Here is a 144,179-nt window from a genome sequence, read left to right as displayed (position 1 = left end):
ATAGACCCGCGACTGCCCCGCCCCACAATGTTGTCACAAAAGGGGCAGGGCTTTGGGGTGTGTGCACCCCACAGCTGATGTGCCGAGGTGTTAACTCGCAGATCCTTCGAGTATTGGGCTGGCCCGCACATCACTACTTTAAAGGTTATGAGAAGGAGTTTACTGTATTCTTTGTTCAATGGGAAGCCATACCAATACCCTCTTGTCTTAGTTAAGAGGAGGAGAATTCTGGCAGCATAATTAACAGTAAGAGATGTGAGGAGACTGGAGGTAGGAAGGCCAGTTAGATAGGATGAGAGCATGCATGAGAATCTTAGCCGTTGCAGTTGAAAGAAAGGGACAGATTTCGGCAATATTGCATAGGAAAAAGTGGCAGGTTAATATGGCCATAGAAAGAGAGAGGAGTTATTGCAGAGTTTACACGGCAACATCACTGGTGATTTTTGTCTCCAATGTTATTAAATATGCACCTATGTCTTTGGGAGACCTCATCCACTCATTTGACTTTAAGTATCATCTGTAAGCTGATAATATCCAAAAACTCAGTTCCCAGAGTGTAGAGGGAGAACAACAATGGACAAAGTAAAGAACCTTGCAGCTCCCCTAAATTAAGTGGAACTTCAAATATTAGGTATAGCTTATATTAGAAACTCTAATACTGGTGAATGTAGGCTTTTATAGCACATAATTATTATAGTGTAAACTATATTTTACTACTGAATGTTTTGTTATACTGGTATCTATGGGAACAACAAGTTCTTACCCCAACATACTGTATATATATCTGAAATAATATACGCTCTGTATACACGCTATGCTAGTCTTCTTTTAGTTTGTTTATATCTAGAGTATTGTATAAACAAATCCTTGATGAAGCAAATGGACAATGAAGCATTGCTTATAGCTGTACACTAGAGCTGGGCGGTATGACCAAAAATTTATATCACGGTATTTTTCAAAATTATATCGGTGTCACGGTATTTGATGGTATTTTTTTTTCCATGCATGATTAGGTGTTAACCCCATTTCCTAATAAATTAGAGAATAATTACTGCAGTATTGAAAATCAGAGTCAGGCAAGCGAAGGATCGGCAACAGAAAGTCGTAAGGTAAATCAGGCAGGCTTAGTTTCCCAGGCAAGGCCGCAGACAACATAGCACAGGAGGAGGCATTTGATAGCTTTAAATACCCCCCACGCATGCGCAGAACCGGCGCCGTCAGCGCGTCACGGACGTGCACGCTTTGACATGTACGTGCGCTTTGATGCACACGCACCTGGAAGCGTGCGCGCGTCCCGTTGTCCGCAGCACATTGCGCACGCGCTTCCAGGCGCGCGAAACCGGGCCGCACGGGTGAGTACCCTGACACCCCGGTATTGCGGTATTTGAAAAATGAATATAGTTTTAAAAAAAAACACCGGTATTCGGTATTAAATGGTATATCGCCCAGCCCTACTGTACACTGGGATTACTGATCCAGTACTGTATAAAGAAGGGTTTGGTTCAGTGAGCTAACAGATCTAGCAGGCTACTTGCTCAGTCTTGTTTCTTGACAAAAGAAATATTCTCCAGAACAATTTTGGGCAAATGGGGCAAATAGTAAACCTAAGCATCAGGGACATTGTAATGATTCCATGGCTAACCCATCAAATCAAAGTCAAAGTCCCTGCTTCCCCTCTAACCTCTGTTCTTGCCTAACCATGTATCAGACTTGCTAAAGAAATAAGGTAGAAAAGAAATTATAGAATGTTATACTGAATAATGAATTCCCTTTCTTTACTTGTTCATGCTTATCTGATGTCCACACCATCTCTATACTAATGGTGATTACAAAGCACTGGTAAGGCCTCATCTAGAATATGCCATGCAGTCTTGGTCTTCAGTGCTCAAACTAGATATTATTGAAATCTTTCAAAGAAGGACAGCTAAGCTAGTAAGGGGTATGGAATGTTTAGTTATGAAGAAAGACTGGAGTTGGAGTTGTTTACATTGGAGAAGATGCACTTAAGGGGAGAGAACTATGTATAAATATGTCAAGGGAACATATAATGCTTTATTTACCTGTAGGTCTGTCTAGCAGACACATGTTCATCCATTCAGATTAGAAGAAAGGAAGTTACATCTTAATTCGGAAAGGGAAAGGGAAAGCGAAATCTGGGAAGTTATGTCTATACCTGAATTAGCCAAACTGGCAGATATACAGTATTAGATTGCTTCAAGAAAGGGTTGGATTTCTTGTGAGAAAATACATAATTTAGTCTTAAAAGGGGTTCTTTGCCTTCCCTTTAAAGTAGAATGCAAGTCAAAATTTAAAAAGCATACTGCCCAATAGTCCTTCTATTGTTTAGTAAGAACACCACACTTTTGGCTCACCTAATCAAATTTTTACTCAGTCACACTTACTTCACATTTTCTGTTTTCTTGAACAGGCAGCCATCTTTAAAATTGTATTGTCCCTTCCTTTCCCTCCTTGCTTCATACTGCACATGTGTTTCATTCCCTCCCCCCCCCCTGCCAGATCCGCTTCTGATTGGCTGGTGGGCATGTGTATCTCAGAACAGGAGACAGGATCAAGTTACACACATGCTCAGAGAATAGGAAGGCTGCAGCTGGCAGCCTACAGGAAGGGGAGAGAGATTTCAGTGATGTCACTGTAGTCTTCTAACTGCTGTAGGCTGCCAGCACCATATCTCAGAGAAGCAAGCAGGGATCTGGGAATTTAGATATGCAGTAAGTACTTAAAAAGAATGCCTTTAGATTTTCTTTTAATTTATATTAACCTTTCCTTGTCCTTTAATTAACTAGCTGTTGGGCAGGGTTTATATAGACATAAAAGGTTGTCTTTTTTAAACCTATTTTACTATGTTATTTTGTGCCTATTACTTTGCCTCTTATGTGGCAACTTTTGGAAAACAAAGCTGTAACAATTTCCCTGAAGTCCTGGATAGCTAAATAAATAATATAATAACCTCTCTAATACTTTATTTACCAGTAGGTCCTTACAAATTACACAGGGGCACCCACTCCGTATAGAAGAAAGGAGGTTCGGTTTAGAAATTCATAAAGGATTTTTTACTGTGAGAGCTGTGAAGTTGTGGAATTCCTTTCCTGAACCAGTCGTACTGGCTGATACATTAGATAGCTTCAAGATAGCTTTTTAGTAAGTGAGGGAATACAGGAATTTTTCCCCCACTGCGGCAAATTAGAGAGGCTTCAGATCGGGTTTTTTGCCTTCCTCTGGATCAACTAGCAGTTAGGCAGGTTATATATAGGCATTAAAGTTGAACTTGATGGACGTATGTCTTTTTTCAGCATAACTACTATGTTACTATGACAGTGTTTTTTTCTGAAAGTGTCAGTTCAAATAATTTAATACTCTCACATTTTTACTGGGAACCAGAACCCAGAATAAACTATGCAAGCCTACACTGGATTACCATAAAGATGTCCAGGCTTGTCTGGACATTTTAGGTTCTAGCGGTATTGGTATTTGAAAATCTATTTCCCAAACGCAACAAACTGTTTTTTTCCATGTTTTGCAAAAATGTTCTTTTTTAGCTTCTGTAGAACTACCTTAAACCATATTTACTCCATTTCATTAAACTGAGTTGCAATGTTTTTAAAAGGTAACCAAGGTCCTGCTTACCAAACAAAATATATTTAGATTCTTATGAGTTTTTATTGGATTCTGACTTGGCACTGTTTCCAGGTTTGATGTTGAAAAGGATGGGGTCATGTTTCCTTCATTATTAAGTGAAAGATCCACATGCCCCCAGAGTGTACACCATTAATAAAAACACACAAAAGGTAGTTTTACCTTAGAATCTATGTTTGATGTTTCCATGGCCATACTAGATTAGTGGTCATATTTTACTTTTGTGTTCTGCTTGCAAAAAACTATACATTCTGACTAGCCTTACAATTACAACATTAGTGTGGTGCCCTGTGATAAGACATTTGGATGATTTTGACCATGTTGCCTGACCACTTGTGTCAGGGGCATATTATTATATGTAACCCTTTCTTGGCACACTCACTTAATTTGGCTGTGTATAGGCTTAGAACAGGAGATTTGTTGTTCTCTTGAATTATAGATACTGGGAACTGGGATGTAGCGCAGTGCCTCCACCTAGTGGACACTGAGGAACACACCTCAAGGGGATTTCCAGTAGGAAATAATAACACACGGTTTGCAGCAATATGAAACTTAATATAACTTTTGAAATAGAAGGTAGAACAGCTTTAGGGATAACTGATAATCCTGTCCTGAGGAACTTGTGTAGTATATCCACTACTGGCACAGTCTCTGTACTTGCCCAGCCCCAACTTGGATCCGGATAGACCCCAACCCTTATATCAGTTCAGTCCCTTCCCCAAGAGCTCTTAAGTCCCCCCAGGTAGCACTACCTGCCCCGGAGTACCTTCCCCTTTGAAAAGGTGGCTGCTCCCACGTACCAGGCAAACGGGCAACACCTGTTCACTCCAGGGGACACACACAGAGATACCACAGAGGACTTGTACTCTCTGGCAGCCCAGCAACACTTTGTACTGGCTGCTCACTCTGGATCTCTCTTTCAACACTGGCAAAAACAACAGGGGCTACCTTACTGCTGGGCCCGCCCCTAGATTTTTGGCTCCAAACCTTAGGCACACCTCTCACAGATGTGCACTGGGGCATCCAGCCAATCAGGTCCTTCCCCAGTCTCTAGCTAGGCTGGATGATGTCACAGACTGAGAAACAGGGGACAGGGTTCTCTGATCCCCTACATTAACAGGCAACATAGGGCAGACAGAGTATGGGACACACAGACACCACAGAGCAGGCAGAGTATGGCACATACTCTGCCGGCCCTACCCTGCCTGTGTGTGCCATACTCTGCCTGCCCTACCCTGCCTATGTGTGCCATACTCTACCTGCCCTACCCTGCCTGTGTGTGCCATACTCTCCCTGCCCTATGCTGCCTGTGTGTGCCATACTCTTCCTGCCCTATGCTGCCTGTGTGTGCCATACTCTGCCTGCCCTATGCTGCCTGTGTGTGCCATACTCTGCCTGTGTGTGCCAAACTCTCTCTGCCCTATGCTGCCTGTGTGTATGGCACACACAGACAGTATACACTGACATAATGCTGGCACTGCTCCTACAGTCTGAGGTGTGAACAGGGGAACAATGTGGGTGATTAGAGGCTGAGCCTGAGGTGTGAACAATGCAGGGAATGAACAATGCAAGGATTAAAAGGTGTGAACAGTACAGGGGATTACATATTTAAACAATACAGGGGGATTACAGCCTGAATATGAGGTATGAACCATGCATGGGGCCAGTTAATCTCAGTATTGATACCATTTAAAGCTTCTACAAAGGTAAATCATCAAAGCAGCTAGACAAGGGTGGGACCACACAGAGGGGGGCCCGCGGGCTGCCAGTTGGACAGCCCTGCTGTAGATCTTTAATTCGTTCCAACTCAAGGAACCAGATGAAGGAGGCAGCCTGTCCTTTTCCATGAGTTTGTACTCATTCTGCCACGGGGCCAAACAGAGGTGGAACGCAACTTGACGCATTCCACCTACAGTACGTTTAGTACTTCCCTGTGGCAGAGTGAATACAAACTTATTGAAAAGAACATGCTGAATTAACTCCTGCATTCCACTGCAGTGGAACACATGAAAAATCCAACACAGGGGAACACAGCAAAAACATTCATAGGAGCCCTAAAGTTTGCTACTCATCTAGTAACTCATAGCAACCAATCAGCAAATAGTATTTAGTTTTTCAGTTGTTAGAAAACAAACATCTAAATGGTAGCCCTAGAGCAGTAAAGATCATCTCTTAAATCAGCACAAAAACAGCTCCTTTTTATTAACTATGTTTGCCATACGTATACTTGTTGCCCTTTTAGGCACTATCTGATGCAACAAGCCCAAAAACTATGACAAGCATCACACAAGATGTTGCTGTCCCATCAAGTCAGTCTGTGTGAGGTTATAATGTTGTTTATTAGTAGATGCAGCAGCACTTCCAGATGCAGTTGTAGGGACCCATAGGGTTAATGTGCCCCTATGGTGTTAAACCCTACCTTTCCTTTTTCTTCCTTGTCACTAGGCAGGATAAATGTATCTAGTTGGTATTTACATATACCTTATTATTGGTTACCACACTTGAATATAGTGATAGGAAAAGGGTGGATCTTCCTTCTTGGGTCACAGCAACTATCCTGTGTGGATGCTCATTGAAGCCTGGGATCCACACCGGCCCAAAAGTGTTAGGCCCTAAGGGAACAAGTACCCTTAGTGAAGTCAGGGACAGGGCCCTGTGAATGAGGTAAAGCTAGAACAGGTTAAATAGCATAGCACTTTCTAGGAAAGTGAGGAAGGCAGAACTTATCTAGAAAGAGCAGCTCACTTACTCCATCCAGGAGAGGAAAGTAGAGGAGTAGTCTACTACAGGCTTATTTGCCTTAGATTAGGGACACAGAAGTGCCAAGGACATAGGCCAGCAATTAACCCTGCCCTACCTCTACCAAGAGAACAGATAAACCGGTGAGCTTGCCTCCTGTCACTCTGTTGGATGTCTTACCCTGCCCAAAATCTTTATGAGAAGGGATAAACCGGAAAACAACATACTTCTACTGCTTAATTTATCAATTGTATGGCTGCATGCCTGTCTACCTCATATAGAGTGAGTATTGATTTGCCCTGCATTACCACCTTTGTCTTGTACAAATAAACAGTTACTTTGTTTGCAAGATGTGCAAACCTTATCTGCGCTCTAAAAGTGTCAAAGTGAATTTACTACTGTTAGGGCTCTGGCACACGGGGGAGATTAGTCGCCCGCGATAAAACTCCCTGTTCGCGGGCAACTAATCTCCCCGAGTTGCCTACCCCGGCCATCCCACTCGCGAGTCTTTTTCGGCGATTTGCGCGAAATCGCGCCGCCGCGTCTGCCATCCCGCCGGCGACTTACATGTTCGCCGGTGGGATGGCAGGGGTAGGCAACTTGGGGAGATTAGTCGCCCGCGAACAGGGAGTTAATCGCGGGCGACTAATCTCCCCCGTGTGCCAGAGCCCTTAGAAGACCAGTGAGAAAAAAAAAAAAAAACCAAAAAAAAAAAACCAAGATTTTTTGTTTATGTGTCTCCGAGCTGCCTTCCTCTATCTAATCCGTGAAGTGCTTCCAAAATTAACCCCTAAGAGTTGGCGCTCACAAATTCCTTCCTTATAGCGAAGGCCCATTCCAGGGAAAGAGAGTTGCATATAACGCATGCTCTAAATCCTATTACTAGCCTGGGTTTTGTCCAACATAGCCAAACAAGCGTTACACAGTGTTATAAGTGGTCATTTACAAAGTGTGCCTCCTGTCCTTTTCTGTGAGATGGAAATCTTGTTTAAGGGGAGTTGCAGCAGCACTTCCAGATACTATATGGGTCATTTATGAAGACATGGGAACAAAGCACATTATTCAAAGGGGTAGATGCAAGTCTCTATGCTTCAAAAACAGTGCACAGCAACAAAAGAAGGCAGAGTTCAAAGTGCAAAAAACTAGCTTCCTTGCTATAATTGACCCTGTATATCATCCAAGTTTTCCATGTAGTGGTCCAGTTATCACATGTTGGAAAGCAAGAGTTTGGGGAACACCTGCAACTCCAGGGCCACACATTGGATATGTCAGCTAAATAATAATACCAAGCAAGGTATGTGGATGTGCTGCTAATTGGGGTCTGAAATCTAACAGCAGCCATGCTTATGTTTAATCCCTGTTCTTACGTTTCACCACATTTAAGGTAAAATTAATACTATAGGAAAAAAACAGAATGTACTAAATTAATTTAAACATGAAATTAAATCTACAAGTTATTTCAGGCTTTTCATTCAAAGAAAATATTTGCAGATTGGAACCAGGGTTATGAAATGTGTTACACTTAAAAGCCTTCTGAAACATGTACAAAATATAAAATATGAACAATATAATGTTGTTAAAGAGTACTTTGGTAATGTACATCCATTATAAAATCAGTTTATGCAATGTTGGAATAGAAAAGAGTTTATTTGATCCATCTCATATGCAATGCTGTTGCTATGATACCTGAGCTGTTGAATTCTTTGTCTTTGCACTTAATAGGTAAGAAAAACAGTTTCTCTATTAACCCTTTTACTGCCAGCCGTTTTGGTCAAAGCGGAACTTGTATTGCCAGACAGTTTTTGAACATTTTGCACTGTTTCACTTTAGGGGCCTTTCCTCGGGGGGACTTTTAGTTTACCCAGGAAAACAATATATCGTTTTTTTTAGAACAACCTAAGCTTTCAAAATATGGTAGAATTTTTGTGTAATTCCAATTCTGTAACAAGATATAGGCTTCTAAATGTCTAAAAATGCAAAAAAAATCAAATTTTCCATAATATAAACACACATACTAGAAACAAAAATTATTTTATGCACGAATATACAACTGATTTGGAAAGTCCCATGTCTCCTGAACGTGCCAATACCAAATATATATAGTTTTATGGAGATTTCTCACTTGTATAGGTCAAAAACTCCCAGCAGTACACTACCAAATTTCCAAAGCACTGCTCCAGAAAGCTGCATACTTTAGATTTCAAGGCCAAAAATTCCACTAACAGAAGGTTTATCCCAGAAAATTGTACATTTTTGGAAAGAACAGATTCTGGGGAATACAGAATAGGCACAACTGTCTGTCTACTCCAAACTATCAAGTCGCAATACTTTCCTAAAGTTATTGTTTTTTATCAAGATTTGTGATTTTTTTTAAAAAATCGCTTCAAAGCTTCCAGTCTATAGTATCTTATCTACAGGTCATAAAGTAACCAAATAAAACACCCTAAATATGAACGCCAGGGGTCCCCTGAACAGTTTGATGCCCAATATGTATAGGTTTACTTAAGTATGTGGCATGTAGGGGCCCCAATGATCTATCATTTCTACATAGTAACATAGTAACATAGTAAGTTGGGTTGAAAAAAGACATACGTCCATCAAGTTCAACCATAATGCCTATACCTAACCTGCCTAACTACAAGTTGATCCAGAGGAAGGCAAAAAACCCCATCTGAAACCTCTCTAATTTGCCTCAGAGGGGAAAAAATTCCTTCCTGACTCCAAGATGGCAATCGGACCAGTCCCTGGATCAACTTGTACTAAGAGCTATCACCCATAACCGTGTATTCCCTCACTTGCTAAGAATCCATCCAGCCCCTTCTTAAAGCTATATAATGTATCAGCCAGTACGACTGATTCGGGGAGGGAATTCCACAACTTCACAGCTCTCACTGTAAAAAATCCTTTCCGAATATTTAAATGGAACCTCCCTTCTTCTAAACGGAGTGGGTGCCCTCGTGTCCGTTGGAAGGACCTACTGGTAAATAAAACATTAGAAAGGTTATTATATGATCCCCTTATATATTTATACATAGTTATCATGTCACCTCTTAAGCGCCTCTTCTCCAGTGTAAACAGACCCAACTTGGCCAGTCTTTCTTCATAACTGAAACTTTCCATACCCTTTACCAGCTTAGTTGCCCTTCTCTGGACCCTCTCTAACTCAATAATGTCCCGTTTGAGCACTGGAGACCAAAACTGAACAGCATATTCTAGATGGGGCCTTACCAGCGCTCTGTAAAGGGGAAGAATAACCCCCTCCTCCCGTGAACCTATACCCCTTTTAATACAGCTCAAAACCTTGTTTGCCCTTGCAGCTGCTGCCTGGCATTGCTTGCTACAGCCAAGTTTATTATCTACAAGGACTCCAAGGTCCTTCTCCATTATGGATTTGCCTAGTGCAGTCCCATTAAGGGTATACGGGGCTTGTATATTTTTACATCCCAGGTGCATGACCTTACATTTATCCACATTAAATCTCATCTGCCACTTAGCTGCCCAGATTGCCAGTTGGTCAAGATCCTGCTGCAGGGATGTCACATCCTGGATAGAATTGACTGGTCTGCAGAGTTTTGTGTCATCTGCAAACACTGATACATTACTCATAATACCCTCCCCTAAGTCATTTATGAACAAATTAAACAAAAGTGGACCCAGTACAGAACCCTGAGGGACCCCACTGAGAACCTTACTCCAAGTAGAGAATGTGCCATTAACAACCACCCTCTGTACCCGATCCTGTAGCCAGTTTTCTATCCATGTGCAAACGACTTCACTAAGACCAATAGACCTTAGCTTAGAAAGCAGTCGTTTGTGGGGAACGGTATCAAATGCTTTGGCAAAATCCAAATAGATTATATCTACTGAATCCCCACTGTCCAGCTTCTTACTTACCTCATCATAAAAAGCAATTAAATTGGTCTGACATGACCTGTCCTTCATAAAGCCATGCTGATTACTGCTCATAATGCCATTCTCCACTACATAATTTTGAATGTGATCCCTTAACAAGCCTTCAAATAACTTGCCCACCACGGATGTCAAACTTACAGGCCTATAATTGCCAGGCTGAGATCTTACTCCCTTTTTAAATATGGGAGTGACATTCGCCTTCTTCCAATCCCTAGGTACCATACCTGATGAGAGCGAGTCTGAGAATATCAGAAACAAGGGCCACTGCAATTCTGCCCCTAGCTCTCTCAGTACCCGAGGGTGTATTCCATCTGGCCCCGGTGCCTTGTTTACATTTATCGTGTGTAACCCTTTAAGCACCATATCCTGTGCCAACCACTGTATAGTTGGAGCTGAGGCAACAGTGAAGCTATTGGGTGGGACTTGGCCATGACTTCTGTCATTTCAGCTCCTGCAAAATCAACACATTTACATCATATGTGGGATAAAGGTAGTAAAAAGTACGCTCACCCCAGAAAGTCATATATTTTTGGAAAGTACACATTCCCCCGAATCTAAAATGGGTACCCATGTCTTTCTACTCCAAAGTACCAAGCCGCACAGCTTTTCTAAATTTAGCAATTTTGATGACATTTCCAAAAGGTTAGGTACCAAGATAAAACACCCTAAATATGAACACCAGGGGTTCACTGAACAGTTTGATGCCCAATATGTATAGGTTTACCTAAGTATGTGGCATGTAGGGGCCCCAATGGGAACATACCCCCATATGATCTATCATTTCAGCTCCTGCAAAATCAACACATTTACATCCTTTATGTGGGATAATGCTACAAAAAAGTACACTTACCCCAGAAAGCCATATATTTTTGGAAAGTACACATCCCCCCGAATCTATAATGGGTAAACATTTCTTTTTGCTCCAAAGTACCAAGCTGTAAAGCTTTCCTAAGTTTGCAGATTTATATGACACTTAGAAAATCGCATAAAAATGTTCAATTTGCCGCATTTATCTCTCACAATTTCTTGATAAAGATCAGATAAAGGCAAATCACCCCAAATAGGAACACCTAAGGTCTACTGAACAGTTTGATGCCCAATATGCATAGATATACCAAAGACTGTGGTATGCACTGAACCCAAAATGAAAATAGCGCATAAGGATTTCTCGCCTGCCAGCTCAGCTTTTGCACACAGAGCCCCCTGTCAGTGTATTATGTGCCGAAACTTCCCCTAACTATACAGAGACCCCCACAAAACCATATATTTTTGGAAAGTACACATTCTGACAAATTCAACAAGGGTAAAGAGTCCTTTCTACACCAAAGTACCAATCTGCAGAGCTTTCCTAAAGTTATTAGTTTTTATGACATTTCAGAAAATCGCCTAAAAATGTTGCAATTTTCCACATTTATCTCACACAATTTCTTGCGTACAAAGGCAAGTCACCCCAAATAGGAACACCTAAGGTCTACTGAACAGTTTGATGCCCAATATGCATAGATATACCAATGTCTGCAGTAAGTACTGACCCCAAAATGAAAATGAAAATAGCGCATATAGATTTCTCGCCTGCCAACTCAGCTTTTGCAAAGAGCCCCCTGACAGTGTATTATGTGCAGTAACCCCCCCCCAACTATACACAGACCCCCAGAAAACCATACATTTTTGGAAAGTACACATTCTGATGAATTCAAAATAGGTAAAGTTATTTTTGTACACCAAAGTTACACCTGGCAAAGCTACGCTAAAAACAGATCAGGAACACTTATACAGGGATAAAATGCGATAAAACCACAAAAATTGTGCAAATCAGTGAAACAACAAAATAAGTCCCATGACAGTGTAATTAGTGGTCAGAATATCTGATCCAATAGTCATGCTGTCAAAATAAACAGTTTTTAGGTAAAAGAAACTAAAAACAAAGTGGTAAAATGAAAAAAGTGTTTGTGTATACATGTGTGTACATGTGTAAAAGTTGTGTGACAGTGTGTAAATGTGTATATGAGTGTAAATAAGTGTATAAAAGTGTGAAAAATGAAAAAAAACAAACAAAAAAAAAACTGCTAAATTGTGTGCTGTAAGTGTGTATAAATGTATGTAACTGTGTGTGTAAGTGCAAAAAAAAAACCAAACACCTTACCTGTCCTGAAGCACCCGATCGCCTCCTCCTCCAGGCTGCAGTGGGCGGCGGCATTTGGGGGGAAGCAGGAAGCAGCAGACACGATCTCGTCTGCTGCTTCCTGCGTCGCAGGACCCACATGGCAGCCCCCCTGGCTCGTTTCCCATGGGGGCTGTCATTTCTAGAAACTCTCTGCAGCGGCGGCACATGCCGCCGATGCAGAGAGAAGCCTTTAAATGCCAACGACGTATGGGACACGTCGTTGGCATTTAAGCCCTTTTACTGCCACGACATATCCCATACGTCGTTGGCAGTAAAAAGGTTAAAGAAAGCACAGAATTGCCCGAATCTGTGAAACTAGCAAAATGATGAAATGGATAGATTACCTGAAAATATAAGATAATTATATTAATTGATAATATAATTTTATTTAGGCATCATAAGGGGTCATTTATCAACACATTAGCAATAACCCATGGCAACCAAACAAATTGTTGCATTCATTTTTCTACTTGCAGCTGGCTAAAAAAAGCCAATTGGTCGCTATGGGTTACTGTCAACAGACAAATTTGCCCAGTGAGGATAAATAAGCCCCTATCGTGTATCATGATGTCCAACAATAGTAAACAGTATACTTTACAAAGTCTGCCTAATATGCCTTATACTTAAATATGGCCTGCCAGCTGTGGACTGCTTGGCTAATAGCTGCACCGCAACTTTCTGCTCAAGTTGTGAGAAAATGTAAAAGATGCTACTAGTAGCATCTACTTTTTTATGGCTACTAAACTCCAGATAATACCCTGCCATAGACAGTACTGAGAATTGCCTCTGCTAAAACACACGTAGAGACAATTATCAGTAAATGATCAGCATTGTCTATCTTAGGGCCCTGGTACACGGGAGATTAGTCGCCCGCGGCAAAACTCCCTGCTCGCGGGCGACTAATCTCCCCGAGTTGCCTTCCCCCTGCCATCCCACCGGCGAACATGTAAGTCGCCGGCGGGATGGCAGACGCGGCGGGACGATTTCGGGAAATCGCCGAAAAAGCCTCGCGAGTCTTTTTCGGCGATTTGCGCGAAATCGTGCTGCTACTAGTAGCTCTGTGTGTCTTCACCCTTAAGCAATAAAATCATAATGATTATGTAATGAAGTATACCTTTAAGTTTTAAGATTTAAGTAGGAGGTTAATGTCAAGTGAAAACATAAGGTACCGTTAAATACTGTCAGTATATTTGCAGAGGGAAAATGCAAAAACCTGCTGCTTAAACAGGAAGTAAAACAAAAAATGGTTAAATATTTGGCAGCAACTTATGGGAAATGTTTGCTTATTTCCGGATGCTTGACTGAATGCATTTGAATAAGGCAATGGTAATGTTTTGTTTTGTATTTTTTTGTTATTAAGCAAAAGCTTATATCGGGGCAAATATTTTTTTACTATATAAACTGATGATGAAAGCAGTTCTCTGTGCATTTGTGTTTGGTACACTGGTGTGAACTTTTTCTTTCCATGATAAAATAAAAATGAGGATTGTTTTAGTCAGCTTTGGAAAAAGAATATATTTAAATCTGTGTTTATGTACTGCATAAAGAACAATGTGTCTATAATGTTAAACATAAAGTTACAAGCAGCGCCGGATTTGTAATGGAGGCACCCAGAGGCTGCCCTCATTACCCGCCAACACCCGGATCACGCATGCGCATTGATTTATTACACCTACGGACCACTGGGGACAGGACATGGCGTGTTCTCAGTGCTCAGTATGTGAGCAATGTGTATGTTGGGCTGGGTGGCATTCCGCCCCTAAAGGATTTGGCCTTGCCACAAATCCGGGCCTGGTTACAAGCCATTAATAAGGAGCATTTTACGAATGGCACAAGGACAAGTTCTTCTATACAAGAAAGACTGCTGTTAGGGGCCCAGTAGATGCAGGGGCATGGACTACTGCGAAAAGATTGGGGCTTCCTATCAAAGTGGCAGGGGTGTTGGAGGGGTTTTGGGGTGGGATTTCTGCACAGAGTGGGGTTTAGGCAGACTGGGGACCTGGCCATTCATGCGTACAGGATTCCACTACTTCATATGGCAACCCTAATAAAATATAAAAGGTCACCAAGGAATCTCATTACCATATAAAACCAGGCTGATTGCTTTTATTCAGGTTAGTCTACTCCAAGGACTGCTGCTATCCTCATATTTATACAAAAAGCAGCACATTATTTCTACTAACATACAAGTTTCAATAATTTGTGAAACAAGTGACATCATATCTTTTACTGTATATGGGTATATTTTAGAGGTAATGCATATCTCCATTAATATACTATAGAATATAGCCTTTTAAAGTTATGGGTTATAAACAGTGCATAGTGATGTCACTTATGTCAAAAACCACTGAAATTGGACATTATAAGAGTTAGGGGCTTATTTATTATGCATTGTAAAAAAAACTGTGACAAAATTCACTATGCATCACCCGGCTTTGCCACATAAAAAACGTTGTCATTTTTTTAAGCGTTTTACCTGCCAGAACGTATGTAAAATCTGGCGTTCAGATGGCAAAATTTGCCATTTATTTCTCACAGCTTTTTACACTGTTTTTTCACCAAATTTCATTTTACACAGCATAATAAATAGGCCCCATAGTGTATCCTTTACACAGGGGGATAGCTTTCTGACCACATGCCACACAGGGAAATGAAGAATATGGGGCGCCTCTACCATCATACTTAACTGAAATCCTTGGTAACTTCTAACATCCTTATTAGTACACTTTTGCCAATATAATTATAACCCTGTGACATGTGTTAAATAAATATTCAAAATTATGATTACATTTCTTTTGGAAAACACAGTAAAAAAAGATAATTTGGGGACTTATTTTACTTTCTTTGGCATCTGAGTAAAAATAAGTATAAGCTTTAATCTAATTTCCTCAATATATTTTTGTAAATAATTTCTGGCAATCTATGGTTGGTTTTACTCTTTAGGGCTCTGGCACACGCGACTTCGCGCAAATCGACGAAAAAGCCTTGCAAGTCTTTTTCGGCTATTTGCGCGAAATCGCGCCGCCGCGTGTGCCATCCCACCGGCGACTTATATTGTCGCCGGTGGGATGGCAGGTGAAGGCAACTCGGGAGGATTAGTCGCCTGCGAACAGGGAGATTTGTCGCGGGCGACTAATCTCCCCGTGTGCCAGAGCCCTTACATTGAGCTATTTTAATCATGTAATTGTATTCAGATTATGAAAGGTGTCTGTGCTGTCCTGAATGCATTGTAAAGATATTAATCTGTCATTTATAGGAAAATGAATGGTGGCCTTGGTAATTAGAGACAATAGGGAAACCTAATAAACAGTCTAAGGTTTGCTACTTGTCTGGTAACCTATAGAAACCAATAAACAGGTCGCAACTACAGGTAAGATATTTTAAAACACACTGATTGGTTGCTACCGTATGATTTACTAATTGTGGCAAAACTTAAAACCTTTCATTAAAACTGGGGCATTTTAATATTTTAAAAGGGATTCTATTCTTATCCTGACAATTACAGGCCTGTAGGTCTGACATCTGTTGTAAGGGATTCAAGATTATGTTCTAGAGAATGGCATTATAAATAAATAATCAGCCGGCCTGATGAAGTATATATAATTTCAGTCCAATTTAATATCTTTTTACTGTAAGTGAAGTCAAATAAGGTTACCAGATTTCCAAAGTGAAATCCAGGAACAGAAATGGGCTACAGCATGCTGCATGCACTAATGCATAATTTTTTATGCCATGCCTACTTTTTGACCACTCCCCCTTGACATACATCCACTCAGTACAGCTGCACTTTCTCAATATGTTTTCCTAGAAAAGCTCTAAATAATTTTAGACATAACTAAAGGAGAAGCAATAGTAAAAACTAAGTAAGCTTTATCAGAAAGGCAAATACAGCCATAAAGACAGAACGGTTGCTTTGAGTCCTTAGTGAAAAAAACACCACATTTCATTCATATTTCTGTTCTGTACACATGATCTTCTGTGTCAGTCTTCCTTCTCCCAGCAAAATCCTTCTCCCCCTCCCATCCCTGCTGTAATCTGAGCTGAGAGCTGTTCCAGGGATCAGTGCGCAGGCAGGGAAGTAATGTCAGACAAATCTAAAATGGCAGCTGCTATCTTAAACAAACAGAGAGCTTCTATTGTAAAGCATTCTACAGAATTAATATAGCATTCTATATTCATAATGCAAGAAATATTTCCAAAGTGCAATGGAGAGGGGCGCTTTCTTAAGCAACAGAAATGCTGACGTTGGAAGTTTGGAAGGATGTAAGGGATGGAATGGCAACGATTGGCTGGAAGTTGCCACAGTTACATGTGGGGACAGCTTTCAGAGGTTGGGATGCTTGCTGGAGTCAATTTTTAGTACTTGGATTTTGCCAAAGCTTTTTATACATTCTCACATAGATTTGCTTTTTACACTTATACCCTAAATGAAATTAAATTAGACACATCACTGATAGCAATGAGCTTGGGGGAACTTGTGGTTATTAAACTTAGCTGTACATGGCAGCAAGCAGGCCATATTTACCATATAGGCACTTGAGGACGCATGCCTATGGCGGCAGCTAACGGGGGATGGCCCTTGGGTGTCTAAATAGTAAATAATATATAAATGTAAATGTTAATAAAAAATAAAAATAAAAAATAAATAAATGTTAATAATAATAAAATAAAATTTTCCTTAAAAAAAAAAAATCCCCTGCCACCACCAGATACTTCCCGATTAAATTCAACAGTGAAGGCTGAGGAATGAGGGGTAGGGGGTACCTGTTTGGCACAAACCAGACAGAAGTAATGTAATACACAAGCAATTACATCACTTTCACATTAAATCATTTTCGTACAGCGATTGCGCTAATGGGGCACACAAATGTTAGATTCCTAGAGTGGCACCGGACCAAAATACAGCACTGGCAGCAACAGCAAGGGCTAGCAAAGAATTTTTTCGTGTTAAAAGAGGTATAAATTAATGGGACAAGAGGGTCATTCTTCCTTTACAAAGCACTGGTAAGGCTCCATTTAGAATATTCAATGTAGTTTTGGGCTCTTATCTCTAAATAGAATATTGAGATGGATATGGAAGGAAAAGTTAGCTAAATTAGGTTTGTTTACGCTGGAGAAGAGGTGCTTAAGGGGTATATTATAAAACTATATAAATATACAAGGGGACCATACAAAAACTCTGTGATGCTTTAATCCACCAGTAGGTCCTTTCAGCGAACACAAGGGCATCAGTTCAAATTAGAAGAAAGCAGGTTCCGCATTAAAATGTGGAAAGGGTTTTTTATAGTGAGAGTTGTAAAGCTATGGAACTCTCTTTCTGATTCATTGTTGGAAAGTTTGAAAAGCTGAGTTTCAAAATCTGATTGCTTTCTTGGAAGTCTTGGGAGCCTGTCAGGCAAATTGAAGGTTTTTTTTTTACTTGACGTCCTGTGAATCAGCTAGTAGTTAGGTAGGTTGCACAGATTAGGCAAAACTTGATGAATATGTGTCTTTTTTCAGCATTATCAGCATTACTATGTTGCTATGGCATACAGGAATGATTCAAGAACACCTAGACATTTACATTTTAAAGAATAATCCTAGAGATTGTTAGTAATGTGGGTGTTTCCTATGTAACTTTATGAAAAGTATTTGGTGGAAGATTTGATTGCAAAAAAATGGCAGGGAGCAAACAGCCAGAGGGGAATTTGCATTTTTTTCAACCATAATAACAATGCAACTATACATAAAGAACATCACCACTGATCATTTAATTTTCTTCCAAGTAGCTTACTTCCAGCTGTGAATATAATTACTTTCAGACTTAAGTATAAATATTCAGATGGCATATCTATTAAATAAGAATGGAGTATAAGTAATGTGGGATTTCAACCCTACTGGCTAAAAAATATAGGGGCAGATTTTTGTAGAGTATCCTTAGGTTTTGGCTTTAGGTAGACTGAGAGTGTGTTTGAACTGTGTGTAGCTATCCCAAGAGGCACCTGAAACTGGCCACTGGTGAGCAACTCCCAGCAACTGTACCTCTCTGTTACTTTTAACTTTGCTCTTCAGATGGAAATCTTTTAGATTTGCGCTTTAAGTAAATGACCAGGACCACTGGGTGTTTTTTGAGAACCAAATAAACATCTTTATTAGCTCCCAGGCAGTTATTGTTCCAGCAATATCAGTAATGACTTACACTAATCGCACATGAATAATCATAGTGTTACAGACTGTATTATGAGGAAGTGTGTAGACTTTAATTAACAACCTTTTAGGTGAAATAGAAGATCCCTGGCAACTGTGGTTTTCACCAACGCCCTTCTGGGGCCCTGGACTTTTTGTTGCAAGGAAGACAGGGTTTCTATAAACTTACAAGGTTGAAACGCGGTACAAAAGGGGTGAGGCAGAGGCAACGTCACAGTCAGGCCAAGGGTTAAAGGGCAGGCAGAGAAGATTCAGTGTCAAAAATCAGGAAAGAATCAAAAAACAATGGATCAATCAAAAAACAAGGCTTAGCTGAGATCTAGATACTCAGAACCAGCTTAGGCAAACTAAGTAGTGGCTTCTAACTTTGAATTTGGCGCCAATAGTGATGTCAGCATGTCTGCTGATGTCACGGCGCAGTGTTGAGCAGCTTCAGATCTCTATTGTGCATGCATGTGTCTGGACGCGCACCTAGAGGATGGGCAATTTTAGAACTGTAGGAGAGTAAAAGAGGAAAGGAAATAATGTTCACACAAACTAGGAACATCTTTAGGTGTCCAAACTAGGAAAAACAGCCTGAACCAAATTCTTTGGGGGTGTTAGATTTGTAAAGGTTTGTTTGGTTATAGCTGGAATAAAAAGAATGATCAGTTTATAAAAACTCTTGTAATATTATTTATCAAATTAAAAAATATTTACAGAAAATATTTACAAATTACCCAATAGATTTAAAAAACAAACAAACTGGTTTTAGCTTGTACACAGAAAAATAACTGGTCAAATTACAATTCATGGCTCTCTATAGAACTACAGAGTGAAAACCTATCCAGTGTTATAATGTGACTCGAATCTTCAACCACCCAACACCCAAACTCGTACCCCTGCCCTGGCACATGCTCTTATGTGGCATAGATGGAACTGGGAACTGGGTCCGCATACTTTTTAAGGGGCCAGCTCCCCCCTTCTGCTCCCCGCTGAGTCCTCTCTCTTCCAGCTCCCCCCTCCCACTCCCCGCTGAGTCCTCTCTCTTCCAGCTTCCCCCACATCATTCGTCCTCCCTCTCCCAGCTCCCCACTCCAGCTCCCTGCTGAGTCCTCTCTCTCCGCTGCCAGAGGTGAGGACGCAGCAGGGCCAGACCAAGCCCATGGGCCATAGTTTGAGGGTCCCTGATCTAGAGGGATGGCAGCTTAGACCTTGCATTGATTATTGATGCTTGTGTAAGATAACCACGAAAACCACTACCCTCTTCCTCTTATCCCTAAACTCTTTCATAGGTTGAGAGGGGACAAGTCTACAGAAAATTATATTTCATGGTGCTTACAACCTCTCTCAATAAGGCAAAAGGATGACTGAATGATGACATTTAACACTCTGGATGGTCATCTGGGTCTGGACAATGTTTCAGTTGTCTTCTAGGACTGCACTAATTAAGACCTTATTTTGTCCTGTGTTGTGGTCTCTTGATATTTAGATTTTTTTCTGTTCCCATGCTGAGCAAATTTTTTTAAGTATAACATGTCCTACATTGTTTAAAACATCTTTACACCATGATTGAGTTCCATAATTCTAAGATTCAATTTCAAGGGGACATTATTTCTTCATCTGGCTTTCAGATGTATCCTGCCAGAATCATAGTCTGCTTCTGACCACAAATACTGCCCAGTTCACAATCCTGCCATGCACTGAATTACCATTATTATTATTATAGATCCCATTATGATGTTTTTTAATGGCCAAATGGGCTTTAAGCAGTTGCAGTCGCACAAAAATGAATGCGGTTTTTGTGCAAATTGATGCCATAAAAATGCAAATATGCCCTTTGCACTTCCTCAGTTGGTTAAGCACCCCCCAGTGATTCTAGTTGCTTACCTCCTCTTCAAAAAATGCACTAGCCCAGAACATTATTATCAATTAGGAGCCAGTTCTTCCTTCAGTGATAACTGAAGAATTTTAGGACTCCTGTCCATATTAGATAGAAGCCAATGTCTTTGCTACCATATCATCCTATTTATATCTCAGTCCTATGAAATTTAGTAATACAAATTGTTTTCCACTCTTTATAAGTAGGTCCTGGTAATCTAAATGGGTAATTTCTGAATGCAGCCATAAGTGAGATTGCATTAAATAAACACAAATGTTGCATTTCAAACCATTTATTAAAGGTAATTGCAGCTAAACATGTACCTTGAATTGTGTATTTGTACCAAGAACTATTGCATTCTTTTTCCTTGAATCTTGCACAGGTGCACCTATGGATCCCATAGACCTCTGAAGTTAAGGCCGCCAGAAGTGGCAGTAATTCCAAGTTTCTTACAGTGGGTGAAATCAATAAAAACAGCAGATTCCGAAGAAAATCTAAAGAATCACAGGTTAACCTCATTTTAAAAGTGTAACACATGCACAGGGGTGGAATAATCACTAGGCAGTGTGGTCAGGGCCAATTATGCTTGTTCATTTTTCTTATTTGTGCAGCACATATGTCCAGCCACGGAAGATGCAGAAGACAACTTATACAAGGAGGAGCACCTGAGCTCTTACATTTTTGGTCATTGGAATATTCATCTCTTTATGTGAATCTCTGCCTAAAAGACCAATCTGATGGTAAAAAATTAGCTCAGGAGCATGATGTTAAGTTTCGTACCCTAACGGTATCGGTAGGGTACGAAACACGTAAGGCGCATGTTTCAGGGTTTGTATGATTTTAATATGGATTTTCTAATAAAATGTGATCCTTTTTTTTGAACTTTTTTCTTTTAAATTGTTGTAAAGTTTGGGATACGTTTGGTAAATTAAGGTGGAGCTTATGTCCAGTACAGGGAAAACAAGTATTAGACAAGTGGGTGCATATAAGTGTGCATAGACATACGTGCCACTTGTCTAATGCTTTTTCTCCCCGCACGGACATTCATATGTGCCACAGTTGCTTGGCAGTTGCCAACTTCTCTAAGTTGTCTTCTGCTGCTTATTCCTCTTGCACAGACATACATACATGGCACTTTTCTAAGTTGTCTTGTGCTTCCTCTCCCAGCACGGACATAGCTTAGAATGGGGCCCTTTGCAAAGTGTAGCCTAGAGGCCTCTCATTAATTCTCCACTGCACATATAACACCATACCTGTGCTGACACATCCAATTAGGTATCATGCACATGGGTAACTGTGTTTGTCACATCTGTCTACACAGTCACAAATACACTGGGGTCATGGAAAAAAAACACATTATGTACTTCTGTCATAAATAACCTTTCAGGTGTTGAAGGTACATTAACTGGACTGGAACAGAAAAAACAGGCTGTGCCTGACCATGCAGCACCAATCGCCTGACTGCACTGTGACTGTGCCTGACCATACAGTATCTTAATAAAAAATTTGGCTGGTGACTTTGTTTTAGATTGTTTTAGAAGACCGTGTTTTAGATTTTGCCCCCCTTATGTGACTGAGTTTGACACCCCTGGTAAAATGCATACAATGAAATATGTGCTTATAATACACAAGGGCCATGATTATCCTGTAAATTATATCCTTATAACCAGTGATGTCATCAGTTATAATTAGTGCTTAGTGATGTAATCAGCATGGCTTTATGCAGGATAGTCATGTCAGACAATTTTTTATGATCTATTTGGATTTTGTCAAAGCAAAATAAAAAAAAGGAGTTTCCATTTTAATATTCAAAAGTTGGGTTTTACAGTGAAAGCTGTGTAGGAAGGTTGTGAAAGTTGTGGAATATTCTCTCTAAAGCAGTTGTACTAGCAGACGCATTTACTTCAATAAACTTCAAAAAGAGTTTCAATTACTTGTTTGGAAGAGAGAAAATACTAAAAATAGCTTTTAGCACATAGCTGATCCAGGGACTTTTCCAACAAGTTTCATCTTGCAGTCAGGAGGAAGTTTCTCCCCCACTTGGATCGGCTTCAGATGGAGTTTTTGTCTCCTTCTGGATCAAATAGCAGTTAGGCAGGTTTCATTTGAATAAAAAGGGCTGAACTTGACAGATAAGTATGCTTTGTCAACCAATGTAACTATGTTTAAGCATTAAAATAAACAATTTGGGGTGGAAGAAAAATAAGTTGCATATGCCAGAAGCTTCAACCCTGCCTGTACTATAGATTTGCTAAAACATCTCAACAGAAGTTCCTTTATAATGGTGGCACAACCATAGATGCACTATACTGTACATTCTAAGCATTGGCCATACATAGCATGAGTAATTGGACATTGCAAAATTTTAAGGAATGGTAGACAGAAGAAGAGAGGAGAATGGAAAATGGTTTGGAAATATGGAGACAAATGGAGAGAAGATCAGGGTTATAGAAGGGTAGAAAAGAGGGAGGTTGAGGGAAAGTAAGTATAAACAGTATGGCAAAGGTACAGAACAGACAAAAATAAAGATAAAAGGTGGAAAGAAGAAATAAAAGACACACTATATTTTCTGGAAACAGGGATTTTACCTTTGGTTAAGGAGAAGTATCACCATTGTACTTAAATGTGTAATTTAAGCATCATCTCTAGAGCTAAGAAGTCTGGTCCTCACATTGACATAATCCTTCACCTGAAATTGTGAATTATGTGCCCTGTAGCAGAATAATTGTATAATAACACAAACAATTAAATGTTGCTAAACCTACAGGAGAATCTACTTTTACTTGCAATGAGAGGTGGCCATACATGGCCCAATTTTAGCTGCCTTTAGATCGATTCGGCAGCTTATTTGCCGGTGTATGGGCATGAACGATGCAAAATCTGGCCTGAAATTGGGCAGATTTCGGTTGGGAAGGTTTGATTTTTCCATCGGATCGGGGACTGCATCAGCTTATTGAACCAACGGCGCCTATACCTGCCGTTTTTAACTCAATGGTCCTAGGGCCAAATGATCCCATTAGCCTGATATTGCCTACCTGTAGGTGGACATATCGGGAGAAGATCTTATCATGTAAGGCAAGCTTTAGACAGCATGTAATACAGTGGTGTGAAAAACTATTTGCCCCCTTCCTGATTTCTTATTCTTTTGCATGTTTGTCACACAAAATGTTTCTGATCATCAAACACATTTAACTATTAGTCAAAGATAACACAAGTAAACACAAAATGCAGTTTTTAAATGAGGGTTTTTATTATTTAGGGAGAAAAAAAATCCAAACCTACATGGCCCTGTGTGAAAAAGTAATTGCCCCCTGAACCTAATAACTGGTTGGGCCACCCTTAGCAGCAATAACTGCAATCAAGCGTTTGTGATAACTTGCAACGAGTCTTTTACAGCGCTCTGGAGGAATTTTGGCCCACTCATCTTTGCAGAATTGTTGTAATTCAGCTTTATTTGAGGGTTTTCTAGCATGAACCACCTTTTTAAGGTCATGCCACAACATCTCAATAGGATTCAGGTCAGGACTTTGACTAGGCCACTCCAAAGTCTTCATTTTGTTTTTCTTCAGCCATTCAGAGGTGGATTTGCTGGTGTGTTTTGGGTCATTGTCCTGCTGCAGCACCCAAGATCGCTTCAGCTTGAGTTGACGAACAGATGGCCGGACATTCTCCTTCAGGATTTTTTGGTAGACAGTAGAATTCATGGTTCCATCTATCACAGCAAGCCTTCCAGGTCCTGAAGCAGCAAAACAACCCCAGACCATCACACTACCACCACCATATTTTACTGTTGGTAGATCTCAATTACTTTTGTTCTCATTTGTTCCTGAATTTCTTTGGATCTTGGCGTGATGTCTAGCTTTTGAGGTGCTTTTGGTCTACTTCTCTGTGTCAGGTAGCTCCTATTTAAGTGATTTCTTGATTGAAACAGGTGTGGCAGTAATCAGGCCTGGGGGTGACTACAGAAATTGAACTCAGGTGTGATAAACCACAGTTAAGTTATTTTTTAACAAGGGGGGCAATCACTTTTTCACACATGGCCATGTAGATTTGGAGTTTTTTTTCTCCCTTAATAACGTAAACCTTCATTTAAAAACTGCATTTTGTGTTCAATTATGTTATCTTTGACTAATAGTTAACGGTTTTTGATGAGCAGAAACATTTAAGTGTGACAAACATGCAAAAGAATAAGAAATCAGGAAGGGGGCAAATAGTTTTTCACACCACTGTATACCAGTCATACACAGTCCTGATTTAAGTGTTGAAATAACTCTTACATCGGTAACATTCCTAGTCAGAATGGGATTTCATAACCTGCTTTACTTTTCACTCTTCATTTCACTTCTTAAATACTTGCTTTTTATATCATTCTAAATGAGGAACATGCTTTGCAGTATAACTATATCATGGCACAGTGACTTCTGCAGGGATATGCAGACCCTGACAATGGCCGAATGGATTCTTCTTCTGGGTTGAAAAGTGAGACTGGTATTATTAGAGATAATATTTGGTCTGCTTATGTATTTAAAGGGCATTTATCACCCTAAAATTGCTTTCCCGCACTCCAGTTGGGCGAAACAGTAGCATGATAGGTGCCCTTTAAATATATCAGGAGAGCAGACCATATAGCATGTCTACTACTACCTGTCTACTACTGAGACTCCTGATACACTTGTGACATTTAAAGACATTTTAAGGGAAATCTATACCCCCAGAATAAATACTTCACCAAAAAATTGTAGCAGTTGAGGAATGATGAGTTTGTGTAACTGTTTAGTCTTGTGAAACCTGATTTTGTGTCCTGGGTTGTTTGGGTCTCTGGTTTTACTGGATTTGGCACTTGATCCTTCCTAATATTGTCTATTATTGGTACTTGATGTTGCTATTATCTGGCTTTGGTGAATACTTTTATGGAACTCTTGCTTTTTTCCAATGTCATTAGCCTTGTTGTGAAGCTGATGTATTTAGACTTTTCATTTGTTGACTTCATATGGCTGGGTTGTTTCTTTTCTTTGCCTCCTGTTTAGTCTTATCGGTAATGGGGTTTACTGGATGGTAGTAATACAGTATATAGCAGGAAAATCTAGTTTTCCTTCATTGGGCTTTGATTGGTGGTGTTCACCTGAAGTTGCCATTCCTTTTTGTTAGTGTGTTCTTGGGTCTTTTGGACTTCCTTTGGGCATTATGCCTCCATTTGTTGCATACAGTGGTATATGACATTAAAGGAACAGTAACACCAAAAAATGAAAGTGTATAAAAGTAACTAAAAGATAATGTGCTGCTGCCCTGCACTGGTAAAAGTTGTGTGTTTACTTCAGAAAGTCTACTATAATTTATATAAATAAGCTGCTATGTAGCCATGGAGGCAGCCATTCAAGGGAGAAAAAGCACAGGCACATAGCAGATAACAGATGGAGGGCAACCAAATGAATTAAAGTAGCGTCTGATCCAACATACAGGAAAAGCTTGAAAATGTGCATTGTATCCTTAGAAGAGAGACATTCTATGAATAGTTATTCTATAACATATTAAAAATTCACTTAAAGGTGAACTACCCCTCTAAGGGGTTAAAGGCATTTGCAGATATGAAGGTGTGCTTCTTCCCTATTTAAAAATTTCTACTGGATGGCTGAGCCTGGAAGCAGCTCAGGAATTGAATGCGCTATCTATTGTGGGTGACTCAACCGCTTTGTGAGTTCTTACCCTTAAGGGCGGGGTACATATAGTACAGAGGAGTAAAGGGGGTAGATAAAGCAGGAGCTGGAGGAAGCAGGTTAAAGGGACATTATACACCCCTTTTCAACATTGGTTAAATAACCTATATATATATATATCAATAAATATTGCTTTTGTATTTCTTTTACCTTGGGCCACCATTTTGTGATGCGCGCTTGTGGATCACCTGACAGGAAATAATGCAGCTTTAACTGTAAGGGGATGACTTGTGGGAGCAAAAGACAGAACTTTGTCGATTAATTGGTTGATATGACCTAACGTGTGTGTAACCATTGTTTGTGGGCACTGTAAATCATATGATCCGGGGTGGGGGCTTAGAATGACAATTTTTTATTTAGGATTACCAAATAGCACATGCTACTAAAAAGTATATTTTAATGATGAAGCAGGGTTTTACATTAGCTTTATTATGCAATATATTTTTTATAAAGACCTACATTGTTCAGGGGTATAGTTTTCCTGTAATCATAAAAGACTGCCAGGGTAAGTTTCTCGGGAACAATTTGCAGTGTAAATAGGAAAGCAAGAGCTAACATAATCATTCCAGAATGTGTTTTTTTGAAAGAATCCACACTGGTTGCTGTGATATATTCTATGTGTTAAATGTTTACTTCGGTGAACTGGCACCTAGCAGGCAAATTGTTTAAAAAAACAGTGCCTAATTGTTTGTATTAAAGGGGAACTGTCACAATAAGAAATAAGTCCAAATCCTTTTTTTTATCAGGTTAGTCAAGAAAAATAAAGGCAAACTTTCATTCCAAAATCTTGTGTATGTGCCAGAATGGGGGGACCTGAAACCAATATATGGACTACACAATTATAGAAAGTGAGTAGGGCAGGGGGATGTGAGAAGTGCAGTGCCATCTAGGAAGTGCAGAATGATATGCATAAGGCACAAAGGCAAGGAAGGCAATATATGACTGACAGCTAAGATTTTTAAATAGGTTTATAACAGGTATGGATGTTTTAAAGAGATACTGACACCTGAAATCAAACTGTCTTTTAAATATATCAAAACATTGTCTTTGCATAAGCTTTAGAATTTTGCTATAAAAGTATTTCTTGGTGCTTTTATATTACCTATTATGTCTTCCAATTTTCTCCAATTTTTTCCAATTAGTCCGTTAGTGTTAGAAATGATGCCCGATATGCATAGATGTACCAAAGTATGTGGTACGTATGGACCCCAAATGAAAATCGTTCATATGGATTATCTCACCTACCAACTCAGCTTCTGCAAACAGAATGCCTTCTAGCATATTATGTATCGTAAGTAGGGATGCACCGAATCGAGGATTCGGTTCAGGATTCTGGCAAGGTTCTGCTTTTTTCAGCAGGGTTCAAAGAAATCCATGCTCATGGCCAAACCGAATGGAGAAAGAAAAGTCATTTTGCCATTTTACTGCTATTAGATTGGCCACACTAGTGCCAACTAGAATGCTATATTTATTCTGCAGAAAGCTTTACCATGCCTGAGTAAAGATCCCTAGAAGCTCCCTCCATTTGTTTAAGATAGCAGCTGCCATTTTATTGTGGTCTCAGTAGCTTCCTGCTGCAGCTCTAGCCATTGGTAGCTCAGATCACACATTCTGATGGGAGGGGGGAGAGTAAGTTTTATGATTTCTTATGGGAGGTGGGATGTCAGGATCAGTCAGGATTCGATCACTGCTTGTCGTGTTTATGGCAACCTGCATTTCCCTCTTGAGCCACTGGAGGCATTTTGGGCTGATCCTGATTAATTCTCTTCTCTCTCTTCTACTATACTGTCTGCTCCCTTTCCTCTGCCCATCTCATTATCCTCATGTGTTTCCCATCTTCTAATCTTGACCCTTTATAGCCTGTCCCTGACCATTGCCCCTTGCTTGATCATTAAGCCTTTTCCGTGATCCAGTGCTCTGATCTGCCTGACTCCTGCCCGTGTTCCTGCCTGTCTCCTGCCCATATTCCTGCATGATTCCTGCCTGGTTCCATTCGCCATACTCTGTTCCTCTGCTCCTGTCCTGACCTCTGTTGGATCTCCTGGTATCGACCTCGGCCTGTTTACTCGACTTCTCCTTGTCTTCAGCCTGCCCCTGACCACTGCTTGTTATTCGGACCCTCCTTGCCTGCTGTCAGTCCAGACCCTCTGCCTGCTTTACAGACTTGTATTGTTTGCCGCCTGCCTCTGACTACTGGCCTGTTGTAAGGATATTCATATTTCTTATCATAATAAATCATGTTTCAGCATTACAACTTGTTTCCTGCTTACCAACAAGCGAAGTACCCCCTTTATCCATATTACACGGCATATAAGCTCCTACCTGCCAGCCACCGACCTGAGGCTGCACCTGACATGGGAGCAGGAGAAGGGAAAGAGCTGCACAGACTCCAGCCCGGAAATGAATGATTTTTCTGAGAGAGAAAGTCTGATACAGAAGAACATGTTTACAAAAAAGGAGACAAGAAATCCTATGTTTCTTTTGATATTCACACTCAGTGCAGCATTACTGTAAGTGCTTATGGCTGTATTTACAAAGAACTTTCTGATAAAGCTTACTTAGATTTTACCTTTCCTTCTCCTTTAAAATCACGTAACTTTTTGTCACGTAAGAACAGAAGCAGAAAAATTTTTGCCGCGTGCAGCGCTCTTTAACCCTTCCGTATCCTAATTTACATATGCAAATTAGGATTCGAATTCAGTATTCGCCCAAATCTTTTATGAAGAATTAGGGGTTCGGACGAATCCTAAAATAGTGGATTTGTTCCACCCTAGTAGTAAGACCCCCAAATGTACAAAGACCCCAAGAAAACCATATATTTTTGGAAAGAACACATTCTGACAAATTCAAAATAGGTAAAGATGCCTACACCAAACTACCAAACACCAAAGCTATGCTAAAAAAAACAGTTTTTAAGGGGGAAACAAAAGACAAAATGATAACAGAAAATACAAAAAAACAAAAATAAAAGTATGTGTGTGTTCTAAAAAGTGTGTAAATGTGTATGAGAATGTTTACAATATTTATTAAAAGTGCAAAAAAACCCAGAAAAGCAGAAAAAAAAGCAACAGTTAGTAAAAGGTGTATTCTGTGTGCATAAATGCCTGTATGTGTGTGTATATAGGTAAAAAAAGGCCACTTTAACATTTTTGTGTGCAGGGTCCTTGGCAGCGATGGGGGTCACAGGATCGCAGAGCCTTCACAGCAGGAAGTGCATGGGCAGGCGGTAGGAGGGCTGGAGGAGAAAGCACTAACAGCAGATACGTGTGCAATTGTGTCTGCTGTTAGATGTCAGGTCCTGCGATCACATTATAGGACCAACTTGGCAGCCCCCTTGACTAGAGGGGATTGGTGGCACATCTGAAACCCTTTACTTGCTAAGAACATAGGTACTACATCATACCTCCCAACATTTTGAAAATGGAAAGAGGGACAAAAAGTAATGCTGCGCACCCATTTTTGCAACCACACCCCCAAATACCACTCCCATTTGACTAAATTTGGCAGGTTATTTAAAGTTTGCTTTATCTGTTATTACAGTTTTGTTAAAAAAGCTACAAATTGTCCATTAAGCTGCAAGTCTCAGTTCCCCCAAGAGACCTGTTTAGCGAATTAGTTACAACTGTATCTCAGTGCAGGTGTAGCTTTTTAACTTTGGTCTCTGCCAAAAGCCCACTTATTTAATTAAATGTAAGAAACAATGTTTCTAAGTGCAGGAGAAGCTTGTTAAGATTTCTGGGCTCTCTGCCAAAAGCTACCTTTTAATTAAATGTGAGAAACAATGTATCTAAGTGCAGGTGAAGCTTCTTTAACTTTCTAGGCTCTCTGCCAAAAGCTATTTTTTTATTAAATGTGTATCTTTTTTAGTGTTCAGGAGTTTAAAGGGAAGTGAGGGACTTTTCACTAAGAATCCAGAACTGCAGGTTGAGCTGTCAAAAGAGGGACTGTCCCGCGGAAATTGGGACAGTTGGGAGCTATGCTACATTCCTGGCAGGCAATGCCCTTTTGCAGAAGAACATAGTATCTACATTCTTGACATGTAAAGGGTTAATGCACCCCTTTGCTTTGTTATTCATTATGATACACCAGCCACTTATGGATCATTACCCATCTTAAACAAAGGGGGAATATAATAAAAGTCGGTAATGGAAAAATGATTTGCAATGCGAAAATGTATGCCTTTGCGCAAATTTTATATGGGCTTTGCAAACACAGAAACTGTTTAGGGACCACTTCCAACAGTGGAAGAAAGTTTGCAAATTTTATTGTTTGTAACAGTGCGCAGTGAATGTAATAAAACTTCTTAATGAACAAGTTGTTAAGTTTGCTCCAAAAGATTACGCTACCTTCAAGCATGCCTTACAAGTTCACAAATGCTCAATTACAATTCACAATGCAATAACATTCTAATGAACAATATTACATTGCAAAATGCAATCTGTCCATGCATGGCCTCCTTGGGCCTGCCTGCTGCTCTGCTGGGTCTCCTTGACCACTGCCAAAAAAAACAGTTAGGGGTACTAAACTTTTTACACAGCATGATAAATATATCCCTTAGAATGTGAGGAGAAAATTCATAACAGTCATGCGTTCTACTGTGGAATGCATGATTTTTTTTTAGGCTGATGTCAGACATGGCGTATATTTTCGGCAAGCGGAAAAACACTTGCCAAAAATACCGCCATACACCTCCTACCTTTGCCTGCACCCGAATGAATGAGATGCGCTCGGGTGCAGGGACATGAAGCCGATATCCACCAAAAAAATGCAAGACTTTGCATTCTCTCATGTTTTTATGCAGATATCAGCTACATGTGCCTGCACCCGAGTGCATCTCATTCATTCGGTTGCAGGCACAGGTAGGAGGCGTATGGTGGTATTTTTGGCAAGCATTTTTTCGCTTGCCGAAAATATACGCCATACGCCACTTCTGACATCAGCCTTAGCTGTGCTGTACAACACTGTGTATAGGGATTGCTTCTCCTTCTCTCCCCCCGCTATTCATTTAAAGTCCTTCCACCTCCACCTTCTCTTTCATTTTCCTCATTTGAGGTTCACTCTATTAGGCTCTTCTCCCCTGCTTCGCTTTGCATTGCAGTCATATACCAACCTCCTGGACCGACCTCACAATTCTTTGGCTTCCTTACTTCCTTTCCTCTGATTCACCATCCATTGTACTAGGTGACTTTAACAGACCTGTTAACAATCCTAATGCCCCTGCTGTCTCTAAACTCCTTTCACTAACATCCTCCTTTGGGTTATCTCTGTGCTCTGACTCCCCCTCTCACTCCAATGGAAACTCCCTGGATCTTATATTTACAAAATGTTGTTCTATCTCAACTCTCACTAACTCCCTTTACACCCTCTGCAGTCCCCCAAATATGCACATACCGAGACCTGCAATCCCTAAACACGTCACATCTATCTTCTTCCTTTGACTCTCTTCACTCTAACATCCTAACTGTCTCTTGTCCTAATCAGGCTACCTCTGTCTACTACAACACACTCGCCACTGTGCTCCTGCCAAGACAAAACGCATGAGGCCCAAACCACTCCAACCCTGGCACACTGCTCATACCAAATCCCTCCAAAAACACTTACACTTGAGTGCCGCTGGCGCAAATCAAGATCAGAATCTGATTTCTGCAGCTACAAATCTGCTCTGCTCTCCTATAATACCACCCTCTGCCAAGCTAAACAAACCTACTTCACTGCACTCATTAACTCCCTCTCTAAAAAACCTGCACAACTCTTCTCTACCTTTAACTCTCTGCTGTCCCCTTCTCCACCTCCTCCGTGTGCTACGGTCACTCAAACCATTGCAAAGCACTTTAAAAATAAAATTGATAGCATCCGTAGTGACATTGCACAACTTAATCCCCATAACCATTCACCTCCCTCCCTACATGCTACCCAAAACTTTTGGCTTCCTCTGACCTTACTACCTACCCACTTGATCCCATTCCTACCAAACTTTTACACAATGCCAACCCGTCTTATCAAAGCCTTAAAGGAACAGTAACACTAAAAAATGGAAGTGTTTTAAAGTAATTGAAATATAATGTACTGTTACCCTGCACTGGTAAAACTGGTGTGTTTGCTACAGTAACACTACTATAGTTTATATAAATAAGCTGCTGTGTAGCCATGGGGGCAGCCATTCAAGCTGGAAAAAAGGAGAAAAGGCACAGGTTACATAGCAGATAACAGATAAGACACCATTGTATTCTACAGGGTTTATCTGTTAGCTGCTATATAACCTGTGCCTTTTCTTCTTTTGAATGGCTGCCCCCATGGCTACACACCAGGGTTTATATAAACTTTAGTAATGTTTCTGAAGCAAACACAAAACTTTTACCAGTGCAGGGCAGCAGTACATTATAGTTTAATTTCTTTGAAATATATACATTTTTTGGTGTTACTGTTCCTTTAACTCATCTATTCAATCTCTCGCTCTCTCCTGGAATCTTTCCCTCCCAACTGAAGCATGCACTTGTAACCCCTATTCTGAAAAAACCCACCCTTGATCCCTCCAATCCTAGTAACCTCCGACCTATCTCTCTGCTCCCATTCATCTTCAAACTGCTCGAGCGCCTAGTTTACAACTGACTGACGCTATTCCTCTCTGACAATAACCTCCTGGATCCCCTACAATCTGGTTTTAGACAACAACACTTCACCGAAACTGCGCTAACCCGACTAACAAATGACCTCCTATTGCTACTAATACTTCTCGATCTCTCTGCTGCTTTTAACACTGTGGATCACCCTCTTCTCCTCCAGTCTCTCCACTCTCTTGGCCTTTATGACACTGCCTTATCCTAGTTTTTATCTTATCTCTCAGATCGATCCTTCAGTGTCTCTTACAATGGGGAATCATCTTCTCCCTTGCCTCTTTCTGTCGGGGTTCCTCAATGCTCTGTCCTGGGCCCCTTACTATTTTCTCTCTATACCTCCTCACTTGGCAAATTAATCAATTCTTTTGGCTTTCAGTACCACCTCTATGCTGATTATACTCAGATCTATCATTCCTCTCCTAATCTCAACCCAGAGCTTCTAACTCGGGTCTCTTCCTGCCTGTCCGCTATCTCCACTTGGATGTCCCAACGTTACCTTAAATTAAACCTCTCTAAGACTGAATTAGTTCTCTTTCCCCCATCCAATGCCCACATTGTTCCCGAGGTATCTATAAAGGTTAACAATTCCACCATCACCCCATCTTCCCAGGCCTTGGGGTTATCCTTGACTCTGCCCTATCCTTCACTCCTCATATCCAGTCACTTATCAAATCATGTCACTTTCACCTAAGAAATATTTCCAAAATACGATCATTTATCACCCAAGATGGTGCCAAAATTCTTATTCACTCTCTTATAATCTCGCCTGGACTACTGTAACTCCCTATTAATTGGCCTTCCCCTCCAAAGACTGTCCCCTCTCCAGTCCATAATGAATACTGCTGCCAGGCTCATACACCTCTCCAACCGCTCCTCCTCTGCCATGCCACTCTGCCAATCCCTGCACTGGCTTCCCCTACCATCCAGGATAAAATTCAAACTAATGACTCTCACATACAAAGCAGTTCATAACTCTGCCCCACCCTACATCTCTGAACTTATCTCTAGGTACCATCCAACCTGCTTGTTACGCTCCTCTACTGACCTGCTCCTCAACTCCTCTCTCATTCCCTCCTCACACGCTCGCATTCAAGACTTTGCAAGGGCTGCCCCCCTTCTCTGGAATTCGCTCCCACAAACTGTCAGACTTTCTCCCAATCTCTCTGCCTTCAAGAGATGTATGTATGTATGTATGTATGTATATCTTTATTTATAAAGCGCTACTTATGTACGCAGCGCTGTACAGTAGAATACATTAATACAAACAGGGGGTTAAAGATAATGGATAAATACAAAGTACAACAATAAATACAAATAAATACAAGGTACAGTTGCAATAAGAGTCAGAAACACAAGATGAAGGAGGTTCCTGCCCCATAGAGCTTACAATCTATATGGGAGGGGTAACTAACAGACACAAATGGGCAAATGTAAGTGCTGTAGGTCACAGTGGGTGACATTACAGTATAAGTGCCAGTTTCCAGATCAGGTGCTGGGTGAGTGCTCCAAAAGGTAGTCTTTAAGTTTAGTTTAAAAAGACTGAGGGAGGATTCTCTCCGGAGGAAATCAGGGAGGGCATTCCAAATGTAAGGGGCAGCAAGGGAGAAAGGTTTAAGGTGGGAAACAGCATTAATAGTTGGGGGCGCAACCAAACGGTTGCTCTGCGAGGAACGAAGGAGTCGGCTAGGAACGTACAGAGACACAAGGGAAGAGATGTAGTGAGGAGCAGAGGAATGGAGGGCTTTGAAGGTTAAGAGAAGGAGTTTGTAAACTTTTCTTTGTTTAATAGGAAGCCACGATAAGGACTTTAGCAGGGGAAGGGCCTGAACTCTCCTGGATGAGAGGAGGAGAATTCTGGCAGCAGTGTTTAATATAGACTGTAGGGGGGAAAGATGGGAGTTAGGGAGGCCGGTTAGCAGCAGGTTACAGTAGTCAAGTCGGAATAGGATGAGCGCGTGCATGAGCAGCCTAGCTGTTACAGTAGAAGGAAAGGGACGGATTTTGGCAATATTGCGTAAGAAAAAGTGACAGGTTTTGACAGTGGTGTTAGTATGGTCAGAGAAGGAGATACTGGAGTCAAAGATCACCCCCAAACAACGCATGGTATTGACAGGGTTGATGAGGGTGCCTTCAATAGAGATAGAAAAGGGGGGAGTAGGACCAGGCTTAGGCGGAAAGATCATTAGTTCAGTTTTTGTTAGGTTCAGTTTGAGGTGGCGTTGGTTCATCCAATTGGAGATAGCCAGGAGGCAGTTAGAGATTTGAGTCTCAGTTTCAACTGTTAATGAAGGGGTCGAAAAGTAAATTTGGGTATCATCAGCATACAAATGGTATTTAAAACCAAATGACCGGATAAGATCTCCCAAAGACAGCGTGTAAAGGGAGAATAACAACGGCCCAAGTACAGAGCCTTGGGGTACCCCCACATTAAGAGGAACTGGAGATGAGATTTTGTTAGCATAGGAGACAGTGAATGAACGGTTAGAGAGGTAGGAAGAGATCCAGGATGCAGCCTGACTACGGAGACCAATCGAATGCAGAATTTGCATTAGGAGGGAGTGGTCAACTTTATCAAACTCAGCCGATAGATCTAGGAGGATTAGTACGGAAAAGTGACCACTGGCTTTGGAAACCTGAATATCATTCGTAACTCTGCACAACGCTGTCTCAGTAGAGTGCGCAGGCCGAAAGCCAGATTGCATCGGGTCCAGTAAATTATGTGCATTAAGAAAGTTAGTTATACGGGAGAAGACAATGCGCTCTAAGATTTTGGAGGCAAGTGGTAAAAGCGAGACAGGATGGTAGTTAGAGAGACAGGACGGGTCCAGCGTGGCCTTTTTAAAGAAGAAGGAAAGGCTAAGTCACTTGGGGGTGCCAAAATGTTAGGCACCCCCAAGTGACTTAGATCGCTTACCTTCTACCCTGGGCTGGTGCCCCTGTATGGAGAAAACAGCACCAGCCCGGGGTAGCAGCGATCGCTTCCTCCTTCCTCTCTCGCTGCGCGCGCATGCGCAGTAGAGTGAAAAGCCGAACTTTAACAGAGAAGTCGGCTTTTTCACTCTACTGCGCATGCGCCGGACTCGGAGTCTAGGGGAAAGGAAGGCGGAAGGAGGAAGCGAATCGCCCCAGGTGCCCCGGGCTGGTGCGGATTCCCTAATAGGGGCACCAGCCCGGGGTACGAGGTAAGCGATTCAAGACACTTGGGGGTGCTTAACATTTTAGCACCCCCAAGTGACTTAGCCTTTCCTTCCCCTTTAAGGATGGGCTTGACACAGGCCTGTTTGAAAGAAGAGGGGAAACTTCCAGAAGAGAGAGAAGAGTTGAAGATATGAGTAAGAGCCGGAGTAAGCTCAGCAGCACAGTGTTTGAGAAGAAGAAGGCATGGGGTCTAGAGAGCAAGTGGTGAGCGGAGCCGACAAAAGAAGCCGGGAGACTTCAGAGCCAGTTACGGGACCAAATGAACTAAGACATGCAGAGGGGGGCTGAGGAAGGAGGAGCTGGTTAGTATTATTAGAGGGGGGAATTTGATTGCGGATGGACTTCACTTTGTTCAGGAAGAAATCAGCAAAGTCCTGGGGAGAGTGCATAAAGTCATTATTGCCACACCTCTCACAACTCTGATCTTGCCCATTCCCACACCTTGTTTCTCAACCCTTCTCCTTATAGATTGTAAGCTCTTTTGGGCAGGGCTCTCTTTACCTCTTGTATTGGTTATTGATTGCTTTATATGTTACTCTGTATGTCTAGTATAACTAAATGTTAATAATAATAATAATAATTGCTTTATTAAATTAATTGATTTATATGCATAAAAGAGTGTGGTTACTATTGAGTGCAGGCAGTATTACAGCCAAAATCCAGCTAAGATAAAAAATGTATTTGAAGCAGGGTTACATATAGCTGAAATTGTAAGTAGCATGACTGAGGCTATAGACACATAAATTACAACGTAGACAGTGAATAAAGAATACCTTAAGAACAACACTGTATGTTTGAAAAGTTGCAACATGGCAAGAGAATCTCAGAGCAGATAGTATAATATATTGCTTTTGCAGTGAGGAGGGAGCAGTGGAGGGGGGGGAGAGTGGGAGGAATAATAAGAATTGGTGGGACCTGTCAGCACAAAGTAAGAGGAGATCGTACAACTGTTACAAGCAGTGGGGGTGGTGCGATAAAGACTTCTTAGAAATACAGGTTTTGGTGGGGGGGGAGAGGGAGGGAGAGAGAGCAGATTTCCACACAGATGTCCTGAAACGGACACCGTAATCATTAGCCCAGCCCTAATTTCCTCCCCTTCACTCACTGTTGTGCATAGTCACATGATGTGTGACGCTTCTCTGCGATTGCTCCATAGAAGTGGAAGTGACGACTCCAGTTGTTTCTACCAAACCTGCTTTCTGTTTTGTAAACAAGCGAAAGAGAAAGCCTCCATTTTTATTATACAGCATCGAGAGCAACATGGGAGGCGTCTTAGGACTGTGCACTGCTGCTAGCTGGGTAATGAATGCTTGGAGCTTTGTGGGGTATAAGGGATATTTTCCAAGAGTATGTGGTCATGGCAGCTATATCTCGTCATCCATGAGAATATGGGTGGCGTTAACCTACAATTGCCTTAGTATTGCGTCTGTAGGGCTGGTGGAAACAGGCTTGATGTATTTGAGTTATGATACTTTGCTCCCTAATACAAGTAGGTTCGAACACAAAGTCATTGCCTTCATGCAGCACTGACACTGTCAGACGTATTACAGCCTGTTCTGATGAACCTCCAGTCATTGGCTCATTGTTCTTTCATTTGCTGCCCTTTAAAGAAGCACTTGAAGGGTATTTTTATTAATTTTATAAATTACACAGAATTTGATCATTTTTGTCTTTTGTGATAAAATTTGAAATATCAGTAAGCATTATGAAAGAGGTTTAGTGTTTGTTGGCACAGGCATGTAATACTGTTTTGGTGCAAAACTGGCAGACCTGTTTCTCCTTTCCTGTCTGTAATCTGTTTTAACTGATCACAAACTTTTGTATATTATACATAGACAATGTTAGTGTGTTAGTTGCTGTTACCAATTCCTATTGTCTCATCTGCTAAACATTTACCATTATTTCGATATCCTGTATGAAGTACTGCTGAATTTGAATAAGAAAAAATTTATTTGATTATTTAAAAGTGGACAATTTAGGCCAAATTCCTTATCGTGCCCGTTCACCCCCCTATAATGCATCCATTGGCAATAATAAAAGGCTAGAGCCCCATTTGAAGTGAGTTTTCATATATCAAGGATGTTTAACCTACAGCCAGCTCCATCTGAAAAATGCAACATCCAGCGCCCCTACATTTATGTAATTAAGGCTTAAGCTCACACAATCTTATATTGCATATAAAGTTATGGTTATGTTACCTTTACATTATGACAAGTTCTAAATTTCATACATTATTTTTGTAACATTTTGCCTTTGTCAGTGTTCCTGCTAAAAGTGCAACTGTCACCAAATATCTAACTGTCTGGTAGCTGCCAGGCTTCCATGAGGTTGCTGAATCATACAGCAGTCATGTGGTAGTAAAGACCGGATGTGCAGTTTGCTATCAATGGTGCTTTGCTGCATATCACAGAATTTTAATTTATTTAATCAGATGCTGCTGGTCTGCTAATTGAAAATGTACACTTATTATTTGTAAACTTCCCTCTGAAAAAGGTGCAAAAAGTTTTAGAAATCGTTTACAACTGCACCTGTAACAGCTCCAGTGGAGAGCCTATATTAATGCAATTCAGTAAGTCACTTGCAATTTGCACCTTTTTGTGTCAAAACACAGTTACATTTGGTACATCCGGTATGACACATGCAACTGTGGTGGAAGGTAGCGAATTGTGTAGGCTAAGGGGCTGATTTACTAAGATACAAATTCGAATCCGAATTGGAAAAATTCCGATTGGAAAATGAACATTTTGCGTCTTTTTCGTATTTTTTGCGTTTTTTTCGGCGCCTTTACGACTTTTCGGAAATTGTTGCGACTTTTTCGTTACCAATACGATTTTTCGCGAAAAAACGCAAGTTTTTCGTAGCCATTACGATTCGCTCGTATCTTGTCGCGACTTTTTCGTATTGACCGCTCGGAAGCGGCGGCCGAAACTTTTACACTTAGCATGATTTTGGAAGCCTCCCATAGGACTCAATGGCACCCTGCAGCTCCAACCTGGCCCAAGAAAAGTCACCATACTGAAGCTTGAATAAATCCGAACGCTACGAAAAAATCGCAACATTTTGCGCAACTTTCGGAATGGCTACGAAAAAGGCGCGACTTTTCGCGCAAGTTTTAACGCTACGAAAAAAATCGCCAGATTTTGCGCAACATTCGGATGGCAACGAAAAAGTCGCGATAATTTTCCGAAAAAATCGCCAAATACCGATCATTACGAAAAAAACGCAATCGGGCGCATTCGGCCGGTTCGTGAGTAAGTAAATGGGCCCCTTAGTGTAGATTTTAATGGATATGTAATAAAGACAGTTTTTAACTTTAATTTGTGCAAGTGTAATTAGTATTGAATTACCAATATTTGCCCCTATGGATTTTCTCTGCGCAAATGCATTTATATGATGTCCTTTTATTGTCAAAACATAATGTGTTCACTATTTATGCTTGCATGGAGAAATGTGTTTAACAGTTTAATTGTGTTGTAAGGCCACAATTTTATTGTTATGGTTACTTTTTACTCGTTATCTTTATATTCAGGCCTCTCCTATTCATATTCCAGTTACCCATTTACACTACTGCCTGGTTGCTAGGGTAAGGACTCTAGCAACTAGAAAAATTTGGTGAGAATAGCACTCTCTACATTAAACTAAAAGTTAATTTTTTTTTTATTTTTTCCTTGTTGGTTCAGGGGGAGGGATGGGGGACAAAGCTTCCCTGGCTGCTACTGCATGCCTGCAAGAAAGTGTGCTGGCTGTGCTTGTACAGGGAGGAGGGAGAGGGGGGGCAGCTGAACGGAAGATGTAAGGAGTTGGTAGAGATCTGCTGCCTAAGTCTTATTAAAAATTACATTTTGAATATGAAATTATTATATTATATAATATATACAGATGTTAAGGAAGGATATGTTTAATTTTAAATATTGTGTATACTGTGCAGAATTTATCTTTCAGTATAAAGTTATTTTTTGCTCATGTTGAAATAAGTATATAGTATAATCTTATGTATCATGTTTGTAGCTTTCTGTACAGAACAGTGCTCAGTACATCTACTTTATTGTCAAAGTAATTTTCTTTTTCCAGATACCATGCCTTTGTGGTAGTGCCCCATGCCTGCTATGCCGATGCTGCCCCAGTGGAAACAACTCCACAGTTACCCGTCTCATCTATGCCTTCTTCTTGCTTATTGGAGTGACAGTCGCATGTGTAATGCTGATACCAGGAATGGAGGAACAACTAAAGAAGGTTAAAGGAAATCTGAATTTCCTGGGAGTAAAAATTGCATTTCATTTTGATCAGTTGAATTTGTAAATGCTCGCCCCTTTTAACCTATAATGCCCAGTGGCACATCATGTTTTTCCCTTAATGTGCTGCTGTTTCACTAACATTTGGATGGTCTGTATATGTTATAGTAACCTAAGTGCTTTTTTCAAAAATATGCTTGGTTTATTGGTTGTCATTGAACTCTGGTTTAAGGTGGATAGGGTTCATCCCTGTGATGACTCCCATGTCAACTATACATTTTAGTTGTATGAATACAGATATGCTCAGAATTAATGAATGTGTTTTGTAGATATCCTATTTTTTCCTTTTTGAAGGCAATACAGAATGATCTTGCCTTTAGTGTAATAAATACATGTCACTTAGACTTTTGCATTGATTTGCTTACCTAGATTTCTGTTACAGATACCTGGCTTTTGTGATGGTGGGATGGGTTCTTCAATACCAGGAATTAGCGGCCACGTTAATTGTGATGTACTGGTTGGCTACAAGGCTGTGTACCGAGTTTGCTTTGGAATGGCCATGTTTTTTCTTCTCTTTTCCTTACTTATGATAAAAGTGAAGAGCAGCCAGGATCCCCGTGCTTCTGTCCATAATGGGTAAGAAATATTTGCATGGATGGCTGGCGATACATAGCAAATCACATTAGTGACTTTAGTAATAGCTAGCATTTGGCTGTATCAGAAAAAAACTAATATTTTAATTGTGAGTTCATACTTACAGCCAGTTAAATATCATCCCAACTTACAACCACGTGGAAGCTTGGCAATACTTTCTGCCGAATAATTCTGCTAAAATAAAAATACACAAAGAAAGAGGGGGGTTGTGGGGGCACTCCAAGACTAAATAACATATCTAAATACAATGGTAATGCAAGTGACCTGGCCAAATTAATCCCTTTTTGAGTTTTATATTTTAGCAGAGTTATTTTGCAGGAAGTATAGCCAAGCTTCCATCTGGTTGTAGCACCCCCATGCCTGTCCCATAATTGTGGTCATATGCCTTTAAAAATTGTTTTTGGTCTGAGCAGTCACTTTGTTTACAAGCTGTAAGTGGGGGAAGAAGGAGTAAGCCTGTGAAACCAATGTTTTGGTGTTGGCAACCTCCATATACATTCTAATGGCATGGGGGAGGTTCAAGCTCAGTGAGGCCAGTGCCTTGGTCATGAGACCATTATCCCAAGATATGGTACTACGCAGGGAGGTGCCAAAAAATTTGCCCTGAGGTACCACCATATGGGGTCTACCTTGACGTATGATGGCTTGTCAAATTAATGATCACAATTTCGTTATTGAAAATACATTACTTGGAAAGCAGGGGATCAGGGAATGTGCATTGATCAATCGCCTCTGTTTGTAGGTATTGTAGATTGTAGCTAATTTAGCCAGATCAGTTGCACTTCCATTGTACTTGTTCATTTTATTTAGCCTTGGAATGCTCCCACAACCCCACTTCTTTGTGTATTTGATATAAAGCTTTACAATAGTTATAATTCTGTTTTCTCAGATTCTGGTTTTTTAAGTTTGCGGCAGCAGTTGGAATCACTGTTGGAGCATTTTTTATTCCTGAGGGTCCCTTCACAACAGGTGAGATCCTGCCTTTTTCAATTCCTTCTGCTTTTCTAAGCTCAAACTTTTTCTTATTTAGTTATGTTTTTTATATTCATTTTGCTAGAAACCAGTTTTTTTACACTTTTTATACAAGGGTACAGGTATAATAAAAAACATTGGCAGTGTTATTATAACTGCATAATGTGCTAGCCAGGCATGGTGTAAGGGCCAACTAAAGTAGTGATTAACCTTTGCTTTACTTTCAAGGGCACCACCTAACAACCTACATTGGGGCCTCTGATAATTCGTGTTGTTTACGATTGACATTTGTGTCTGGTTTTGGCCTGTCTCACAAGATAAAACACTTGACTGCATGCATTATTCGTACATGAATACTAGGACTGTGTATTCACAGTGATACATTCACACTGCGGTTACAAAAACCTTATGTACATTTAAAGTAATTTTTTTAATTATGTATTTTGATTTCATTCTTTTACACAGTTTGGTTTTATGTGGGCATGGGTGGTGCTTTCTGCTTCATCCTCATCCAGTTGGTGTTGCTTATTGATTTTGCCCATTCTTGGAATGAATCCTGGGTTGAAAAAATGGAAGAAGGGAACTCAAGGTGCTGGTATGCAGGTATGTTGTATATTATGGTTTTTAGCAGTTTTATTACTCACCTCGGAGTGCTTAAACTACTCCCTTTTGGCTGGAACATTAGACAAATTGTTATTTAGTTCTCAGTTTACAGATGAATGCTAATGCACCAATAATTGCTGAACAATATAATAAAAGTCCTTTTCAAATTAAACATGAAACCCATACTCATTTTTTTATTAACGCATCCATACCCATTATAAAAGCATTTAAAAATCCCAGCTGTCAATCATATATTAAGAGGCGGGGCAGACAGTTACTTTCACTTTGAATTCAGAACTTCTTAGATGTTGCTGCACGCCTAACATTCCCCCTCCCTCCTCACCATCTAATTTTGTAACCAGTGCAAGGGCATGAGCATCAGGTCCCCCCCATACTGGCACAGAAACAAGATTTTGGCAAGATACAAAGCTTGCCTTAATAACAGTGTCCACAAAACGGCAACTGTCTCCTTGCTGCAATTGTGAGTTTCAAGGCTAAAGAAAATAAGATTAAAATATTTTTTATAGTGTAAGTGAAGGTTATTTTACTTGACAAACACAATAGAAAGGAAATAACTTGATTTTTACAGAATCACATGTAACGATGTAATGAGTGGAAAAAAAGTCATGTACATGGTACAAATGAATTCCTGGAAATTAAGAAAATGTATCCTAATATGGCAAAAATAAATACACATTGTATTGCATTGTTTAAACTGGTAACTTTTAACAAATTTTTCCTCCCTCACAGCGCTACTCTCAGCCACAGGAATGAATTATGTTCTGTCGCTGGTGGCTATAGTCCTTTTCTACGTTTATTATACCCATCCTGAAGGTTGTGCAGAAAACAAGGCTTTTATCAGTGTAAATATGCTGCTGTGCATTGGAGCTTCATTAATGTCTGTTTTGCCTAAAATCCAGGTATGCCAATTTTGCCTTTGTATGATAAATATAAGGAGAAAATATTTTACAGTAGCGGTTTGCACATCATCAGGGCTAAGCATGAAGTACTGATAAGGTAAAAATTCCATCCAGATTCTAATAATACCAGCTGATTAATGTTTATATAATTATCACCATGTGATACATAACCCTTAATAATTATACAGTAACAAATACAGTTGGTTTTAGTTTAAAAAGTTTAAATTAAATTTAAATTGCGTTATTATAGCATTTTATATCCTAGATATTTTTTTGGACCTGTCATCTGTGCAATCTCTATCTGTATGTTCTGCAAGTAATTTCTCTTTCACACCCAGACCGTTACAGGTGTGCGGTTTCTTATTTACATAGGAAAATACAGATATGGGTTTATTATCTGGGTCCATTATTAAGCAAGCTATTAAATGTTGTTCTGTTTAAGAAAACATTTTTTTATTCTTGCTGTAATAATAAAACAGTACTTTGTGGTAACTAAGCTAGCATTATTACAGTTGGAGGCACAAAAGTGGTGATCCAGAATGGAGATAAATATCAAACATGATTTCAGTCTTAGCTTGTGTGTGCACAAAAGTCAATTACTGCATGATAAATGACTAGTTCTAAGCCATACAGTTTATAGATTTCTTCATTCATTCAATCTTACTTGAGAAAATCTTTGTGTTGTTTCAAAGGAATCTCAGCCCAGATCTGGTTTACTGCAGTCATCAGTGATAACTGTATACACCATGTATCTAACTTGGTCAGCAATGACCAATGAACCAGGTATGTACAGAAGGCTGCAGAATCTTAATGCTAATTCTACGTATGGAATCATAAACAAAATGGTTGTGATGATTTTGTATTGGCACATTAATTTCTTTTTCTGAAAGTAAAAATTATAAGATAGCCAAAGAACACAATGTAACATCCACAATGCTAACATTATATTGCACCTAGCTCTTTTGAACATTTTTCTGCAGTTATTGATGTCTTAAATCAATGGTAGACCTAATTCTCCATTTCATAGCTGTGTTATGGACTCAGTTTTTCCTTTATCTTGCAGACAGAAAATGCAACCCCAGCTTGCTGAGTATAATTGGTTACAATTCCACAAGCACTCCAGGCCAGGTTAAGGTTGTGCAGTGGTGGGATGCTCAGGGAATTGTAGGACTTGTGCTGTTTTTGCTGTGTGTTCTTTATTCAAGGTAAGTGGTGGGTTTAACTTCAAATACATGGTAAAACATAATCGCCTAAATTGCACCAAAACAAAGGGGCCCATTTACTAACATTCATATTTTTTATTCGCTACGATTTGTTTTTTACACTAAAATCTTTTTATGTACAGTGGTGTGAAAAACTATTTGCCCCCTTCCTGGTTTCTTATTCTTTTGCATGTTTGTCACACAAAATGTTTCTGATCATCAAACACATTTAACTATTAGTCAAAGATAACACAAGTAAACACAAAATGCAGTTTTTAAATGAGGGTTTTTATTATTTAGGGAGAAAAAAAATCCAAACCTACATGGCCCTGTGTGAAAAAGTAATTGCCCCCTGAACCTAATAACTGGTTGGGCCACCCTTAGCAGCAATAACTGCAATCAAGTGTTTGCGATAACTTGCAACGAGTCTTTTACAGCGCTCTGGAGGAATTTTGGCCCACTCATCTTTGCAGAATTGTTGTAATTCAGCTTTATTTGAGGGTTTTCTAGCATGAACTGCCTTTTTAAGGTCATTCCACAACATCTCAATAGGATTCAGGTCAGGACATTGACTAGGCCACTCCAAAGTCTTCATTTTGTTTTTCTTCAGCCATTCAGAGGTGGATTTGCTGGTGTGTTTTGGGTCATTGTCCTGCTGCAGCACCCAAGATCGCTTCAGCTTGAGTTGACGAACAGATGGCCAGATATTCTCCTTCAGGATTTTTTGGTAGACAGTAGAATTCATGGTTCCATCTATCACAGCAAGCCTTCCAGGTCCTGAAGCAGCAAAACAACCCCAGACCATCACACTACCACCACCATATTTTACTGTTGGTATGATGTTCTTTTTCTGAAATGCTGTATTACTTTTACGCCAGATGTAACGGGACACGCACCTTCCAAAAAGTTCAACTTTTGTCTCGTCGGTCCACAAGGTATTTTCCCAAAAGTCTTGGCAATCATTGAGATGTTTTTCAGCAAAATTGAGATGAGCCTTAATGTTCTTTTTGCTTAAAAGTGGTTTGCGCCTGGAAATCTGCCATGCAGGCCGTTTTTGCCCAGTCTCTTTCTTATGGTGGAGTCGTGAACACTGACCTTAATTGAGGCAAGTGAGGCCTGCAGTTCTTTAGATGTTGTCCTGGGGTCTTTTGTGGCCTCTCGGATGAGTTGTCTCTGCGCTCTTGGGGTAATTTTGGTCGGCCGGCCACTCCTGGGAAGGTTCACCACTGTTCCATGTTTTTGCCATTTGTGGATAATGGCTCTCACTGTGGTTCGCTGGAGTCCCAAAGCTTTAGAAATGGCTTTATAACCTTTACCAGACTGATAGATCTCAATTACTTTTGTTCTCATTTGTTCCTGAATTTCTTTGGATCTTGGCATGATGTCTAGCTTTTGAGGTGCTTTTGGTCTACTTCTCTGTGTCAGGTAGCTCCTATTTAAGTGATTTCTTGATTGAAACAGGTGTGGCAGTAATCTGGTCTGGGGGTGACTACAGAAAAAAAACTCAGGTGTGATAAACCACAGTTAAGTTATTTTTTAAGAAGGGGGGCAATCACTTTTTCACACAGGGCCATGTAGATTTGGAGTTTTTTATCTCCCTTAATAACGTAAACCTTCATTTAAAAACTGCATTTTGTGTTCAATTATGTTATCTTTGACTAATAGTTAACGGTTTTTGATGAGCAGAAACATTTAAGTGTGACAAACATGCAAAAGAATAAGAAATCAGGAAGGGGGCAAATAGTTTTTCACACCACTGTATATAAAAAAATATATCCATTTTTTTTTTGCCATTTATGCATCAAAACCACAAAATGGGAGCTGTCCTGGGCAAATTCTAACAATCTTCATTTCATTTGTGATTTTAGAGGTTTTCTAACAAAAGTTGAAAATTTTAGGTTTTCATGTTCTTTTTGTATTGTTCTGCATTTTTATTTATCTTTTAATAAATTACAAGACATTCGTGGTTTTATTGGAAATGAGTTTGTGGTTTTAAAAAACTCTAAAACCACTAGAATATTAATAAATGTACCTCTACTTTTGTAAAATCATATGGAGGTAATTATATACATTTTTTTCACCTACGGTGAAAAGTAAAAAAACACATTTGGGCATATATTTTTTGGCTTTTGACATTTTACAGATGCGACTTTGTGTTATTCCCTGTTAATTACTTGAAGCATTGCTAGATTTTATACAGAATACATTTTTAAAATCTTGTTTAAAGATGAATTGTTATTCCATGTGTTTTATCATCTAATTTTCTGTGTGTCTCCAGCATTCGAACTTCCAACAACAGCCAAGTCAACAAACTCACTTTGACCAGTGATGAATCAACCCTGATAGAGGATGGTGGAAGAAGTGATGGTTCGATGGAGGATTCTGATAATGCACACCGAGCAGTGGATAATGAGAGGGATGGGGTTACTTACAGCTATTCCTTCTTCCACTTCATGCTTTTTCTTGCATCCCTTTATATCATGATGACGCTCACCAACTGGTACAGGTAAGTGTTTTATATGATTTATTTCCAGGATAGCAGTGCTGCTGTTTTTTTGTCATCTGGAAGAAAGCAGGTTTTATATATCTGTACCCTGTTACAAGATAAGGGTAGCAATTGACACATCTCAATAAACTACTTGGCAACAGCCATTCTTTCGTGTGTTTGCCTCATATTTTTGTGTTCCTATTGTTTTCTATTAGAACCCTTCTCATCATATTTGAGGGGAAATGCTATTAAGGCAGCATCTCCTCAGAGTTATTTGCACTATTTAGCAGGCACATGCTGTGAGAAGCAAATAACCTTTAGTTGGAATAACAACATGTTAACCTGCTTTAAAGCTATACATTTCTTTTTAATTCATTTTGGTTCAGTATTTCTTCCTGGGAGACAAATATAAGCAGTATTTTGTAATGCTATTTTTTCACCTCCTAGTCCTGACTCATCCTATGAAATGATGACCAGTAAATGGCCTTCTGTTTGGGTGAAGATCTCCTCCAGCTGGGTGTGTATCGTGCTGTATGTGTGGACACTGGTTGCCCCGCTGGTCCTTACCAACCGTGACTTTGATTAGTCTGATTTAAATCTGTGTGCAGTTTTATTCAGTGTAAATGTGCCTGGAACACCAGGCTATACAGTATTTGCCTTTTCTGCATGTTACATCTTAACATTTCTCCCAAAAGCATGTTATGGTATATGGACTGTGAGACTAGTTAATTAGAGCTGCACTTCATAAGCTTTATTTGAGATTATGTTGTAAGCAACCTAATTTATTATCATATGAGTAAACAGGAGATGATGTTACTTGGGTTTTATGCTTATAAACTGTTTTGTGGAAAGCAGTTTTATTATAAAATGCATTTTGCACATTAGTTAGCACAGGAAATTACTCATATTTGTTTGTGCTAGAGGTTAACTTTCCTTAATTTTTTTTTTCTAAATTAATCATTGATGTTATACTTTTTTTTTATTCCCTAATGCACAAATGAATTTCCTGTAACTTAAAGACTTTAATGCTTATGTCTAAGCAGCATGAAAACACAAATTTGACAGTCAATATGGTCAATGAAAATCTGAAACAAATCTGCTAACCCCCTCATAGCTGGAGCATGTAAACAGAGACTGTACTATAACTTTAAGGCCACTTTTCAACCAAATGGTTGGACAGACTGACTTACAGCTAACAAGTTAGATCAAAGTCTGCAGAGGCCGGTAATACCAGAAAGTGAAAGATTTTTGTCTAGCAGCAACTTTGTTTTCTCCTCTCTAAGGTTACCTTAGAGAGGAGAAAACAAAGTGGTCAAAGTGCCCCAAATGATATTTCATTTGGGGCACTTTGACTTTGACCACTGCTTCCATCAGGCAAAAAAACAAGTGATCAAATGCCCTTCTCAGCTTTCTTACCCTTCCTGTGAAAAATACTAGGATAGTCGGACCTCTGTTTCAAAACTTTTGTGAACATTTTTAAATTCTGTCTGTCGCCGCTACATGTGGTTCAGACACAGATTAGTGTGGAAAGCCATAATAGGGGCTTTTTGACTGCTGCTATTTTGCCCTTGTGATGTAAGTGTAAAGCTCTATTTTAACGTCAATGACAGTTACCATGACTAAACTGCAGCTTATGCATTTGAACTATATTTAAAAAAAAAAAAAAAAAAAAAAAAAAAATAGGCCGAACAGTTTGTACAACTACAAGGTAAAAGTCATTTCCCTTTTCGGTGTTACTGGTCCTTCTTGTGGCTTTTTTGAATTTATGCAACTCCAGCCATTTTGATTAGTTGTGTAATCATGCAGTTTAACCATTGTATTAAACTATTGTGAGGTAAATAGTTGTATTTTATTCTATTTAGTAACTTCATAACATATTAAAGTTAATGGAGCAAACTTGTTTCAACTGTGAACATGTCTGTTAAGGTGGTATCTTATTAAACATAATAACAAAACCTCTGCTTTTTGGATTTTGTATTGCCTAGTTTCTTTTTCACTTACCTAGCCAAGATTTAAATATCCTATTTCTTTATCCTTAGGAATATTTTTAACTTTGTTGCTAGAAAGCCAGCACTGAATGCTTCTAAAGGTAATGGATCACTTCTGGAGCATGAGTGAACCTATGTTATCTTTTCCTGCATTCCATTTCAGACTCTATTTGACTGTAGGACACACTGCAGCACTATTCCCTTTATGCTTTAGGCTAATGCCACATGTAGCGTATTCTCGGCAATCCAAAAACCGATGGCCGAGAATACGCCCCTACGCTTGCACCTAAAAGCATTGAATATGCACAGGTGCCGCCGAAAATGCAAAATCTAGCGTTTTTTTTTGGTGGATATCGGCTAAATGTGCCTGCACCAGAGCATATTCAATGCTTTCGGGTGCAGGCACAGGTAGGATTTTCAAGTGCAGGGGCGTATTAATGGCCTTGTATACATTTACTCCATAGCTGCTTTAAGTATTCTGTTTTAGTAAAGATTCCTAAAAATGCAAGTGTTCATCCTAGTTTCTCCAACCTCTTGCTGGCCTTTTAAACAACCAAAAAGTCACAAAGCTGTTTAGACAAAATGCACATTTCAAGGAGTTTTGGTTGCAAGTGAACCAAGCTCACAGTAGCATTGTCCAGTAGGGTTTGACACAGTTACAGAATTTGTGCTTAAAATGTTTTATACCTTGTTCACTAACACAACAAGCATCTCTAATCCCACCATCTATACACTGGCATTTAAAGGTGTGCAATAGGAGGGGGAGTGTGAGTAAAATCAAAGGGACATCACACTAAACTATACTTTCAAAAAAATATATAGTTTTAGTGGCTACCTAATCGGATGCTGCATCATGAGGTATCTGTTTGGTGTTTCATTGTGGAGGAACACACTAAATGCAATGCATTACAAAACACCTGTGCGTAAGAACCCTTAAAGGGGCTCTATATACATACAAACCTCTTTCAGCATAAGCAAGGTAACATGTTTTTGTTTTTTTTAAAAAAAAAAAAAATAGGCAGAATGTTAACACATTTCATAAATATTAAAAAGCATATTTTTGCTTTCAGAGATAATGATCTCTGTATAAACAACCCCCTACTTTTGTTCTGACTGTTTGGGCTTACTGATAGCAGATTATTCCCCTGCATAATGGGCTTCTGCCAATTTGCTACCTAGCAAGATGTGAGTAGCTACAGTTTTGTCCTGGCTATCACAAGAAATAAACATTAAACATTTTTTTTCAAACAATAAGTATATTCAGTTAACCATATGTTCATTGAATAGGACAAGAGTGTATATTGCCCCTTTAAAAAGAGAGCTTCACATTCTTTTTTTTACACCCAAGCCCAATTCAAGATTCTTTAGAGACTGAAGCTCTACCACCACAACAGACTTAACAGCACCAGAATTATCCTTCCACTTATAGCAGAAGAAACTTGGAGGTAAGGTAAACAAATGCACAAGTCAAAAAGGACAAATTCTATTTAAAAGGAAATGTTTAGATTTGATACAGTGTATGTGACCTTGTTGATTGTGAAACGCTCTTTAGTACGAACACATCTTAAAAACCCCAGCAAAAATGCAAGAAACAATGAAGAGGTTGTTCCTATAAAACAGTGACTGAGAAAAATCAAAATTTAATCTGCAGGAGATAAGTACTAAATCAATTGGGAATCCACTTAAAGGAGCACATCACATTATTTAGTAAAGGATACTATTACAGCTGACAGCACTTTGGTAGAAGGATAGATAGAAACATGGTCACAGATTTTCTTCTACATCCTTCTATATATGTCAGCTGGTTACCCTGAACTTTTCTGATTTTTGTTTATCCATTTAAAAACATTTGGATATTTAGAACTATTTTAAATGATGTTCTCCAAATGCTGTTGATAGGGTAAACTTCTCAGACTGATGTGTTAGTTAAAAGGCACAACATTACTTACACAGTCAATATAAAATCAAAGAAGTCATACACTGCCTTGGCCTAGCCTTTGGGGCTAACATATTTAGCAAAAAGCATACATTGTGCTTTCATTGAGGAAGTGATATTCTGTTTTAAAACCAACAAAGTTTGGGCAGGTCAGATGCATGAAAGCCCATTCTCCCCACTAGTTAGTATAAATAAATATAGAAGATATATTTGTATAGAAGCCTGCATTGGCAGGCTGAATTATTTAAGAGTATCATATTTGCCCTCACTTTATATTGCTTGAATGAAACATCTGAACAAAAATACTTTTTCCAAAGGAGAGAAATTGGAACCAAATATAAATTTAAACATTTGCATAACATAATAAACATGCACAAACATTTTAAACTGCATAATGCTGGACAGATTTTTCTTTTATTGGTATATATTAATGCCATAATAAAACCAACATCTGTCAGTAGTGCATTAATGGGTTTTAAAACACCCAATGTATCACCCAATGTATCATTGGTCCCTCCAAGTAACCAACAGAGAAAAACTACTATTGAGCAATATGTAACACTAAAAAACAAGACAGGCACTTAATGCTTGTAGCTGTATCTGCATGGCCGAGAACTTCAATATAGTTTTAAAAACAAAACGTAACAGCTGGTAAATTTGGAACTGTGTGAAACTCAGTGTAAGGCCAATTGTGAACTGCATAAAATGTGTGCGCCAGGGAACCAAATTGTACTTAAAAAAAATAAATAAAAGGTGAATTCTTTAAAAACGAACAGAGCATAAAAATCCACTGCAAGACTTCAATTAAGAAATAGAACTAAACTCATCTAAAGCGGGGCATATACAGACACTCCCCTTCAGACTGAGTTGGCAACTTGTGTGGCTGGGTAGGGGTTCTCTTGGGAGATTCTGCACGATTAATATCTGCCAGGTTTGAAAATCCCCTTCGGGGAGGACCATACTGACACTGTCCTGTACTGATGGGTCTTCATAGGTCCAATTATAATTCAATTGTGGTCTAGAGGCCATCATCCTGATTTGGCCCCCAGCCTTGGTGGCCAGCTCAGATACAAATCTGCTTATTTTGGGCACTTGCGAAACAAGCAGATCTTACCATGTATGCTCTGCTTATTTGCATTGTTATCCTTGGAGAGTAAAAAACAAACCTTTGCATTTCTCAGACATGTAAAGATGCAGTCTAAGCAGAAACACATCTGTGGTTTATTGCTCCTGTATGCACCAGATATAACATGAGCTGAGCACCCAGGGGCACAAAATACAATGCTTAGCCCAGGTAAAGAGTTCTGACTCCTGCTACATATATAGAAGGGCTCCAAAAAAAACCTCATAGGTTAAGTGGGTACGTGGAGATTGATTTTGGGGCTGTAACAAGCAGCATCCAGAAAATAGACAAGAGCTGCATTCATGCTTTTGCACTTTACAGGTGTTTTAACAGCAATTATATTTACCATACAAAGGTCCCTTTTTATATGCCACAGTGATCTAAACTTAAAAAACAAAAACATCTTGTTATGACATTTGTAGTAGGTGAAATACGTAAAAGGTGTAGGCTGCAAGTGCACAATCAGTTTTGCTATTTCTGTATATTAAGGAGTGGCCCTGTAAATGTTTAGACTGTAGCCTATTTCTAAAATAGGCTAATTTAAATTAAGCTTGAATGGCTAAACCTATGTCCTTATAACTTATGTTTTTTTTTCTTAATTATTTTGATAGACGAAAACCGTAAATTGCCACAGTAACAAAATTGCAAAAAGACAGAGGAAAAAAAAAATGCAGTACCATAATGATACTTTAAATAAATAGTTCATCATTTTGATGAATATATACAGTTGTTTACAGATCCCAAACATTTAATCCAGCAGCGGCATATCATTGTCCAAAGGCGCTGGTGCCAGTTCGCACAAATAGAAAAGAGTAGTCTCGCTGGCCTCTGCTTCCGACAATGGTTCTAGGCGCATTAATTTGCTTTGCGGTGGGCGAGAGTCAAAATTAGATTCCAGCAGCTGGTCTTCTAGTGTTTTGTCTGGTGGGGTGTCCGTTGTTACATTTCCACTATCCCCATCAAAAAGAGCCAGAAGTGGAAAGGTGGTATATTGCACAAGCTGCTGATCTGTAAATATATAGCAACAAAAGTGTTTTTAAACAAGTTCTCAGGTAAGCCTCTCTTATTCAGGAGATAATAGAATGAAAAAAAGAAATTGATAAATAACAATCCTGGACACCTTTGTCATAAGCTTTAATTCTTTCTGAATAAGAATATTTTGAGATAATGGACAAATGGGACACCAAAAGCTATTACTAGACCAAACACCTGTGAAAAGGTATTATGCAGTGTTACCCTTTATTAAAGATATTTATGAATTGCAATTTTGAAAAGGGGACATCTACAGTAAAACAATTGGATAAATGTGCTCTTAGATGTAGGACATAAAAGTCTTCCCTAGTTTCTCTTTTTTGACACTCTGGAATACCAGAGTGTCAAAATATGAGGCTCTACATTCCTGAGTATGTTATGTATATCCCCATATATACAGCCAACACTGTGGATAATACTGTCACTTAATCAGTATGGGTAATTAATAAGAATGACAATAATAAAATAACAACAATAATAATAATTAGTAAAGCCTTAAAGCGCCAAAGACTATCTGCAGTTTGTTGGTCAGATTTTTATGTGAAGTAGTCACAGTGGTGAAAATGTGCAGAAATCACAAAATATGGAATGAAGAAGTTGCAACCATGAAAGACAAGCTGCAAATGCACATGTGGAGAAGATGAAATCAAATTTTGCTTTAATGAGGAAAGCACTGCACACTCACCAGATTTATGGTTATCCCCATTGGAATCTTCAGGTCCTGGGACAGCACCACTGCTCTTCAGAGATTCAATGCCTTTAGTTTCAAGCTTTAAAAAAAAAAAAAAAAATTATTATTATATACAGCACTGTAAAATGGAAAAATGGCCCTGTTGATACCTCTTTTAATACAGATAAAAGCACAGTTAACTTTATCATCTACAAAGACCCTTAGGTCCTTCCCATCATCACACAGTCCCATTAGAGATATATTCGGCTTGCATATTTTACATCTATGTGCATAACCGTACATTTATCAACACTGAATCTCATCTGCCACTTAGCCACCCAGATTGCCAGTTTGCAAGATTTCCAAGCCATTCCAAATATGTAACAGAATGACGCAGGGATGCGCCTTATCCCCAACTGCTGTTTGATATTAGCATTGAAACATTGCCCACAACTGTACCACAATATCCTAATTTACACGGTGTAAAAGGTAAGAGATGAATCAAATCAACTGGACTTGCTGTGTTTTTTTTTCTCTGAAGATGATTCACCAGTCATCCAACTTTATTCTGAATTGAGATAGTTAGTTGGATGACTGACGAAACGTCTTCAGGGAAAAAAATTTTTTTTTTTACAATTTTACAAATTTACTCAATTTACACCAGCTCTTAAGTCTATATGGAAACAACTTGTTATAAAACTAACCACAACAAACACTACATATGACTGGGCCTAATATAAAACTTTTGCAGACCTATTTACCCTACTACTGGCCTTCTGAATTCATCAAATACTTGAGAATCAGACTTACAACTGACTATTTAGACAGAATTACCCCCCTTACTAACCTCCCTGAGAAAAGATATCCAAATCTGGAGTACATACTGCCTCTCATGGTTTTACAAGATTGAAGCCATCATAATAAATTTCTTACCTCGTATCCTATACTTTTTTTGATACACTTCCAATACCCATACCTAAAACAATGTTAGTTAAACTACAATCCACAATACTAAATTTAATTTAGTCAGGCAAAAGACACCGCACCTCTAAGCAAACTATGTTTACACACTGATCGCAGTGGGCTCTCAACCTCAAATCTATCTCATTACTACACAGCAACTCAATATGCCATGGACTGGACTGAACACATTCCCTCAACTAAGTGGGCATATCTGGAACTTTCTTATAGCCATGTACCACACTTTGCATGCTACCTATAGTCCAACCTCCCCAATACCCCACTCTATTGAGACCTTACTCACGATATGTTAACATTGTGGAAAAAAATAATGGCGAGAAACTACTACCACAAACATCACCATTGTTGCTGATTTGGGGAATCATCCTGGGACGCTTTATCCAATTGGCTAAGCAAAATCCTGCTCAAAGAAGTACAAAAGAGCCAATAATATTCTTAATGGGAGAAATAAATAATCTCAGGACTTAAAAATCAAGCCAAGATTGACAAATTCAATCTTGTCGGCTGCAAGATGCAATATAGCCACCAACAGATTTCTTAACTGAAATCAGAAATACTAGATGATCTGAGATGTTTCTCAAGAAGTGCTATCCAACGAAAACAGCAATATGTAATAATCTAATCATCTTCTCTCCAACTGACTGGGGGAATTCTCCCACTACTTAACGCGTAACCAAAGATAACCTCTCCCTCCAATGACATAATTGCTCTGTGTTTAGTTTAGCATTTTTTTTCTAACCCTTTTTATCAATGTTCACTACAAATTATATCATTACACGTGTTTAAAAGTATCTAGAACTGCAGTGATATCATGTACAATAATAAAACTAATCTGACACTGCTTTAATGTGATACAGATTATGGATATGTACATTTTAAAAAATGTCAATTAAAATATAATTAAAAAAACATCCTGCTACAAGGATGCCACATCCTGGGTGGAATTAATTGGGCTGCATAGTTTTGGTTTATCTGCAAACACAGATACATTACCCTCCGTTAAGCCATTTATGAGCTAATTAAATAAAAGTGGACCCAATACAAAACCCTGTGGGACCCCATTAAGAACCCCAGAATGTACCATTGACAACCACCCTCTGTACATAATCTTTCACCAGTTTCTTATCCATGTACAAACATTACTAAGACCAACAGACTTCAGTTTAGAAAGCAGTTGTCTATACAGCACTGTATCAAATGCAAAATCCAAATAGATTATATCTACTGCATCCCCACTCTCAAGCTTCTTACTTACCTCATCATAAAAGGCAATCAAATTTGCCTGATGTATTAAAAAAAGTTGCATTGTTAAAAGGGACAGTTCAGCTTAAGCTCACCTTCAATATGTTATAGAATGTCATATTATTTGCAACTTTTTAGCTGGTCTTCATATTTTTGTTTTTTTAATTATTTGCCTTCCTTTTCTGCTTTCCAACTTGCAACAATTGGGTGTGAGTGACCCCAGCAAACAAAAAACAATTGCCATATGAAGCTACAATTTTTTTCTTGTATGCCTTTTAATGCTTATTGTTCTTTTCAGGCCCTTTCATATTCCAGTCTCAGGCAAACAACTGCCTGGTTGCTAGGGTAAATTGACCCTAGCAAGCACAGATGCAAACATTCCACACTCGAAAGCTGCTGAACAAAATGCTAAACAGTTAAAACATCAAACTAAAAGTTAAACATTAACTGTGTACATGCTGGACTGAAAACTCAATATATCATCTCTTCCACATATTTCCTTGTGCATTTTGCACTCACCAGGTAATAAAGTGAGAAATTATAAAAATAAATGTACTTGGACTTTCAAAGAGTTATTGTAGCTTCTATTGCATTTTCCAAATTTGCTTCTTGATCAATGTAAAGGTGGCCACACATGTGGCGATCTGCACGAAAGATAGTCAGACCCGCCACTAACCTTCAGGGCTGAAACGGCAGATAAGGAGGTAGAAACAATAGGATTTCTACCTCCTTCTGCCGATTCAGCCCTGACGGCAGATTCTTTTCAGGCGCCTTCTATAGCGCCCAATCAAAATCTCTTGACCTGGCCGATCGGCGAGTCGATACCGGTCGACTCGCCGACTTGCCATACACGCACCGAATATTGGACGAAACGAGGTTTCGTACGATATTATCGGTGTGTGTATGGCCAGCTTTAGTCTGTCTCCAGCATGCTGGACACACATGGACTAATAAAGCATTAAAAACAGTAGTTCTCCCACATTTCCCACCCAACCACAATAGCAGCATTGCTGACATACCAAACCAGGTCCCCCCTCAGCACATATATGGGCAATCCAGTAAATGAATGCCTGGCTAATCAGTAAAGTTAGTGTAACATTGACACTTTGGGGCAGATTTAATAATGCACGAATGCTCGGAGTGTATTTTCGCCGACTTTTTCGTACGCTTTTTCATACGTTTACAATCGTTCAGTACGAAAATTTTGTGACTCTTGGATCGCCAATACGATATTATCGTGACTAATATGATTTTTTTGTAAGCATTTGTGATATTTGCGATCTTCAGAAATTTTCGTATCCAATCCGAATTTTTCCCATTCGGGATTCAAACTCGTGTTTGATAAATCTGCCCCTTTATGTTTGTAACCAAACTGCATAATATTACACTGTGAGAAAAAATGGTGTAAATGTGGTGAATTAAAGGACTTGTTTAAAAAAAAATGGATAATTTAAAGCATACATGCCCAATGAAATGGTCTGGGCTCTATACCAGTTAGTGGTTACTGCTCAGTGCTAAAACACTTCATACTAAGAATAGCCTAAAAAACACCCTGCTTCTTCACTGTCCATTAATTGCAATAAGGGAAAGTGACAAAGGAGCTGTATCCATTTTGAGATGTATACCTTTGAATCACTAAGATAGTCAGAAGGACTCATTTGCACATTACTGCTGAAAACCTGGAAAAGGAAATATGTTACATGTATGAGCATTTGATCTTTGCTATCACCAGGAGAAACATATTACCAGGAATACATATTAACAACTATTTGGCAAACTTTTGAAACTTGTAGCTGTGCCCCAGCCAACCTTTTAAGCTTTAACTTTTTCCTGCAATTTTTTTATGTAAAAAAATATATATATGTAAAAAAAAAAAAAAAAGATATAGGCACTGGTATTCTATGAACAATCTGTAAATACTAGCAAAAGTCACAAAAGAAATCCTAACCAGCAGATCAACAAGTTACCTATCGAAAAAAAAAAATGTATGAACATATATCCATTTTTCAACTTTAACCACCACTGTGCGATGTTCTGCATGCTCATTTACTATACACCTGACATAAATTAGCAGTAATAGTACAGGTATGGGATATTTCAGATATGGAATTATTTAGAATGCTTGAGACCAGGGGTTTTCAGGAAAAAGGTTTTTTTTGTAATTTGAATAACTATATCTTTAAATCTTCTAAAAAAAAATATATAGAAACACCCAATTGGATTTACCTGCTACCAATGTGTATTAATGCAGACTAGTTACCATCCATTTAAAAAATGTTGAAAACGGACTCTTTAATAGATGGCATAACTGTAATTAGGGTCTTTTTGGAAAAGAAGGTTAGGATAAGCAAACAAACTGCAACCACTGCCTGTGAAAATTCTATCCCAATTTGTCCAGAAAGGCCATACATATAAAACAAGAAACATACAAGGAGTGCTAATGAAATTCACAGTAATTAAAAGTTTCATACATCTACCAGCAGATCGCGATCTATGCTGAATTGACGCCCAGACAGTAAAGCTTTGAAATCATCCAACGTGCAGTCTATGCTGTCCAAGTAATCCATCAACTCAACCCTATAATAGAAGGAAAGGGATTATTTTCACACAATTTTTTTCAAATATATAAACCTGCATTTAATTTATTGTGGCTGAACTTTATAAATGCTTACTAATTGTAAAACAGGTCACATGTTATTGTTTGCCCAGATTGATGATTTAAACTGCGATTCTCAGTCAATGCCCAGTTCCATCTTGGTCATATATTTCTCACTAACCGGTTATCCCATAGGCAGGCCAAAACCATAGCCTCCTCAATACTGGCTGGCAAGTTGCCGACCAATATTAGCCTGGGTATGGCTGGCAAGGAGCAAGTTGCTAGGAGCAGTAGCACAAAGGAGAGCAAATGAAGAATTCAGGTGGCTGAATAACTCAAATCAGGTTGTTTACACGTGCAATGTATATTGGCTTTAACACAGAAATTATATGTTCAGGGCAATGCCATATGAGCTACTTTGACAAAGCATGAGTGATATGTGGCTTCAGCAGAATAACAGATTTATGTAAAAAAAAAAATAAGGCCCAAACAAAATTGGTTTGCAGAGATGGGAGTGGAAGGCCTACAGAGAGCTTATAACTTCTAACCTGTGGGATGAATTAGAATGCCAACATGAGGCAGGTCTGATTGCAAACATCAGTGCTCAACCACTTATGAATGAATGGATCTAAAAGTCAACAACAATGTTCCAACCTTTAGCAGAAAACCTTGCCAGAATAGTAGAGAGTAATAACCTTAGTTTTGGAATGGGATGTTTAACAGGCAGGTGCCCACATATTTTTGGCCATATAGTACATAAGAAAAATCCAAGCTGGTCCCCTGAATATAAGTGTCCCTAATTTTTTTTTTAGAGTGCAATTGGAAAGTACCTTTTTAGCTCTTCTCTTACTTCAGAAAAGAATTATATAACATAAGGTTAGCACTAAAAAGCATGATATAAGTAAGGATATTTGAAGGGGCTCACAACTTACTTTCCAAGTAGGTTGAGGTTTTGAGAAATAACGCCACTTTCATTAAGAATGGAATCCATCATTGTAACTGGATCTTCTTGATTAAAAGAAGACTGGTTGTTGAGCTGTAGGGCACTTGACATTAAAGGAACAGACGTGTTCTCACCAGCTGGGCTCCGAAGACCAGTCTCAGCATTTTTATTTCCTTGCCCAACTGGAGTGTCTTCATAATCACTATCATCTTCCACTATTACAATTTCTGGTGAAAGCCTCTCACTAAAGGAGTGGAAATATAATGTATATTTTAATTAATGATACATAGAAAACATTAGTAGTATTTAAAAATACAATTGCACTAAAATAAAAATCTGCAGTTGGTGTGCATATTATTGGGTTTAAAAGACTCAAACTTATCATACAGGAAACAGACAGTTCCAAAGTGATTCCACCACTGACTGGAAGAGATACTGTCACTATTCAGAGTCAAAGTCGCCTTCTCAACCTAATAATTTTCATTTTGCTGCAAATAATACATACATGCTGAGAGTCACCAACACATTTTACCAACTCTTAACAACTTTAAAGGCGATTCTCCTTGAAGTTAACTTTTAGTATGCTATAAAATTGCCAATTCGAGTAACTTTCCAATTGGTCTTTATTTTTTGTTTTTTTTTATTATTTGCCTTCTCCTTCTCTTCGCAACTTTAAATGGGTGTCACTAACCCCAGCAACTCAAAGGTGACCAACCCCTTTAATTGGCTGGTTAAAGTGAAATGCAATGGTCACAAACAACACGCTTGAGTGGCTTGCAGTAGGAAATAACAGGTTATGTTTAGGAATAAACCCATAAACAAACTGTATTTCCAAAACTATAGAAAAAAAATAGTAATACAAAAACACTTACGTCACTGTATCAGAGGTACTTTCATCAGAACTTTCAGGAACAGCATGAGTTGCTGTTTCCTTCTTTTCCTCCTCCTCAAATTCCACGTTGTCAGTTATGTCATAGATGACAATGTCTTCTGAAAGGTCCCCTCTTTTTAAGCCTTCCGTTCTAAGGGGAACCTACAAATAAATTATTTTAAGCAAAATCTAAATACAAAATAAAATAGGTGTCGAAGCAGAGAATACCAATCTGACCGATTCCAAAGCTGTGCCATATGTCCAGATTATGCATCCTTTCACGGAAAGGCAGAGCTGCTGGAAAACCAGTTGTACTAATGTACTATGGTGTAAATTGAAGATAGTAAAGAACTAAAAGGAAGTTGAGTTTGGAAGTCCTTGTAACAGTCAATTCTTTGGTTCCTTTAGTGACCAGGCTAAAGAAAGGAGAAAATCAAATCCAACTTACCAAGATTTTCTTTTCCTGGACTGTAGCATGGCAGTGGGCATGCTATGGGTTAATCCCCATAGTTGCCCACTGCCATGCGAAGGAACAGGAAACTCTTTGGCTGAAAACACCAGGCAACGGAAAAGAACTTGAACCCACAGGCAACCATTCCCATTTACTATGGCGTAAATGGATGCTACTGATCTATTTGTATCTAATACCACTCAAAAAAAGCAAAAAGGTGAACTTTATTAGAATTTTTATAGTCTATATCAGGGGTAGGGAACCTATGGCTCGGGAGCCAGATGTGGCTCTTTTGATGGCTGCATCTGGCTCTCTGCCAAATCATAAATAAAAAAAAAATAACGAGGCGCGTGGCCTGCACTCGGCGGATAGAAGACGCGTTCTAAGCCTTAGAACACGTCTTCTATCCGCCGAGCGCAGGCTATGCCCTCCTCCGAATCGCATCCGGTATCCTTGGCACCCACCCTACCTTGCCAAGACGTGTTCTAAGCCTTAGAACACGTCTTCCATCTGCCGAGCGCAGGCCACGCCCTCCTCTGCATCGCATCCAGCATCCTTGGGACCCACCCTACCTTGCCCCGCAGCATCCGCGGCCAAACATATTGTATGGCTCTCACGGAATTACATTTTAAAATATGTGGTGTTTATGGCTCTCTCAGCCAAAAAGGTTCCCGACCCCTGGTCTATATCAACATCCCCTAAAGGACATTTTCAGAGAAGATGTATATTTTCCATGGTCTTTATTTGAAGAGTTTTTCTAGCTAATTAAAAGGAGCTACATTTCCATTGCTGCAAAATTGCCCTACTGTGGTTAACACTAAATTGTGCAAAAGTATAAGTTCCATGCAGGATGCTGCCATTTTGTAGAGCGATTTGACAAAATTGAAAAACAGGGCAGCAAATTGGAAAATGACAATCAATGTGGACAAATGCAAAGTTATGCACTTTGGTAGAAATAATATAAACAAGATCTATCTACTAAATGGTAGTTTGTTGGGGGGTATCCTTAATGTAGAAGGATCTAAGGGTTTTTGTAGATAACAAGTTGTCTAATTCCAGGCAGTGTCATTCTGTGGCTACTAAAGCAAATAAAGTGCTGTCTTGTATAAGAGAAAAAGAACAGGAGATCCTGCTCGCACACCCTTGGCTCTCCAAGAAAAAATTAGCGCTCGGTGCACACTGCTTGGAGGGATCGGCACCATCCCAAAATCCAATAGTAACAAAATAAGCACTGGCACTCAGAGCTGCAAAATGGGACAAGCCCTTTAAAAATCTTTATTGCAGAGGTGCAACGTTTCGGGGCAAATCGGGGTTATCGTGCCCCGAAACGTTGCACCTCTGCAATTAGGATTTTTAAAGGGCTTGTCCCATTTTGCAGCTCTGAGTGCCAGTGCTTTTTTGCTGCTATTGTATAAAAGAAAGGGCATTTACTCAATGGACGAAAACATAATTTTGCCTCTTTATAGGTCTCTGGGTAAGGCCTCATCTTGAGTATGCAGTGAGCTGCAGAGAATGCAGTGATGTGCAACTCAGTGCACCAGAGGCCACCCCTTTAGATTAGAAGAACAGAGATTCCATTTTAAGCAGCGTAGGTGGTGGAATGCCCTTCCTAATGGTGTTGTAATGGCAGATTCTGTTAATGCCTTTAAGAGGGGCCTGGATGAGTTCTTGAACAAGCATACTGTGATATGTGATACTAATATCTACAGTTAGTATTGATGTTAGTATATATAGTTTATGTATGTGGGGGTATAGATAGGTCAGTATAGGTTTGTGTGTGTGCTGGGTTTACCTGGAAGAGTTGACCTTGATGGAGTCTAGTCTTTTTTCAACCCTATGGGGCAGATTTATCATGATGTAAGTTTAAAGCTTAATACATAAAAACTCACCCACGTTTTATTCATTCCTATGGGATTTTTAGAAACATATTTATCAAATGGGGAGTTCTAACTTTCACCCATTGATAAATGCGCTTCTAAAAATCCCATAGGAATGAATTGAACATGGGTGAGTTTTTATGTATTAAACTCTAAACTCACATTTTGATAAATCTGCCCCTATTTAACTATGTAAGTAAACAGATTTCATTTTCAAAATTGTATTAGACTGTTTTAAAGCCAATTGCTGACTGGTTACTATTAGAAAGTTACATTTTTAATTCAGCAATTATGGCAGTGAATCAGTCTTAGTATCTTAAGTTCAGCCCAAACCAAAGAGGAGTGCATATGGTGCACACTAAGAAAAAAAGGTAAAAAAAGAGAAACCCATTGGTGCAGGCCAGAAGTAAAAACATGTATGCAAGTTCTGCAAAACCAGACAACCGCCAGGGAAAAAAAAAAAAATCCTTGTACCTTGTAGCAGTGTGTAAGACAGGGGGGAGACTGGAAAAAGCTAGAAGAGACTGCATCAGTACACAAAAAAATTATTAAGGCTAGAGGAGGCTCTCTGGAGTATCAGCATAAAAGTGAAAGCTGGCTTTGCAAAGTTAAACACTCAACATGAAGAACCTTAAACTAATATTCAAAACTTACATGATGATTATCTTCCACTGTCTCTTTAACAATTGTCTGCAGCCGTGTGGATTTTGGAGAGTTATTTGTGTTTAAAAGTAATGGCCTGTTTAAAAAGAAAACCTTAGTGATTTACCATTATTTTATCCATATTATGAAAACAGACTTAAAATCTGAAATGGCCAATTATACTTACTGTTTTCTCTTTAGACTGACTAATCTGTTGTTCTGCACCAGAGTCACAATAAACTGTACAATCTGCAAAAGAAAAACAAATACATTTTTGCACCACAGTTACTGTCTTCCTTACATAAATTATATTACATTCATACTGGGTATGATCCATATCAAAGCAGGGTACTTTAAGGGCACACGGGGAAATTAGTTACCTGCGACAAATCTCCCCTGTCACGGGCGACTAATCTCCCCGAACTACCATCCCACTGGCGAAAATGTAAGTCTTGCGAAGCAACTTCGGCGATTTGCCGGAATCGCCTGTACAGCGTGTGCCATCCCACTGGCGACTTACATTTTTGCCGGTGGGATGGTAGTTCGGGGAGATTAGTCGCCCGTCCAGAGCCCTTAAGGGGTTGATTTATCAGCAAACTTTCGTTTGCCTGAAAACAAGCAGTATTTGGCATTGTCATGTATTATTAGTTATCTATAAAAGGTTCATGGCAGAGATTCTTAGATACTATCTTTGAAAGTAGAGAGGATTTTGGCTGTATTTTGAGTTCATAAGGACTACAAGAGGAAGACTTTCACCTTTGCAATAAAACCAGAACATTTGGTTTAAAGGGGTAGCTCACATTTGAATTTTATTTTGATGTAGAAAATGTCCGTCTCAGACAATTTGCCATTACTTTTTATTTATAGTAGTTTTTGAATCAGATTTTCATTTATAAGTTGTTTGGTTAGGAATTTCAGAAGCTATTTGGTTGTTAAAGGGAATGTTCACCTTCAGACAATAGTCTTAATTTGAACAGCCTGTCAGAAAAAAAACATAGTAACATAGGGTTAAAAAAAGAGTCCAAGTTCAACCCTTCCACAGCACACACAAACTTATATTGACCCATCTATACACTTACATACAAAAACCATATATACCAATACTAACTGTAGATTTAAATATCACAATAGCCTTGGATACTATGCTTGTTCAAGAAATCATTCAAGCCCCTCTTAAAAACATTAACAGGATCTGACATCACAACATCATTAAACTAGTAAAATAGTTTAATGATGTTGTGATGTCAAATGCAGAAACTGTGTGAATTTCAGGACTCATGTTTTAATGATTGCTTTGGCTTCCCCTGAATGGGCAGAAAATGTGAGTTCAGTAACATTTTGTCCAATCCTAGATGCTGGAGTCTTCATTAAGCTGCCCCTTAGTCTTAAAGTGGCCATACACAGGCAGATTTGAGTTCTTTAGACTGATTTGATGGCTTATCTGCCCATGTAAAGGGCACCACCCCGACAGGCCTACAGGCTGAAAATTTATTTCTAAATTAACTGATGTGTTTTGAAAAAAACATGTTTTCCTATGACAGTATTCCTTAAGGATTGCATTGGCCACTGATACTGTCCTTGCTCCAACGGCTTGTAGTTCTGTTGTAATTTAATCTCTTGGCCTAAACTGTAGCCAATCAAATTATGAAGATAATGCAGATTTTTCTTGGCGAATTCTCAAATAAAGAATTAAATCTTTGGGGTAAAATATAGTGTCTTTTTTTAGAAAAACAAACCCTGTTCAACAACCCTATACATATAGTACAAACTAGCTGGTAAATCCATGAAACTGAGATCAGTTTTGAGTATCCTCAGATGACAAAACTATAAGGATGGATTTCATTGTATATCTAGAAACTAATGTTTTATACAAAAATACATACCTTTCGAATAACTTGTTGCTGCTGAGCATGTTTGTTTCGCAAGTCAGATATTTCCCTCCATAGAGCTTCATTATCCCTGAAAGATATGGGATACACAAGTACTAGTAAAAAATGCAAAAAAAAATTTCCATTATAGTGTCACTCACTTGTTTAGAACAACATTTTTAAATTATCTTTCATTGCTGCAACTATATATACCTGAATGGATTGGACTTACAACTTTTAATACTTCCAATGATGGTGCCACATAATGAGAAAGTAGAAAACTGTGCAAGAAACTCACAGTCCTCACTGAAATAGATTTGGTTTAGTGCATTTTAATCCAAAGTTCACAGGGAAGAACTTAGGTTCTCCTCATACTGCACATGCTAAAGGTCCCCCAAAAAATGAAAAAGCAAAAGAAGGTAAGAAAAAGACTATGTGGTAAATTTCGGGTGCACACATAGAAATGAGAGGCCAATGCCACAGTACATCAAATCTTAACAGATGGATAATGTGGTAGCCAAGCATCACAATCCAACAGTAAAGAATCTATTAACAGAGTAGTAGAAAGAACAGTGAAATACACTTGGAAACAAAAAAAAAAAAATACCTACATGCAATAATCCAGCGATTACACTAAGCAACTCAATTTATCATCAAGTAAGATTTATTATCAAACTGAAAAACATTCTAGGAAAAATAACACGTTCTCAACTTTTTCTTTTAAAGTTAAACTACACTGAAAATTTTGTAGGATGGTGTCAGATGGACAGAATAAATCTTAAAAGTCTGATGCAGTTGCATCAGGTCAAAAAATTATCGGACTGATAGAAAAATCTGATGCATAAACTAAATGTAAGTGTTGTAATCTGACATGACACGCCTGTAAGAAGGGAACAATTCATGCTACGTCTTGCCTCCTACAAGATAAAATCTGAATATACTGAAATACATTGAATGTTTGATGTACATGCAGGAACAAAACACACATTTTTACTTTATTTGGTTCTTACATTACAGAGCAGGGGGAAATCAGGTAAGGTATATCAGAAGTAAAAAATAAAAAAAAAAATGTAAAAAGTAAAGAATATACTCAAAAGAACTAAAAAGAGCAATACTTTAATTTTTAAATAAATCTAACATGTAAAATCCCAAATGCCTTAATTTCATTAGAAGCTAAGTACGTTTTTAATAATGTCTGGTGAGAACACCTATGGGAAACTTTCCTGTTTTTTTTTTTTTTTTAAATCTCTACAATTACTCTAAATAATGCCCAGAATAACATACCTTTCATTTTATGACTTTCAAATGGGGGTCACTGACTCTGGCAGCCCAAAAGCTATTCCTCTGTGAAGCTACAAGAATATTGTTGTTGTTACTTTGTTTTACTTATATTTATGCCCTCTGGTATTTATATTCCAGTCTCTATCAAACCAATGCTTGGTTGCTAGGTTCAACTGGACCCTAGCAACGACATAGCTTCCAAAATTCCAAACTGAAGAGCTGCTGAACAAAAAGCCGAATAATTCAAAAACCAAAAATAATAAAAACATTTTTTAAATGGTCTCAGGATAGCACTTCCTACATCATACTAAAAGTTAATTTAAAAGGTAAACAACCCCTTTAAAGGTTTTTTCATTGTTGGGGAACAAGAATTCTTTGAAATGAAAGGTACACTTCCCTAAAATGAAATGCCAAAAGCTTCCAGTTTTTTCCCCACATTGAAAATATGATTCTAAAATAGTTTTTTTTTTGTTTGTTTGTTATGAGGGATTAGCTTAAACTGAGCTTCAGTGTAGCTACACGCAGGCAGAAGCTGTGATTGTCAATATAGCTATAGAGGCTGAAGGGAACAATTCTGCTTTTCCCAGCTGCAGAAAAAACGCAGCCTGAGAGCAGTGGAGCCAACGTTTCATGTACCCTTGCCCTTAAAGTGTAATCTCTTGGTGGGCTCTATTTGAGGGGTTCTAGAGTTGGAGGCATTCTGGTGTAAAGCCAAACAGAGCCTTCTGTAGGTTGCAAGTCCACATAGGGGCTACCAAATAGCTAATCATAGCTATTACTTAGCACCTGAGCATGCCCAGGAGCCAAAAGCCAAAGCAAATTTCTGAGGGAGGGGGACAAGTGGGTTACAAGAAGAGAAAGAAATATTTGCCTGACGAAGGGGCCTTAGAGCTCTGAAAGCTTGCAATGTATTTCTATTGTAAGCCAATATAGGTATAATTTCTACAATACTTTTGTGTTTCTGTTTTTTTATTATAAGTGATTAAGGGGATGCTGCAGCCTTAGCCTACTATTAACCTCTGGACAACCAATGGCAGGTATTAAAAGATTTCAAAGAGGCTGTTCACTGATTACATTTTTGTGTTGGGGTTAACCTTGTTTTATCTTGGTACCTAAAAGTATGTGGAAGAAAAGATGCTGCACAATAAAAGCTTTGAGATGATTTTTGGAAATCACCTCAAAATCACCAATTTTAGAAAAGCTTTGTGGCTTGGTACTTGGAGGAATGTGTACTTATGTGGCTTTAACCCCTATAAAATGGAGGAAATGTATTGATTTTGCAGTAACTGAAATGACAGAAATGATACACCATATAGAGGTATTTTCATTTTGGGGCCCCTACATGCCACATATTTAGGTAAACCTATGCACATTGGGTATGAAACGGTTTAGTGGACCCCTGGCGTTCATATTTAATATTCACAAATTTTTATAAAAAGTGATACATTTAGAAAAGCATTGCAACTTGGTAATTTGGAGTAGAAAGACAGTTGTGCCTATGCTGGATTCATCAGAATCTGTTCTTTCCAAAAATGTATAGTTTTTTAGAGTAAACCTACTCTAATTGGAATATTTGGCCTTGAAATCTAAGTAAAGTATGCAGATTTCTGGAACAGTGTTTTGGAAAGTTAGTAGTGTACGGCTGGGACTTTTTGCCTTATACAGGTGAGAAATCTCCATAAAACTATATATTTGGTATTGGCATGTTCAAGAGACATTGAACTTTCCAAATCAGTTGCATTTTCGTGCATAAAGTAATACGTTTCTGATATATGTTTATATTATGGAAAATATTACTTTTCTTCATTTTTTAGACATTTGGAAGCCTATATTTTGTTACAGAAGCGCAATTACACAAACGTTCTAGCATATTTTGAAAGCTTAGGTTGTCCCGAAAAAAACATATACTGTTTTCCCAGGTAAACTAAAAGTATCCTCTAGGACAGGCCCTTAAAGTGAAAGAGCGCAAGTCAGGAACACACCACTCTCAGATGCGTATGACATGGGGACGGGGCAGTAAGGGGTTACACTCAGTCACCTTTCACACAAGTTAGACTAACATCAAGCACCCCCAAACACACCACCGCCCCAAATAACTATTCGCTGCCACCATCTATCATTAACAGGCGATAGAAACCTAATACAAAAATATATCACACAAACTTTCTTACTGCAGTTAGGGTTAGTTTTCCGCTAATTCCACACTCCAGCAGTCACAGGGTTAATTTACAAATACACTCTCCTGCTGACAGTCCACTAGTTAATTAGCTTCTACACAGAAGTTGCCCCCCTACTTGACACACACACACAGCCAAGCAGTTAATACATTTAGGTCTGAGCAGTTATACAAGGTACGTGGGGATCTTTATAGAGCCAAAAGGACAGAACTTATTAAATTTTATATTTAATATTACAAAGGTAACAGTGCATTTAAAAAAGGTTTTACAAAAAGAGACATATACATAAAAACAGTAAAAAATAAAAGGAAATAAAAACACAGAGAAAACCCTATGTACGTTACAGAGTTATCTTTTGAGGCAAGAGTTTGGAAATCCTGAGCCCATCCCCCAACATAAGTTGAGACCTCCAGAATGAGCTAAAGAATACCTGGGCCTGTGTGCTTTTATGTTCCTCTGGGCCCCTCCCTCATTACCGTATTCATGAGGAGGGAGTGCCAGTACCCAATATTATTATGAAAGTAGGGGCTTGTTTTGACCCATATGTGGGTGATCAAAATGATACCAAACATGAGGGGTGTCTCATGTCCCAGTTCCTGCAAAACTATTCCTCCTAACAGGTGGGTATAGGAAGTCCCTGTGATTTATGAGGATGTGAACCTTAAAGCAAAGGAGATATGGATCCCTATCTATAATCCATATTTTCTGTATGCTGTTCCCCCCTACTGGTCTTCTAGGTCCACACTTGTCTTCTTTGATCAACAGATCAAAGAAGCCAATGGCCCCTGTTTCCTGCCCCATATGGCGCTGCATTGTCTGATGAGTTTGATGAAGGTGTCACCTTCCACAGTTCCTTGTTGTGTATTGAATTAAGGGTGTCTGGGGGACACAAAGCCAAATGGTGCCAGGGAAATACTGTGCTGATATGACAGCACAAAACGTTCAAAAACTGTCTAGCAATACAAGTTCCACTTTGACCAAATTGGCTGGCAGTAAGGGTTAAAGGACATGTAAAGCCTACATTTTCCTACAATGTATATCAGTTGGGCACGTCTCCCCTACCAAAATGGCATCATTTGTACTGCATATATCCCCATCGTTTGCCAGCACCATCACATTTTCCTAAAGCAAATAGCAGCTTTCACCCGGTGGCCATTTTTCTTCTGATACATAATCAGTTACATTTAAATTTGCAAACACGCACAAAAAAAAAAAAAAGAATGCAGACTCACACAGGCAGAACGGTCTTTGATAAAAAGTTCTGCTTTGTTTAAACACTGTAATGATTAAGCTGAGGGTAGGAGAAAAATAGGAACAGATGGCTAGAACTGAGTTTCCATGGGAACTAGCAATGCCATCTCTTCGTGGAAGGTGTGTTTAATAATCTGATCTGAGAACAACTGAGCATGCCCAGGAGCCAACAGTCAAAGCAAATTCCTGAGGGAGGGGGCCGAGTGGGTTACAGCAGGGGTCCCCAACCACCGGGCTGGGGACCAGTGCCAGGCCGTGGGCTGTGCTGAACCGGGCCACCTCTGGTCCCAATTACCTGTGATCCCATCTCCCTGATGTATTACACAGCCATGACAACAGCTATGCGACGCCCAGGAAGCTTTTCTACTGATTGCGACAAAGACCAAAGTACTTAAAGCTCCATACTAAGCAGCAGGGGACGTCACTACTTAGGTGGGAGTAAGAAGAGCAAGGGAGCTCGGCACATCTAGTTGCTGGCAAACAAGCTTAGGTCTCCCACTGATTTTGTATTATGATGAGCTGTATCATTTTATAATAATATAAAATGTAATAATTACATTTACATTATATATGTAATAACTGAATTATATACTATGCACTATTTGCACCCCTACCCCTGGTCCTTGGATAAATTGTCTTGCTTGAAACCGGTCCGCGGTGCAAAAAATGTTGGGGACCACTGGGTTACAGGACAAGAAGGAAATCCAAGTGATTAAGGGGATGCTGCAGCCTTTTTATTAACCTATGGACAACCAGAGTGGCAGGTATCAAAAGATTTCAAAGAGGCTGTTCACGGATTACATTTGTGTGTGTGGGGTTTACATGCCTTTAAAGGAACAGTAACACCAAAAAATGAAAGTGTATAAAAGTAATAACAATATAATGTACTGTTGCCCTGCATTGCTACAACTGGTGTGTTTGCCTCAGAAACCCTACTACAATTTATATGTTAGCTGCGGTGTAGCCATGGGGGCAGCCATTCAAAGGAGAAAAGGCACAGGCTACTTAGCAGATAACAGATAAACCCCCCTTATATGGGGCTTATCTACTAGTTATCTGCTACGTAACCTGTGCCTTTTCTCCTTTTTTCCACCTTGAATGGCTGCCCCCATGGCTACACAGCAGCTTATTTATATAGTAGCTTTTTCTGTAGCAAAAACACCAGTTTTTTGCAGAGCAACAGCACATTATATTTTAAAGGAGAAGGAAAGGCTAAGTCACTTGGGGGTGCCCTTGTACCCTGGGCTGGTGCCCCTGTTAGGAGAAAAAAGCACCAGCCCAGGGTACCTGTAGGAAGCGCTTCCTCCTTCCTCTTTCTTCTCCCGGCAATATCCGTCTTCCGGCGCATGCGCAGTTGAGTAAAAAGCCAACTTTGTTTTTTAAGTTCGGCTTTTCACTCTACTGCGCATGCGCGCGCAAGCGAATAGGAAGTAGGAAGCGCTTGCTGCTACCCTGGGCTAGTGCTGTTTTTTCCTAACAGGGGCACCAGCCCGGGGTAAAAGGTAAGCGATCTAAGTCACTTGGGGGTGCCTAACATTTTGGCACCCCCAAGTGACTTAGCCTTTCCTTCTCCTTTAATTACTTTAAAACACTTTAATTTTTTATGTTACTGTTCCTTTAAGACTGACTGTCTGTGTATGGGGCCCTCCGATAGGGGTCCCTGATTGGTATCTGACCAAAAATAGGCCAGATATCGATCGGACAGGCTTGACTTTTTGCAGTACTTGTTCTGACTTTTCCTATCCCCTTTATTGCCCTAGGGCCAAACGATCACATTAGCACAATATTGGCCACCCAAGGTGGGCATATCAGGGGAAAAATTTGCTTGTTTTGCGCCCTCTCCAAACAAGCAAATCTTATCGTATATAGCCACCTTTAAAGTGATGACACACGGGAAGCTTAAATCTGGGCTACTGCAGGCAAAAAGGGTGCTTTTCCACCAGCAATAAAGTGAATCACCGGTGTGAAAACATATGTAGTACTTTGTGTAGTCACCTAGTTTCCTCACAGGCAACTAATTTCCCAGAGGGTTGTAATAATGTAATTGTAATTAAAGAATACACTACATAAGATAGATATGGCAAAGCAAACAACTGTGCTGTTAGTAAAACCCACCCCCAATAACCTGTCCCCAAGCTAGTCACCTTTTTAATGTAAACAGTCTTGAATCAATAGTTTCTTGTTGGACTTGAACCTTTGCAGCATTACTTAAAATTTTTGATATATCTTCCTGACGCACTTTGCCTTCCTCTGGTCTTGTTGAGGACACCTGAACATAGAAAGCATATAGAGAAGGTGAAGAAAAAAATCATTGCAACCCAAGTACCAAATTAACCTTCTATTTTTCCAAAATACTGGGAGAAAAAGTTATGTCCTGACCCCAAAATTGGACCAGTCCCTGGATCAACTTGGTACCAAGAGCTAATTTTAGTAACCCTGTATTAAATTGATTTTTGGTAAGGCCCAATTCAAAATATGCAGTTCAGTTTCTCCAGTACTCACACAGGATATTACTGAACTTAAGAAAGTATGACAACTAAGCTGGTAAATGGTATGGAAAGTCTGGTCAAGATGGGGTTGTTAGCTTGCAGAAGAGGTGCTTAAAAGAGACATGATAACTATGTATAAATATAAGAGGACCATATAATAAACTTTTGAATGCTTTATTTACCAGTACATGCTCCCAGCATCCATTCCAATCAGAAGACAGGAGGTTCCATCTTTATATTCGTAAAGAGTTTTTTTTTACAGCGAGAGCTGTGAAGTTGTAGAGCTCTCCCTAAAGTGGTTGTACTGGCAGATACATTAGATAGCTTCAAGAAGTATGGCTTTAATAAGTGACAAATGACAGGACTATTGAAAATAGCTCTTATTACAAAATTGATCCAGGCACTGGTCCCACTGCCATCTTGGAGTCAGGAGGAGTTTTTACTCCTCTGAGGCTTCATTTGTTTGGGGTTTTTTTTTTTTGTTTCTCTTTGCAGTTAGCAGGTTGAACAAAATGCTGAAGTTGATGGGCATGTGTCTTTTTTAAACCTAGGTCATTTTGTTTCAGACTGTCCCAAGCTAAAATATAAGTATACTAATTAAAATATATGGACATGCCTATATATCTAATATAATTGGGTTCAAAGTTGTTGCAACAAAAAAGGAATTTTTGGCAATAGCCTCTCTGATCCTCCAAGCATTGTGACAATGTTGTACCTGACACTGGTGTAAGATAGCAGGCTATTTAGCTAACTAACTGCCCAGGCTTGTTACCCAGAGCATCCATATATTCATTACAGCAGTGGTCCCCAACCAGTGCTCTCCAACCCCTTGGATGTTGCTCCCAGTGGCCTTCCAACAGGTGCTTATTTTTTATTTATTGGCTTGGGGGCATGTTTAAGTTGCAAATAAAAACATGTACTGCCATTATTATTTTTTTTAGAAAGGAACTTACCTTCCTCTTTATATTTTCCAGTAACTCATCCTGTCCTTGGACAAAGAAAGGGTGTTGAAATTCCACCGGGCCATCCCGCTCTTGCTTAACAATGCCAGAGTCAACATGTACCACTTTACGGAAACCATCTTAAAATATACAGAAATAAATGCAGTCTGAAAAAATACTTAAATTGAAAGATGCTTATTATAATAGATACAAACACACCAGAAACCTGCAATCTTCCCACTCAACATATATAGGCACAACACATGGCGATGGAGTTGCCAATACAAAGCTACATTCTAAGGCAGTGATCCCCAACCAGCACCCCCTTTGATGTTGCTCCCAGTGGCCTGAAAGTAGGTGCCCATTTTTAAATTTCTGGCTTGAAGGCAAGGTTTGGAAGCACAGAAACAGTTTTATTCCAAGCAGAGCCTCCTGCAGGCCAGCAGCCCGCATCCAGGCTTTTTTTTTTTTACAGCATCTTTTTGGAACTTTTTCATGCTTGGGTGGCTCCCCAACACTTTTTACATCTGAAAGTGGCTCATGGGGATCCCTGTTCTAAGGTCAACTTGATAAATTAAAAAAAACCCTATGTAAAATGGATGACATTTTAGAGATAACAACCTTCTAAATACTTACACATGTTTAATTGCCTTACAAAGCTAGCCATGTTGTTGTGCTTGAAATACTTTGGTAGAATCTCTTTAGCAAACCTCTGCTCATCAAGAACCAAAAAGCTCTGCCCATTCTGGAAGAAAATAATGACCAATTCCGCAATTAATCGTCTGTTATCCCTTTAAATTCTGACAAATGCATAATTGACAGAGCTGACATAAAAGTACCACAGCCCTGTATAGCTCCCAATGCTAAATTAGAACAATATGGATATGCCCAAATCTGAGTAGATCCAATAAGATATCAAGGGGATTATGCAATAAAAAGCACTAAGTTTGTCCAGGAGCAGTAACCAATACGAACCAATCAGCAGGTAGATTATAATGGTCACCTGTTTGAAAGCGAACATCTTATTGGTTGCTATGGGTTACTGCTACTGGGCAAACTTCGTGCCTTCTATTACATATGGGGGTTAGTCTGTACCATTACGTTATGTACCCACAGGAATTAAAATTTGCACTTGATGAAATTCAAGCACAAATGCATTGAGCAGATTGACATTAACACTTGTGTTACTGTGCAATGCAAAAAAAGATTAAATTCCAGTGAGCCAAACACAATTTAAAATCACAACAAAATGACCATTAAGACCCGACCCTACCTCTTCTTATTCTTGTTAAAGCTTGTTATATGACATTAATTTATAATTAAATTAACCCAGTGTCAGACTGAGATGGCAGGGGCCTACCAGAAAACCATGGGGCCACACACAAAATTTTCTCCATCCTCAAATTTCCCTGTTTCCATACAAAAATAGGGAATGACCAAATAGGATAAATTGTTAGAAGCAAGAGGGCCCACTGACACCTGGGCCCACCTGGTATCCTTGTAGGCCAGTCTGACACTCAACCTACAAAGCCAATGGCTCTTTAAGTGAATTTGAAAGCATTTTGAGGAAAAAAATGGCTTTATCTTTGTTTATTAGCCTCCTGATGGCAATTATATGGTCAGTTCTTGTTGGTGCACATGTAACTCTGCATTTATCAAGCATGTGGTTGTTACTGCACATATCCATGTGACATCATTGCTATGCCACGAATAATTTAAATAAAGACTTAGCCTGCGAGTACCTACCCCATGGCCATTATTCTGGTGTCAACTAGTGATGCTTTAGGTTGTAGCTTTTATTCATTTATAAGGACCAATGACTCCTCTCTAAATAACAGAAGTTCTATCATGTGCTTTAATGTTTTCCTGAACTTTGGAATAATGAAACTAATCGACTTCTCATAAATAGTTTTATGCAAATGTAAAATAAGGTAACTCCATTAGGTTTCTTTATGAGGTTGCAGGATTTCCCACAATGCTAGGAACATAATAAAGTTGATGTGTTCATCTCTCTAATTTGCAACAGACAAGCTACTTCTTTTGACCATATGTCTACCACCAGGCAATTGCAATTTAAAAAAAAAATGCATAATGTTGGGTGCAAGTTTGCTTTGCTCCCAGGCCTGTGCCGTCGGTGTGGCTGTGTACTATTGTGTAAATTGAATTGCATCAAAAATAATTCTGCACCAGTTTGGAAACACACTAATATCTATAAAATGATGGTGTCATTGTCAAAATAATTGCCACAGCCATCACACTGTTTTCTTCATTCCTAACAGTCTCTAAAACCTGATGATACAAAATATCCTATGGGCCAAAGGTAAACAACAACAATGCAGAACACCATATTCAGTATATTGTAAAAATGCACTGACTTGTAAACAATATTATGCACCCCCCAGTGAAGCACCGTAAGTAATTTTGCATCAATTAATTTTCTGGGTCAGAATCAACGTGACTGTAGATACACTAAAGCTGAAATGCAAAATGTAAACATTTTAAAATGGCTGTTTCCATAAACTAACTAAAGTGGGATCACTCATTCCGCTCTGTCTCTGGGACTGCCAGCATCCCCCCGCCAAGAAGAACAGGTGAGCGATTGCATGTCGAGCAGCTGTTGCTATTGCGAGCCTTAGAGTACAACAATGAGTGACCAAGTCCGTCATTTTCGCTCCTGGTCTAAGACCGAACTCTCCACAATGTGAGAATTAGCGCTCCGACATATCCTGTGCCAAGATGGTAGCCGCGCCATGTGCATGCCCTCTGAACTGGCAACTATAAGATGGAGCCTTCGTACCTGATTCCAGATGATGAACTCATTTGTGTCAGTATCTTCCACTAAAGTCCAAAGCTTGCTGAGAAACGCCGGAACATTTGAGTTCTGTTTCATTTTCCCTCCAGGCCCCGCTTCCAATTGATAAACGGCGGTAAGATACTGTAAACTGGCACCAATCTTATACTTGCGTCTAGTTCCTAGCGGCGATTCGTCGTCCAGTGACGTCACTCGCACGGCGTCATCGTCACGTGGTGTAAGCGGCTAGTTAATGTGTAAAATGTTTTGTTTTGTTTTGTTGCTGGGTAGTTTCATGGAGCTGTTTGAGATGCTTTATTCACAGATACACGATGCTGTAGAGCAGTTATATATTTGTGGGGCTTAGCTGTCAAATGTGTGTTTCTCTCAATATTATGGGACGGCTTGTGTGCCGGGGGAGGACGGGCGGGTGCAGGGTTCTTGAGTATTAACCTTTGAAGGCGTCTCTCACATATATAGTTACATAGGGTTAGTTTGCCTCAGAGGGGGGGAATTTTCTTTCCTGACTCCTAGATAGCAATCACACCAGTCTCTGGATCAACCTATTTTAAATGACCCTGTATTTTCTCACTTGTCAAAAAGTCATCCAAACCCTTCTTGAAGCTATCAGGAGAGAATGTCACAATTTTACAACTCTCACTGTAAAAACCTAAGATCTAATGCATCTGCCAGTTCAACTGATTTCATATATGTTAACTCTAGGCGTGAACATTTTCTGCCTGTTTTAACATTTGTTTAGCAGGACTGTAGGTCCACCACTGGATCTTTCATATAGTTACATAGGGTTGAAAAAAAGACCTGAGTCCATCAAGTTCAACCCTTCCAAGTAAACCCAGCAAATACAACCTATACTTGCATTCATATAAGGTTCTGCTTGTTTCTTTGTCAGCAATCTGATGTGTTGAATGGGTCATGGTTAACAGCAATTTCTAGTCTTACATAGTTACATAGGGTTGAAAAAAGATCAGAGTCCATCAAGTTCAACCCTTCCAAGTAAACCCAGCACACACAAACCTATACTTACCAATCTATACCAACACATACATAACTCTATATACAAACATTAATACTAACTGTAGATATTAGTATTACAATAGCCTTGGATATTCTGATTGTTCAAGAACTCATCCAGGCCCTTCTTAAAGGCATTAACAGAATCTGCCATTACAACAACACTAGGAAGGGCATTCCACAACCTCACTGCCCTCACCATGAAAAACCACCTACGCTGCTTCAAATGGAAGCCCTGTTCCTCTAATCTAAAGGGATGGCCTCTGGTGCTGTGATAGTTTTTATGGGAAAAAGAACACCCCTATCTGCCTATAATCCTCTCTAATGTATTTGTACAGAGTAATCATGTCCCCTCACAAGCACCTCTTTTCCAGAGAAAACAACCCCAACCTCGACAGTCTAACCTCATAGCTTAAATCTTCCATCCCCTTTACCAGTTAAGTTGCAGTCTCTGCACTCTCTCCAGCTCATTAATATCCTTCTTAAGGACTGGAGCCCAAAACTGCACCGCATACTCAAGGTAAGACCTTACCAGGGTCCTATAAAGAGGTAAAATTATGTTTTCATCCCTTGAGTCAATGCCCTTTTTTATACAAGACAGCACTTTATTTGCTTTAGTAGTCATTGAATGACATTGCCAGGAATTAGACAACTTATTATGTACAAAAACCCCCAGATCCTTCTCCATTAAGGATACCCCCAACAAACTACCATTTAGTAGATAGCTTGCGTTTATATTATTTCTACCAAAGTGCATAACTTTGCACTTGTCCACATAAAACCTCATTTTCCAGTTTGCTGCCCAGTTTTCCAGTTTTGTCAAATCGCTCTGTAAAGCAGCAGCAGCATCCTGCATGGAACTTATAGTTTTGCACAATTAAGTGTCGTCAGCAAAAATAGAAACAGTACTTTCTACGCCCACCTCCAGGTCATTAATAAGCAAGTTAAATAGCAAAGGACATCAATTAACTTGAAATAAAATATTACCTATTTGTTGGACAATTCTGCTTCTTTCTGTGTGCTATAGAGGCTATTGTCAGCCCACAAGTCAGGGAACCTATAGATGAAAAAAAGTGTGATAGGTACACAGTAGGGAAAACAAGTATTGAACATGTCAAAGTTTTTCTCAGTAAATATATTTCTAATGGGGCTACTGATGTAAAAGTTACACCAGATGTCAGTAACAACCCAAGTATTCCACACATACAAAAATCAAAACAAATAAGTCCATAAATTATGTGATTAAAATAGAATGACACAGGGAATAATTATTTACTTCTGCAAAACATAATATTTTAGGGCAAAGCAGACGAGATTTGTCACCTGTGATAAATCTTCTCTACCACAGGTGACTAATCTCCAAATGCCTTGCCACCAGCGATAATGTAAACTGCTGATGGAAAGGCATATGGGCTACCATAGGCGACAAATCTTTGCTGAGTGCTTTCCCCACACAATAAAGTGAATCGCTGGTGGCAAAAACTACATGGTGCTTGGCGTCTCCTCACAAGATCACAAATCTAGCTGTCAGTATATTTACCTTGTAAGAAAGGAAAACTTTATGCTTTGATAGGATGGTTAACATTGAGTTAGTAAAAAAAATCAAAACATGCATTTAAGGCATTCAAGTTAGCTGGGATAAGTCAACTGGTTGATAAGAGGAGGGAAAAGTGGAGATTTTGAACTATTTCTACACAGCTGAGGAACCAGCTAATGACATTTTAATAGACCCAATTCTAATAATTTAACAATAAGTGGCCGAAGACTGATTGAAAAGTTGCTTAAAAATTGGCCTATAACATAGTAAATTTACCTTAAAGATGAACCATCCTTTTAAAAGGAGCTTGAGCGACTTTCTGAACAAGAATAATATCCAAGGCTACAGTGATCTTAACATTTATAGTTTAGTATATGTATCAGTATTTCTAGTCTATGTATGCAAGTGGAACTACTTACTGTATGTATGTGATGCATGTCTGCTGTGGTCATTCTTAGGGGTTGAACTTGATGGACTTAAGTATGTAACTATATCCGTCATTTAAGAGCCTTTAACAGTGTTTAGTACAAGAATCTATTTGTGTAGGCCTAGAGAAACTACTACCTGTTGAACTATGAACAGCAAATCAAGCTGATGGGTGAGCGAGTGTATGCTTATCTGGTAATTTATACCCTCAGGGGCCTATTATGCTGTGTAAAAAATGCAACAAAATTCACCACACATTGGAAGGCTTCGGTGTGTTAAAAAAAAAAAAAACCCAGTATAATTTAAGCTTTTTTCTTCAGCCAGAACTTACATATAACAACTGTGTCAAATCTGGCATTGGACAGCAAAATTCTGCATTTACTTACACAGTTTTTTTTCTGTGAATTTTGTTTCTCACAGCATAATAAATAAGCCCTTTAGACTCGCACACTCCTTCCCCCTCAACCACCAATTCAAGCGTGTTGGGCGGGGAAATTAATAGGCAAAAGTTGATGGGAAGGGGGAACCATACTGCAGAGGACGTGACTGTGCAGGGGCTCATGTGGTCTGCCATCTTTGTCCCCCTGCGCAGAGCACAGCTCCGACTGAACCGCAAGTAACCAATGCAGAAATGCAAGCCGCATTACATGCGGTACAAAAGCTGTTTAAAACTGAACTTACAGCAGCGGTAGCTGAATTCACATGCCAGATAAAAGAAATAGGGGCCAGGGTGGATCATTTAGAGCACACGGCTGACTCTCATGCAATGGCGCTGCAAGGGGATCAAAAACAATTGACCCTGCACCAGGCCCAAATCTGACAGCTTGAGAATAAGATAGAGCACCTGGAAAACAGGTCCAGAAGAGGCAACCTAAGGTGACTGATATATCTAACCTGATGGTGGATGTAATACGCCAACTACTACCTGACCTCCCAGAGAAACACCTCCATATCGAAAGAATCCACAGAGCCCTGGGATGCCCCCGAAACCCTAACATTCCAAGAGACATTGTGCTAAAGCTACATCATGTAGAAGTCAGAGACCACGCACTACAGGCCGCGGTTAGCAAACAAAGATACATTGCTACACCAAATGCAGCTATACGCCGACATTGCCCCAACGACACTGCAAAAGAGAAGGTTGATGAAACCGGTCACAACCCTACTGATGTAACACAGAATAAAATACAGATGGGGATTCCCCTTCGCTTTGATATTTACCTGGGAAGGACAGCAGCATTCCATCACCACGCCAGAAGCAGGGCTGGTACTCTTTGACATCTCCAACACATTTCATTCGAGAGACACCCGCTCACCATCTGCTTCCCCTTGACCTAACCCCGAGTGGACGACAGTTACCATCCGGACGCGGACTGAGACAGAAAAATAATGCTTACGTTACTACTCTCAGGTTTGAGCAACTAACTCACTACACACCAACGAAACGGTATACATACCAAAACTCTCTCTAATGCTCCATTATAATGAGCATGAAACCAAAAACTACACCTAATGGGCAACACACCTCCAACAAAAAAATATCAAGGTGCGGGAAAGGGACTTTGCTGCCCCACACAAGCACTCCAGCTGTGCTCCCCTCTAGAAAGAGGGTGATCATGACTACACAGTGCTCCCAAAAGGATGACCTATCCTTACCACCAGTTAGCTATGGAACCTCTTGCGAGAGCCATCAGAGAAAACAGAGTTATAAAAGGCCTAGAAATCAAAGGCAAAGAATATAAACTCTCCCTATTCGCTCTCTTAGTACACCTGACACACCCTCTCACATCCTTACCTAACCTTATGACTACACTACAACTATTCGCAAAAATGTCAGAACTTAAAATCAATCCAGATAAATCTGAAATGCTGCCTTGCAACATACCCAAACCTATGGTAAAGCTCATAAAACTGAACTTTGGATTCCATGCTCGAACTGAATACCTACATTATCTACGGGTTAAACTTACTGCTTCTCTATGTATAACTTCCCCCCCCGATTAGAACTTTGATACAGAAACTTAGACAGTGTATATATCTTGGTTCGGCAGAATTCACTGTACCAAAATGGTAATGGTACTCCTACAAAAGATATTATATCTCTACAGAACTCTGCCTATACCAATACAGACATCTGACCGTAACAAATTACAAAAAACTTCATTTGGCAGAACAAACATCCACGAGTCACGAAACGCATTATATTCCTACACAAAATTAACAAAGGTCTAGCAGTGCCGAACCTAGGGAAGTACTACCAAGCAGCCAGACTGGCTCAATGGGTCCTCACAAGCACCACTATGGGTCCAGATTGAAGACGATCTCCTTTACCCATACATGACTAACCAAATACTCTGGCTCTCCACAATCCTTTTTAAGGCATTTAAAGATCCCTACATAGTAACACTTGATATACTACACCTCTGGCAACTCCTATGAAAGAAACACCACTTAGCATCCACTCCATCCCCTATGAGCCCACTGATAAATAATCCATATTTCCCACCTGGAAACTCCAGGAGGTCATTCGCATGGTGGCAAAGCAACAGCGTAACAAACCTATACTCCCTAACCCACTGTGGCTAACCATTATCCACCCTGCAAATAGAACGAAAAGAACTCCTTCGCAAGAACAGATCCCTACAACTCTCAAACTATGTAACCAAACAAGAAAAATGAGTCGCTCACAACACTATTACAGCATCTAACTATGAGTCAATCTGCCGAATATACCCTTTAGCCCCTAGAGCACTAAGCCTAACATATAAAATGCTCTGCCAACCACCATAAGCTAACTGTAAGCTTAATTATATGCTTAAATGGGAAAGAGACTTGGGTAAAACCCTGACATCACAACAATGGTCACAATGCAGCCTGACGGCCAATCTGGCCAATACGGTATGCCACGTACTATCTAAGATACTTCACGTTACATTCCAAAAAGATCCTTTTGCCCTACTCTTAGGTAGAAAACCTAAGAAATTCACAAATTCAACCCACAGACTGCGCCAACATATACTCATGGCAGCGAGACTCATAATTGCAAGTAACTGGAAAAAACCTACCATCCCTCTGACAATGCTGAAAGCAAAGATAATCAACATAGCAACTAACGAAAAACTGACATACAGTATATGCTGCAAAATAACATGGAAGCATACGACAAGATCTGGCTCCCCTGGTTAACATATGAAAATGACCCCTTGTTATTCTCTCTCTGCAAAATAACATGGAAGCATACGACAAGATCTGGCTCCCCTGGTTAACATATGAAAATGACCCCTTGTTATTCTCTCTCTAGCCTTACATACCTAAAATGACCTCCAGTATAAACCCAGGAACAAAATACCCTATCCACCACCAGCCCTCTCTTGCTTTTTACTGTTTTAACTTAAAACAACAAAACCCAGCTGTCGACCTTTATTTTATTTTACTTTTTTTTTTTCTTTTCATATCTGTTGTTTCTATTTACTGGGACTGAAAGTCCTTAATTTTGCTGTATTACAATTTTTGAAGAAGTCAATAAAACATTTCAGTTAAAAAAATATGCATGATTTGCTAAGCACTCTGAAGCTTTGTGGTAATTCTTTATATATATATATTTGTATCAATATATATCCATAGTTAGATCCTAGTGCCTTACAGTATCAATAGAGCAGAATGTGGCCCCACTAGGAAATAGACTTTTGTTATAAAATACATTAGATTCTAGTGTCTCACAGTATCCCAATAGACCAGAGTGTCCCCCCACTAGGAAACAGACTCTTGCAGTTAAATATACTAGATCTTAATGCCCCCAGGAAATATACACTTGCTATAAAATACACTAGATCCTAGTGTCTCACATTATCCTAGTATAAGCAATTTCTGCTAGAGTGACTGTAAAAATTGCACATCACATTTTACAATTATTCCTGTTAAAATAATGCATGAAAAACCATTTACAGGTTAACTGTTAACTCAATGTTGCTTTACAACAAAAATAAACTAAAATAATAGTATAGTATATTCCACTACTGAAATTAAACAGTGTATCATAAGATTAAGAATGCATTGATGATTAGAGTGGCCATCTAATCACAAAATATTTTAATGAGCTATAGACACTATCCTGACACACCACTCCAAGGAGAGACACTTTGCTTTTACTTGGTTCAGATTATACTAGCACCTACTCTGCTGATCTTAATATGTAAGCTCCACGCCTAATCCTTGTATAAAATCATGTATCAAACAAGCACAAATCAATCCAGACAGAGGCTTTAAGAGCTTTAGGCTAATTTACCTCCATCTTAGTTGTCCTTTAATTGGCTACCAAAGATGTTGCAAGGTACACCCCAGCATTTAGGTTCTAGGCTTCTAAATTTCAGTGTCCTCTCTTTGGGCAACCTCTGTTGCTAGATGATATGCTACTTTGTAGCCCAAAACATCAACAGGATAAAGCTACAGGTTCAAATTACAGCACCCACAAAATGAAGCTGGGGCAGATTAGTATGCAGGTGGGGTAGAAGTACATACTGACCTGTTGGAATAGTTTCAAGACCAGCAGAACATGCCTTGAAGTTCAAGGGTGGGGAAGCTCTACAGTATACTCCAGAGTGTACTACTTTATGCATTTCTGCCATTGGATCTCAAACTTTACATTATGCTTCTGTATGTAGTGGCATGTGTATTGTTTCCTTATTGTCAAAAATGATACCACTAGAATAGCCATTATTTGTAGATGTTTTATTTAAGAAAAAACAGCAAAATATAAGCAAAACCTTTAAACAAAAATAAACATTTTTTAACAAAATATTCTATGTAACATTACTAACATTCTACAACACAAAAATGGACAAATACATGACCTTTTTGCAAAAGGAATGCAGAGAGCATAGAAATGCCATCAGTTACCCCTGCATTTTATTTTTCAGTAGAATTACTTTACTGTTCCTTTTTTGTTTGACTTCTGGTTGCAAAGAACAACTGAGGACATACATGCCTATATTAGGTCAGGTAATTTGGCTTTTTTAATCATGCAACCAAATGTGGTCAGGTATTTTATCTTAGAGGGACGTTTTGATAGAACATTTGAGGGTTCTGCACAAATGGCTGGAACTATAGTAAGGTAGCCATAACATGTGCAGCCACTCGTACATTCTTCAACTGTTTGGCTTGTGGGTCGATGGGTTGGAGAGCATAACATAGCATGGACAATATAGGGCAACCTTAAGGGCAATGTTAGACGGGGTGCTTCATCACCAACGAGAAATCTCCTCACCATTGGGCGATAAAGTGCCTGACAATACCTGCCTCTTTACTTCCTTTTGAATTGCCGCATGTAAAACATATTACATGTTGCAAACCCAGGTATTCGATCAAAAATGCTTCCTTCTGCATTTTCGCTGAATACCAGAGCTTGCTGCATGTAGTGTTTTTTTTTATATTTGGCGATTCAAATGGAAGTGAAGTGGCAGATTTTGTTGAGTGCTCCCACTGCCCATGGAAGAGGAGTTTTTTCACTGGGTGGTGGGTGGTAGATTGTAGATTTTTATTTAGACAGGAGACAAAGATGCTTAAAGGAACTGTAAAACTACATTTCATACAAATTCTTTTCTACTTTGCTCCAATAATTACCATATCCTGCACAAATTTTATTATCTCCAATGCTTTATTAAAAATATTGTGATAAAACTTTGCTTTTTATATTTCAAATAAGGCGATAGGGCGACATTTGCTCTACTAAATCCAACATGTGGTGCTCTACATCTTCTTCCATCCCGACTTCTGTCAAAACCGGAAGTTAATTGTTGTCGCTGTATGGAAGTTTTTTTTTTTTAAGTCTGTCTCCATCGGCATCTAAATTCCTTCAGCTTATGTTCCAAGAGAGGGGGCTTGTGGGCAGTGTTACTTCTTTGGTTAAATTTCTGTAAGAGCTGCAAGCAGTGAAAAGCGTACGTAAATTACACCTATGAAGTAACACTGCCCACACACCCACTCTCTCGGAACCTAAGCTGAAGGAATTTAGACAAAGATGGAGAACTATTAAAAGGTAGGCTAAAAAACCATATTCGTACAGCAGCAACAAATGATTTCCGGTTTTCCAGAAGTCAGGCTAGGAGGATATGTGGAGCACCGCATGTTGGATTTTGCTGAGCAAATGTCACCCTATCACCTAAAGGCATTTTAAAACGCTTGTGTGTAAGTAGGTTAATAGTTTTTAAAATACACTACAACAGAAAAATGGCAGGTTCAGTTAGCAAATATATTCAAATAAATTGTAACCAGTGCCCAAAAATCTATTTATACAGCATAATACCACACAGAGCTGTTTGGAGCATAAACCCTATTGGTTGATATAGAACATAATAATAAAAAAAAATACATATTAAAAAAAAAAAAAAAGAGAATTACCATTTATTATGTATTGTATTATGTATCAACTCAACCAGCACCTTAAAATAACCGTACCCATAAGAACAAAGATAATGCTATTGCTGGAGGGACCCCTCATCAAAACTATCACACATTTATGGAATGTTTAAGACAAACTATATATATTGACATTTTAAGTACAAGCTTTATATAGTAATTCATGCAGTATCAAAATTATAGAACTGCTGTGCACTACAAACAGTCCAAAAATGTTTTGAATTCCAGTAATGCAACATGTTAGATGAGAGATAATTTTTAAATATACACTCTAGAACTGAATATCATGTACTAAATCCAACAATGAGAATAATGACTGTATTAGTTAATGTTATAAGATCAGATTGTGATGTATAAACATGTACTCCAAAGGAGTCGTAATCCTTACAAAACAAGATGGCATAACCCCAAAGTTTAAACATAGGAGAGATGCGCAGTGCAAAAGTGGATCAAAATATACTTGTGTGTCAAACAACCATTCATCAACCGTAAAATCTGGTAATGGCATTTGCTTATAGAAATATGTCTTACAGAGGGAGCCTTCCTCCAGTTCAACACATCTCCATGCCTCGATGATCATTTTGTCAAAGACTCAGCCGAGTTTGCAGCTCATACAAAGATTCTAATTAAAATTTATATATATAGTTTATTTTCTTAGACATACTTATGAGTGGCCCTTCCAACAATAGCACCAATTTTGTTCTTATGGGTTAGGGTTATTTTAAGGTGCTGGTTGAGTTAATGTATAACACATTATATAATTAATGATAACTCCCTTTAATATGTATGGAGTTTTCTGATTATTATCGTTTATCTCAACCAATAGGGGCTATGCTCCAAACAGCTCATTAAACCACTGACTTAACAAAACTGACATAGCCAGGTCAGCTTGTGCAGGAAAAATTTACAGGCCTCTGCAGCTTTCTTGCAAAAATAACCTGTTACCTTTGTCGCCACAGCATAGCCAGAAAAATGCATGGTATGCATTAATAGCAAAACAGGTAAAACTTATGGTGACCACATTGCATTTTTAAGTAAAACTGAATTTTTTCCCACCCAAAATTCTAATTAAAATTCAATGTCTCTAAAATGCAAACACAAAAGTGGAAAATAACATTTCTGTACATAAGAAAAAAAAGTCTCTTATAAATGAAATTCATTATGTTAATGAAACAAGATATTTCCTAAAAAGAAAGTTTCCTTTGAGATACCTGTAGCCTTTCCTCGTGTGCACGCTTCAGTACTTGTTGTTCCTTATCAAGTGCAGATTATAGGCCCCTGACAAGGAGTAATGCTTTGACTATTGTGTATTCATACAAAGTCCTCACACAAAATCCATTTTTATGGTTTGTTTTTTTTTTTAAATCCACTCCAATAAGTTATACTTTCACTGAAAAGCATTTAAAAGTTAGAATTTTTATTTTATTATAAAGGGGGATTCATTTGGCATTACTAAGGCACAAACTTGTAGCTGTTAGGTACGTTTATAAGGTTTAACTAAAGGAAGCATCGAGTGATTTATTGTAATGCAATCTTATTTGCTGATAGCTTTTAGAAGAATGCTGTATAGTACAGCATTAATTTATTTCTTTACAGCAGATGTGAATATGCAAAGGCAATTTATAACAGGATCTATATTATGAAGCCGACTAGTTTTTTTTAACCTCTTTATAGTATCAGTTTTATATAAACAGGGATAACTTTAAAAACAATTAAGAAATGTTTTGCTTCCAGTACTAAGAGATGTCCAGTGAAAGCCAAGCAAATCACATCACCTTGTTAACCCAAGCCCATCAGTACAGTATTGGCACCATTATCTTTTAGAGATTATCTGCAGTGCTGACAAAGAGGTGTAACTGAGAAAAAAGAAACAGCCAAAACTAAAGGGTGAGTAATTATATAACGGATAGTCTGCTCACTGAATTAGTGCAAGTGCCACATTAATTGGCAGAAAGAGTATAGAAATATGAAAAGGTAACACAGTGGTTTTAGGGACATTACATATCCCAGTAGGTTCCAGATTAAGTAAACAGACTTTTGCTGAAAAAGTTGACCTCAGTATTCATCTATAGTTGCTGCCTGAATAAGTAGATTTGGCCTAGGCCTCCATTAGTGTTGCTTAAAAGTACTGTACTTCCAGATCACGAAGGAAAACTTAATGGAATCTGCAGATTGCGTTCAGCAAGAAATAATCCTAGAAATAAATTAAAATGAACAATGGCATGGTTTATTGGACTTGAAACCAATATAGAAATCATGTTTTGTTTTTTAAATAAGCGGGCAAGATTTTTATTTTTGTGAATAAAATATGATGGTGGAATTAAAAAATCTGCACAAGAAAAGTTTTAAAAATAATTGATGCAAGAAAATAAGAGAGAGTGAAAGAACTCACTAAATATCCTTCCATCAAAAAAATTAGTATGGGCCTGTAACTAGCAGTGCCTCCTGCCAGGTCATCTCTGAAGGGATTCTGGGAATCAGGATCATCACCAAGATTGAAAGTCCCTCCATAAACATTCCTTCATTTGTAAAACAGCCAGATCTCACATTGTATGGGAAAACAGACATTACTATGCAATTCTTGAAAAAATAAACACATAAAACTTATATCTATCAAAACAGAAAATAGCCATATTAGGAGGTATACAAGTCACACAATGAAAAGGCAAAAACAATTAATGAACAAATAATGGGGTCTAACTCACACACCAAACACCTAAACTCTGAGAGTTACTGGTGATTTCTGGCTCATGCAAACAGTTGCCCTTTCATATAATCAGGAGAGGCTCTTAACTAAAGTCCTAACTCATTGAAATGTCAAATTAAATGGCTGATGGGTGGTAAGGGATTAACCAACAATAAATGCATACATGCTTCTAAACTCTCCGCAAACAAGTAATTTAAAAAAACTAAATTCATACAGTGGTAAGGAACACTGGGAGTTCCAAGGCAGTTTAAAGAAGAATATATACATTTAATCCATAAGGGTAATTAATGGCATGTTACATATCTGTATCTTCTGTTTTAGGATGTAGTTGTTTCTTGGCTCGAGTGTTATCTGCCATTGCAGACCACATACCAGAACGGTGGCATTGGGAGCCCCGGCTCACATACTGCTGCGTTCCAGTCATGTCTGCAGTCAGAGAAGATGGAGGAATTGTTTTTTGTGCATTTCCTGAAATCATAATAAAATTGGCTAATGTAGACAAAACTGTTGAGATTTCAGAAAGTTTCTGGACAGACTGATTCTCATAATCTATGATTCTTTTAGTCAGCATAGTATTTTCTTCATGCATTCTTCTTAGCCTATCATCAATCTTGACAAAGGAGGCTTTGCAGGATTTATGGCATTTCTTTGAAAATCCTTAAAAAAATAAAATAAAAAAGAATCACTAAAACAATTCTCACAATCCATTACATAGAAAAACACTAGCCAAGCCTAAAAATAGTTAATTTATGAAAATGTTTCTGGCTGAGTTGTATGTGGTACAGACTTTAATATGTATCTTACGGGCATTTAATTTGACACATTACATGAATGAAGTGCCAAGTTAAATTTTCAGTTTTGACACTAGGGTAAAACAAAAAAGCAAACTCAGTACATTAGTGAGCAAATTTATAGAAACAAAATTATGCAGTTGAGTTTTTTTTTTAAATAAAAACTCTGCACTGCAATTTTGCACTTATTTAAGAAAAGTCATCACTAGGTTTATTACAACCATGTAAAGATGCAGAAAATAATTGCACTAATTGCAATCCTTTTCCTTGCATTCTCGAGTTATATAAAGACTGATTCTCAACTTTTTACAGAAAAAAAAACAGAACTATACATATGCCACAGTTCCCACAGCATCTCAGTAGATCTGAGCTGGTATGATTAATGTTCTTTGTCTTATTTAAATCACAAAAAACTGCAGATTTAAAACTGTGAAAATGTGAACACTTTTTCCATAAATAAAATGCAGTCATGATTAACTCAAATACAGAAAAATAAATTACTATTTTCTCATCTATTACCTTGTTAAATTGGTCCCTAATGGGGGTTTTAAAGGGCACAAAATTTGCCAGGAGCAGTAACCCATAGCAAACAATGAGCAGTTAAGAATTTACAACATCTTATTGGTTGCCATGGGTTACTGCTACTGGACAAATTTAGTGTCTTATTATATAGAGGGGTTAGTGGGTTTCTTAATAATAACTACTAATAGATATATGGTGAATATGTTTTACCAGAGTCTGCAAAAGAGGGCTTAGTTTCCTCTGCATCTTCTGATCCACTGCAGCCATAATTATACAATGCTTCCTAAAGAACAAAATGTAAAAAATATATTAAACAATTTATTTCAAACAATAATTCTAATTTAGTAACCACTGTATTATTGCTGTATAGAATTCGCAGACCTAAAAGTGCCTACATATTAAAGGAGAACTAATCAGTTAAAGGAGAACTAAAGCCTAATTAAAGAAGTAGGGCAGAAATGTTGTACATTGTGTTTTGGGTTTCTGTACCAGCTGGGAAGGTTTGTGCCCCCAAAGATGCCCCAGGAGCTCTCCATCTTCTTTTCTGCTACTTCCCTACACATGCTCTGTGCTGCTGTCAGTTACTGAGCTAAGGGACCGACTCAAAATATACTGCATATATAGAGTATAAATTTAACAGTAAAAAGCTGATTAGTAATTCAACCAGGGCATTTGCATCAGAACTGAATAATCATTTTCTGCTTGATAATTTGTAACAACCCCTAAGCTTAGCTTCTCAATAGCTGCTCAGAGCACACTGGGGGGGGGGGGGGGGACACGAGAGAATCCAAGATGGGGATCTCCTGTGACAACTGTAATGACCTATATCATTATTACTATAGAGATGCCGAAACTTTAAGCTGGTGCAGTCAGCAGTGCAGGCATTTCTAGCCATATTCATTTTTAGGGTGTAGTTCTCCTTTAACAAAGTTTTTAACTGATAGCTGCTCCAAAAAGGCCTCCTGTCCCTTTCCCCTATCCCCAGTGCCTACAGTTTGTAACTGCAAGTAGCACAGCTGGGTTGGGGTTCACCACCTATGGCCATGTGACATCCCGTTGCTGGCTGTCCAGAATCCACTGTCAAGCAGAAGCATGCATAGCAGAAGCATAGCTGGTTCTGGTTTCCACTGCACATGATTCTGACTGGTGATCACCAGAATGACAAAAACAGGATGTGACAAGGCCAAAGATGGCAGTCATCAACCTCACTAGGCTAATCTTCAATTACATAGCCACTACAGAGTCCCAGGGGACTTTGGAGTGCAGGCCCCAATGCAGTTGGGGAGGAGACTATCAGTTAAAATCAGACTATTGCATTACCTTTAGGCTGATGCCCCATGGAGCGAGTTAGTCAACCGCCATAGATCTCTGTTATCACAGGCGACTAACTGCTCTGAAATGCCTTTCCACTGTCAACAACAGGAGTCGCCAGTGGAAAGGTCTTTGCATCGTTTTGGTTTCCTGAAGTCCTGCAAAGTTTCCTCCTGCAGGCAACTTTGCGTGGCTTCTGAAAACTAAAGCGATGCAAATGCCTTTCCACAGGCAGCTCCTATTGTTGCTGGTGGAAAGGCATTTTGGAGTGTTTAGTCTCCTGCGATAGAGATCTGTCGCAAACAACTAACTCACATAGTGGGGCATCAGCCTTTGGAAAAGACACAAGCAGCGTTTAGTAGGTGCAACTAATCCGCACAGCGCAAACCGCGGATTAAAAAAAGTTGCGCTGCCTAATCTCCCCATGTGTCTTCGCTCTTAGGGAGAAGACACAAGGAGCTACTTATAGCAGCTATTTGTCATGGTTACTAAAATAGACAATGCTGATCATTTACTGATGATTGTCTCTATGTGTGTTTTAGCAGAGGCAATTCTGCTAAACATATTTAACTACATGAAAAGGTTATAAAAAAAATATGGTTAATAATAAGTATATCGCTCTAGAATATACAGTCATTGCTGGCATACTGCTTTCAGAACCCTGTAACAAAGTTCAGTGAAGTGATGTTATTGTCATCAAGTCATCATTGTGATTTTAAAGCATCAACGTATTATATGGCACTGTATCACTTCTAATAAGTCTGATAAGTAACCTATATATAGGCAAAGGTGATGCTATCAGAATCAGAAAATTTTATTTTGAACAATGTACTTACATACTCATGATGATCTCCGTTTCTTCTTCTTTTTGTTTTTTTATCCCTGTTAAATGTCTTGATGCTAATTAATGGAAGATAAAAATACCTGTTACTTTTAAAATTTTAACAGCTCTGGCTGCTTTACATAAATAATAGTGCAGGCAGGGAAAAGGTGAAAAAAGCCCTCCAATTACTATGCTTAAAGAGATATAGAAAGCACAATTATTCATGCACACTTAGGAGCAGATTTACTAAAACTCCATCATTTCTAATTTTTTTTACTGTCAAATTCGACTTATATTGTTTTCCCAAATGTCTAATATTTACTTTAAAAAAAAAGTTGCAGCAAGAAAAGTAGTAGACTTTTTCAAACTGTCGCTGTGAAAATCACAACTATTGAATTGTCACTGCGACAATTTGAAAAAGTTTTCAACTGCCTGACAAAACCCAGCGAAAGTTTTGAGACTAAAGAAAGAACTTCAAGAAAAGGGACCTTTGACATTGACTACTACATGAACTCGGCAAGTTTTAACTGGCGAAACGTCAAATTCGGATTTCGGAAAAGTTGCCGAACATTTTTTCTGCGACTTTTTTAAAAAAAATTCGAATAGAGTTTAAAATTAAAAATCGATTAGTAAATGAGCCCCTTAGGTTAATAAATAACATTAAAGTTATACTTTTTTCTGCATAAACTTAAATGTTTTGCTAATGTCATCAAAGTATACCAAGCGTGCCGTTTTTAGAGGATAACTACTGCTACCAGGGGCCAATATTTCTGAAAATTTGAGTTTAGAGCTTATTACATAAAAACTCACCCATGTTCTGTTTATTCTATGGGATTTTTTGAAGTGTATTTATCAAATGACGAACTCTAATTTTCACCCATAGATAAATATTGCTTCTAAAAATCCCACTGGAATGAACAGAACGTGGGTGAGTTTTTATGTTTTAAACGCTAAACTCACATTTTGATAAATCTGGCCCCTGGTGTTCCTTTACTAAAGACTGCTAAAAAGATGCCGAAAAAATGTGAAAACGGTGGCTTTTTCGTATTGTCGCACAAATGAACGCAAAACCCACGAAGCTAAGAAAGATCTTCTACATGAGCTCAACAGCTTTTAGATGGCATATTTTTTTTTTTTTGGATTTCTTGCAGTTTTTTTCACACAATAAATCATGAAAAAAGTGTTTTGGGGGGGCGTGGCCTGCATGAGCACCGAGTAGGACGCGCATTAGCAGAGCTCCGTTTGGGGGCACAAAATACTGAACCCACACAGTACTATACCTGCCTCAGCCTGGCCACCCGAGACCACAAGCACCACCGGAACAACCCGCACCCTCTAGATGGTGAAAAAATACAGACGCGGACACGCTACAGGGAAGTCAGCCCGCCCGCACCCCAGACACCGCTGCGACAAGCGAGGCGGCTGTCAGAAAGCTGGCGCAATACGCAAGGGAACCCCTGCCACAACGCTCCCCCAGAGGTATGTCTCCTATACCCCATGCTGCACACAAACAACAAACAGCAGCAGGTGATGGCGCCACAGCAGCAGCACTAATACCACCAGCACCTCCTACAAAGCCAACACTAGCTGAAGTACTAAACACAATTACAACAAACCACACAGCACTAGTGGGCAAAATAGATGAGCTGAAAACAGACTTTGCAATACTGAAACATGTTCAAAAGCTCAGAGAAAGAACTGGGGAAACAGAAAGGAGAATTAGTGAGCTGGAGGACTCCACAGCACCTCTCACAGGCAAAGTCACCACAACAGAGAAACAAATAGCCATACTAGAATCAAAGGCTGATGACCTGGAAAACAGGCTAAGGAGAAATAATATTCGCATACTGGGTTTACCAGAAAGAGCTGAAGGCAACGCAGCAGAGAAATTTGTAGAACAATGGCTGACAAGAGTGTTCAGCCAGGCAACCTTCTCACCTGCCTTTATAGTGGAAAGGGCGCACAGAGTTCCTGGCAGACCACCACCACCAGGTGCACCTCCAAGACCCTTGATAGCAGGTCACCTCAATTACAGAGACAGAGACACTGCACTAGCCGAGGCAAGGAAAGCTGGGGAACTTACATTTGAAAATCAAAGGATATCAATATACCCAGACTTCTCATCAGAAGTACGCAAACAAAGAGCTAAATACACAGAAGCAAAGAAACAACTGAGACTGAAACAAATTCCATATGCCATGTTATTCCCTGCACGCCTCAGAATCACAGATAATGGCAAAGCACATTTCTTCACTTCCCCAGAAGAGGCAATAAGATGGCTAGAGGAAAGACCACACAACTCACCACGACGGGAATGAATAAAGAACAACACGCCCACCTTTGGAAGAACACTGAGGGAAAAGAGGGACTACCACAATACTACAGTTCCTATCATATAAAGACCCATGTTATCGGGACTTAACTACAACTATACAAAAAAGGGACAAAAAAGACAAAAACCCCAGGAAACCATCAGAGGACTTATAACAAGAGCAGCAGCACAACAATATCCCCCCTCCCAGAGGTTGGAGGAAACAAGCAGAGCACGCAACAGGCAGTCCACAACCGGACTCAATGACGACACTAACCCCTAACAAGTTTGATACTTTTTTCAATTATGGGAGCAAACTCACTCTACTGCAGTTTACAGAGTGGGTGGGGTGGGAAAGGGAAGGGGATGGGATGTTATGGTTAAATGTATTAAGTTGTGATGGTGCACATTTTATTACAAAGGAACATAAGGTAGAGAAAAAAAAACAATACCACTTTAAAAACACAAAACAAACATGGCTACAATTAAAATTCTCTCATGGAATGTAAGGGGACTAGGGAATGCTATCAAGAGAAGACTGGTCCTAGACTTTATCCGTAGAAATAAACCCCAAATTATAATGTTGCAGGAAACACACCTAGTGGGCAGCAAATTCTTAGCCCAAGGCTGTCCGGATAAATTCTATAAGGTTTGGGAACCCTGGATAGACCCAGACCCAGATGTAGTCTAGACCCTCTATACAAGGTAAACACAGAAACTAAGGGTTAAACTGTATTTCTGAAGCCCCTCCCCAATCCAAACCAATACTTGACAATCAAACTCTGGCACACCTTAGAAACAACAAGAAACACAACACCATCTATGTTAAGTTGAACTGTTATTTTTTATTTATATCTTTTACTTTAATGAAAACAAGCATGTTGTAATACAGTCATTATGTCATATATGTAAAATATATTTTGTAATGCTCAATAAAAGAATTGTTTAAAAAAAAAAAAAAAAAAAGTGTTTTTTCCAGTGACAAAACTGTATTTTTGTACAAAAAAAAAAAAAAAAATTGTGAAAAAAAGTTACTGCCCCCTGTAGTATTAATGCCTACTGAACGCATAATTAGTGACTAATTGGTCATACCAACTTTCATTTAGATTTTTTCTTTTCAAGTGATCCTGAGAACTAATAGAATTCAGGTGACTAACAGGTAATCTCACAAATCTCTTAGGTCACTTGCTGTATTCCTGTCATGTACTTTTTATTGTCATGCACGCTTTTTACTTCATTCTGTAACTATGAGAAAGGCTGGTGTTCCAGCAAAACATTAGCTTCCATCTACAATAAACCTTTGAAACGTTGACTTACACCATTACATAATTTAAGTCCCATGAGTTATATATATATATATATATATATATACACACACACACACACACACACACACACACATATATAGAATATAATATAGAGAGAGAGAGAAAGTAATATGAAGGACACCGTTTTTTCCTGAAAAGCATAAATACAGGTATTACGAAACTCAATACATACCGTCCAGGTAACACTGGGCTAAGTTCTGGTGCAGTATCTTCATTGCCAATGTCCTCACTTTCGCTTGAGGATGTATCTGGTTTATGATCAGAGTCGGCAGCTTGATAACTCTCATACACTTCGGGTCTACATTGTAACAGAGTAATATAGTAAGTTCAAAAAAAGACATATGTCTATTAAGTTCAACCTTAATGCCTATATATAACCTGCCTAACTGCTAGTTGATCCAAAGGAGAGCAAAAAAAACCCCATCTGAAGCCTCTTTAATTTGCAGCAGATGGGGGAAAATTCCTTCCTGACTCCAAGATGGTAGATCAGGCCAGTCCTTGAATCAACTTGTACTAAGAACTGTCAACCATAACCCTGTAGAGAGATTATTATATGATCCCTTTGTATTTTTAGACATAGTTTATCATATCACCTCTTAAGTACCTCTTCTCTAGTGTAAACAACCCTAACTAGCCAGTCTTTCTACTTAACTGAGACTTTCTATAACCTTTATCAGCTTATTTGCCCTTCTCTGGACCTTCTCTAATTCAATAATGTCCCGTTTGAGCACTGGAGACCAAAACTGAACAGCATATTCTAGATGGGGCTGGTCTCTGTAAAGGGGAAGAATTGCCCCCTCCTCCTGTGAATCTATGCCCCTTTTAATACAGCTCAAAACCTTGTTTTCCCTAGCAGCTGCTGCCTGGCAATGCTTGCTACGGCCATGTTTATTATCTACAAGGACTCAGAGGTCCTTCTCCATTATGGATTTGCCTAGTTAAGGGTATAAGTGGCTTGCATATTTTTACATCCCAGGTGCATGACCTTAAATTTATCCACATTAAATCTCATCTGCCACTTAGCAGCCCAGATTGCTAGTTTGTCAAGATCCTGCTGCTATGCAAATGCCTGCAGCTATTTGGTGCGTCTTGGCACTCTGGCTCCTCTACTGTGTACAGTGAAGTTTAGTTTAGCACATTCGCCTTTTCTGTATCCGTTGTAACCATACTGTTTCTATAAATCAATGGGGCCACACTCTCATCCTGCATCTTTTTACTATTAATATAAAAATTTATATACTTTATACTAAAATTTTTGAGCTTAATTTTAGCCTCTGCCGCAATGCTCTTCCTCATTTTCTATCTTCCGGATTGCTGTTTTACAACACTGCACCAAGCATCAAATGAATTAACATTATGGTCACTATTACCCAGGGGTTCAACCACATGCACATTTGCAATATGTTCTGGGCCATTAGAGATCACTAGATCCAATATTCTGGTTGGCTTCTCAACAACTTGTTACAAAGTTGTTATGCAACAAGTTAATAAACTTGTTCCCATTTACTGCTTATGTTGGAATAAAGAAAATATGTATTATATACAATGAAGAAGAAATTACATCAATTGGCCTTCAAGCATTCAACAATTATGTCTGTCTGTCATTTATGTCCGATATGTCTGTAATGTAAACTGACAAATATTACAGCAGTTGATAGTACCTTTTAAACAACCAAGCTTGTTTGTTATAATCTAGTTATTGCAATTTTACTGTTTTGCCATATAATCATAGCCTGTATGTTCTATGTTATCAGGATAAAACAACCAAAATCTGCCCCATGTGTCACAGGCCTATTTTGGAAGTTAGAGGCTGTTCACTACAATGTTAGGAAACAGTTTATTGCTGAATCAACAATACTCTTAAATGTAATTTACTGGGACAATATTTTTTTAAATTACATTTTTAATACAAGAAACAGTGGTGAAACTTACATTGTTACACTCATTAACTGGCCACTAGATTCCTCAGCGGAACTCTCCAAAGGGTCCTCTCTCATTGAATAGGTCCTTTTGGTGCCCCTGGTTACATCCCCATTAACAGACCATGAAGCTGTGTTGTCAAACACCTATCAAACCAGAAACTACATTAAAAGACATACAAATTGCATCACAGGAATATTTCTAATATACAAGGATATACAAAAAAAAAAAAATGTATAGGATCATTTATCCAGAAACCCTTTATCCAGAAAGTTCCAAATTACGGAAAGGCCATCTCCCATAGACTCAATTTTAAACAAGTTATTCTAATTTTTAGAAATTATTTGCTTTTTCTCTGTAATATTCAAACAGTACGTCATTCATCCAGGTCATGGTATATCTAGTATAAATAAATCTAAAGCAACTAGACTTGTTAGGTAATCATTGAAGATGTTTCACTACTCATCCGAGCAGCTTCTTCAGTTCAACTGACTGGTATGGGAAGTCCTCAGCAGGGACGGAACTAGGGGTAGGCAGAAGAGGCAGCTGCCTAGGGCGCAACGACTGGGGGGTGGCAGACAGGAGCCTCTCCTGCCTACCCCTAGCTCCTTTTTCATTGCCCCCGCCGCTTGTCAATACGCAGTGGGGGCAATGAACTATCGCGTAGCCGCCGCCCCTCCCAGAACTGCGCATGCGCGCTGAAACGCGAGGGGGGAAGGGTGCAGGGGCGAGGTGGCCGACCGGGTTTCCTAGGGTGCCCGGTTGGCTTGGCCCGCCCCTGGTCCTCAGCATATATACTCTTCCACTAATCCAATCACAATGGCACTTTGTGAGTTTCAGATGTTACCTCTCTGAAGAGTTACAGAGGTGTGAATGCTGTGGAGTTACTTTTGCATGATACTTTAGTAATCCTTTCACTCTTCAAAACAGGTGTTACTTGTTGCATGAATGGATGTGTGTGTGAAAAGTTCTGAAACTGCCGGGGTAACAGATGTTAGAACAGCATTGTATGTAGCAGACTGATGGTGTCGAAATCCCCCGCCTCTGTTTAGGGATGGTTTCTCTACTTTAACATGAATGACCTCTTTTACACCTCAGTATATATGCTGAGGACTTCCCATACCAGTCAGATGAACTGAAGAAGCTGCTCGGATGAGTAGTGAAATGTCTTCAATGATTACCTAACAAGTCCTGTTGCTTTAGATTTATTTATACTAGATATTCAAACAGTACCTTGTACTTGATCCTAACTAAGATATAATTAATTTTATTGGAAGCAAAACAATCCCATTGGGTTTATTTAATGTTTAAATGATTTTTTTAGTAAACCTAAAGCATGGAGATCTAAGCTACAGAAAGATCCCTTATCTGGAAGACCCCAGGTCCCGAGCATTCTGGATAACATATCCCATACCTGTACCAGGTATCAGGGATTATGAAATGAATACCACCGTAGGTAATAAAAGGCAGAAGCACATAAAAGATTAAAGACACACCCCCATATGTAATAAAAGGCACTAAGTTTGCCCAGGAGCAGCTACAAGTTAATGCTCCTGGGCAAACTTAGTGCCTATTATTACATATGGGGGTGTGTCTCCAATCGTGTGTCTCCAATCTTTCATGTTCTTCTATACAGATATAGACACATAGCTATAGCTTTATAATACCTGGATACATATTAATAACAATGAAAAAAGAAGATCAAACAGGACTTCTGAGGAACCATCAGAATTTTTGACAAAGGCTTTGTAACAAAGGTGGTCATTGAAAATGTATTTTTCTTTTATTCTAATATATGACAGATAAGCAGTTCTATTAATATGAAAGGAAATCAGTTTAAACTTACTGTACTGCCTTCAGAGAAGTAGAAAGTAAAAAGGACTAATTCAAAAACGAAATTAACTACATTAAATACATGTAAAGGAACTGTAACACAATTTTTTCACATTACAAAAGGCTTTGTAACAAAGCCGGTAAAGTGAAATGGACTAACTCAAAAATGAAATTAAATACATTTAAAAGGAACTGTAACATTTTTTTTCACATTCAAAATATCCTCTCTAAATACTTTAATTAGCAAATACATCATAGCAAAATATCAATAGTATAAGTGGTTTTTATGCTCTCTCCCAACTTTTGTAGTACACTTCTTGGCTTCTCCCCCCACCCATCCTTCATTCCTTTCTCCATGCAAGTTAAGATAGCAATTCATTCCTAAAAGCAGAGTCTTATCTAGAAAGTATAAATGCTTTATTTCCTATCCCTCTTCCAGAACCATTGCTGAAAAACCCATAAATTACTGACAGGGCGGTCTTACTAGGCTCTAAAGAATGCAGCAAATTAACTTTCAGATTAACCCGGAAGTCAAGCATAAACCAGATCACCTTTTCAAGCTTTGCCCTATAGATAAGCAGTAATGTATTTAGGTGGAAGGGATATATTTAGATATATTTTATTTGTGTAAATTTTCCTTAAATAGCATTAAAAATGTATTTCATGTATTTTTCCATCTATTTTTCCTTGAGAAAAAGGTTTGTTAATAGTACCTGTTCTGTGTTCTGTGGACTTTTGGGAACTGATAATTGATTGTAGTTTCCAGTATTATCAATCATAAGTGGCCTAAAAAATATTTAGATTAATAAAAAAATTCAATTAACTCAAAGGCAGTAAATTCTATGAAAGAATAAAAAACCTAAATACAAACTACTGTTGCACAGAGCTTAAAACAAATGCATGGGAAGGAATTATTCTTCTTTTAAGAAATCACCCTAGCTCCTGTTAAAGCAAGCTACTGCTCTAGTCATTCAATCGAAGCATCCAATTGCTGGAAGAAAAAACCTAATGTTAAGGTTCTAAAAGCAGTACTTACTCGTGTGCTGACATTCTATCATAAGACTGAGATGGTGCAACCTAAATCCAAAAAAAGTGAAAAGATGGTTATGTGTACTATCTAGCTGGAAACCACTTCATAATACCTTTCTGGATTATACCAGACACATTTATTCATGGGTCAGCAAAATAGTCACATCTTAATGGATATGTTAACCTTAAAATATAAATGTAAAAATCACTTGGTGCTATTCTAGGCTACTGAAGAGGTAGTTCACCTTGATAGATTAGACTGCTTTTGATTCAAGGTGTTATTTGGAACCTATTTGTAACGTACATCCATTAGCAGAAATAGAAAGTGGCAAAGATATTCACCATTTACCTTGCCTGACCCCTAACACTCATGAGATGAAGACCTTCTCACAGAGGGGTTATGCTCCTGGCTTACACCACCTACATAATTGCTTCCTCCATGCAGCCACGTGTCAGGAACTTTTGCACACATGCTTGCCCATGTGACTACTTTAATGCTGCTTTCTAGTTGGCTGAAGGTGGGCAAAGACACAACAAACACACGTGTCCTGCTCCTCTAGAAAAATGTAGCTCCTCCTCTGCCAGTAGTTTCTAAGTTACCATTCTGCATTGGCATTTAAGGAAAACATACAAAGTAAGTTCTACTAATGTAGATCAAGTATTTTTCTATTAAGCTGAACACCAATTAAAGGAGAAGGAAAGGCTAATAAAGAGTTAATCCCAAGCTGCAGGCATACCTTCAGTTCTCTCAATAGTGCCCTTAAGTCTCCCCATATTTCTCCCGTTCAGAAGATCAGAAGCCAAACAGAGAAAAAAAACGCTGAGCTGGGTAGAGAAGATTCCCATAATTCATCACTTCCCCCAAGACTTAAGGACTTGTTACTGCAGGCGGCGCATGCGGCAGAGGGCAGAAGCGTCCGGTTGCCATGGCGACGCATCGTTGCCGAGTTCTCTGACAAGCAGGAGGGGGAAGGGGGGGGCGGGCAGGTGCTGCAAGCAGCGATTGTTTGTGGCAGGAGCGAGGGTTTGTGGAGCTGGGGGGGGTTTGTGGGAGGAGCAGGGGGGTTTGTGGGAGGAGCAGGGGGGTTTGTGGAGCTGCAGAAACTTTGTGACAGAAGCAGGGAGCTTGCTTGTGCTTTTCAGCCCATAGACACACGCTGGACAAGATGGCGGCGCCGTTCACTGAAACAAGCATGTAAGTTCTAGTATGTGTATCTCTGTAATTCTTTCATTAGGCAAGCCAGGAATATAGTGTTTTTACACAGCAATAGTAGTACTTTTTAATAGTGTGCTTAATAGATTTTGCCTTTCCTTCTCCTTTAAGGTGGTTATATGCTGCAAATATGTTAACTTTTAACAACAGCACCACCTTCACCTCACATAATCTTTTATGTCTTTCATGAGTACATACATACATATTATTTCAGTTTTATAGCTTTGAAACGTAATAAAAATAATTAATGTAAATTAAGTGCTTAGAATAGCATCCTAAACAATTTAAAATTAATTTAGCCAAATCAGAAACAAAGACAGCAAGCAAGAGAAAAGTAAGGTTAATCAAACTTATGTTGCAAGAAACAGTGTATGGTAGTGCAAGATACAGGCTGCTGAGAGGGGCACTGGAACTGAGGATTAAAATGAGCAGAACAGATTTATACTACAGAATATCTGCTGTGAACTATAATAGTTTTTTCTGAACCATGTTATATCTGCTAAATGTAGCCAATAGGAGCTATAAGGCCATATACCTGTATCCCAGATCATTGCTAATGTAGAAGACCAGACTGCACATTGAAAATAATAAATCCAGAACTTACTGATTCATAGTCTGGAGGATTTTGGAATTGTTTCTGCCTCAACTCTAGGACCTCTTTCCACAGTGATTTGTTTTCCCTGATTAATAAGAGCAAAGTTAGTTTTTTTAAAAGAATATTTTATTTACAGTTATCCAGCTAATGAAAATATAAACAAAAACTTTTTCTAGTAAACCTTCTGCAAGGGGTTCTCATCTTTTACAAAGAAGTATTTGTATAAAATATAAATTTATTTTCTGGCTAATAAACCTGTTAACACATTAAAATAGAAATAAAAAAAATGCACAATAATGTTCAACACTTTAAATTGAACAATACCAGATTTTACTGCTAAATTTCTTTTTGCAACATTCAGTCCATTTTAAGCGATTTTAGATTCTTATTGCTTAACACGAGTACTAAGCGCAACATACAGCACAGTAATTGGGTTATTCTTCTTCCATGACCTACCAAGCTCCACCCTTTGTGTCATGCCAATGATGCAGTAAAATCTACTTTAATCCTTTATCATTACCAATCCAAACACAGGACTGCACCTGTAGTAATAAGTGGCACAAAGGGTGGAGCTTGGTAGGTCATGGAAGAATAATTGCACAATTTGGAATGCAATATACTAAGTGACAGGAAGGTCACCGCTTCTGTGTTTCAACAGTTTAAACAACGGGGCATAAAATAATCCACAGTTTACACACATTGTAAATTAAAGTTGGAACTATTAATTTAGAAAAAAATATATATATGTTTTTAACCCTTTACCTTTTCAAAGATTCCACAGTAGACTCAATTACATCCTGCCTTCCCTGCAACTGATGGAGGAATGCCAATATCTTGTGATTATCATCTGGCACATTTTTACCTTCATCAATTCGAGGAACAGGTACCTGGCAATTTCAAATAATTTGTTAACTATAAACTTTTGACCATAAAATCTGTCTTTGCAAATGAAAAGATTTGTGTAAAAAGCATTGTTAGAAAATTGCATTCAAAACTTTTTACTGGGTTTTTTTTTTCAAACAGGTTTTTAAATTTATTTTTGTACAAAATGGTATATTATTGATATATATATGTACATATGAAAATATGTTACCTTCCTTTTAATCTTAGTAAGCAGGTCTTCATGGCCACGCTTGAAAAATGCATGCTGATATCTGCCCGAACAATATTTTTCTTGCTTAACAACACCAGGTTCATCATTTACAACTTTATGAAAGCCATCTAAAAACAAAACAAAAACATGATTTTAATTTCCCTTTAAATAGTCCGATCTTGTGGAAATAACTAATTTTTCTTCAACAAATCAGGAATTTTGTTGTCAAACAAAGCATTTATTTACTTCTACATCAGTACAAGCTTCGACATTACAGGCATCTCTTTTACACTGCTTCCTAACCGATTGATTTAATTACTCTAATACTAGCATATTAATGATAGTTCTTTGTTTGATGTAACTAAAGAACTAAAGAAATTGGACATACATCATAGAAACTTTCTATGCCAATTTTTTTTTTTGCCTGCGTCAGTTTAGCAGGCATTGAGCAATAATATTAATAAATTCTATTAAGCCAATCCAACCTTAAGGTTCTATAATATTCCATATTATTCCATACGAGATTATTCAGTATAAACACTAGATTTATTGATTATATAGGCTAGGGCTCTACAAATAAAAGATTAAATATATCTTTAAATGTGATAGGGTCATAATAAGACTGGTAAATAAGATACTTACACCAATTGAGCTGCCGAACAAAGCTAGCCATGTTGCTATGTTTAAAATGCTTTGGCAAGATGTCTTTTGCAAAGCATTCTTCATCCACCACAATAAAGCTATTTCCATCCTGTAACACAAAACATTATTAGATTCACAAATTCCTATTCTGACCCGCACTATGTAGCATATCTTAGAGAAAGGTTATGCAGAACAATGCTGTCCAACTTTTTCCCAATGGGAACTGGCTAGAGAAAAGCTGGCATAATCCCAGTATTTAAAATGGGCAAATTGGCTCATCCTTGTAATTATAGATCTGCAAAAATTGAAGTTACTTGAGGGTTTGCTGTGATAACATTTATAATTATGTGCTGTGAGATTAACTCCTTGAGTAGTAAACAGCAGATTTTTGAGGGACACACTTTTTGTGATACACTGCAAGAATTGTTGGAGGTCATTTGGTAGTTGTAGTACAAGAAAACCTAGAGGGCCTCTGACTCCAATGCTGCTTTTGCAATTGTTACATTCTAGTTAGATTTTGCAAATACTTTTAGATTTTCCAAATGCTCTTCACACAAAACTACATAACATTTCATAAACTATATAACTGGGACAAGGACTGCGTTGGCTCATTGATGCGCTTCTTGTCCCAACGGCCTGCATTTAACATCACTGTGATCCGATTGTCAGGCATCGGATCAACCTGATACCACCCAGCTGAAGGTGAGCATATCAGGGAAAGATCTGCTTATCTGGTGACCTTGACAGACAAGTGGAACTTTTAGGTGTATGACTAGCTTAATTTAAAAGTGGTTTTGAATGGGGGTGACTTTTATTTAGTTTAATGATGACATGGGTTTTTGGGAGTAATGTAAATGAATTAATGAACAACATTCTCCATAAGGAATCTGAACATACAGTTGATATAGGCATTTAAAGGAGAAAGAAAGGCAAAGTCACTTGGGGGTGCCAAAATGTTAGGCACCCCCGAGTGACTTAAATCGCCTACCTTTTACCCCGGGCTGGTGCCCCTGTTCGGAGAGAACAGCACCAGCCCAGGGTAGCTGCAGCGCTTCCTTCTTCCTCTATCTCGTGCGCGCGCATGCGCAGTAGAGTGAAAAGCCGGCTTTTCACTCTACAGCACATGCGTCGACCTCTGGCATTTTAGAAAAAGGAAGCAGGAAATGCTCCACTACAGGTACCCCCGGCTGGTGCTGTTTTCTCCGAACAGGGGCTTCAGCCCGGGGTACAAGGTAAGCGATTAAAGTCACATGGGGGTGCCTAACATTTTGGCACCCCCAAGTGACTTTGCCTTTCCTTCTCCTTTAAGTAGCACTGAGTAACACTGTAGGTAATTGTTAAGACATTCATTTAGGGTTCAAAAATATATATATGGTTTATGCCTACTGTGGAAATTAAGTGAACCATGATGAAGAAGGGCCTATAAATACTTTAGTGCTTATCTTTAATAAGCAAAATCAGTCTAATACACCTAGAACTAGCAAAATATTCAAATAATTCTGACAATTTTGTTTGGGGGTTGCCTCTTAGTATTTTGGGCTATTTTTCTCCTTTATTTGGACCAATAGGTAGGCTGGGACACAGCACCTCCAGCCCAGGACAGCTGGGGGTATAACCCTTTCTTACAATCCTTTTAAATACATTCTGCTTTGCCCCATACTTGACAGTCAGGGACACCATTTTTTTTTTGACTTACAGAAGGTAAGAAGTTAGAATGCAAAACTGCTTACCATAAGCACCATAATTAAAAAATTCTAACCTATAACAAACATTTTCTGTTACCAATTTGCCTAATTTAACCAGCACACTGTAAACAGGAACAGATATGCTATGTGCTGTTGCACCATAGGCTGCCTGTTCCAGTACATTAAGTGGTCAAGCATGGTCAGATCAGAGGATTACACCCAGACTCCAAAATATTTTAACAGTATTCAAAATATTAACAGTTTGTGTGGCCCATAGGCCTACTTAGGTCAAAAGTAACCAACAATAAGCCAGTATTGGAAGAATACCTATGGCAGCTATGACTCCGCTGTGTTTGGTCCCCATCCCACCCATCTCTGCTTCTTTCACCCCATCCTTGCCTGACTCCAGGTGATGTAATCCTTGTTTATCGGATCCTCTACCAAAGCCCAGATTTTGGTAAGGAATTTCGGGACACTAGAACTAGGCCTCATCCTTGAAGTGTTCCAATATATTGTTCTCAGCTGATGCTCAGCCCTGGACTCGGTGCCTGTTGTCTCAGGCCATTTACATGGCACACTCTCAGGGAGCCATACACACACGCGTGGCCCCGCCCCTATCCTCACTCCCCCTTGCTGACACAAGGCAGGCTATCTAACCAATCACAACACACGCACACGTTGTTTATTATTATTTTTTTTTTTCTCGCTTACTAAACTTTATCAATAAGACAACGGAGGCATGTTACTCACACACACATAGCTGCGTATGATAGTGAACTAATGGGTTGTTGTTAGGGAACCAGTAAAGCCCAAAGCAAAACATTAGGAATAACCAAGAGGGGTTTTTATTACTCGCGGTCTCTATAGGCCGATCGGTTCTGATTTGACGTTCGATGCGTAAACAAAGGAATGTTCGCGCCTCATTTTACTTATATTCCTTAGCATTGTGCCTATTATTGCAATTGAAGTATTTGCCATATTTACTTTACGTGGGCTTATGAGCGTGTTTATCTCACCAACTTCTCAGAGAGCCCTGGCCTGAGTGGCACTTACACTTATCTGGAGCATGTTTACTACCTTTAGTTGTGTCACGCTTCTGGTTTAATTATTACCAGCAGTGAGAAATAGGAGAGGGTTTATGTAGAACTCTGAGATATGGTCGGGGTAAAATACAAACAGGAGAATCCGGGGAGGCTGATAATCATATGGGGCTGCCAGTTTTTTTTCAGTAAAAATTTGTAGTGTGGTTGCACAGGGACTGACGCAATGGATCTGTTTGTAGGCATCAGCCTTAGCTGTGAATGTGTGTTTTGTAAGCTGCAACACTATGCTGTAATATATGTGTATTAAATGATTACTTCAGTGAACTTGCACCTAGCAAATTGTTTTAAAAAACAGTGCCTAATTTGTTGTATTAAACCGGAATTCTCAAAATTCTAAGTCCTCTTATCGCTATACTTTAACTATATAAATTATTTTAAATGTAGTTTAATTTAATCTTGAAATTCACAAACAGCATGCAGGCAGGTGCCATTTTGTGGATGCTTTCACCTCAAAATCTTGTGTATGCGTCAGAATGGAGGACCTCATGCCCATTGCTTTCTGATTGCTGCTTATCTTTTCAGTGGGTCATCTGATTTGGCTCCTAAAATGCCTTAAGGGCCTGTGTTACTGGACTGTGTTAAAAACAGTTTATCGTAAATAGAGCTTTGAGAAGAGATGTTATTCCAGAGCTTTGCAGGCTGACTGAAAAAGGATTACTTCTGATTAAACAAAAAATATTGTGCTTTATGCATTTCAATCTTTAAAGGGCACTTGGTCATAGGATCATCTTAAGTACACTGAGCATTTAACCCCTTATCCATTGGATTATATTATGGTTAAAATTAGAGTGGCGTCAACTAACCCTATCTCAGGGTTACAGTGGTCCAGTCCTGGAGTTTTAAAACTTTATTTGTTGTGACTCCTAATAGTAACATAATAATAACTCCTAATAGTAACAAAATAAGGTTTAAAAAATGCCCAGAGTGAAAAAATCTTCATTACAGCTGTGCACATCTCCTTTAGTGCTAGAAATTGTGTCTATCCAAAGACATCCATGCTCTCTCAGATCTTAAAGGAATTTGCCACCACAACATCACCGGACAGAGTATTCTCACTATTAAAAAAACCTTCTGTATTGCATCAGGTGAAACTGACTATCCTAAAACTATAATGTCTTGTTAAGTATTTGTAAAAAGCTATGAGGATTCGTTATATGCACTTTCTTTTCCAGATCAAATAAACCCAACTTTGACAGTCTATCCTAAGAGTGCACTTATTCCAAGTTTTATCACTATAATTGTGTATTGCTGCAGTTTTTAAAGATCATTAATATCCTTTTTATGGCCTGGGGTTCAAGAACTGGTCTGTATGCCCTAGGTGAGGTTTTACTGTGTATCTAAGGAGGAAAAATTATGCTTTCCTTGGGTCTAATGATGAAGTAAAGGTAAAATGCATGCATAAAAACACACTGTTGTATACTCAGTATGGCAAGATCTTAATGACAAAATACTTAAAGGCTTTGTGGAAGGCAAAGTCTTTATGACAAAGGCAACGTCTTTATGACAAAATGCTGGTATATAATTGAATGCAAGGTGACATGACAACATTTTAACTAAGGTTATCTGGACATATCATTGATTGTTTTTGGCTTTTGTATATATTTGGGTGTATGAAAATGCACCGGAAAAGTGAAATCACGTAAAAAGAGCCACTCTGCTTGACCATCTCATGGCAACACATCTATAGGGGCCCTGTGGTGCCCTTTCAACCAAACACTCTGGAAGATACTTTTAGCTGACAGCTGTTGATAGCAACATAATTTGTATTGAAGCCCATTAGTGTCAAGCTCTAGCAATAAGTACAAAGTACTTAACGTAACAGTAGGTAATAGTTCTGTTGTGCACAAGTACCAGTGGTTGTTAAATCTGTCTGTAGTGCTTATGTGCTTGCCCTGCCTTAGTTAATGTAAATTGGCAAATGCTATGTTTCTTCCCAAGGCTGCAATTTTTTATCCCAGAATGCCAGCATCATTGAACTTGCAACTTTCTTAGTTTACCTCTTGCATACAAAAGATTCTGGGGTGCCCAAAGGTGACTTTGCTGTGGCTAACCACACAGGCAATGATTCACTATGTCACTATGGGTTTAGTTAGTTCTTGACTGTGCCCCTGTGGCTTTAGATATATATTGGGGTGTCCTACCCTGGGAAAATGGATGGATTGCTGACACATTCTCCTGTGTGATTAACCTTCCTGCACTCCACTGATGGCAGTTCAGGGTCCCACTGATTTGTGGCTTAGGTCTGAAAGAACAAAATGTGCATGAGGAGTAATGTGTGTAAGGATTAAGTGCACTGTTCAGTTACACCAGGGGTCCCCAACCTTTCTTACTCGTGAGCCACAGTCAAATGTAAAAAGACTTGGAGTGCAACACAAGCACCATAAACGTTCATGGAGGTGCCAAATAAGGGCTAAGATTGGCTATTAGGTAGCCTCTATGCACCCTATCTCCTTACAGGAGGCTTTGTAGTAAATCTTGATTTTATTCACCCAAAACTTGCAACCAAGTAAGGAATTCAAAAATAACTAACTGGTTTGAGGCCACTGAGAGCAACATCCAAGGGGTTGGTGAGCAACATGTTGCTCACGAGCCACTGGTTGGGGATCACTGAATTACATGTTACTTCCCAAGTTAAATAACTCTATTTTTTTTTTCTTTGAATTTTCTGACACTGGTTTTGTTTGAAAGGTAACCCTCTCCCTGTTAGGTGCCATTTTGAGGGTTTATGGGACTGCTGTAACTGTAGTGTTTGGTATATAAAAACATAACAGTACAGTACAGTATTACTGTGTTTGGGGATTGACATCCTGCAGTTCTATGTGTTATTTTATTTTTCTAACTTTATTTTGTTTATTATATTCAAGTTAATTAATAGTCTTAATTAAACTTAATTAACATTAATAGTCATATGATTGCATGTTAAATTTGCTCATTCCATTAACAGATAGAATAAAGATTATTTGTCTGAAACAGTGTTGGGCTGATTTTTTCCATTTATGATATCTTATATATATCTATGTGGCCTAGTTGGAGAGATTGGGGAAAGAAAGGGGGGAGATGAAGTGTGGTTGAGCATACTTTTTATAACATATATTGGTTAAAGGCAGTTCTATGTTTTAATATTTTACCAACTTAAATCAAAAATATACATGTTTGAATTTTCATGTAGCTTGAGCACTAAAAGTATTACCACGTAATGTGTTTATTGCTAAAAGCAATAAAACTATGTATTGGCAAAAAACATTCCCCTACATTTTAAATGTCCGTGCTTCAAAAAAGCTGCCATAAACAGAGGCAGTCTTTTGCAACAGTGCTGTAAGCATTTCACGAGGTATTAACACAGAACATAACAACTGTTGCCCTGGCAGCATCAACAGAAAACACCACACTCAGGTTTAATTATGCAAACAGAGCTAGGAAGACAACCAAATTGTTCCTCTCAGAAGCCAGTTCTGGCTCCCTGGTTCATTCAAAAGGCAACCTGCACTGAATGTATTTGAATGTATCGTGGTAATGCTATATACTACGCAGCACAAGTGGGCAAAACAGCAATGCAGTGCATACTGACCAGGTACAGTTACTTGTACAAAGAATTTTTACCCAGTGGGATAACAAAAATGATAAAGAAGGGGACACAATTTTTAAAAAAAAAACCTCTTGTATAAACTGTGCTTTCAAGCAAACATTACATTTGACAGAATTATAGCCATTATTTTATATAATCGTAGTGATTTCAGTATTTATTATGTTTACTCTATATCTGAGAAGAAAACATCTTGTTTAGACATTATATAATGTTTGCACGTGTGTTTATGTATTTATATGTATTTAATTATATAAAAATGATGGGCAACAATCACTGGGATTCTGGGAGCTGTAGTTTTGCAAAAAAAAATACTATTTTCTAGTATTGTGGTGGCACCCAAAGAAATATTGTAGCTATAGTCCAAACGACAACAACAATTATATTGCATAGCAACCATTTAGAACTAAGCATGCCTGTTTATACTATATATACAGAAAGTCTGTAATATACAGACTATATGTCTCTAAATAGATTAATATATTCCTCATTAACTATATACCCCTCTAAGGCTAATGACACATTGTTCATTTTCTCAGCTGTTGTAAATACCATAGTGAAATATATGCAAGGTAAATGAACCCGCACCTTGTGTTCCACCATCTCACTGTGATTGCATCGTTTCAGTCCTGTATTAAGACCTTTATCAAGGATGACTAAGGGCATGGTTTGCACAGAGCATTTGCTCTGCAGCTTAATTTTTAGCAATAAAAACTGAAGTGACTACACCTTTTAAAGCCAGTGAATAAATATGTATTGTAATTGCAGTGAGGAAATATTGGTAAAAAATTGGGCAAGGGGCAAAGTGCAAAGATCATTGTATAGAAAGAACATTTAGGGGCTGATTTACTAACCCACGAATCCGACCCGAATTGGAAAAGTTCCGACTTGAAAACGAACATTTTGCGACTTTTTCGTATGTTTTGCGATTTTTTCGGATTCTGTACGAATTTTTCGTTACCAATACGATTTTTGCGTAAAAACGCGAGTTTTTCGTATCCATTATGAAAGTTGCGTAAAAAGTTGCGCATTTTTCGTAGCGTTAAAACTTACGCGAAAAGTTGCGCATTTTTCGTAGCGTTAAAACTTAACGCTACGAAAAATGCGCAACTTTTCGCGTAAGTTTTAACGCTACGCAAAATGCGCAACTTTTTACGCAACTTTCGTAATGGATAGGAAAACTCGCGTTTTTACGCAAAAATCGTATTGGATCCGAAAAATTCGCAAAGAATCCGAAAAAATCGCAAAACATACGAAAAAATCGCAAAGTACCGATCATTACGAAAAAAACGCAATCGGACTCCATTCGACCCGTTCGTGGGTAAGTAAATCAGCCCCTTAGCCTTACACAGATCAAATGGGATTGTTATTGGAAGATTAATTTGCATTTTACATTACATGTCCCATGTAGCTGAACTACAACTCCCATATTCTTGACAATATGTTAAAGATTGCTGGCATTTATGAAGTGTGGTTGAGAAATAGTGTTTACATTATCCTATAATGTGGGTTTTTTTTTAATCTGAGTTTTTTAATTTCAAATATTTTTAACAACTGTCATTTAAGAATTCAGTAGCTAAAACCTAATAATTTTCTGTAGAAGTCAATAGGAAGTGTATTTTCAAAATTCAAGTTTCAGAAAAAAAAAGTTTAGATTTTCCAATTTTAATTAAATTAAATTTTTCACATGAAACAAGTGACTTTTTCCAGCATGAGTTTTTTTTTTCAAAATGATTAATATAGAGAAAATAAGGGCTGATTCACTAAAGTGCGTTAAAACGTGCGTTATTTATAGCATGCGTTAAAATTTTTATTGCGTCTAATTTTTCGCGTCTTAACGCACGATTCACTAAAAGCATCCTTGCGTTAATTTACGCGTGATGCTGCTTGCGTTATTTTTGTGCGGTATTTGACGGAACGAGTGCTAATCAGCGCACCACGTACAAATATTTGCCACGTGCAAAAAAACGCACGCCATGTTAGCCATACATGCCATTACTTTCGGAAAATTACTGTACTAAAAATGACCATTTCCCTGCAAACTGGAGGATGCATCACTCTAGGGCAAACACATACTTGAATAAATCACACTGCAAAGTCCATATTTTATTGCCAAAAGCTCATTAACTGTACTTTTCTATAATTACCGCCTGCCTCAAGTAGGTGTTAATTTTCGCACAGACAAATGTGATATTTAGCGCTTCTAAGTGTTTGTGAATCATGCGTTAGTGTTATCTTGGCGCACAGATTAACGCATGCGGTAATACTGTAGAGAATCGCATTAATCGCGTTAATTTTCGCGTTAATTTTCGCGTCAATTTTACCGCAAAAAAAACGTGCAATAAAAATGAACGCACTTTAGTGAATCAGCCCTATAGTGTTTTTACTTTGAGATCCAAATAACTCTATAGGGGAATTGACAAAAAATGTCAGTAAAGAATAATGCTGTTTGTGCGTCCACTTATTCACAGACCAATTTTCCATCATTTTTTGCATCTCTGCTGACAATTTTCAAAAAATGTTAAATGTGGACATCGCTATTGTGTACAACCTTTTTAAGAATTAGTCATAACCACAACATTTTTAGACATTCTTTTATGCCAAAATAAAAATATTGGGAAAGAAATGTTGATAGGAACACTTTTTGGCGCACAAACATAATTTTCACAATGCAACAAAGACAGTTTTTTACTGTGTATATGCCACTTTCTAAAATTTGGCAGGTTTATGACAAATCCATAAAACTATAAAATACCTTCTGTGAATTTTTCGTGCTTACAACATTTTTACAATATAGTGACCAATATTTTGAAAACGGTGTAGTTGCCAACATTTGTAAATTCCCCCCTATGTGCCTCATACCCTATTTTCCTGTATGTTCTAATGAGCAGGCCATCTTTAGCTCCTGTTTCAGTCAGTATTTGTTAAAATTGATAAGTGCTGCAGAATGTGTTATATAAATAGTTGTTCATATAAAGTATGCACTTATATTTTGTTTTATTACATTACATTTTTTTATTACATTATACAAAGAAATTAAATACGATTAGCTGGAAGTCAATGGGAGGTTTATATTTTTTACTGAATCTTTTCACCAGGAAAAAATGCAATCACAGATTCCATCTAGAATAACATCTCACCTTTGTTGCCTTATACACCCACACACACTGGGGTTATAGTTGTTAACTTTGCCGTTCAAGCTCTCCAGTTAGATTTAGGATTTGCATTGGCCATAGCATTAGAGCATTTACAGCCTAAATGTTCAACTCCATAAGAAACAATCACAAAATGTGGGAAAGTCCCCTTTTTTTGGATAGATGCCAAGAACAATATTCTGGCTTTTGCTTATTTCAGTAAATCAGGCTAAATATTTGTATGCTTAGCTGTATTTATTCTCACTAGGAATGGAACACTCTGTATTGCCATCACATCATATGGACCATTAGATGCTCCTGGTTATGTGAAGCATTCTTTTTTTTGGGTGCATTCTGATCCAATGTATTTCTTCTCAATATCATTATTCAAAGAAAATTAAATTTCTCATACTTTGCCCAAACCTTAGGTATGAAGTGACCACAAGTCTGACTGAAAGGAGTACATAATGCTTATTAGAATCTACCAACATACAAATAGATAATAAAAAGGAACACACGCAGAAAAAATGAAGGGAGACCAGGATCGAGGAAGGACAAGGAACAAGAGAGAAGATTACCAGGATAGAAGCTCAGATGGTGATAAAAATAGTGATTCTTACTATTCTGATGATTATGAAAACACAACATATCGCTCTGACCGTTCGCCAAGCTTTATGTCTAGGTCTTCTCAGGCCAAAAAATTGGGCCACAAAATGAGATCCAGTACTCCTCTGCACAATCAAGGTAATCATTCTCAAAAGGGACATATAGTTTTGATGTATAGGTATTTGCTATTGCATTATAACGGAATAGTTCAGTATAAAAAAATAAAACTAGGTAAATAGGCTGGGCAAAATAAAAAATGTTTTTAATATAGTTAGGCATTAATCTAATCTATAAAGGCTGGAGTGAGCAGATGTCTAACACAATAGCCAAAACTTAACTTCCTCCTGCAGCTCTCTAACCTGTTGAAAGTCAGTGACTTGAGGGTGGGGGGGGGGCATATGGGACATAACTATTTGCATTTGAACCTGATCTGCGTGCTAAGGATCAAAAGCAAACTAATTAAACAGTTATGTCCCACGTGGCCCACGCTAAATTTGCTGACTAAGAGATTAGAGAGCTGCAAAGAAGGAAATTGTGTAGTGGCTATTATAATAGACGTCTGCCCACTCTCAGCTAGAGCTGAGTTTCTATGGGAACCAGCAATGTAATCTTTTTACTGTCTGCTAGACTGGGGGGTTGTGTTTAGTAATCTGAGTTTAGAACAACTGAGCATGTCTGGCAAGCCAGAAATCAAAGCAAATTCCAGAGGGAGGGGACCAAGTGGGTTACAGGAGAAGAAGGAAATCTAAGTTATTAAGGGGATACTGCAGCCTAACTATTAACCTCTGGACATCCAGAGTGGCAGGTATTGAAAGATTTCAAAGAGGCTGTTCACTGATTACATTTTTGTGTGTGGGGTTTACATGTCCTTTAAAGAGAACAAACCTAAGAACACAAAAATTAGCCAAAATGATTGCCATGACCTGTTCTTTTGAAATGCCATATAAAAAAACCTATATTCTGTTTTGTTTACCAGTGCTAATGTGTTAAGTTTTTCATCTAAATCACAGGTGGCTTACCTTGCATTGTTTCCCTCTAATGCACTTCCCTCTATTGCACCTAATGTGCATGTGCATTCTAAAGGTGGGCATACAGGGGCAGATTTAACTTGATGATTCAGACCGATTTGGCAGCTTATTTGCCTCTGTATGGGTACCACTGACGGGCTTACCCGAATAATATCTGGCCTAAAATTGGCCAGTTATCGATCAGGCAGGTTTGATTTTCCTGTCGGATTGGGGACCGCATCAGCTCATTGATTGGTCCTTGCTCCAATGGGTGCTATTCCCGTCATTGTGAAATGATTGGATTACTCCAATACCACCCACATTAGGCATATATATATAATAGTCTGGCCACCTTCAAGCAGGCCACCTTTGGGATTGCAGTGTGACTGTAACCAGATGCAATGTTTCCTATTGGTGGAGTGAATCAGGCAGGCAGGGTAAAAAGATCAGCAGTGATGTTTTGGGTTTATTTGGGTCTGTTTACGCTAAGGTGAGCAGATTTTAAAAATGAAATCTGGGGAGAGTGGAAAAATCTGCAGCATGCATTGTATTAATTTATTCTACTGTACAGCACTGCGTACATAAGTAGCACTTTATAAATAAAGATATACAGTGGCTTGCAAAAGTATTCGGCCCCTTGAACTTTTCCACATTTTGTCACATTACAGCCACAAACATGAATCAATTTTATTGAAATTCCACGTGAAAGACCAATACAAAGTGTACACGTGAGAAGTGGAACAAAAATCATACATGATTCCAAACATTTTTTTACAAATAAATAACTGCAAAGTGGGGTGTGCTTAATTATTCAGCCCCCTGAGTCAATACTTTGTAGAACCACCTTTTGCTGCAATCACAGCTGCCAGTCTTTTAGGGTATGTCTCTACCAGCTTTGCACATCTAGAGACTGAAATCCTTGCCGATTCTTCTTTGCAAAACAGCTCCAGCTCAGTCAGATTAGATGGACAGCGTTTGTGAACAGCAGTTTTCAGATCTTGCCACAGATTCTCGATTGGATTTAGATCTGGACTTTGACTGGGCCATTCTAACACATGGATATGTTTTGTTTTAAACCATTCCATTGTTGCTCTGGCTTTATGTTTAGGGTCGTTGTCCTGCTGGAAGGTGAACCTCCGCCCCAGTCTCAAGTCTTTTGCAGACTCCAAGAGGTTTTCTTCCAAGATTGCCCTGTATTTGGTTCCATCCATCTTTCCATCAACTCTGACCAGCTTCCCTGTCCCTGCTGAAGAGAAGCACCCCCAGAGCATGATGCTGCCACCACCATATTTGACAGTGGGGATGGTGTGTTCAGAGTGATGTCCAGGGTTAGTTTTCCGCCACACATAGCGTTTTGCATTTTGGCCAAAAAGTTTTGATCTCATCTGACCAGAGCACCTTCTTCCACATGTTTGCTGTGTCCCCCACATGGCTTGTGGCAAACTGCAAAGGGGACTTCTTATGGTTTTCTGTTAACAATGGCTTTCTGTTAACAATGGCTTTCTTCTTGCCACTCTTCCATAAAGGCCAACTTTGTGCACGACTAATAGTTGTCCTATGGACAGATTCCCCCACCTGAGCTGTAGATCTCTGCAGCTCGTCCAGAGTCACCATGGGCCTCTTGGCTGCATTTCTGATCAGCGCTCTCCTTGTTCGGCCTGTGAGTTTAGGTGGACGGCCTTGTCTTGGTAGGTTTACAGTTGTGCAATACTCCTTCCATTTCTGAATGATCGCTTGAACAGTGCTCCGTGGGATGTTCAAGGCTTTGGAAATCTTTTTGTAGCCTAAGCCTGCTTTAAATTTCTCAATAACTTTATCCCTGACCTGTCTGGTGTGTTCTTTGGACTTCATGGTGTTGTTGCTCCCAGTATTCTCTTAGACAACCTCTGAGGCCGTCACAGAGCAGCTGTATTTGTACTGACATTAGATTACACACAGGTGCACTCTATTTAGTCATTAGCACTCATCAGGCAATGTCTATGGGCAACTGACTGCACTCAGACCAAAGGGGGCTGAATAATTACGCACACCCCACTTTGCAGTTATTTATTTGTAAAAAATGTTTGGAATCATGTATGATTTTCGTTCCACTTCTCACGTGTACACCACTTTGTATTGGTCTTCCACGCGGAATTCATGTTTGTGGCTGTAATGTGACAAAATATGGAAAAGTTCAAGGGGGCCGAATACTTTTGCAAGCCACTGTACATACAAACATAAGCATTATTGCACATGCCCAGGGCTTAACCTTTTTAGTGCCACAGGACGTAGAATCTACGTCCTGTGTATCAAAGGACCAAAGTGCCACAGAACGTAGATTCTACGTCCTGCTGCACTTCCGGTTTTGGGAGCGGAGGAATGGCTTTTCAAGCCATTCCTTCGCTCCCCACTCGTTCCCCAGCCTCCAGACAATAGTCAGAGGTGGGGAACGAGTGGCCCCTGGGTAGCGATCGCCCAGGGGCCCCATGGGACTCACCTGCCATCCTCGTGGCTTTGTGTGCAGCTCCTCTCCCTTCCGCAGCTTCCCCCTCTGGCCCCCCTGCTTCCTGCCCCGCCCCCTCACATGAGCTGATGCTGCTGGTGTGCCAGATCGTTTTTCTCCTCCAGATCCTCACCTAGACCTCAAGTAAGTGGCAAATACACACACAAACACACAATCACACATTTATTACACTAATACACACTTATACTCACACTTACACACACACACATGCATTTTTGGGAGGTTTTCAAACATTTATCACTTACAGCACTTAGAGAAAACTCACACTTGGTTGCACACATGCACACAAAACACATTTTACACACATGTACACACACACTTACACACTTATGTAATTTTATAATTATTTTTTTTTTTCTAATCGCATCGTTTTTATTCTTGCCTGAAAAAAATGTTTTATTGCCATTGCGGATAGTGTATTCGCTAACCGCACTGCGCAATACCTTTTGTGTATTATTTTGGTGTTTCTACTACATTTTCTGTGATTTTGGTGGATTTTTGGGTATTTTACTGCATGTTTAGCCATTTTATAGCATTTTCAGTTATGCATAGTTGTTGTTTGCTTGACTTTGTCTGTAAAACTTATTTGCTCTAGCCAAAATACTCAAACTGTTATTCTGCCCGCAGATATTATTAGGCAAAAAAAAAAAAATGATTTTAGTGATTTTTTTATCTTTATCAATTGTATTGCTTTTTACATTGTTCTTTGTTACTTGTCTTTGCACATGGACATTTTGTCTGCTGTATTTCAATTTGGCATCCTCTGTACCCCACATAGTTTGGTAAATCTATTCATATCGGGCATCAAACTGTTCAGTAGACTAGTGGCGTTCATACTTAGAGTGTTTTATGTTGGTACGTTACTAAATGTGGGGTACATAATGGGGCAACATGCAAGCTTTGTGACGATTTTCAGAAATGTCACAAAAACAGTTCTGTTTAGCATAGCTTTGTAATTTGGTAGTTTGTAGTAGAAAGATGTATTTACCCATTTTTGTTTTGTCAGAATGTGTACTTTCGGAAAATATATGGTTTTCTAGGGTCTCCTTACTGTTAGGTGGTCGTATGGCACATAATACACATACCGGGTGCAAAAACTGCATGAGCCGAAGCATCTTATGTGAAAATTCATATGCACTATTTTTACTTGGGTGCCCCTGTACCCCACATAGTTTGGTAAATCTATGCATATAGGGCATCAAACTGTTCAGTAGACCCCTGGCGTTCATATTTAGAATGTTTTATGTTGATACGGTACAAAATGTGGGGGTACATAATGGGGTAAAATGCAAGCTTTGTGACAATTTTCAGAAATGTCATAAAAACCGTTCTGTTTAGCATAGCTTTGTAGTTTGGTAGTTTGTAGTAGAAAGATGTATTTACCCATTTTTGTTTTGTCAGAATGTGTACTTTCGGAAAAGATATTGTTTTCTAGGTTCTCCTTACTGTTAGGTGGTCGTATGGCACATAATACACATACCGGGTGCAAAAACTGCATGAGCCGAAGCATCTTATGTGAAAATTCATATGCACTATTTTTACTTGGGTGCCCCTGTACCCCACACAGTTTGGTAAATCTATGCATATAGGGCATCAAACTATTCAGTAGACCCCTGGCGTTCATATTTAGAATGTTTTATGTTGATACGGTACAAAATGTGGGGGTACATAATGGGGTAAAATGCAAGCTTTGTGACAATTTTCAGAAATGTCATAAAAACCGTTCTGTTTAGCATAGCTTTGTAGTTTGGTAGTTTGTAGTAGAAAGATGTATTTACCCATTTTTGTTTTGTCAGAATGTGTACTTTCGGAAAATATATGGTTTTCTAGGGTCTCCTTACTGTTAGGTGGTCGTATGGCACATAATACACATACCGGGTGCAAAAACTGCATGAGCCGAAGCATCTTATGTGAAAATTCATATGCACTATTTTTACTTGGGCGCCCCTGTACCCCACATAGTTTGGTAAATCTATGCATATAGGGCATCAAACTGTTCAGTAGACCCCTGGCGTTCATATTTAGAATGTTTTATGTTGATACGGTACAAAATGTGGGGGTAAATAATGGGGTAAAATGCAAGCTTTGTGACAATTTTCAGAAATGTCATAAAAACCGTTCTGTTTAGCATAGCTTTGTAGTTTGGTAGTTTGTAGTAGAAAGATGTTTTTACCCATTTTTGTTTTGTCAGAATGTGTACTTTCGGAAAATATATGGTTTTCTAGGGTCTCCTTACTGTTAGGTGGTCGTATGGCACATAATACACATACCGGGTGCAAAAACTGCATGAGCCGAAGCATCTTATGTGAAAATTCACATGCACTATTTTTACTTGGGTGCCCCTGTACCCCACATAGTTTGGTAAATCTATGCATATCGGGCATCAAACTGTTCAGTAGACCCCTGGCGTTCATATTTAGAATGTTTTATGTTGATACGGTACAAAATGTGGGGGTAAATAATGGGGTAAAATGCAAGCTTTGTGACAATTTTCAGAAATGTCATAAAAACCGTTCTGTTTAGCATAGCTTTGTAGTTTGGTAGTTTGTAGTAGAAAGATGTTTTTACCCATTTTTGTTTTGTCAGAATGTGTACTTTCGGAAAATATATGGTTTTCTAGGGTCTCCTTACTGTTAGGTGGTCGTATGGCACATAATACACATACCGGGTGCAAAAACTGCATGAGCCGAAGCATCTTATGTGAAAATTCATATGCACTATTTTTACTTGGGTGCCCCTGTACCCCACATAGTTTGGTAAATCTATGCATATAGGGCATCAAACTATTCAGTAGACCCCTGGCGTTCATATTTAGAATGTTTTATGTTGATACGGTACAAAATGTGGGGGTACATAATAGGGTAAAATGCAAGCTTTGTGACAATTTTCAGAAATGTCATAAAAACCGTTCTGTTTAGCATAGCTTTGTAGTTTGGTAGTTTGTAGTAGAAAGATGTATTTACCCATTTTTGTTTTGTCAGAATGTGTACTTTCGGAAAATATATGGTTTTCTAGGGTCTCCTTACTGTTAGGTGGTCGTATGGCACATAATACACATACCGGGTGCAAAAACTGCATGAGCCGAAGCATCTTATGTGAAAATTCATATGCACTATTTTTACTTGGGTGCCCCTGTACCCCACATAGTTTGGTAAATCTATGCATATAGGGCATCAAACTGTTCAGTAGACCCCTGGTGTTCATATTTAGAATGTTTCATGTTGATACGGTACAAAATGTGGGGGTACATAATGGGGTAAAATGCAAGCTTTGTGACAATTTTCAGTAATGTCAAAAAAATCGTTCTGTTTAGCATAGCTTTGTAGTTTGGTAGTTTGCAGTAGAAAGATGTATTTACCCATTTTTGTTTTGTCAGATTGTGTACTTTCGGAAAATGTATAGTTTTCTAGGGTCTCCTTACTGTTAGGGGGTCTTATGCCGCATAATGCACATGCCGGTAGCTGCAGTGTATACACTTTGTATGCACTAACTTCCTTTTGGGGTCTCTAAATGCCAGATACATCGGTGATCCTATGCACAATGGGCATCAAACTGTTCAGCGGACCCTTGGTTTTCATATTTAGGGTGTGTTTTCTTGGTACCTAATGTTATGTGGGAGATATGGTGCTTGAAAGTGGAAGATTTGATGTGATTTTCAGGTATTTCACCAAAATTAGCAATTTAGGGAAAGCACTGCGACTCTGTAGTTTGGAGTAGAAAGACATGGGTACCAATTTTGAATTCGCCCGAATGTGTACTTTCCAAAAATATATGGTTTTGGGGGGTCAATGTATTTTTTTGTGTTTTTACCCCACAGAAAATGCAGTTAACGTGTTGAATTTTCAGTAGCTAAAGAGACCTCTGGGGCAATCTCTATGCACTGACGTCCTTATGGGGTCTCTAAATGCCAGATACAGTGCTGATCCTATGCACAATGGGCATCAAACTGTTCAGCGGACCCTTGGCTTTCATATTTAGGGTGTGTTTTCTTGGTACCTAATGTTATGTGGGAGATAAGGTGCTTGAAAGTGGAAGATTTGATGTGTTTTTCAGGTATTTCACCAAAACTAGCAATTTTGGGAAAGCACTGCGACTCTGTAGTTTGGAGTAGAAAGACATGGGTACCAATTTTGAATTTGCCCGAATGTGTACTTTCCAAAAATATATGGTTTTGGGGGGTCAATGTATTTTTTGTGTTTTTACCCCACAGAAAATGCAGTTAACGTGTTGAATTTTCAGTAGCTAAAGAGACCTCTGGGGCAATCTCTATGCACTGACGTCCTTATGGGGGTCTCTAAATGCCAGATACAGTGCTGATCCTATGCACAATGGGCATCAAACTGTTCAGCGGACCCTTGGCTTTCATATTTAGGGTGTGTTTTCTTGGTAGCTAATGTTATGTGGGAGATAAGGTGCTTGAAAGTGGAAGATTTGATGTGTTTTTCAGGTATTTCACCAAAACTAGCAATTTTGGGAAAGCACCGCGACTCTGTAGTTTGGAGTAGAAAGACATGGGTACCAATTTTGAATTCGCCCGAATGTGTACTTTCCAAAAATATATGGTTTTGGGGGGTCAATGTATTTTTTTGTGTTTTTACCCCACAGAAAATGCAGTAAACGTGTTGAATTTTCAGTAGCTAAAGAGACCTCTGGGGCAATCTCTATGCACTGACGTCCTTATGGGGTCTCTAAATGCCAGATACAGTGCTGATCCTATGCACAATGGGCATCAAACTGTTCAGCGGACCCTAGGCTTTCATATTTCGGGTGTGTTTTCTTGGTACCTAATGTTATGTGGGAGATAAGGTGCTTGAAAGTGGAAGATTTGATGTGTTTTTCAGGTATTTCACCAAAACTAGCAATTTTGGGAAAGCACCGCGACTCTGTAGTTTGGAGTAGAAAGACATGGGTACCAATTTTGAATTCGCCCGAATGTGTACTTTCCAAAAATATATGGTTTTGGGGGGTCAATGTATTTTTTTGTGTTTTTACCCCACAGAAAATGCAGTAAACGTGTTGAATTTTCAGTAGCTAAAGAGACCTCTGGGGCAATCTCTATGCACTGACGTCCTTATGGGGTCTCTAAATGCCAGATACAGTGCTGATCCTATGCACAATGGGCATCAAACTGTTCAGCGGACCCTAGGCTTTCATATTTCGGGTGTGTTTTCTTGGTAGCTAATATTATGTGGGAGATAAGGTGCTTGAAAGTGGAAGATTTGATGTGTTTTTCAGGTATTTCACCAAAACTAGCAATTTTGGGAAAGCACCGCGACTCTGTAGTTTGGAGTAGAAAGACATGGGTACCAATTTTGAATTCGCCCGAATGTGTACTTTCCAAAAATATATGCTTTTGGGGGGTCAATGTATTTTTTTGTGTTTTTACCCCATAGAAAATGCAGTAAACGTGTTGAATTTTCAGTAGCTAAAGAGACCTCTGGGGCAATCTCTATGCACTGACATCCTTATGGGGTCTCTAAATGCCAGATACAGTGCTGATCCTATGCACAATGGGCATCAAACTGTTCAGCGGACCCTTGGCTTTCATATTTAGGGTGTGTTTTCTTGGTACCTAATGTTATGTGGGAGATATGGTGCTTGAAAGTGGAAGATTTGATGTGATTTTCAGGTATTTCACCACAACTAGCAATTTTGGGAAAGCACTGCGACTCTGTAGTTTGGAGTAGAAAGACATGGGTACCAATTTTGAATTCGCCCAAATGTGTACTTTCCAAAAATATATGGTTTTGGGGGGTCAATGTATTTTTTTGTGTTTTTACCCCACAGAAAATGCAGTAAACGTGTTGAATTTTCAGTAGCTAAAGAGACCTCTGGGGCAATCTCTATGCACTGACGTCCTTATGGGGTCTCTAAATGCCAGATACAGTGCTGATCCTATGCACAATGGGCATCAAACTGTTCAGCGGACCCTAGGCTTTCATATTTCAGGTGTGTTTTCTTGGTAGCTAATGTTATGTGGGAGATAAGGTGCTTGAAAGTGGAAGATTTGATGTGTTTTTCAGGTATTTCACCAAAACTAGCAATTTTGGGAAAGCACTGCGACTCTGTAGTTTGGAGTAGAAAGACATGGGTACAAATTTTGAATTCGCCCGAATGTGTACTTTCCAAAAATATATGGTTTTGGGGGGTCAATGTATTTTTTTTGTGTTTTTACCCCACAGAAAATGTAGTAAACGTGTTGAATTTTCAGTAGCTAAAGAGATCTCCTGGGCAATTTGTATGCACTACCTTCCTTATGGGGTCTCTAAATGCCAGATACATTGGTGTTCCTATGCACAATGGGCATCAAACTGTTCAGCGGACCCTTGGCTTTCATATTTAGGGTGTGTTCTTTTGGTACCTAATGTTATGTGGGAGATAAGGTGCTTGAAAGTGGAAGATTTGATGTGATTTTTAGGTATTTCATCAAAACTGGCAATTTTGGGAAAGAATTGCGACTCAGTTGTTTGGAGTAGAAAGACATGGGTACCAATTTTGAATTCGTCCGAATGTGTACTTTCCAAAAATATATGATTTTGGGGGGTCAATGTATTTTTTTGTGTTTTTACCCCACAGAAAATGCAGTAAATGTGTTGAATTTTCAGTAGCTAAAGAGATCTCCTGGGCAATTTGTATGTACTAACTTCCTTTTGGGGTCTCTAAATTCCAGATACATTGGTGATCCTATGCACAATGGGCATCAAACTGTTCAGTGGACCCCTGGCTTTCATATTTAGGGTGTGTTTTCTTCGTACCTAATGTTATGTGGGAGATAAGGTGCTTGAAAATGGAAGATTTGAGGTGATTTTTTAGAATTTTCATAATTTTTTTATAGAAAATGCTAAATTCAGTAAAGCATTGCCGTTTGGTACTTAGGAGTTGGAAGACATAGTTACCCATTTCGGATTCGTCAGAATGTGTAGTTTTCAAAAATGTATGGTTTCCTGGGGTAAACCTAATGTTCCAGGATTTTTGGCTTTGGAATGTAAAGTGTGCCGTATTCTGCTGTAATGCTTTGAAAATTTAGTAATTTACTGCTGGGAGTTTTTGATCTATAGAAGTCAGAAATCTCAATAAAACTATACATATCAGGTATTGGCACGTTCGGGAGACATGAGGCTTTCCAAATCAGTTGAATTTTTGTCCATAAAATAAAATGTTTCTGGTAGAAATCCTTATATCATGAAAAATAGCATTTTTTCTTTTTTTTTTTGTATTTCAAGCTCTAAATCTTGTTCCAGAAGTGGAAATACACAAAAACTCAGGTAGATTTGGAAAGCTCAGGTTCTCCTGAAAAAAACAATATATAGTTTGCCTACCTAAACTTAACCCTGCCCCCAGTAAAAGCCCCTACATTGAGAGAGCACAGAATGTTCACAAAACGTCTGGCACTGGGGGGAACTGAAATGACGAATTCGGCTGGCACTTAAAGGGTTAAAGACATTTATTTGCGCCTGTGTTTTCCCTCAGAGCTTTTTGGTAACTTAGATTGTTGAGCTGCTGGTAAGTGCATCTGCAGAATATGCCCAATACTTGCCCAATACAGGTATCAGACCCCTTATCCGGAAACCTGCTAACCAGAAAGCTCCGAATTACGGAAAGCCCGTCTCCCATAGGCTCCATTTTAATCAAGGAAAACTGATTTCCTTTTTCTCTGTAGTAATAAAACAGTACCTTGTAATTGATCCCAACTAATATATAACAAACCCTTTTTGGATGCAGAACAATCCTGTTGGGTTTAATTAATGTTTTATTGATTTTTTAGTAGACTTAAGGTATGGAGATCCAAATTATGGAAAGACCCCTTATCTGGAATACCCTTGGTCCTGAGCATTCTGGATAACAGGTCCTATACCTGTACTAAGCTACATGTATTTAGTAACATTCATTGTACTTTTAAAAGCTGTCTTTTGTGCTGCTTCCCCAAAAACTTTACTAGAACCAGCCAGCCAGTCTTCTTCCACTGGCTGTTATTCCAGGCTGCTCTGGGGAATCAGCAGAATTCTACAATTTACATTTGCCAATCCCCATCTTGTGGGTGGGTAACCAGTGGCTTGGTGGATGTGACATTGAACCACAGCCAGAATACAGAGAGTTTAATGGACCTTACACAATACAGCTGCCTTTTAATTGTTCTGATTGTTCTGGTAAACATTACTATGTTTATGCCAACTGTTAGCAAGAAATGTGGTACCAAAGCAAAACCATTATGGTTTGCTAACTTAACTAATTTGCTAATTAAGATTAGTATTTGATGCATTTAGGTTAGCTGGGTCACGTGAAACTTTTTTAAAAGGCCAGCAAAGCATGCAAAAAAACTGTAGTGTGGTTAAGGTTTTGCCAACCTTTATTTCTGATATTTCCTCAGAGGGTTATAGACAGCTAAGAGCTGGTCCTGATTTACAGTTGGGAGGGGGAGGTTTTCTATTTATTGGGTTAAAGTGCACTCCTAGCAGTTCAGTAACAGGATTTCCTAGTTTATAAAAAGGGGAAGGCACCACATGTCCTTTCTCTTTTGGTCCACACTTGCTAAAAGAGGTGGCATGAGCTACAGTGAGGAACATATTTGAACACCCTGCGATTTTGCAAGTTCTCCCACTTAGAAATTATGGAGAGGTCTGAAATTCACATTGTAGGTGCATTCCCACTGTGAGAGACAGCATTTAAAAAAAAAATCAGGAAATCACATTGTATGATTTTTAAAGAATGTATTGCACTGCTGCACATAAGTATTTGAACACCTGGCTATCAGCAAGAATTCTGGCTCTCAAAGACCTGTTACTCTGCCTTAAAAATGTCCACCTCTACTCCACTCATTAATCTAAATTAGTAGCACCTGTCTGAGCTCTTAAAGACACCGTTCCGCCCCACAGTCAATCAGACTCCTACTACTACCATGGGCAAGACCAAAGAGCTGTCAAAAGACACCAGAGACACAAGGCTGGAATAGGCTACAGGGCAATTGCCAAGCAGCTTGGTGAAAATAGATCAACTGTTGGAGCAATTGTTAGAAAATGGAAGAGGCTAAAGACGACTCTCAGTCTCCCTAGGACTGGGGCTCCATGCAAGATCTCACCTCGTGGGGTATCACAGATGATAAGAAAGGTAAGGAATCAGCCCAGAACCAGGGAGGTGCTGGTCAATGACATGAAGAGAGCTGGGACCACAGTTTCAAAGGTCACTGTCGGTAGAACACTGCGCCATCATGGTTTCAAATCATGCATTGCAAGAAAGGTTCCCCTGCTCAAGTCATGACATGTCCAGGCCTGTCTGAAGTTTGCCAATGACCATCTGGATTATCCAGAGGAGGCATGGAAGAAAGTCATGTGGTCAGATGAGACCAAAGTAGAACTTTTTGGTCAACCGCCGTGTTTGGAGGAAAAATAAGGATGAGTTGCATCCCAAGAACACCCTCCCTACTGTGAAGCACAGGGGTGGTCACATCATGCTTTGGGGGTGCTTTTCTGCAAAGGGGACAGGACGACTGCACTGTATTAAGGAGAGGATGAATGGGGCCATGTATTGTGAGATTTTGAGCAACAACCTCCTTCCCTCAGTCAGAGTATTGAAGATGGGTCGTGGCTGGGTCTTCCAACATGACAATGACCCGAAGCACACAGCCAGGATAACCAAGGAGTGGCTCCGTAAGAGGCATATCAAGGTTCTGGAGTGGCCTAGCCAGTCTCCAGACCTAAATCCAATAGAAAATATTTGGAGGGAGGTGAAACTCTGTGTTGCTCAGCGACAGCCCTGAAACCTGACAGATCTAGAGGAGATCTGTGTGGAGGAGTGGGCCAAAATCCTTGTTGAAGTGTGTGCAAACCTGGTCAAGAACTACAGGAAACGTTTGACCTCTGTAATTGCAAACAAAGGCTTCTGTACCAAATATTAACACTGATTTTCTCAGGTGTTCAAATACTTATGTAGATATAATCTAGTAGATATAATCTATTTGGATTTTGCCAAAGCATTTGATACCGTTCCCCACAAACGACTGTTTTCTAAGCTAAGGTCTATTGGTCTTAGTGAAGTCATTTGCACATGGATAGAAAACTGGCTACAGGATCGGGTACAGAGGGTGGTTGTTAATGGCACATTCTCTACTTGGAGTAAGGTTCTCAGTGGGGTCCCTCAGGGTTCTGTACTGGGTCCACTTTTGTTTAATTTGTTCATAAATGACTTAGGGGAGGGTATTATGAGTAATGTATCAGTGTTTGCAGATGACACAAAACTCTGCAGCCCAGTCAATTCTATCCAGGATGTGACATCCCTGCAGCAGGATCTTGACCAACTGGCAATCTGGGCAGCTAAGTGGCAGATGAGATTTAATGTGGATAAATGTAAGGTCATCCACCTGGGATGTAAAAATATGCAAGCCCCGTATACCCTTAATGGGACTGCACTAGGCAAATCCATAATGGAGAAGGACCTTGGAGTCCTTGTAGATAATAAACTTGGCTGTAGCAAGCAATGCCAGGCAGCAGCTGCAAGGGCAAACAAGGTTTTGAGCTGTATTAAAAGGGGTATAGATTCACGGGAGGAGGGGGTTATTCTTCCCCTTTACAGAGCACTGGTAAGGCCCCATCTAGAATATGCTGTTCAGTTTTGGTCTCCAGTGCTCAAACGGGACATTATTGAGTTAGAGAGGGTCAAGAGAAGGGCAACTAAGCTGGTAAAGGGTATGGAAAGTCTCAGTTATGAAGAAAGACTGGCCAAGTTGGGTCTGTTTACACTAGAGAAGAGGCGCTTAAGAGGTGACATGATAACTATGTATAAATATATAAGGGGATCATATAATAACCTCTCTAATGTTTTATTTACCAGTAGGTCCTTCCAACGGACACGAGGGCACCCACTCCGTTTAGAAGAAGGGAGGTTCCATTTAAATATTCGGAAAGGATTTTTTACAGTGAGAGCTGTGAAGTTGTGGAATTCCCTCCCCGAATCAGTCGTACTGGCTGATACATTATATAGCTTTAAGAAGGGGCTGGATGGATTCTTAGCAAGTGAGGGAATACACGGTTATGGGAGATAGCTCTTAGTACAAGTTGATCCAGGGACTGGTCCGATTAGACATTAGACATGAGAAACAGAACAATGTTAACTTTTTTGTCTATTATAGCCTCAAACAAAGTTGGATCCAAGTTTCCATCACGTAAAGGAGGAGCAAAGTGGGGTTTCCGCTCGCAAAGCCTTAACAAGGAATCTCCTCCAAAGGATATAGCTTTGGTTACTAAAAGAGTCTTGTCAGCACGGCTATTGAAAATAAATGAACTACGTAATGAAATAAGAGAGCTCCAGATCAAACTAGAACAGCATCAAAAAGAAAACAAAATCCTAAAAAAACTGCAGTTTAGGCAGGAGAAGGCATTAAACAGGTTTGAGGATACAGAGAGTGAGATCTCCCAGCTAATATCCCGGCACAACAATGAGACCCGAGCACTCAAAGAGCACTTAAGGAAATCTCAGGAGAGGGAAAGGAATACAGAAAAGAGACTAAAAGAAGCAGAAGATGAACTTTATAGGGCAAACAGCACTGTGAAGAAGCTGAAACAACTCTCTGAAAATCAACACCTTGGTGAGCGTGAAGAATTAGCAAAAAAACTGGATATTACAGAAACCAAGCTAGATGAACAGGAGAGAAGAGTTCAGGTATTTTGATTATTTTTATAGTAATTACATTGATCTTTAACCTGTGGTTCTTCATCTGTTGCCAACTTGCAACACCAATCATGGTTTGTGCTTTTTGTATACTGCATGTTCTAACTCAGGAATGAAAAGCCACAGTTCAAAGATAACTGACATAGAGACTTGTTCTTTTACACTTTTTTTTTACTCAAGATAAAGCTATGTTTTCACTATGTATTGTATCTAAGGCCATACTATGGTAACATGCTAATTTTCCCTTTTTGTTTAATGCTTTGCATTTTGCTTTGTTTCTTATTCTTGATTTACTATTTGGAGAAAGACCAGTGAATATGGGAGGTGCTACCTGCACCTACCATGACTTTCTTTGAAGAACTCTCTCTCCCACAAAAGAAATTATTTATTTACTTCCTGTTATTTATATAGTGATTTATTGTCAACACATTTCCGCAGAGCTGTTACAGAGATTATACATTGTCTACATCAGACTTTACCCAAGCTTACAGTCTAAGGTCCCTATCACATTTAAACACACTATACTCAATTTTGTCAACACTTTAGTCAATTTTGTCAACTTGCAAGTATAGTTTTGGAGTGTAGAAGGAAACCAGAAAACTTGGAGGAAATCCATGTAGTGCCCTGGCTGCGACTGAACTTGGTTAATAAAGTACAGCTAGTCTTTTGAGTATTTGATTCAACTGTATTGTAATGGTAGATTTTAGTAAATAAAATATTAGTTATGTAATAAAATACTTACCAATGGTTAAAAATACTACACTTTTTCCTATTTAACAATGTATTTTTATTCTAGCATGTAAAATAATTTACTTTTACAATTTGCATCAGAAATCAAGTGTAAGTGCTTAGTAATACCCATTGGAATAAATGTCTCTAACTGCCAGGGCAGTAAATGGGAACACGTTTATAAACTTGTTGCATGACAACTTTATGTCACAGGTTGTTGAGGAGCCAACCAGAAACCATGCTGTATGGAATCTTTAACAACCCAGAACGTATAGAAAATGTGCATGTGGTTGAAGACCACCTCCAGAAACATTTCCTCCCAACCCAGTGAATTTAGAACAACAGTTAATTGTCCCCCATGCCGAATGAAGCTGCAGTGTACAAGGATTCCCTTCAGGGAATGGCTGAAGAGAGATTTATTTAAATGTTTTTTGTGAGGTCAGGAGACATAGTAGCAAGATTATCTATTTCTCATTGATCTGTATATGTATCTGAATCTTGTCTAATATTTTAAAGGATGTTAGGCACCCCCAAGTGAATTTAATCGCTTAACTTGTACCCCAGGCTGGTGCCCCTGTTAAGAGAGAACAGCTCCAGCCCGGGGTAGCTGCAAGTGCTTCCTTCTACCGTGTTGGCGCGCTTGCGCATGTGCAGTAGAGTGAAAAGACAACCTTTAACAAGAAAGTCGGCTTTTCACTCTAATGCGCATATGCCGGCCCAGGGATTTCGCCCAGGGGCACCAGTCTGGGTTACAAGGTAAGCGATTTAAGTCACTTGGGGGTGCCTAACATTTTGGCACCCCCAAGTGACTTAGCCTTTCCTTCTCCTTTAAATGCTTGTCTTACTTTAAGCTATAGACTTCATCTTGTGGCTAATATTTGCTGTGCTATGTATATATATGCTGTGTAGGACCTGGAAAAGAAACTTGAGATCACTCAGAACAGTTTTCAACGTCAGTTAATGGTAGAAAAGAAGAAAATCCAAAATGCACAGGAGGAGAATAAAATGCTCCTAGAGGAACTCCAAAAGCTTACTTATAAGTTAAAGGCAAGTTAACATTTCAATGAACTTGAAATATTATTGCAGTAACACTACTCTATATTTAAAATATTGTTTTATAAATATTATATTATATGATGTTGAACAAACATGGAAAGACAATTACCAAATGGTTTTATATTTTAAAAAGATTCTTTACTCGTATTATTCTTATTCAGGAAAATCTTTCTGCCAGTCGGGTAGAGTATATATAGATCTTTCTAACAAAACACAGAAGACAATATGGGCCAGATTTATTAACGTTCAGATTTTTTTCGTTTTCACTTTTTAGTGCTCGTGTATTTTACTAATTACTCAAAAACACAAAAAATTGTCATTTATTAAGCATAAAAACCACGAAAACCAGTAATACAAAACTTTACCATCTAAAAGCTGGTGAGGTCATGTAGAAGTCAAAGGTAACAATCTTCCATGTTTTTATTTGTTCATGAGTTTTTTTATATTTCGATCTTTTAATAAAAAAATCAACAAAAATTACACAGACTTTATAGTGCTCTTAATCTTAAAATTATTTTTACAGTTTAGTGTCAAAAGGAGGGAGAACTTATTTTTATTATATCCTTCATATAACATAACAAAAACATATTAGTATTAATTATTTTCCCTGTATTGCATCTAGGTTTAGTCATCACTGGTGTAACTAAAAGCTAGCTGGCCTCACTTGTATTGTATAGCCCCCCCCCCCCACAACTATTGTAAAAAACCCCATAAACTTAAATAAATACATTTTTAAAAATACATTTTTAAAAATATTTTTAAAAATTCTTATCAGTTGGTGTCCTATTGTACATGGTATACTGCCTGTGCACCTCAGTCATTCTGTCTTTTTCCTTCATAGTAACATTCCTTGTATGTTGGTGGTGGAAAATATAATGCCACTTGCAAGACTTCATTTGACAATATGGGGCTTATTTTCAAATTTGTGAATTTGAGTTTGTCTTTCTAAATTTAAAAACTTGCATATCGAATGGTCGCTTATCTATTAATGAGGAAAACTCGTTCCAATAAAAAACTTGAATATCTTGAATTTTTCGAATTTACGAACTCGAAAAGCTCAAAAAATTCGAGTTTTATAATACGGCTTGACTTTGCTATGACAATTCCCATTAACATTTTATAGAAACTCAGAAGCTTTTACATGGTGAATTTTTACATACGAGTTTTCAGGATTTTTGCATTTGATAAATACCAGACATTTGAGTTTTTGAACCATAACTCTGATTCGCGGTTTTTAAGCGCAGAAAACTTAAATCGAAAAAAAAAAAAATCACCCCCCATATGTTCATTAGCAGGAGTGATTTTTTTTTGTTAAAGATGTGTTTTGTACTTATTGAAAGCCACAGCCAATATTTTTCAAAGTGTATTTTTCATTCAGGAAAAAGAGCGTGAACTTGATGTAAAAAATATATATGCTTACCGCCTGTCAAAACCATCACCAAAGAAGGATGCAGAAATCAACCCTAGATGGAAAGGTAATCCAAACTATTCTCCTGTTTTCTTTTCTAAAAATTGTGCTCTGAAAATATAAACCTGATTATTTTGAACTTCTCTGGGGCCCTTAAGTTATTTACCACAATTGTAGAGGATGTGGAAACTTATACCCAGAACTAGCACATCGGCTAAAAAAAATGGTAAAATATTTACTTTAACATCAACTTTTGTGCTTTCATTGAAGTTGATTTGGACAGTAAAATATTATGTTTTTTATGTAAAAAAAAACACAAATTTTTCACTATTTATTATGTGTTAAAATCACGAAAAACAGTAAATGTAAAAACGTAAAAAAATGTAAAAAAAAACACATCTAAAAGCTGTCGACATCATGTAGAAGTCAAAGAGAGCTGTCCTAGGCAAATTGTAGCAATATTTATTTGTGGTTTTAGAGGTTTTCTGGGTTTTTTTATTTGTAAGTTAACAAAAATTCTTATGAAAAACCTAAAAATTCAAGGTTTTCCTGTTCTTTTCGTTTTTTAAACCTCTTTTTAATTCATTCATGCTTTTTTAAATTCAATCTTTTAATAAATCACTAGACATTTGTGCCTAAAATTGAATGCTCTTTCAAGGATAAACATAAAGTATCTGTACATAAAGTTTTCTTGCAATCTAAACAAAAAGTATGAGAGCATGGTAGTGGCCAAATGTACACTAATGCATATTTTTCCCGCAGAGGCAAGAAACACCATAAGCACTGGTGTTCAAACCACTGCACATATTTCATTAGTGGAAATATCCTCTCTGTCACACCCAACACCTGCCATTCCAGGTGAAGATGTGAAGGAAAAGCAACATGAACTACTACAAATGGTAATGACTGATATGAAAAAATGTCTCTTCTCTATCCTCCCATCTCTACCAAGCATTCTGAGTGATATAGTCCAGTAACATCTGCAAATCCATACTGGTAACATTCTCTGCTTGATATGATGTTCAGATTGTGCTTTCTATGCCGCATTAGCAATAGAAGCGTGATACATTGCTGTGCAGATTGCTATAAATTACCCTATAATGTGAATGAAAGCAATTTTAATTGAATCACTTTTGGTGCTCTTCAATATTATGAATTCCATACTGTGCCTCCTACAATAAATTAATGAAATTATAACTCATCCAAACAATCTGGGATGTTATATAGGTTATTTAACTCCTGGGTGATATAATAAGTTTCTCATTTTCAGTAGAATGGCATTATCATTTACATGTGTAGTGACATCTATAGTGACCTTAGTACCGCATATTTATTAGCAAAGAGTTTGTTTACAAAAGTAAGCACCTGAGTAATATTTTTAGCCATTTTATATTTTTAAATTAAGCACTAAAAATTAAGCTGGGATTCATTGTATGTGTTTTGTTTTGTTTTTTGCAAAGAAACAGAAAGATTATGAAAAGCAGCTCAGAGAAGAAGCAGAGAAACTTAGGAAACATAAAGAGCTGGAAGAAAGAAAAAGGGAAGAAGAACAAAAGCAGCAGAGACAAGAAGAACAAAGGATATTAGAAGAGAAAGCGAAAAAGATGCGTGAAGGTAAAATAATATAACAGCTGTGTGTTAGTGCTGTGGGTCATTGGGATAAATAATAATTGTACCATAACTACACCAAAAAGGCACAAAAACTCATCACCTTACAGACTTACATCTGTATTTCATAGTTATATGCATATGGTTTTTAGGCTATTTATCATTATCCTTTTTTCATGTATATTATTTAGAATGGGAAAAGGAAGAACTGGAAAGAAAGAGAAGAGAAAACTTTTATCAAGACAAAATTGGAAAACAAAATATACAGGGTGCTGAAGATGAAAGACTTAAAAAGGAACTGTTGCTTGCGAAAATGAATGAAATTGATAAAGAAAGTGAAAATACAATGCACTTTGATTCCCTTAAGTCCCATACACAAACTTTGCTTTCAGATTCATCACTAAAACATGAAACAAAAGAAACAAAACATAAAATCTACAAGTTCACAGAGCCAACTCAGAATCTGTTTAGTGGAATTCCTGTTCAGGGGGGACGAGAAGCTTCTTTAGCGGCAAATGAGCCAAAAGTTACAAATGAAAAAAGATTTAATAATGTTAACGATGTTTCATTTGGAAGCTATGCTCCATCCTTTGCTAAAACTAGGTCAGGTGGGCCAGTGCTAAAGACTGAAATTTTAGAAGAACCGGACATTATAAACCACTCCAAATTCAATATGCATACAGATAAAAAATCAAACTTAATGGAGCAACTTTTTGGCAATGATTCCAATGCCCCAGTTCGTCCTAAAAGCAGTGACTCCATTGCCAAAAATGAGTCCAAAAGTATTTTTCCATTGGAAAAAGGCGGCGATGTCAAAATAAAAAATTATTTTTTTTCTGGAGATGGCAAAAATGTAAAGCCTACAAGGCACAACTCACAATATATGACAGGAAACCAGTCAGTGAAAGCTCTTGATTCTTTAGAAGATGACATTGAAGAAGTAGCACTTCAATAAACTACAACTATTGTTATTGAGTGCACACCCTTATACATTTCTTTAAAGGGATAGTCTGATCAGAAGAAGCTTACAAAATGGTTCTAATAAACTGAATTTATTGTAAATAATGAGTTAAAAACACTTTGTTACAGGGACGTGCTCTTAAGCATGCTTTGGTTATTTTCTTTGTTTCATATTAAACAAGGATATAATAGAGATTACCTAAATATTTAAAGAAAGAACATTGCAGTTTCTCTCATGAAATAGACATGCAACATTAATGTCTTAGGTGCATTTTCCTTCAGTGTCCTTACATGTTGGGGCCAATTACAATTTTTGTGAACCTATATCCACTCTTCATTGTGCTTAGCTTAGATAACTATTGCCCTGTTACAGAATCACATTTTAAGTAGAAGTCTTATTATACCCATGAGCCTCATACAGCTAATGCATAAGCACTCATAGAAAAGCTGCACTGAGTCCTCTATCAAAAGAAACACAGGATTTCTTGTTCCTTCATGTAAACATGTTCTCCTCTCTTATAAATATCCTTCATCCCTGGTGCTCCAGCTCCCCCCTCCCACAAGAATGCCAAGAACTCCCTCCCCCCTCTCTTAGGAATGTGTGATCTGATCTGTTCAGTTCTCTCTTCAATTCGACTACTCTAGTCGACCTGGAGAGCCTCTGGGCATGCCTGGAGGCAGCAGGAGCCAGTCTGTGCATTAGCGGGTTTTTTTTTTGATGAGAGACCTGAACAGGAAGTGGGGGCGGGGCTTCGCTCTGCACAACGTAGCAAAGGAAAAGAGCAGGAGAATTCAACTTCTAACTAAGGATCCAGGTCACTCTCAATGCTGGGACAAAGGTAGGTAATTCTGGAGGCTGTTTAGAGTAATTTTACTGATGGAAAAAAAAGGTTTACTTATTCTTTAAAATGGCAGCTGCTGTCTTAAGCAAACAGAGAAAGCTTCTAGAGCTGTTTACTCAGGTATGGTAAATCTTTCTGCTGAATAAATATAGTGTTCTAGGTGGCAATAATGTGGCTAAGCTATTGGCAGTAGAATGCCAAAATGACTTTGCTTCTCCTTTAATGGTGGTAGCGCAAGTAAAACCCCAAATGCTTGGTGCTCACTGCAGGGATATCAACCATCATTCATATGTAAAAGGATATATTATGTCATATTAAGACACATCCTTAAATCCATATGCCTTCTCCCACCCTGTGGATAGCACAGCAACCCCCAGAACATAATTACACACCTTAGGTACCATATAATTTCCAACACACTCCCAGAACAAACCCCTGCCAGGTTCACCTCCCACAGGCAGCATAAGGCAGGCAGAGTATGGCACACACAGGCAGCATAGGGCAGGCAGAGTATGGCACACACAGGCAGTACTCTGCCTGCCCTACCCCACCTGTGTGTGCCATACTCTGTCTGCCATATGCTGCCTGTGTGTGCCATGCTCTGTCTGCCCTATGCTGCCTGTGAGTCCCATGCTCTGTCTGCCCTATGCTGCCTGTGTGTGCCATACTCTATCTGCCCTATCCTTCCTGTGTGTGCCATGCTTGGTCTGCCCTATGCTGCCTGTGTGTGCCATAGAGCAAGCAGTATATAGAGTGACACAATGTTGGCCCTGCTCCTACAGGTGTGAAGAGGTGAACAATGATGGTACTTACAGTCTAACCTGAGGTGTGAACAATGCAGAGATTATAAAGTGTGAACAGTACAGGAGATTACATTTTTAAACAATACAGGGTAATAACAGCCTGAATCTGAGGTGTGAACCATGCAGGGGGCCAGTTAATCTCAGTACCGATACCAGCAACCAGACAGGTAATGCTCATTTTTTTGCTCAGAATTCATGCAGTTAAATCACTTGTCCTTACTGAAATCCATACTACATTTTACTACATACAGGTATGGGACCTGTTATCCAGAATGCTTGGGACCTGGGGTTTTCCAGATAGGAGATCTTTCCGTATTTTGGATCTCCATAACTTAAGTCTGCTAAAAATCATTTAAATATTGATCAAACCCAATAGGCTTGTTTTGCCTCTAATAGGGATTAATTAGATCTTAGTTGGGTTCAAGTACAAGGTACTGTTTTATAATTACAGAGAAAAATGAAATCATTTAAAAAATTAAGAATTATTTGCTTATAATGGAGTCTATGGGAGATGGCCCTCCGTAACTTGGGAATTTCTGGATAACGGGTTTACGGATAAGAGATCCGATACTGTCATTCCAATCTGCTCCCCTCCCTCTTCACAACAACATGACCTTATCCCATTTCCAAATGCAGAATTTCTCTCTATATTTCTATATTTGCCATGACCAACAGACTTCTCACCAAAACTTTTAAATTCAACAGGAATGATCACCAACTCTTTCCAACAGCCTTGTGTCAGTTTCTCCTTATCCCTTTAGTAAAATATCTGCCTAACTGAGGGGCTGGCCTGTTTCCTCACCTATATATTCCTGGAAGTGCAGCTTGAAGGTCAGTTAGGAAGATAGTTGGGTTGAATACTTTTTTTTTTTTTTGCTGTCCTGGTTGTTTTTGGGACTATGGCTGAATCTATACTATAGCAATGTTTTACATCTATAACCTATAAATCTATAACCTTTTTTGTGGGCTATGGCGGCGCACCACTGATTCTAATCATCATGTTAGTCACCTGTTTGTTATATTATTGTAAATTGCTGAATATTTGTTGGCACTATATATATACTGTATATAGACACAAAGTCCCAACAGGCAGGTAGGCACTCACGAGAAATGAGAAATCCGTTGCCTGGGTGCAGTCCTTGGTTTAATGCATAGACATTTGTAGAAAAATGGACCGCTCCACACAGGACTTATAACAAATAAACATTATTTATTACAGCAAATAACAGAGACTCTCTGTGTGGAGCGGTCCGTTTTTCTACAAATATATATATATATGTAGGGGTTTACCAAAAATGGGCCCTTAGGACAGACACCCCTAGGACAGGGACACTGGGATGACTGGGTTATCAATAGTTAACAGGGAGTATACCTGTAGTTCGGGTTATAGCCACAGGGTGGTGCATAGGCCCATATAAGGGGTTGCAACCATGTGCTGTAGGCAGACATTTTAGTCCAGGGACTGTGCAGGTAGCGTGCATTCCCTGGCACGGTTAATAGATAGAAGTTTGGTAATAGATCACTGCAGTGCAGTTTTGGGTTCCAATCCTTAAGAAGGATATTAAAGAGCTTGAGAGAGTGCAGATACTGCAACTAAACTGGTAACGGGGATGGAAGCTTTAAACTATGAGGTTAGACTGTCGAGGTTGGGGTTGTTTTCTCTGGAAAAGAGGAGCTTGTGAGAGGACATGATTACTCTGTACAAGTACATTTGAGGGGATTATAGGCAGATAGGGGGTGTTGTGTTTCCCATAAAAGCTATCAAGGCACCAGAGGCCACCCCTTTAGATTACATTAGAGGAACAGAGCTTCCATTTGAAGCAGCGCAGGTGGTTCTTCACAGTGAGGGCAGTGAGGCTGTGGAATGCTCTTCCTAGTGATGTTGTAATGATAAGTTCTTGAACAAGCATAGTATCCAAGACTATTGTGATACTAATATCTATAGTTAGTATTAGTTGTTGTATATATAGTTTATGTATGTGATAGTATAGATTGGTAAATATAGGTTGTGTGTGCTGGGTTTACTTGGAAGGGTTGAACTTGATGGACTCTGGTCTTTTTTCAACCCTATGTAACTATGTAAGACTAGGGGGCTGATTTACTAATCCACGAATCCGAATGAGAAAAATTCGGATTGGAAAACGAATATTTTGCGACTTTTTCGTATTTTTTGCGATTTTTTCGTCGCCGTTATGACTTTCCCGTAAATTTTCGCGACTTTTTCGTAACCGGTACGACTTGCGCGAATTGTCGCAACTTTTTCATAGCCATTATGCCTTTGGAGAATTGTCGCGACTTTTTCATTGCCATTATGCCTTTGGAGAATTGTCACGACTTTTTCATAGCCATTACGACTTTCTCGAATTATCGCAACTTTCGTATTGAGAGCTCGAAAAAGTCGCGACAATTCGTGAAAAAGTCGCAAAGTACCGATCATTACAAAAAAACCGCATTCGGACGCTTTTCGGACGTTCGTGGATTAGTAAATGTGCCCCTAGAAATTGCTGTTAACCGTGACCCATTCAACACATCAGATTGCTGAAAAAGAAACAAGCAGAACCTTACAGCCCACCTGTTAATGGAACACCAAAATATGAAAGATCCAGTGGTGGACCCACAGTCCTGGTGAGCCTAGGGGAATGCCCCTGTTGCCCATTAATTAAGACATCCTGATTTTAACACAGTAAAATGCTAAAACAGGAGGCAATAAATGCTAAATAAATGTTAAAACAGGCAGAAAATGTTCAAGGCCTAGAGTTAACATATATGAAATCAGTTGAACTGGCAGATGCATTAGATCTTAGGTTTTTACAGTAAGAGTTGTAAAATTGTGAAATTCTCTCCTGATAGCTTCAAGAAGGGTTTGGATGACTTTTTCACAAGTGAGAAAATACAGGTTATTTAAAATAGGTTGATCCAGAGACTGGAAAGAACATTTCCCCCCTGTGAGGCAAACTGGAGATTCTCTCTAGTTCAACTAGCAGTTAGTCAGGTTTTAAATAGACATAAGATGTTGAACTTGATTGACATGTCTTTTCAACTTAAGTTAATATTGGTACTCTCACAATTTCACTCCAGGGTAGGGGCAAGAGGCCTGAGAGTTATGTTTTCAATGTATAAGAAGTAAAAACTGGTGCTTTTAAAGGGGATATGAACTTAGAGATGACTTCTAATATCTACATATTGTACAACAGTATAATAATTTATAGTATATTATTTTTTAATATATAAATGTTTCAGTGAGTCATGTGATATAAGTGATATCTCTAAGCACTGATTATAACTAATGACATCACTATGCATATAAGTACATTTTTACAGGGTACTCATTGCCCTTGTTTATTGTATAATGTTGCATTATATCTACTGTGTAGAAAGCATTATAAAAAAATCTACTCACTATAGACATTTAGTTTTAACACTAGATGGCATGAAATGTCTGTTGGTATGCCATGTATGTATTCTCAACCATTCTCACTTGTCATTCCTGCAAGTATTTGTCTGCCACTTTTTTTTTCTTCACGCAAGCCTTCAAGCTTATCGTAGAACTAGTTGAATATTCATCAGGACAGATCATGGGAGCATCTCCTTGGGGGATCCCTGCTACTTTTCTAAATACCTTATCTTATTAAATATCTAACTGCTGATTTTCCTTTTCTGATCTAAAGGGTTCATGATACTGATGTTTTTTTAATACCATATTAAAGCTGTGTGTATTAGAAAGTATTCATTATGCTGATTAAATTATTTCAAAACAGTAATGTTTCAAGTTTTAATAATTGTGTGGGTAATAATCTCAGTTTTTTATATGTGATCCTGTGCAAGCAGCAACAAAAAGGACAAGATCATGCAGATAGTTATAGTTAGACAGATTATGTATTATGTACCTACACTGTGTCTATATATGTATTTGTGTGTGTGTCATTTTATTTTACAGAGAAACATGTAATTATTATTATTACCGAATATTTAAATGGAACCTCCTTTCTTCTAACCGGAATGGGTACCCGCTTGTCTGCTGGAAGTGCCATACCTGCTTCTCTATTCATGCCCATGTTGACACAAGGGGCACATTCATCAAAGTACGAGTTCGAATCCCAAAATGGAAAAAATTCAGATTAGATACGATAATTTCTGATGATTGCAAATATCACGAAAATGCTTACGAAAAAATCAGAACAGTCACAATAATATCGTATTGGCGATCCGAAAGTCACAAAATTTTCGAACGATCGTAAATGGTGGGAAAACCTTTCTGACTTTGGTTCTTCTGTGCATGATTTTGGAAGCCTCCCATAGGACTCATTGGCACTCTGCAGCGCCAACCTGGCCCAAGGAAAGTCATGATACCGAAGCTTGAATGAATCCGAAACTTTCATACTCAGGACAACAATACGATTTTGTCTCGCAAATTTTGTACGAAAAAGTTGTGCAAATGTACGAAAAGGCGCAGAAAATACACACAGTACGAACCAATACGAATTTTTTGTTCGGACTCAATTGTACTTGTTATGTGTACTTGTAATGTGCCCCAAAGTGTTTGTTAAGGTTAAATATTGCTGTATAAAGTTTGCATGGTCACTGACAAACTTTTAACCCACAGCTGCAGTGTTGGGTTTATATTATTGCAGTAATTATCTACAGAACATTTAATGTTGTATATTACAGGTTTATTGCCACACAATGTGCCATTTACTGGAAGAAAGATCCCAGGGCTCATGTATTTCCATGAGTGCAGTTGCAGTTCCCATACTTTCCCTACATCCAGTTGCAAGTAAAACCACTTTCAATAAAGGTGTCAAAATGCACTCATTGCATGTCTGTATTTGCACTCGACGTGGCTCAGTCCCTTCTGCTTTCTGTTCCAAATTACATGCTTTTCTGCCTATTGATGCAGGGGAACCACCTGGTCCAGAAGTGGTGGTAGCTCCAGGGTTCGCTCAGTCTGGGCCATTTTAATAACATATTTTTTCAATGGCAAGAAAAATGGCAATTGCATTCAAAACTGTACTTTGCTTACTGCACTTGTGGACATACATAGTAACATAGTAACACTGTCCAGCTTCTTACTTACCTCATCATAAAAACAATAAAATTGGTCTGACATGACCTGTCCTTCATAAAGCCAAACTGATTAGTGCTCATAATACCATTCTCCAGTACATAATTTTGTATGTGATCCCTTAACAAGCCTTCAAATAACTTGCCCACCACGGATGTCAAACTTACAGGCCTATAATTGCCAGGCTGAGATCTTACTCCCTTTTTAAATATAGGAATGACATTCGCCTTCTTCCATTCCCTAGGTACCATACCTGATGAAAGCGAGTCTGAGAATATCAGAAACAAGGGCCACTGTAATTCTGACCCTAGCTCTCTCAGTACCCGAGGGTGTATTCCATCTGGCCCAGCTATTGGGTGGGACTTTGGCTCCTCTACTGTATACACAGAAGAAAAGAACTGGTTAAGCACATCTGCCTTTTCTGTATCCGCTGTAACCATATTGTTACTATAACTCAATGGGGTCACACCCTCAACCTGCATCTTTTTACTATTAATATACTTAAAAAACTTTTTGGGGTTAGTCTTGGCATCTGCCATGATGCGCTCCTCATTTTCTATCTTTGCCTTCTGGATTGCTGTTTTACAACACTTGTTATAGTGTTTATATTCATTAAACGCATCTACTGTCCCCTCTGACTTATATTTCTTAAAAGCTTTCCTTTTTTTCCCTATTAACTTCTTTACCTCATAGGGTGATGCTTAACACTTCTACTTTTTCTTATTAATGGAATAAATTGAGAGCTGTAATGATTTAATATAATTTTAAATGACAACCATTTCTGCTCTGTGTTTTTATCAGAAAACATAATTCCCCAATCTATGCCCTGAAGCGCTGCCCTTAAAGGAACAGTAACTCCAAAAAATTAAATAGTTTTAAAGTAATAAAAATATAATGCACTATTGCACTGCACTGGTAAATATAATAAGCTGCTGTGTAGCCATGGGGGCAGCCATTCAAGCTGGAAAAAATGAGAAAAGGTTACATAACAGATAACTAATAAGCTCTGTACTATACAATAGTGTTTTATCTGTTATCTGTTATGTGCCTGTGTCTTTTCTCCTTTGAATGTCTGTCTCCATGGCTACATAGCAGCTTATTTATATAAATTATAGTAGACTTTATGAAGTAAACACACAACTTTTACCAGTGCAGGGCAGCAGCACATTACATTTTAGTTACTTTTATACACTTTAATTTTTTGGGGTTACTGTTCCTTTAAGGAGCTAAAATTTGCCTTCCTAAAATTCAGTGTTTTTGTTGCCACAGTGTAAATTTGATTCCTGCACCAAACATCAAATGAAATAACATTATGGTCACTATTACCCAGGGGTTCAACCACTTGCACATTTGCTATACATTCTGGGTCATTAGAGATCACTAGATCCAATATAGCATGGTTCCTGGTTGGCTCCTCAATAACCTGTGACATAAAGTTGTCATGCAGCAAGTTTATAAACTTGTTCCCATTTACTGTCCTGGCAGTACTATTGCCCCAGTCAATATCAAGATAATTAAAATCCCCCATTATTATCACTTGCCCCAAACTAGCAGCCTTTTCTATTTGCAACAGGAGCTGGGCCTCCTCCTCTTCACTTACATTAGGGGGTCTATAGCAAACCCCTACAATTAGTTTGGTAGATTCTTTACTATCTGTGAGAAGCTCAACCCATAAGGATTCAGCTCCCTCTAAATAGAGAATAATATAGTAATATTAAATTAGTTGTACTGTCAGATTCATCAGATAAATTTAAGAAGGAGTTAGATGCCTTTTTAGCAAGTGAGAAAATAAAGGGTTATTGAAAATAGTTCTTATCACAAAGCTGGTTCCGTTTGATCTTGGAATCAGGAAGGATTTTTTTCCCCTCTAAAGCAAAATGGCAAGGCCATAGATAGGATTTTTGTCTTCTTTTGGATCAGCTAACAGTTAGGCAGTCTTCACCCATGAAAGATTTAACTTGATGGACAGGTGTCTTTTTTTCGACCTATGTTGCTATGTAATAATATTCACCACCATAGTTATCAAACAGTTGAATTGAAACTCCATAAACTCCATATCAAACAGTTATCAAATTGAAACTCCATAAACTCCATATTGAAACTCCACAAGAAAGGAACATAACTAACAAAGAAAAGTGACCATACATACCCACTTAGATGAGAGACATACATGTACTGAAGGCTTTGCAACAAGAGAACAGATGAAGTGACATTAACAAGAACAGACTTACTCAGTTATCATGTTAGCCATATAAGACTGATTTAGGGCTAGTCACTCAGTATCATTATAGCAACATCTCTTAGAGTTTATTTGTACCATTAGTTTTTTCTAGCTCAAAGAAACCTAAAGGGTAAGTGTCAGGGTGCATTAGTTGACAAGAATTAAGACCAAAGGCAAAAAAGAGGAGCAGCTGCCTCCTTGAAAGTCCTCTTCACAACATAGCCTTCAGTTTTAGAATTAAAAGCCATTTCTGTGCCTGTCAAAAAGCTTGGAACAAAATTTGTTGGTTTACTAACATTTGATCAATCACCAATTAATTCTCTAATAATATGTGTATCAGAATCATTGTTCCCCAAATAAACCCACTAGTGATCACTGGTCATGTTTACTGAGGCTAAAGAAAAGCTAAATCTTT

General features: G+C 38.8%; 4 protein-coding genes across 7 annotated transcripts; 2 read left to right on the top strand and 2 right to left on the bottom strand.

Annotated features, from left to right (window-relative positions):
- Window positions 1–37,182: 37,182 nt before the first annotated feature.
- Window positions 37,183–49,071, top strand: serinc1.1 (serine incorporator 1, gene 1). 2 transcript variants are annotated; one of them, NM_001011399.1, is given in 10 exon segments: window positions 37,183–37,344; window positions 40,117–40,278; window positions 40,720–40,913; window positions 41,821–41,900; window positions 42,369–42,506; window positions 43,257–43,426; window positions 44,119–44,209; window positions 44,490–44,631; window positions 46,907–47,134; window positions 47,564–48,793. In NM_001011399.1, coding segments are annotated over 10 exon segments (1,383 nt in total). In that variant the 5' UTR covers window positions 37,183–37,305; the 3' UTR covers window positions 47,703–48,793.
- A 1,656-nt stretch (window positions 49,072–50,727) lies between these two features.
- Window positions 50,728–76,485, bottom strand: hsf2 (heat shock transcription factor 2). Of its 2 annotated transcripts, none has more exons than XM_002937217.5 (12): window positions 76,001–76,206; window positions 74,112–74,220; window positions 73,488–73,615; window positions 72,190–72,314; window positions 65,352–65,427; window positions 63,656–63,717; window positions 63,481–63,565; window positions 60,500–60,660; window positions 59,617–59,871; window positions 58,560–58,665; window positions 53,881–53,965; window positions 50,728–53,171 (listed from the first exon to the last, which is right to left on the bottom strand). In XM_002937217.5, the coding sequence occupies exons 1-12, from the start codon at window positions 76,139–76,141 to the stop codon at window positions 52,912–52,914; spliced, it is 1,593 nt and encodes a 530-aa protein (XP_002937263.1). In that variant the 5' UTR covers window positions 76,142–76,206; the 3' UTR covers window positions 50,728–52,911. The 2 variants fall into 2 exon arrangements, with proteins under 2 accessions (XP_002937263.1, XP_002937262.1); XM_002937216.5 differs by lacking the exon at window positions 76,001–76,206 and adding an exon at window positions 76,273–76,485 and having other exon boundaries at window positions 52,233–53,171.
- Window positions 76,486–83,980: 7,495 nt separating this feature from the next.
- Window positions 83,981–106,068, bottom strand: hsf2.2 (heat shock factor 2, gene 2). 2 transcript variants are annotated; one of them, XM_012962572.3, is made up of 12 exons: window positions 105,806–105,894; window positions 103,794–103,902; window positions 103,152–103,279; window positions 102,821–102,945; window positions 102,068–102,143; window positions 100,258–100,298; window positions 99,935–100,007; window positions 97,401–97,534; window positions 95,641–95,766; window positions 91,843–91,906; window positions 89,906–89,978; window positions 83,981–89,039 (listed from the first exon to the last, which is right to left on the bottom strand). In XM_012962572.3, exons 2-12 carry the CDS (start codon window positions 103,822–103,824, stop codon window positions 88,678–88,680), a joined length of 1,233 nt encoding a protein of 410 aa, XP_012818026.1. In that variant the 5' UTR covers window positions 103,825–103,902; window positions 105,806–105,894; the 3' UTR covers window positions 83,981–88,677. The 2 variants fall into 2 exon arrangements, with proteins under 2 accessions (XP_012818026.1, NP_001090859.1); NM_001097390.1 differs by having other exon boundaries at window positions 87,881–89,039; window positions 105,878–106,068.
- Window positions 106,069–109,971: 3,903 nt separating this feature from the next.
- Window positions 109,972–135,446, top strand: LOC100497171 (lebercilin). Its single transcript, XM_002937222.5, has 8 exons — window positions 109,972–110,152; window positions 113,727–114,042; window positions 128,537–129,066; window positions 130,714–130,851; window positions 132,239–132,335; window positions 133,031–133,167; window positions 133,729–133,882; window positions 134,068–135,446. Exons 2-8 carry the CDS (start codon window positions 113,826–113,828, stop codon window positions 134,829–134,831), a joined length of 2,037 nt encoding a protein of 678 aa, XP_002937268.2. The 5' UTR covers window positions 109,972–110,152; window positions 113,727–113,825; the 3' UTR covers window positions 134,832–135,446.
- The last annotated feature ends 8,733 nt before the right edge of the window (window positions 135,447–144,179 follow it).

This window comes from Xenopus tropicalis, chromosome 5 (genome assembly GCF_000004195.4).
Source record: "Xenopus tropicalis strain Nigerian chromosome 5, UCB_Xtro_10.0, whole genome shotgun sequence".
Classification (NCBI taxonomy): domain Eukaryota; kingdom Metazoa; phylum Chordata; class Amphibia; order Anura; family Pipidae; genus Xenopus; species Xenopus tropicalis.
This window is presented reverse-complemented; position numbering and strand designations above follow the sequence as displayed.

What these genes read in the sequence shown, in the direction of transcription:
- hsf2 (XM_002937217.5), bottom strand. Translation starts at nt 76,141, where the DNA reads ATGACGGACTTGGTCACTCATTGTTGTACTCTAAGGCTCGCAATAGCA. An exon ending in GAATGAGTGATCCCACTTTA is followed by an intron (nt 74,221 to 76,000) that starts GTTAGTTTATGG and finishes ATTTTCTTCCAG; the next exon opens with AATGGGCAGAGCTTTTTGGT. An exon ending in TGGGGATAACCATAAATCTG is followed by an intron (nt 53,172 to 53,880) that starts GTGAGTGTGCAG and finishes ATATATTTACAG; the next exon opens with ATCAGCAGCTTGTGCAATAT.
- serinc1.1 (XM_018093869.2), top strand. Translation starts at nt 37,511, where the DNA reads ATGATACTTTGCTCCCTAATACAA. An exon ending in CTGTTTTGCCTAAAATCCAG is followed by an intron (nt 43,427 to 44,118) that starts GTATGCCAATTT and finishes GTTGTTTCAAAG; the next exon opens with GAATCTCAGCCCAGATCTGG. An exon ending in CTGTGTGTTCTTTATTCAAG is followed by an intron (nt 44,632 to 46,906) that starts GTAAGTGGTGGG and finishes GTGTGTCTCCAG; the next exon opens with CATTCGAACTTCCAACAACA.
- LOC100497171 (XM_002937222.5), top strand. Translation starts at nt 113,826, where the DNA reads ATGAAGGGAGACCAGGATCGAGGAAGGACAAGGAACAAGAGAGAAGAT. An exon ending in AACATGAACTACTACAAATG is followed by an intron (nt 133,168 to 133,728) that starts GTAATGACTGAT and finishes TTTTTTGCAAAG; the next exon opens with AAACAGAAAGATTATGAAAA. An exon ending in AGCGAAAAAGATGCGTGAAG is followed by an intron (nt 133,883 to 134,067) that starts GTAAAATAATAT and finishes TATATTATTTAG; the next exon opens with AATGGGAAAAGGAAGAACTG.
- hsf2.2 (NM_001097390.1), bottom strand. Translation starts at nt 105,970, where the DNA reads ATGAGGCCTAGTTCTAGTGTCCCGAAATTCCTTACCAAAATCTGGGCT. An exon ending in GTCCACAGAACACAGAACAG is followed by an intron (nt 97,535 to 99,934) that starts GTACTATTAACA and finishes CTGGTTTGATAG; the next exon opens with GTGTTTGACAACACAGCTTC. An exon ending in GCCCTCTTTTGCAGACTCTG is followed by an intron (nt 89,040 to 89,905) that starts GTAAAACATATT and finishes TATTTTTTTAAG; the next exon opens with GATTTTCAAAGAAATGCCAT.